Here is a 113308-nt window from a genome sequence, read left to right as displayed (position 1 = left end):
CCCATCTCGTATGCTCTCTCAAATAAAATCTTAAAAAATAATTAGAAAAATAAAAAACAAATACATCATTCTAAACAAACAAACATTCTGAGAAATTGTCCATAGATCTAACAGTTGACCAAAGGGGTCCAGGACATATTTATCGAGAATTTTTCATTGATTTTTTTTTATATATAAACATTTTATTTACTTATTCACGAGAATACACAGAGAGGAGAGAGAGAAGCAGGCTCCATGCAGGGAACCCGAAGTGGGACTCGATCCCAGGTCTCCAGGATCAGGCCCTAGGCTGAAGGTGGCGCTTAAACCTCTGAGCCACCAGGGTTGCCCCAGTCCAGGACATAAAAATAAGATTTGGAACCCTTGCACAGATGCAAGGAGACCCACTGCCACCACCTCCACTGATCACAGAGACGAAAAACAACAGGTTTCTGGCTAGAGACAAGGCTCATCTCCAAGCATCAGGCTGGAAGCAGTGTGGTATATTCTAGGTTACTGCAGTGAAGGGAACACAAAGTGGAGGACATCGCTTTAACAAACTCTGAGTTCTGTCTTAACATCACACCAGGTTGTATATTAAAGAGCCAACATATGGTCTAGCCCACAAAGAAGAGGCTCCTCCAGGGACCAAGGTAGCACAGTCCTCCAGAGCTGGGCTTCTCAAAGTGTGGTCCAAGGATGGGGCAACTATTTAGTACCAGACTTGGGCTGGAATGAAAATCGATTGACTCACTAAGGACATTGGGTAGCTTAGCAGACATTTTTCTTCATAGCAAGATGGTCTTCCTGGAAGAGGCAGTTCCCTGATATTATGTCGTAGCACAAGTTCCGTAATTCACCAGATCAAGGACCACACTGGAGTTCCACTAGGTCTTTAGTTCTGGAAGTAGTCTTACACTTTTCTTTACCCTTCAGCAAGTCTGGAACTGCTGCATAGTACTCAGTACACATCTCATGAATATTATGCAAGTGGATGCCAATTATTTGAGACCTACTATATGTCAGGCACTTTGCTAAACATCCTACATATACTACTTTGTTCAATTCCACAACTGTGAACTAGATGTTATCTCTACTTTTCAGATGACCAAACTGAGGCCCAGAAGGATCTTTTGGCCCTATAAGTACAGGTAGGCTGCCTGAGTTTGAAACACAGAACTATCTGGCTCCCCAGACTAAGCTTTTTTCAGGATGTTACACATGACCACCATTTTTACACAGAACTGTGCTGAGGGAGGGGATGTAGTTAACGTCAGCCACTCAGAACCTTTTCAAAAAGAAGTGTGGAGAAGGAATAAGGGAGGATGCATTTGGGATCATCTCAGATTTGCCCCCACATCTCAAAGGATGTGCTGGGAAGAGACTCCCATCTCAAGCACACAAGCCACATCTGATTTCAGGATAGAATTTGGGAGTCAGCATGAAAGAAGAAAGCCCCTGGGGGCACTGGCTGGCTCCCTCAGGAGAGTGTGCAACTCCTGTCATGGGTTTGAGCCCCATGCTGGGTGTAGAGATGACTCAAAAAAATAAAAAGAAGAAAGTCATATGCAAACAAAATTACCTTGAAAATGCCTTCAGAAAATGCTGCATAGGGAATAGCTGTATAATAGCTGGACATTTCACTAGTATTGGGATAGATTACTGTTTCTCAGATTGAACATCAAATGAGACAGTTGGCTTATGCACAGGAGCCATCATGGATAAATTGTTTACCTTTAAACCTCACAATCACATCCCCTGGCAAGTTGTTAGCTCTGTGGGGGCCTCGGGAGCTAGGTCACCCTAGAAATAGGCCCCAATCCAGATCATCTTCCTCTTCACCCTGGGGCACTGGTCATAGAAGGGAACACAGACCAAATGGCTCATGTTTGAATCCCTCACACTCATGTTTAGGAGGTCCCCAGCACCATAAGTTGAATTTTTGAGGGCCGATTATACCGTCTATATACAGTAGAATAAGTATTTTTTCCTACTTTTTATCCCTAGGACTCAAGCAAATTATCAAAGCAAGAAAAACCTTCAGTTTAAACTCCAGCCCAAAAGTTGCCCACCGCTTTTATTCAGGAGCTGAAAAAGCCATTTATTCTGAGGCACTATTTGTAAGACACTCTTCAGAAAATATTTAGAAAAGACTCACACATAGACCTCCACAGAGAACATTCGAATGTGTAAAGTAGTAGTGACTTCATCAGAAGGTTTTCATTAAACTTGTGAGTCACGGTACAGATTCAGGCTGTTTTAATCTCATTCTGTCTCCAGCCTTAGTTTCCTCTACTTGCTAAAAATGAAAGGTCACGGGGCAGCCCCGGTGGCAGTGGTTTAGCGCCGCCTGCAGCCCAGGGCATGATCCTGGAGAACCTGGATCGAGTCCCACGTCAGGCTCTCTGTATGATGCCTGCTTCTCTCTCTGCCTGTGTCTCTGCCTCTCTCTCTCTCTGTCTCTATGAATAAATAAATAAAATCTTTTAAAAAAAAAGGAAAGTCACCAAGGTAATTGACAGCTGACACAGATCCCACCAAGGACGTGCGTGGGAGACAGGAACAGCTGTGGTGCTGGTGATCAATTAAACCATCCCCTGCTGCTGTCTCCCAGCTCAGTGCAAAGCACAAAACTGCACACTAACCTCCAACAAAATATCCATTGCCATTTGTCCTTAAGAATTCATAGTAAAACATTTTTTTTAATTAATTAAAAAAAGAAATCACAGTAATTTGTATCCAAGCCTTTGGGAGTGTTCTTAGATAAACAGTGTAAATGCTTTAGAGACAACTTACAAAATATAAAAATGTATCCTATGCTGTATTTTTCTACACACACACACACACACACACACACACACCCTTCTGTGGCTCAATATGAAATAATGTGAAATCATGGCTTAGTCGGTTAAGCAGTTAAGAGCCTGATTCTTGATTTTGACTCAGGTCATGATCTCAGGACCATGAGATTGAGCCCCGTGTCTGGCCCCGAGCTGAGCGGGGAATTTGCTTAAGATTCTCTCTCTCCTTCTACTCTCTGCCTCCCCTGCTCTCTCTCTCTCTCTCTAAAAAAAAAAAAATGTGAAAACAAATATTGTGTATTTAAAGTAATTTGCAGGGATGCTCAGCAGAGATGGAGAAGCAGTGGAGCAGAGTGGGACCACAGAGCAGTTCTTGCTGCTGCCAGAATGTGGCAAGCTGGCATCGATCTGAGACCAAACCCCCTGCAAAGCCCATCTGGGTCACTGAACAGATTAGCATCCACGAGGGCCTTTACAGTCACACCTTCTTCATAATCAGGATCTTTTGAATTATACATTTTTATATTTTTATTTTTATTTTTCTCTGCAATTTAAAAGATTACAAAAAAAAACCCAGAAACCTGTGTGTGTAGTCTGCCCCGTTAATGGAAAAGAGAGACGGAGGGAGATTAGGCCATTTTCACCTGTAGGGGCTAAGGGCAGGTCACCCTAAAATGGGCCACTGCGGCAGAAATATTATTTTGAGTTAAAGGCAATCAAAACCCAGCAGATTCAGGAAAAGCTTTTTACCTTCCCCTCAACTGCCTGCTTGTACCAGGAAGACAGCCATTAACGGATACTCCCCTTTACAGAAGAAACGTCTCCTAACAGGGCAACCCTTCATTCTCCAAACATCTCTCACCTTCCTGCCAATGGTCTTCCTCCTTTTTGTACCCTCAAACCCCTGCCCCTCCCCTTAGCTCATAGAAGTATCCTGTTGCCCCACTGTCTTTGGAATTTCCACGTCCATGTGGATTCCCTGTATATACACTATTACATTTGTTTGTGTCCTGTTGATCGATTTGATTCTATGTCCAGCTAGAAGAATCTTGAAGGGCAGAGGAAATTCTTCCTCCCTGACATAGCAGTGTCCTGATAAATACACTTCCAACCACTCATCTCATATTTTAAATGTGGAGGTTCCTTTCTCCAGACTCCTAAGGTACTTTTACACTCATTTCTTTGCTTCCATATTTACTTCAGTCCACTTTGCAACAAAAGGACCGCAATTCTTTTCCACACTTAACTACAACACATGAATATGGCAATATTTATTCAGAGTCAACATCTGGTGGATGGCTTAAGCCTTGTCTTTCTCTACCAGCCTCAAGTGTAAATGCAGCCTTTGAAAAGGACCGTCTTTGTAAGGACTGACCTCCTACCTCTTTTCACTCTTTCTTAAGGACAATAGCCTCATCAAACCCCATGGCTGGTGGCAAAGAGAAATTGCACGTACCTTTCCATTGGATGAATAAGAAGGAAGACAAACTGGAAACAAGAGAAACTGTACTTCCTTGTTTCCTTTGTTTTGCTGTGAAACCGTAAAGCCCTCTGGGGAGAAAGACACATGGTCTCCAAGGTGCTCCTATAATTGAACGGGCTTTTTAAATAATGGCTGAGAGGAGGAGAGGTGGGAAGCCAGAGAGGTGGGGGGTGGTTAGCAATGCCAACTCTCTCTTCCACCAAGAGCCTATTCTAAAATCATACATCAGGGAAAGAAAGTTCATCTGCTCCCATCTTCCGTCTGCAATAAGCAATGAATCTCGAGCTCTAGTTTTGACTCTACTTTTGAGTATCATATGTGACTTCAAATGTTCAACTAATATTAACACTAATATTAACACCAATTGCCCCTGGCTGTATTTATATTTCAGTGTAAATAGCACACACACACCCACATAGACATACACACACACATATATAGTATATAGAGAGTATAGTTTATATTATTACTATATTAGTACATAATATGAAAGCATATTATTGTATTATTATATATTATCATATTTTATATAATTTATAATTATATTAATATTTTATCACAATTATACATTATGTTTATCATTTATATTATTTACATTACTACATATTTTATGTAATATAATATATAATATATAATGTTATATAACAATATATTATTATATGTGGCATATATGAAAAATTATATAAGAATTATATACAATGCTATATAACTTACATAATATATAATTATATATAATACATATATAATACATGGTATATTATTTATATTACACGTAATTTTTATGTATAGATAATATATGGTATATTACATAAAAACTATGTATAATATAAATAATATACATATTATTTATAAGCTTCACTTATAAGAGCCTGCAACCCATCTGGTAATGCTACAAAACCTTAAGGTTGTGCCAGGATTAAGTATATTTGATTTAAATTTTATGTCCATTAAGCAACTGATATATTTTTGAAGTTACACAGTAAACTTTGCATATCATAATTTTTAAAAATATGCATTTAAACTAAAAACCATTTTGAAAAAAACTGTTGTCCCAAGAGAAAACTAAACCACGTTTATAAATTGTGCCTAGGATATATTTTAATCTCTAAATTACAGCTCCCTAACTGTTGGCCTCTGCTGCAAGAACTCAGATATTGTGCTGTGAGTCATTAAAACCACTTCACTGGCAGGTTCATACCCACCCTGTTCATTTGTGAATTAGAGGGTAAAAACCACCATCTCATTCCTAATTACTTCTGCTACAAAGAACAAGGAAAAGAAACAAAATCTTCAGCTAGAAGAGCTTGCAACCCATCTGGCAATGATACAATCCCTCCAGTGGTGCCAGAATTAAGTGTATTTCATCTGAACTTCATATCCCTTAAGCAACTGCCACATTTTTGAGATAGCACAGGAAATTTTGCATATAAAAATTTTGCCATCTTGCCATTTAAGGATTGCTAATCCCATTTTGCTAATTAAGGACTGAAAAACCTCAAAGCATCTTAGCATCCTACCAGGCTTTTCCACAGCACACCTTACAAATATATATTCTTTGGCCAACATTTGGCTTTGTTCTTATGCACTCGACAGGAAAAGGTACTCCTCCCTGATTTTATACCACACAAGATGAACAGAAAGAACAAACACAGCAAGGGCCAAATGCAAGGATAGGAATCCTCTAAAAACCAGATGGAGGAAAGTCTTATAAAGAATAAGGATTTTCGCCAACCGAAAGTCCCAACTGAAAACTTTAAAAGAAAAAAATTAAAGTGCCATGAAAGAGCATGAATCAGAGGATTGAAAATTATTGCTTCCTCTTATTCTTCCATTTAAAAAGGAAAATAAATCATATAATATAATTATCCTGTATTATTTCCAAGCTTCTCACGCAAAATCTATTAGCTATTCAGTAATGGTTTAACTGGCAAATCTTCAGAAGAACTTTACTTCATGTTTTCAAAAAGATAAAAATGTAAACTTAAAAGATGGAATTTTTTTTAAAGATTTTATTTATTTATTCATGAGAGACACAGACTGAGAGAGAGAGAGAGAGAGAGAGAGAGAGAGAAGCAAAGACACAGGCAGGCTCCATGCAGGGAGCCCACCGTGGAACTTGATCTTGAGACTCCAGGATCACGCCCTGGGCTGAAGGCAGGCGCTAAACTGCTGAGCCATCCAGGGATCCCTAGATGGGATATTTTTTAAAGTTAATAATAATAAAAAAATAAAGTTAATAATACCTCACTAAATTTGCTACTCCTGAGTTTTTTGCAATTTTTTTAAAGTAGGTTCCATACCTCATATGGGGCTTAAACTCACGACCTCGAGATTAAGATTTGTACCTCCACAGACAGAGCTAGCCAGGCACCCCTCTGTTGCAGTTTTAACATGACTTTTGCTAAGAAAATATTTTTCTCTCTCTTTAGATGTCCTCAGGTTTTCTGGAGAATAAATTGAACGTAATTTCAAATTGGTTGCTTTTTCAAATGAAGGATTCACATACTAAAACACTCTTCAGTTCTCTTACTGATTCCTAGAGAGTAAAAATCTTTATATTTGTAAGTTGTATCAACTCATTTTATCAGTTTATAGCTAGCTGTATATTAATTTGTAATAAACACCATACTTTATAAGTAACACAGCTCATAAGCTTATTTATTGTAGTATCATTTATATTGGAATGCCCACATATAGGCAAGTGGTTGAATCAACTATGGCACTTCCATGTGTGCCATAAGCATGCAATACAATACACCTGTGAGAAGAGAGTAAGGAAGATCTCTATGAGGTGATATAGAGTGATTTATGGACTATATGATTTAATTAAAATAACAGAATACAATAGAGTATTTACCTGTGTAAGCAAGTCATACTACCTATACTATACTAGTACAGTATGTAAGGATATGAGACAATTTGTTACTTGTAGCTAAATAATTTCAATAAATTCAATATTATGTAGGGTGTGGCTTATGAAATAATTAAAAAGTCATTGCTCTGAGAGTTGTGAGCATCTAGAGAGGGTCTGCAGTAGGAAAAGTCTTCAGTTTTATCTTGCTGAATGTGTTAGCATCCTTAGCAGCTACTAAACAAGCTCTCACTGGGCTTATTAACTGATTAATGAAAAAAATCCAATTGAGAGTAATCCTTACTGTCTGGGTACTACTGCTGCAGGTTCACGGTGGCTAGTGTTTGGTTAAGGTCCTGTTACACTGTGCAACTGTAATGAGCTTTGCTTATGAAAAGGGAGACTTCCTAGCGGGAAGCACCGAGGTGGCCCAGTAGTACATGGAGCTGATAACCTGAGCCAGGAGCAGGGGCTCCATCTCCAAAGTGCTGGGGGGTATCTATTACTGCTACTCTTCCAATCACTCACTCAGCAGGCATTGATTAAATACCTGTTGTTGGCCAGGAACTGTGTGAAAGATAACAATACAATTAAGACATAGTTCCTCTCTAAAGAGTTCATAAGTTTAGAAGGAGATATGTAGTCAAATAAAGAAAACGTGTGCATCGCAACCGCTTGGGACACTGCCGGGGCCAGGGGAGGGAGTGGAGAGACTGGTGGCTTTCCCTGAGAAGGGAGGTATCCAGGAGGGCTCCCGAGAAGAGGTGGCAATTGAGTTAATCTAGAAAAATGAACAGGGGACATCGGTGGAGAGGAAGTGGGAAGGGCATGCTAGGCGAATGCAGCTGCTCTAAGCAAGAGCTGAATGTGGGAGAAGTTTACACCTTTTGGAAGGGTCTAGCGGGAGGTGGAGCGGGTGGTCCAGGCCATGATAAGGCTGAACCACAAGTCCACTACAGTAGCATTTGCCTATCTCTGCAGACTCTAATAATCATTTTTCCCAATGACAAAAATGGAGTGGCTGGCCAGCAAAGGACATAAGGCAAAGGAGAAGAGAGTATGCAGAGGCGTGTAGTTTCAGGAGCTCCAGCAGCTCTGTTCTGGAAAACTAGTAAAAATGATTTTATACAATTTCTAACCTGAAAAGAGATCAGTATAAGTTTATATGATGTGCAAGTGAACAAGTAAACAGGTTTTTTTTTTAAAGATTGACTTGTTTTACCATTATTACTATTATATTATGACTGTATGTTTACTATTGCTATTAGGATAACTATTATGTAAATAACACTGTGTTAATTTCACTTACTAATGTCATAGTACATTTGTTACCTCATGGACGACTTCCCATTCTCCAGACACATTTGTATTGCTGTACCTCAAATGGTTTCTGTTTTTTTCTCTTCTAGAAATGCCTTCCTGCTGTATCTTAAAAAAATTTATAGGCATGTGGAATGTAAAAAAGCTTTAAAATAGCATCTGTGACCCATAATTACTCTGGGGAATTTCTTCTAAGGAAAGATAAAGCTCTTTGTAAAAATTTAGCATCTAGAATTAATCGCTGGATTATAGAGTGGCTAGGTTGGGTGAGTAAACATTTAAAAACTTTGGGATTTCATGGGTGGCTCAGTTGGTTAAACAACTGACTCTTGGTTTTGGCGCAGGCTCTGATCTCAGGGTTGTGAGATGGAGCTCTGTGTCAGGCTCTACCCTCAATGTGGAGTCTGCTTGAGATTCTCTCCACACCCCTCTCCCCCTGCCCCTTATCCTGTTTGCACTGGCTCTCTCTCTCTTTCTAAAATCAACAAATGAAATCTTTAAAAAAAATTAACAATTCTGTTATCAAACAAAATTATGTGATACGATGTAGCCTTTAAAATGATGTAGTGGAAATATATTCATTGACAGGAAGAAAGATACACTCGTGATTACTGAGAAAGCGCATTTCAAAATGAGAATTTACCAGTTTTGGTAAATCACATTTTCCTAGGAGCTTCACCATTTCTTTCAAGTTTTCAAAGTTATTGACATAAATTTGTTTGAAACACCATGATGGGGGATCCCTGGGTGGCTCAGCGGTTTAGCACCTGCCTTGGGCCCGGGGCCTGATCCTGGAGTCCTGGGGTAGAGTCCCACGTCGGGCTCCCTGCATGGAGCCTGCTTCTCGCTCTGCCTGTGTCTCTGCTTCTCTCTCTCTCTCTGTATTTCTCATGAATAAATAAATATAATTTAAAAAAAAGAAACATCATGATGTTTTCTTTTATTTCAGAAGTATCTGTAGTGGGCCCTCCAGATGGCTCAGCAGTTTAGCGCCGCTTTCAGCCCAGGACGTGGTCCTGGGGACCTGGAATTGAATCCCACATCAGGTTCCCGGCATGGAGCCTGCTTCTCCCTCTGCCTGTGTCTCTGCCTCTCTCTGTCTGTTTCTCAAATAAATAAATAAACAAAATCTTTAAAAAAATAAAAATTAAAAAATTAAAAAAGAAGTATCTGTAGTTATGTCTCTCTTTTTATTCCTAATGCTATTCTGTGCCTTCTCTCTTAGACATTTCTCATCCTATCAAGGAAAAGCTTGCTCTTCTTTCTTTCTTCTTTCTTTCTTTCTTTCTTTCTTTCTTTCTTTCTTTCTTTCTTTCTTTCTTTCTCTTTCTTTCTCTCTTTCTTCCTTTCCTTCTTTCTAAATCCTCCCTGTCCCTTCCTTCCTTCCTTCTTTCCATTCATTGATTTCATTTTTATATTTTTCACACCTATTATTTTGGGTATGTTTAGTGCTATTTTATTATTGCCTTAAGATGTATGCTTAGCTTATTAACTTTCATTCCTTTTCTTTTTTTTTCTAATATAAGCATTTGTGGACCTAAATCTCATTAGGTCTGCCTCTGCCAGCTCGATTTATTTCTTCTCTTCTCCTTTACTCATATTTCTTTTGAGTCCTATGTGTGACTTGACCTCTTGTTTCAAAGAAGAAATGTTTTCTGAATTTTTTTATTCCATGGATAAGTTTGTTCATATTTTCTTCTGCTTTATGGTATATTTGTTCTCCCATGTGTTCTTTATCAGTTATTTGTTATTTTTCTCCCAATGCCTCTGTGGAGGTTCCATATTGATCTTTTCTGATTATCTGGAGTCTTTGCCTGGTGGCCATTCTTTCTGAGATGGCTAGCTGATGAAGGATTATGGAAGAGGGACTGAGAGACCGGGTGATGAGCTAGGGGGAGCAAGTAGAGGTATGCTGACGTGGAAATCTTCCCACCAAGCCCCTGCTCTGAGCATAAGACTCTATATGCGCTCCTGGTTTACAAGTCAGCTTGGAATGCCCCTGGTCCTGTCACTGATCAACGCAAGTATGCACAGGGCCTACCTGCCATTCCAGGAACAAGGTAGCTTATTTGTTCAAGTCCCCATTCTTTTTTTTTTTTTTTGCAAAGTTTCTTTTTTTTTTTTTTTTAATATTTTTTTTTTCAATTTTTATTTATTTATGAGTCACAGAGAGAGAGAGAGAGAGAGGCAGAGACACAGGCCGAGGGAGAAGCAGGCTCCATGCACCGGGAGCCCGATGTGGGATTCGATCCCGGGTCTCCAGGATCGCGCCCTGGGCCAAAGGCAGGCGCCAAACCGCTGCGCCACCCAGGGATCCCTCAAGTCCCCATTATGTTCCATTTTCTCTGTCACTCCATGCTGTCTCTCAGGCCCCAGGGATGCTCTGAAGACCTGTTGGAAGCTTGCAGTTCTCATGCTTTCCAGAGTTTCCAGCTCTATGCCATCTGGAAGACTGGGTATTGTTAAAGATCTGCAGAACTATACATTTGCTGTCCAATATCTTTCACAATTGGGTCCAAATTTCCTTTATTTAGCAGTAATTATTCATGGATTGTGTTTATCTGATTGCACTGTTTCCTAGGTGCACAGAATAATGATTTTAAAAATTTCTTTAAAAAGATTATTTATTTATTTGACAGAGAGAGAGATCATGAGCAGGGGGGAGGGACAGAGGGAGAAGCAGACTCCCCACTGAGCAGGGAGCCTGATACTGGACTTCATCCCAGGACCCTGGGATCAGGACCTGAGCCCAAAGCAGGCACTTAACTGACTTAGCCACCCAGGTGCCCCCAGATTAATGAATTATCTCTGCTTAATATCCCCCACATCTTCCTGGCAAGCTTCACATTCGAACCTGGTTTCTCTCCTTTTGGTCCTTCACATCATGATCATAATGACATCCTCCCAAAATGGGGTCCCATTGTGTCGCTTTCATCTTCTAACACTTTAGCGATGCTTTGTGATCCTCAGCACGTTAGTCTTTCCATGATGTGATCTGAGTCTACTTTCCCAGCTCATTGTCACTGCCCCCTTCCATCAACCTGACTTCCATTAGCCATTCCTAAATGCCAGGAATGTTCCCACCACCAGAACCCACTTGGGTTTTTCTGCAGACACATTACTCAAGTAGTATAAGCACCCCTGCTTCTATGCTTCCAACTTGGATTTCTAGTTAGTTCTACACACACTTCTGTCCCCTACTGGATCCATAGGGCCTCTTTGTTCTACAGCTTGGGTCTCAGCAACCAGCACAAGGGGGGTCAAAGTATATATACTAACAGAAAAGCACAATTCCACATTGACCACTGGAAATGGTATTTTGGGCATCTGTTTCCTCTGAATCTGAGCAATACAAGGCACTTTCCAGGGTCTCATCCACTTCCCTAAGCTCTATTCCACCTTGCCTGGTTAAACTGGAACCTAAGGTTCAGTTCCTGCGTTACATAGGAAGAGTGAATCACCCAACAGTCCCTTCCCGTGAATCTTAGCTCCACAATATGTCCTTTTCTTTTACCACTGCCACCACCTCAACCAATATAGTGTTGATCTCAAATTTGTGTTAAAAAAAAAAAAAAACAACACAAGCCAAAATCATAAGACAACATATTCTTCTGTGTGTGTGTACAAGGAAATGTCATTAAGAACAATAGGTATCTCTGGAGTTTCATCTTACCCTTTATTGTTTCCCAACAATACTTACACATTTCCTAGGATAAACATATATTTTACAATTTTTTAAAGTAGTAATAAATATTTTAAAAGGTCTCAGAACAAACGCAGTTCTTAGAGTCTGTGCAAAATAAATATATCCAGCAGATGGCGCAAAACCTTAAGCCAGAATTAAAATATCCTTTCCACTTCAAGAATGCCACGTGGGAGGCATGTTTCTTAGTGACCAAGGACCAGTTCAAATGGACACTGGCTCCAGAATTTTCACATGTCTTAAGTATAATTTGTTTGATCTCTTCTACAGCCATAGATGAATCATTTCAGAGGTAAATGAGGGGCTCTGAGAAGGGCATGTGTAGGATCTGCAGAGGCTGTAGAGCAAGACGATTTGCATAGATCTGTCAGGAATGAACAAGCTAGATGTCAGTGTGATGTCTCCCCTGGAAAGGGCTTTGGAAACAAGGTAGTCCATCAGTTTTCAAACATAGTTTTTAGATTGTTCTCTAAATCAACCTCAACGTGTGAGACCAATAGAACTGGAGCTATCTTAATGAAATGGAGTTTGGGGTCAAGAGCCATGCTGGGTCTTCCTTTGCCGGAGTCTTCCTTCCCCCCGCCCCTCCTCTCCCATTGGTGGCCAACACAATCAAGAATTGGCTATTCTTCATCAATAGCTATAGAATCCATAAAATACTCCCAAGAAGCCCTAGAGAAAACCACTAATGCAGTGCAGTACTTTCAAGTTACCAGTGAGAAAAAGGAAGGCTCAGAGGAGTCTTCCCAATTAAAAACAGGAAAAATAGGGGTGCCTGTGGCTCAGCTGGTTAAATGTCTGACTCTTGATCTCAGGGTTGTGAGTTCAAGCACCATGTTGGGCTCCAAGCTGAGTGTGGAGCCTACTTAGAAAAAAATAAATGAGAAAAATATATAAAAAGAAAAAAATCATTAATTGCTTCCAAAGGAAAAAAAATCAATAGACACTCAAAATGCATCAACACTCTCAGCACTAATATTTTGCACAAATTTGGCATTTGCAGTTAGAATTTGTATTACATTAAATGTCTGATATTGTAAACTTTGAATTCATTTAAATCCTTTCTATGGCTGCACATGGCTCATGAAAACTACAGGAACAGAGCATTTCAGCTAAAGCTGGCTTTCATGAGTAATATAAGCGTATTCATATTTACATCAGTAACGCTTATTTCTATCAATAAAGTGTCCTTAGGCTATATTTCCTGTATATTTTATAACTTCTTCAAGGTTTTCTTTAAGTAATCTCTACACCCAACATGGGGCCCGAACCCACAACCCCAAGATCAAGAGTCACCCGTTCTTCTGATTGAGCCGGCCAGCCACCTCTGTAATCTATACCTTTTTAATGCAATCGTAAGCCATAGCAAATGATGGTTTGACAGCATGAAGCTAGTTATTTTAGAACCTCAACCATTCCCTAAAAATCTATGTAAATACTGTTTGCGGAGTGGACAACAACCTATTTAAATGCACTTACCTTGAGTTTCTTTTCAGTACAAGTCCAAATTTTACTTTTTTTATACAAATCATTCTGAAAAGGTTTCTTTTGTTTTGAATGGCCCTGTCTGCAGGGAGCCTTGCCCGTGTTTCCAAGAGCTCCTGACACCCTGTAGTACGGCCCGCAGGAGGTGTGTGCGGATTAAAAGCTTTCGGACGAGGGATCCCTGGGTGGCGCAGCGGTTTGGCGCCTGCCTTTGGCCCAGGGCGCGATCCTGGAGACCCGGGATCGAATCCCACGTCGGGCTCCCGGTGCGTGGAGCCTGCTTCTCCCTCTGCCTGTGTCTCTGCCTCTCTCTCTATCATAAATAAATAAAAATTAAAAAAAAAAAGCTTTCGGATGAGGTTTGTCAGCATATAACAGTATCTTAACCCGTGTCCTAAATTAAAAGGTAAAGAAAATCCCAAAGTAAATGAGGTTTGGCAGTAAGCAGGGTGGGTTTTACGTTCTGGCTCCTGCCTCTGCTGGTGCGGGGCCGTGAGCCGGGGATCTGAACGATGACACAGGCCTGGGCCGGGACCTAAGCGCCCGCCGGCAGCTCCGAGTCCAGCTCCTAGTTTTCGGCGGCGGCGGGGTTAGGACGGGACTCCGCGCGCCGCAGCCTGGCTTTGGCCGCTCTGCCAGCAGGGGGCGCTGCGCGTCGCGGGAAGGCCGGCGGGAGGCCCCCCTCCTGAGGGAGCCGCTGGATTCCAGTTCTGGGCACAGGCCCCCCTGGTCTCCCCGACCCAGCCTGGTGTGTCCCCTCAGAATACCAGCCCCGCTGGCCAGGGCCCCCTCCTCGACCTGGCCTCGCCCTGCCCAGGAGGGCTAGCTATTTCTTGCAGGGTTCCCCCCCCACCTTTGGTGTCTTCTCCTTGTTACTCTTTTACCTTTTCAGTTCCTTATATGCTATTTTTTTGAAATGATAAATTCTCTCTTTTTTTTAAAAAAGATTTTATTTATTTTTTCATGAGAGACACACACACACAGAGGCAGAGACACAGGCAGAGGGAGAAGCAGGCAGCCCGATGTGGGACTCGATCCCAGATTCCAGGATCAGCCCGGGGCTGAAGGCACACGCTTGACCACTGAGCCACCCAGGGATCCCTGATAAATTCTCTCAATCCAAAAAGAGCAGACGCAGTTCCCGCTTTCCTGATTGAACCCTGGCGGCTGGCAGCAGTCTCCCACAAAATAGACTCTCAAGGTGGGATGCTGATCACGCAGGTGGCCTTGGACACAGCGCTGACACCAGCTGTTAACTGGGTTGATTACAATGAGCAACCTAGCGAATGAAACAAGTACCTTCAGGGACTCGGTGGCTGCTGGGGTTAGCCACTGTCATTGCAAGGAGGTGGGGTGGCATGGCTCCTTCTGAGTACACTGGATGCTTAGGGGGAGAAAAATGACCAGCCCAGGTAGTAGTCAGAGAACCAGAGAACCTCAAAGACACTTCGAGAAGAAGCTCTTAATTCTTGTAGCTGCTCTACAAGAAGCAACATTTCCTAGTTGAATTCACAGGCTTCCAGGCCCAGACGGAGAGAGTCAGGCTATTGACTGAGGAAGAATGAGACCCTGAGATTTGGGATGAGGACACCTGGGTGGACTCTAATGAAACAGAATATCCTACTCCTGCCCCCAAATTCTACATTCCAGTAACTGCAACCTTTGTCCTTTATCCCCAGCGCTAGAGGGAGAGCTGCTTTCAGAGTTCTAACTTGGGCCTCCTTTGCTTTTTCACTCGTCTTCATCCCTAACATTAGAAATCATCTTGGTAGAACAAAGAAACTGGTCTGGTTTCTGTTTTTCTGGCTGGATCCTACTGGACACACTGTCTCAGGGTATTTTGAGGATAAGACGAAACATGTAGAGCATATAGCTCAGTAAATGGCTCGCAGGGGGTCCTCGACAGGTGTCTTCCTGCTGATCACAACTTTTTCTCCTGTATCACATGACTTCTGGTGGGTGGGTCAAACTTGTCTCTCTATTTATTGATATAGGGAGTGTATTTTCTCTAAAATCTGGGGATGTGTTGGAGCAGAGGCAGGGAGAGATGAGGGACAACATCAACCTTCCCCAAGAAATAAGTACTCTCGGCCTGCCCAGCTTTTGTAGAAGCTCATAAATATGGAAGCCCCATTAGGAAGGCTGCTCGCTGTTGAAATCCAAGAGACATCTTCTGAAGGAAACCATACCTGTCCTCTGTTATGGGGCATTCTTAGGATAACTTCCTGAAGGGGGCCTCAGACCCTTGGCATGACTAAGGATTGTTCCAGTTCACAGGAACTGATGAATCTCTCAGACTATGTTGATCTCAAGTAAGAGATGCTAACATTGAGGGGCCATTCTAAGTCATAGGGTGATCATTGCACTGAGGGCAGAAAAAAGAAACTCATGCAAACATCAAGCTTAGCCCCCCTTCACTTCTCTGGTCTGTATCTATGTACTACTAGGGTTCAGGACGCAGCAAGTCATCAAAATAGAACACTTGCAGCAGTTTGGCATTATTTGTAGGAGACCGTCGAGAGAAAGGTTGCCTCTGCCTTATCTCTGTTGCTATTGCCTTTTCATGGCAAAAAAAGAAAAAAGAAAAAGGAAAGAAAGAAAGAAAGAGAAAGAAAGAAAGAAAGAAAGAAAGAAAGAAAGAAAGAAAGAAAGAAAGAAAGAAAGAAAAAAGAAAGAAAGAAAGAAGAAAGAAAGAAAGAAAGAAGAAAGAAAGAAAGAAAGAAAGAAAGAAAGAAAGAAAGAAAGAAAGAAAGAAAGAAAGAAAGAAAGAAAGAAAGAAAGAAAATTAATGTGTGGTTCATTCTAAGACAGTATGTTCACACACATACTAGTTATGCACACGCCCCTACCTATGCTGCATTCTACATACACACCTACACAAACAGCCTCTTTTTACAAAATACATTTTAAGCAAAGAAAGTAAGTTATAATAGACTTTTAAGGATACATTTTAGAAGGTACTTGGGTGGCTTAGTCAGTTAAGCATCTGCTCACATCATGATCTTTGGGTCCTGGGATGGAGCCCTGAGTCTGGCTCCCTGCTCAGTGGGGAACCTGCTTCTCCCTTTGCCTCTCCCCACCATTCCTGCTCTCTTTCTCAAATAAACACAATCTTTTTTTTTTTTTTTTTTAAAGATACAGTTTGGATAGGAAATTTTTCTTTCTTTTCTTTTTTTTTTTTTTTTAAGCAGGCTCCACACCCAGCATGGAGCCCAACGTGGGGCTTGAACTCAAGACCCTGAGATCAAGGCCTGAGCTGAGATCAGGAGTCAGACATTTAACTGACTGAGGAACCCAGGTGCTCCAGTTAAAGTTTCTATTTAAAAAAAACCCATAATTTATTATTTTGAACACCTTGATTTAAAAATATTAATGTTTAAAATAGAGCAGGAGTCTCTATTTTTCATTCCATGCCTCTCAATCCCATTTGGAATTCTGAAGCTGTGTTACAGCACACAGGTCAAACTAGTTTTTATTCGTCTAGTTTGATTTTCTCCAATGAAGGAAGTTAACAGAAGAACCTGGTATATGGACTTCGCAGAGTGTTTTTATTAAATCAAGAGAGTCATACTTAAGCATACGCGGCTCTATAGCAGGTATTGTATGCTCTACAGCCTCTAGACTTATGTACCACTTATCAGTAGTTGTGTGAAATGGCACTATATAGTTCAGGTATTGCTATAGCATAGATTAAGTCAAGTTGTTGCCATAGTGGCTTCAAAGTTGCATTCATTCACGTATACAAAGCTTTTCCGAAAGACTCGGTTCAGTTTTAAGTTTTAATAACTTCGGAAGCATAAATGCTACACACTTCCCTACCTTGGGATTCCCGCTGGGCGACCGGGGTAAGCGCAAAATTACACCCCTGGCCCTTTGCCTCCTACCTACGCCGCTCTCCGCATCTAGAGAGCACATGTGCGGTGTCACTTCCACAAATCCTATCCGCCCTAAGTAACCAAACACACCATTCGCACGCAGGAGCAACGTCTCCAGACCCACCTACAGGCTAACCCAGCTCAGGACCAGGGCCCTTCTCCTGGATAAAACTTCTCCCACGAGGCACTTCCCTGGCCAGCCTTGCCGGCTCGGGCCGTCTGTGCGCCTTGGGCAAAGCCGCCTGGTGGCCGTTCCCCTCCCTAATGCATTTAACTGCACCAACCCCACACCCACACCCCGGGACCTTCTCCCTCCCTCCGTGACATTCCCTTGTTCACTGACCCTCTCAACCGCCAATTCCCTTTCTGTCATTCCACCCCTAACTCTTCCCTCTGCAGCGCCACCCCGTCTAATGTCACCTCTCCTCACGCCCCTAGGGGCGGCTTCTTGGGCAGTGGCCCCTTTCTAAACCTCTCCATGCCTCGGCCTCCCTCCTGTCTGCCTGTCTCCCGGGTTCGCGGTCAACCGTCTAGAGTCAGGCAGAAGCAGCCCTCCTCGCCAGCCCCCCGGAAAAGCAGAAACGAGTGATGCTTCTCCCACTAGTTGTCGGGGTCAACCTGGCCTCAACCCTGGTGGCCACGGGATTGGGGACGGGGCCTTAATCCACTCAGGTTCCACCAGGACCTCAGAGGCTTCAAGTGGCCGCCGAGGCCTCGGCAGTCTCGGGCCTCCGTCCAGCGCCAGATGGCCTCGGTGGCCCAGGTGGCCCAGGTGGCCCAGGTGGCCCAGGTGGCCCTCCAGAACGAGCAGACCAGGGCGGGGCCTGCATGTGCCTCATGGAAGATGCTGTCACCACATCAGTGAAACAGGTGCAGTTGAGGCCGACTACACCCCGACGGGGGCAGCCCCCGCTAGCCACACGGCTCCCCCTCCTAGCCCGCGCCTAACCATCCGCATGCAATTAATGGTGGCCCCTTGTGCTCTCCGATTCGTCCAGGAACCAGGTCGCGGAGTGTCGGGGATCTGCCAACCAACTCCTCCTACGCCCCTACTCCCGCTTGCCCACTTCCGAGGGACCCCAGGGCGCCCCTACTCAGCAGGAAGTAGCCAGATCTGAACGGACGCCCTATACCAAGAGGATCGGAATGTTGGGCCCGCAGGATGAAGGGGGATCGGGAGGATCTAACCAAGGTGGATCGGACCCTCCACCTTGTCACCCTGGCCTCGGGACTTTCCGGCCACCAGCGGACCGCCGAGGCCACGTCATCAGGGGGAGAGAGGACCTGCGCGGGAAACCGGGACCGCACCCCGCCCAGACCCCATATTAGCGCATGGGCAGTTACCGCCCCACACGGATTCCACCAGTACTGTGCCTAATACCTATCACCCCGAGCGGACGCAACCCCTGCCCCTCCCCGCAAAGAGCTCGCCTGCACCCCCTTAGGGCGAGACTTCCCCGTCCCCGTCCCCGTCCCCGTCCCCGTCCCTGTCCCCGTCCCCCTCCCCTGCGGCCGCGGAGCCCCGAGAGCCCGAGAGCCCGAGAGCCCGTCCAGCAAAAGCCTGCCTCCACCCACCTTTGCTGGCCTCTCTCTTTCATTTCACTACCAAGCGGATCCAACCTGACAACATACAAGTTTCAAATAAACTGTATTTGAAAATTTAGTATTTACATTTATTTTACATTTATATAGTTTTAATTTTGAGTAATAATTTTCTTTGTATTTTAAATTCCTAAAATACATTTTAAAAAAAAAATTCATTTGAGAGAGAGACAGAGCACAAGAGCACAAGCCGGGAGGAGGGAGGAAGGGAAGGGAGGAGGGGGAAGGTGCAGAGGGAGAGGGAGAAGCAGGCTCCCCACTGAGCAGGCCCCACGTGGGGCTCGATCCCAAAACTCAGGATCATGACCTGAGCTGTAGGCAGATGCTTCACCGACTGAGCCACCCAGGAGCCCCACTCCCTCTGGTTTTAAGATGGAAAATATTGGCTGAAACAAGACACTAAGCTTTGGGCCAACTTATGTTTTCAGTTTGTGCTTGTTGAAATGCTTAACGGATAAGCTGTAGGACTCTGACTGGCTATTACCAAATTTGAATGAAAAAATGGTTTGAAAGAAAAATATGTTGCAGTTTTGATTTAAAAGAAAGATTCTTGTGTTTATTTTTAAATTTAGTTTATTTAATCACACATTGGTAGAAAAGTTGAAATTACAAGAAAAATGTATTTTTTCCCAAATCCTTTTTTTTAAGATTTATTTATTTATGATAGACCGAGAGAGAGAGAGAGAGAGAGAGAGAGAGGCAGAGACACAGGAGGAAGGAGAAGCAGGCTCCATGCCAGGAGCCTGATGTGGGACTGGATCCTGGGACTCCAGGATCCCGCCCTGGGCCAAAGGCAGGCGCCAAACCACTGAGCCACCCAGGGATCCCCTTTTTCCCAAATCCTTAAGAGGAAGTTCTCCCTTGATGCCCTATTCACCCCTTGTCGTGTATTAATTTTCCAACGGTGACAGGTATGTTACACTTAGATAGGAAACATCCTTGTTTGGTTATCCAAACACTTTCTTTGGCTCTGCCATCCTGCACCAAGCTGCTCCCCACTGCATAGACTCCTCCTTGGCTCACCCCAGCTCTTCCTTTTTTTTTTTTTTTTATGATAGTCACACAGAGAGAGAGAGAGAGAGAGAGAGAGAGAGGCAGAGACACAGGCAGAGGGAGAAGCAGGCTCCATGCACCGGAAGCCGGACGTGGGATTCGATCCCGGGACTCCAGGATCGTGCCCTGGGCCAAAGGCAGGCGCTAAACCACTGTGCCACCCAGGGATCCCTTTTTTCTTTTTTTTAAAAAAGATTTTATTTATTTATTCGTGAGACACACACAGAGAGGCAGAGACACAGGTGGAGGGAGAAGCAGGCTCCCTGTGGGGAGCCCAATGCAGGACTCAATCCCAGGACCCCGGGGTCACACCTTGAGCCAAAGGCAGACAGATGCTCAACCGCTGAGCCACCCAGATGGCCCTATGCATCTTGTTAACTTTATTCTAGAGTAAACAGTGTAAAGCAAACTGGGTACACTGGATGGGTCAGAGAAATTGTTTTATAGTCAGACTGCATTTATACCATTTACACAAATCTGTATCAGTTACTGTCCCTGACTTATTGTTATCACAGTAATCAATCAATAATTACTTCATTTTATACTAAGTCCAAGCACAATTTAATAAAATGTAATGCCTGTCTGGAATAACCAGCTTCATTCGTCTAAGAGAAAAAGTACATTATTTAATATTATTTTTCATATTTAGAGGAAAAACTATTAATCAAATATTTTGGCATTTGATAAGCACTTTCAGTGTGGCTTAGTTACTACAGAAGCTAAGATGTAACCAGATTTTTATTTCCAACAGATGGCCTGGAGCACCGAGCCTAGGTGCTCCTCTGGTGGGCTCAGGCAGTAGTGGCATCACCCACACCCGGTGACCAGTGTCAGAGCCTCTGAGTGCACTTGGATCGACAGCACAGCAGGGTGACAAGACTTCAGACAGAAGGCAGGCAAAGGTTACCCCATGGAAAGGGAGAAGAGAGCCCAAGGGAGACAAGAAGGGAGTGGAGGAGGAGAAAGAGCAAAGCAAGAGAAAAGATGCGTGGCATGGTTATGGTAACTTGAGACTGCAATAGAAGGACGTTTAGGAAACAGAACGAATGTTCTAGAAAGCGCCAGAACATACCTCACACATAACAATACACATGGTGATATTTTTATTGTTTAGGTTTTTACATTTCTAAATCAAAAGAAAATGCTCTCTGACCTATGACCCATGGTTGAGTCGGAGGAGGTGGGGCTTTGGTTGGTTTTCAGGGCCACAACTCAGTGGCCTCCTGCTCATTCAGAGAGCAGCTTCTCCTGAAGTGATTACAAAAGCAAACTCTCATCTTGCGTTTTCATTTGTGGCTGCATCAACTGACACGAGAGAGAGGGAAACACTTTAGATCACATTGCCTTGAGTTTATGCGATGTATTTAAAGCCTTTCAGCTAACACAGCTCTTAAATCTTTACATCACTCTGAGGTAGACCGAAGATCTGAAGCTTTACCGCCTCCTCTACAAAAACAAAAGCCAAAGCAAAACACAGAATTAAATCAAACACACACAAAGTTGAGAGTAGGGTGATTGGCCTTAGCCATCCTGATTTAATCTGGTGTAACAGAACGAAGTCAATTCCACGAACTGTAAACTGGGGACCGTGTCTGGAGTTGTCCCACTTGCAAGCCAGTTCCATTTGGTCAATTGAAACCACGTTTCCCGCTGTGCCCTGAGTGCAAAGCCGTAAAGATTCTGCTTTGGTGAGCCTTTTAGTTCTCTTTATTTGGCTACTTCCTTTTGCACTGAAGATCAGTGCCTAATTGCTGCTGTCTCTTGACATCATTATTTTGGGGCATCAACTTGCGCCCTAATGAGTACCTGGGCCACAGGTGGGGACGCAGCCTGAGCTTCTGGGCAGAGCCCTCCTGTCATCCCATCCGAAGGGCGCTTCGTGGGTCCTGCCTGCCATTCTGGCTCTTTGTGTGACACCCTCAGGTTCAGGAGCCTGGAAAGCGGGGCGCAGTGTGACAGGCACTGCGAGGAGACAGACATGGGCAGACGACGCATTTCTGGCCCTGAAGGCACTTCACAGGGCTCATAAAATCATCTGTTCCTTCTTTGTAAAAGTGGGTTTCCCTGGCTTTTCTATGTTCTAGTGCGTATTGTTTTTCTGGCTTCTGTTTCTTTACACTGTGGTGTTGTTTGCTCATTATGCTTTCAAATATTGCCCTAAATAAACCCCAGGGTGTTGCAAATCTGAATTTCCCTCAGCATAGACTGTGCTCAGTTAGCCAATGATTTAATAGTCCACTGCCTTTCACAACAGAATAAGCAAGACTTTCTAAGGTGAATTTGTTTTTATGAGGCACTTCAAGTCAACTCTGGTTTCCTAGCCCAACAAGAAGTGAAATTTCCCCCAGAAATACAGCAGGCTTGGTAAATCCTGGGCGACTGCAGAGTCTCGGGGCCAAATGTGACAGCAGGGGAAGAACAGGAAATATTCCCCGGAGCAAAAGCGATTTTTGCCCGGAGCAAAAGCGATTGACACACAAATAACAAAACATGCGGTTTTCCAGACTCACTAAGTATTGAGAGACAAAAGTGTGAGCAAAACCCGTTAGAGCAGGCAGGGGGGCGCCGGAAGTGGCCACTGGGTTATGTGTTTTTCCGAAGCCATGCCGTCATCCTGGCATTTCGCATTCTGTTCTCCAGATTTTTGTTCTTTATTGTCTGTAATTTGGCATGGACTGTGAGCCTCTGGTGCTCCTCCAACATGTTGCTGAAAAACTGCTGCAGCTGAAAGCACCAAGGGACGGAGGGTCAGTGCACGCTCACGTCTCATTGAGGCGAAGTGAGGCAAGGTCAGGCTGAGTAGCAACAGGCTCTGCCCAGGCCCGCGGCAGCCGCAGCCGCAGCCGGAGGAAGGCGCCCTCCCGGGCTGAGTGCCCCGAGGAGACCGTGGCTGAGAACATGTGCCGGCGACCACACCTCGCCTGAAGAATCAGATGCACACCAGAAGCCCCAGGGAGTGCGAACTGCACCTGTTTTATTCCCTGCTCTGACCCCAGGCACAGAGTGGGTGCTCGGTAATGACCTAGGGAATGCGTGCTGGGTATTACGCAAGATTTGTGGACAGAGACGCAGTGAGACGGTCTCTTATCTGGCAAGAAGCTTTGCAACTGCCAAAGCTCAAAAGTGGCACATAACATCTGTGCTTTTACAAGTGTGATCCTTTATTTAAGAACATTTAGATAGTGGGTTTGCCCACCGGCTAGATTCCTTCACTGATTCACCTCAAGCATTTAGTTATGGGAACATCTGGCACAATATTATGTATAAGCCAGACCCCAATGAACTAATAAGTCATAATCTAAAAAATCTATTTCTATGTCATTGGATTAGAACTTATTTTTTTCTTTCAACTTTTTATTTAAATTCTAGTTAGTTAACATATACCGTAATATTGGTTTCAGGAGTAGAATTGAGTGATTCATCTTGTAGATTTAACACCTGGTGTTCATCGTAACAGGTGCCTTCCTTAATGCCCATCCCCCATTTAGCCCATCCCCCATACACCTCCCACCATCAACCCTCAGTTTGTTCTCTATTGTTAAGAGTCTCTCACGATTTACTTTCCTCTTTTTTTTTCTTACCATATGTTCATCTGTTTTCTTTCTTAAAGTCCACATGAGTGAAATCATACCATATGTGTTGTTCTCTAACTTATTTCGCTTAGCATAATACACTCTGGCTCCATTCATGCGGTTGCAAATGGCAAGATTTCATTCTTTTTGATGGCTGAGTAATATTCCATCACACACACACACACACACACACACACACACCCCACCTCTTTTATCCATTCATCAGTCAGTGGACATTTGGGCTCTTCCCACAGTTTGGCTATTGTTAATAATGCTGTTATAAACATTGGGGTGCATGTACCCTTCGGATCTGTATTTTTTTTATCCCTTGGGTAAATGTCTGGTAGTGCAATGGCTGGACCATAAGGTAGTTTTATTTTTTAACTTTTTGAAGAAACCACAATTTTCCTGGATTAGAATTTAGAACATTAGATGACAGTGTACCTATACCAGCTCACAAAATGCCACTTAAACCCTAATATACTTGAAATTGAGAAGTAATAGGGCCATCTAACTTAATTACCATGTAAAAGAAAAGTAAGTTTCCAGGACAGAGTAGGCTAAGGAACCAGAAACCAGTCTCCAGCCCTCTCCCACACCTGCCCACATCTGCCTGCAGTGGGAACCTCCCACCCACAGCCCTCTACAGTGCAGGTGTGTGGGAGGGGATTTGGGGTTTGTGGGATGGTCGGTGGGGCTTTGTGTGTGCTGGAGAGCATGAGGCCAGGCTCCAGCCCGGTGAGTATGCAGACCCAAGCAAGAGCTGCAGAGAGTGTATAGTCTCCGTGCTGCTCTAGAGGCAGAAAGGACTAATGAAACTTCTCATTTTCTTTTTAATAATTATTTTCGATATGATCACGTGAACATATAGATCATGGCAGGATTCTTGGTGATTAAAAAGTTTTTGACAAGGATATTCATAGTAGCTAATTTACTTGTTTTCAAAATGGCAAAAATGCCACCACTGCTAAACATATTTTTACATTATTTTTAAAAAAGAAACTATCAGTGATTATAGAGTTTTTTGGAACTTTGGGGACTGCTAAATTTTTATGCACCTCGTTCATTCATTAAACAACAAAAACACCTCACCAGGTTCTGTAAACACAGAGATGACCTGATGCTCTTCAGAAGATGCCAACACAAACTCAGCCTCCATTCTGGAGCTTTCCTTCCTTCGGGCATGTTTGAGTATGCCCTTCACTCTCCTGTCCACGGAATCCCTGATAAATCAGGTCCCTGCAGCTCAATCTCAAGCAGGCCAAAACCCACACAGAGATAATTCCTTTAGGAATTACTGATTCTTCCTCTCTCATAATAATAACTACATAGCTGACTGCTTCTCTCTTTTTTATTTTGGCTCAGGATCAAACTTCAGGACTCTGTGACCTACATGTTTTTTGTTTTATTTGCTGGAGCAGAGGAGTTGATTTTCCTTTCCTTTTCTTTTTTTTTTAAACCAGGTTAATTTGTGAAGTGGATGGAGCAAGCTCCTATTCCATCTCCCTGCTCCAAAAAGCCATGTAATATATTATTGGATGGAGAATGTATTAGATATTAAGCTGTTAAGAACAGATACCACACCTGATCTCAGCCAAAAGGCCAAGAAGCAATTGATTTTCCTGTCTTATTTACAGAGGCCCTTTCTGGTTTGTATTAATATAGTTCTGGGCCACATGTTTAATTTGCACTCATGCATTTTTTTCAAAAACATTTACTGAAATCAACTGAGATGAAATTGATGGACAATAAACTGAATTCTCTTGAAGTGTACAAGTGAGCGAATTGTGATCACTGTATACACCCATGAAACACATAGCCACGGTCAAGATACAGTAAAGTACACTTCCACCACCCACAGATTCCTTCGCAATCCAGCTCTCCCTCTATCCCAGGCAATCACCAAGCTGCCTTTTGTCACTAGAGATGATATCTGGCATTTCCTAGAATGTATCTGTTTTTTTTTTATCTCAGCATAATCATCTTGAGATATATCCATGTTATTACACAAATTCTTTTTTTTTTTTAAATTGTGGGATAGTATTCCCTGGTGTGGATATATTATAACATTTTCCTTATCTATTCACCTATTGATGGATGTTTGGATGGTTTCCAGATTTTGGCTAATGTGAATAAAGCTGCTGTGAGCCTTCATGTACAAGTCTTTGCATGGATATAGTTTTAATTCCTCTTGAGTAAAAACCTAAAAATAGAATGGTTAGGTCATATGTGTCTAAATAACATTTTAAAACACTATTTTCCATAGTAGTTGTACCATGTACCATGTACCTTCTCACCCAGAGGCAGAAAAAGAGAGTTCTGGTTGCGCAAGTGTTTGCCAGTGTTTGTTGGTGTAAATCTGTCTCATTTTATCCATGCTACTAAGTGTAGAGAGGTTGTGTTTAATAGATATTTTTTTTGGCCCTTTAACTTGCTTTCTGGTTATAGGATCCCCTTTTTCTTTCCAAAACTACTCCTCCCCTATCCCAGGGCTTGTGGTTTGGGTGGGGCTGGCTCCAGAGTGGGCACATGATCCACTCCCACCACAGTGATACAAGTGACCCAAGTAGGACCACAACCAGAGTCATTCCACAGGGCTGGGACTTGAACTTGGGTGAGCAAGGACTCTTCCTTCTGCAACTGAGGGCACTGAGGATGACATAAGCCTGGAGCCACGTTTGCCTCCTGTGGAAAAAGCCAGCCTAAGAAGAAATTCAGCCCAGGAGAAAGCAGAGCCTAGAAATGGCAAGCTCTGGGGGTGCCTGGCTGGCCCAGTTGGCTGCGCGACTCTCAATCTCACGGTTTGTGATTTGGAGCCCCACACTGGGTGTAGAAATGACTTTAAAAATAAAATCTTAAAAAAAGTAAAAGAAATAGCAAGCCCCTTGTTAGTTTCTAGAATATAGGCATGACTAAAACATGGTTTCCCTCCTCAGGTTGCTCAGGATAGCCTCAGGCAGTAGACACATTACACACCCATGATATAGGTATTCACAGGAGATCGGGGAGCATGCAGGAGGAGAGGGTGTAAATCAGTTAATTGAAAGATTCCTAGAACAGGTGGTTGGAAGCAGGGTCTTAAAGGATAACTTGGACATCCAAGGATAGGCATGGTGAAGTCACCCAAATCAGAAGGTAGAGTGTTTCCAAAACCTGGAAAATGTGAAACAACACCACAATTTAGGAAAATCTATAAGAGGAAAAGTATTTGGGAGTGTCTCTCATGTCCTCCTACACTCAGTGGTGAGGCAGGCAAAAGATGAAGCCAGAGAAGCAGACAGGGGCCAGGTTATAATGAAAAGATTTAAAATGTCTTCTAAAAATTCAGATGAGTTACTGAAGCTTTGACAGCAGGGCAAGGACTGGCAGCAAGATGAGGGCTGGGAATAGAATGAAAAACCATTTCCTGCTCACAGTGAAAAGAACACCACCAGGAGCACGGAATATAATAATTCAAATAAGCCTGTTCTTTTTCATTTCAGCAACTCCAAATTACATTAAAAAATGGCTTCTAAATTATCATTATAATTCACAATATCCTCAGTACTTACCTCTGTGATCTGTAAATCTGTACTTATGGTTCTCCCTATTATATACATTAGAGTAACCAGTGATTGTGTTCCATACCTGCAAAGCAACAAGATGCTAATCAGGAGCAGAAAACGTTTTGCAAGATAAAGCTATACTTTATATAGCAGGTAAATGCTAAGTGCACAGCCCCCATTGACTGCTATCTCACAAATGTAAGCAGAATCATGTACGAACTAGTTTAGCTTCACAATTTAACAGGAAATCTATTATCTAGAAAATTTTATCAGTCATAAGGAAATATTTATACAGTTTAATATCAATTTGTGTACACATAGTTCTGAAAGCTTTATTCAAATATAAAAAGCTCTTCTTAAAAACAACTGTTTTTATCTTTTTAAATGAGGTGGTTAAAATAGATGTCATGTACCTCAAACTAAGACCACTTATATTGGTTAAGTACATATGCAAATTATGCCCCTTAAAAAACTAATTAATATGGGATCAGTTTCAGAAACTCTGGCTAACCTACTCTGAAAGCTTAAATTTTGTATTTGTATATGCTTTTTGGAGAGAGGATCCATGTCTTTGAATATTCTCAAAATGTTGGTGATCACTGAAGTGCTAAGTGTTCTAGCTCTACTTCTCCTCCCTCAAAGAGGCATAGGGACTGAAACGTCCCCTCCAGCTTAGCGTCCTTAATATCCAACAAGGATCATCCAGAAAAAAACCATGAAACACTGTTAAGGAAAAACACCAGATACATACCTGCCCAAAGCGTTGCTGTGGTTAAAAAGGTAAATAAAGACTTTTGGATGCATTAAAGAAGAAAGAAAATTAAAACAGCGTTAATGTTCTGGACGGAACAAGAAAGGATTGCACTGCCACTCTGTTCTATTGATTATTGATAGTTAATACACACTATTTTTTTTTACACACAATTGACTTACTTGCAAAATGTATCCTTGAAGTTAAAAAATCACAGGAGTCAATGCTGGCATAATATCCAAACAAAGGTGAGAGAAAACAGTGCTTTTATTCTTTTTTACGTTCTGAGCTCTAATGTGAGCTGTTTCTAGTTGAGCAAAGCAAAGGACAAGAGAGAGTCTCCATACAAACACACTTGTTTCTATAGGGAAAGAGGACTCCTTTCTTTTTTTTTTTAATTTTTTTTTTATTGATTTATGATAGTCACACAGAGAGAGAGAGAGAGAGAGAGGCAGAGACACAGGCAGAGGGAGAAGCAGGCTCCATGCACCGGGAGCCCAACGTGGGATGCGATCCCGGGTCTCCAGGATCGCACCCTGGGCCAAAGGCAGGCGCCAAACTGCTGCGCCACCCAGGGATCCCCAAGAGGACTCCTTTCTATAGGGAAAGAGCTACTCCTTAGCTCCCTATTTTTATTGGCCAGGTATTAAAAGTGTGAAACAACTCAAGAAATCTGGCAAAATTTGAAAGGAAAAAAAAAGTAGAAAATACCTAAGGCCCAAATGTGTGATTTTCTACCAGGCAGAAGAGGAACACTACCCTGAAAGGCAGATCTGGGTTTGAAGTGACCTTGGACAACTCGTAACTTGGAAAGACAAGACTAACATACAGTGAGAAGCATTGTTCTGGAGAGGAAAGGAGATGCTGTGTGTTGAAACACCTACCAGAGTTTCTGGCACACTTTGTCCCTTCCTGTTCTCTCAAGTTTCAAGAGGAGGTTTTTTTTTTTTTTTTTTTTTAAGACATATTTATTAATAAGAGAGAGAGAGAGCATGAGCGCATGTGTAGGGGGGTGAGGGGATAGGCAGAGGGAGAGAGAGAATCCCAAGCAGCTCCAAGCTGAACACAAAGCCCCATGTGAGGCTCGATCCCAGGACCATAAGATCATGATCTCAGCCAAAATCAAGAGTCAGACTCTTAACCAACTAAGCCACCCAAGCACCTCCTCTTGAGGAGGTATTTTTGAGACAGAGAAGATCTGCCCCTCTGGTTGAGACAGCAATCACCGAAATATTACTGAACAAAAATAGATACATTCCAAACAGTTTATCCTGCCAGTGGTCAGATACAGGCTAATTAATACAAAGACCAGAGCCAACCTGCATCAGTAGAGTTACTGTTTTAAAAAATTGGTAACATTCCATGCTAGTGTGGGCACAGGAATTTGGGCCACTCTCATCTGGCTCACCTTCTGTCTCTCTCCTTTCTCGAATTTCTCCTCCCTTCCTATTTCTTCCCCTGCCACATTTGATTTCCTGTGGCAAACATGGCCAGCAGGCAGGCATGGGAACACCAAAGTATCCAGGCAGATCCAGTAACAGGCGGTGGGCATGGGCTGTTCAGAGCTTGGGTGCACCTCTCCATAACACCTGACTTCTCTCCATTTGCTTATGCACCTGTTTCTCCATTTGGCTCTGTATTCCCCATCATGAAACACAAGAGAATGGAAGTGGGAATGGTGTAAGCTTTCATACTAAGGACTTTAGCCAATGTAACAGTATTTGAAGAAGAAATCAAGTGTTTGGTGAAAAAGGCAGTAAAATTCCTTTTGGGTCAGTTGAGTTTGAACCTGATCATACCCTTATATTCTATATTCTAATAAAACTAGGGTTTTCCTGGAGGCTGTGAGGCCTACATTACTTTTAAGAAAGCCAAAAACACTTGATGAGAATGATAGGGCACAAACACTGTTCTCCTGCCTACATACAGTAAGTAACAACTCATACAAATTCTATTCTTCATCTCCACCCACACATTCTTCCATGAGACCTAGCCACAGATGCATGTCCAGATGCATTTTCTCTAACCTGCAAGAGGTCTTTATTGGTCACTGGAGGTTCACTCACTGAGATCAGGGCTCAAAAGATCATCTTTGGCCCAATGATTAGCTTAAACACCCCCACAGCAACCAGCACAGTGCTCTGAACATGGGAGTGAGGGGCAGAACCAAACCAAAGTTGTTTTAAATACAAATATTCTCAAATATAGCTTCAGATTAGACTTCCTTGGAAGAATTGGGGGCCTGGGTGAGGGGAGCAGATGTTCCTGATCTGCTGTGGGCAGCGCCCTCACCTTAACACTTGACCAGCCCTCTCTTGTCCAGTCCAGAGCCCTGAGTTCCAGCCATGTCCTGTGACCGGTCCCAAGGCAGATGCTGGGTCCTGCCCCCAGGCATTTCTTGGTGTCCTCTCCTCCATGCGAAAGATAATTTTTTTCAACTGCTTGTTCAGATCCCACTCAAATCCCATTCTCCTCTTTGGCTCCTCAAACCTTCTCCAGCTCTTCCCGACAGCATTTATCAGATCCCACATCCTCATCACCTTATATCCCTGACAAGAGCTTAAACTAACCAGACCTTGGCCCGGGAAAACTAGAACATTTTATTATAAGAAAGAACCTTGGAATTGATCAAATATAATACATTTCATTTTATACAAAAACAAACCAAAGCCAAAATGTTAACTAAGAGGCCAATAATAAACAGTTGTTCTAGTAACATTCCAGATGAGAGTGTTGGAGAATTCAGTTTCTCATATGTTTCTCTCCCAGAACAAGTGATCTCCTGGCAAAGTGACACCCTGTTTACATTACATATACGGTAAGTAGCAGGATTATGGCTATAAGATATAGGAAAAGGGGCACGGAAAACTCTAGATTTTCTTCTGCAGGGCTCCTTGGGGTCTCTTTGAGGCTAGCATATATTATGAGTTTGCAAAAAGTGAAGGTTAACACAGTTCCCAACTGATGGGGTTGCTGTCTTTCTTGTTCACAGAAGGCTTCTCAGCATGTTCCATGAATAATGCTCAGTGGAACATACTGGAAAAACACTGAATTCATAGCTAACTGGCTAGTAATCAGTCACATTTCAGGAAGTTCAGAAAAGTCCTTTTCAAGTAATTAACATAAAAGTTAATTTGTCAGAGGCATTCGTGTATTCATCCTTTCATTTTGTCTTTTTTAAAAAGATATTTTATTTATTTATTTATTTATTTATTTATTTATTTATTCATGAGAGGCAGAGAGAGAGAGAGAGAGAGAGAGAGAGACAGGCAGAGGGAGAAGCAGGCTCCATGCAGGGAGCCCGATATGGGACTCGAGCCCAGGTCTTCAGGATCACACTCTGGGCTGAAGGCGGCGCTAAACCTCTGAGCCACCTGGGCTGCCCTTGTCTTTATTATGTGAAGACTGGTAACATGCTAGCTTTCATGTCAAATATAACTGTTTACATAAGTGATGATTCAAATGTTCTGATGTACAACAAATTAAGTCAACATTCTTGTGCCATCTTTAGTATATATAACATTTTAATTATTAACCTGAGCTTTTATTTCCTTCTAACAATCCATATGTATTATCACTGTTCATTCAATCGTTTGCAAACTTCAGCAAGACTGATCAATATTACAATTGCTATTAAATAAATGAACAGAAAGTAAATGAAAATAAATGTATTAGATGTAGAAAGCAAACCTATTTGAGTCTGAAAGACTTTTTGTGGCAGAATGTATGAGAGGAGTGAACTGAGATGAATTTGCTATAAATAGGCATCTATTTTATGAGCTCAGCATCTTGTTGATGAGGGATTAAAATATTCAAGCCATGACTAAAAGTTCATACATCGGGATACCTGGGTGGCTCAGTGGTTGAGTATCTGCCTTTGGCTCAAGGCATGATCCCGGAGTCCTGGGATTGAGCCTCACATCGGGCCCCCCATGGGGAGCCTGCTTCTCCTTCCTCTGCTGAGGTCTCTGCCTCTCTGTGTCTCTCATGAATAAATAAAATCTTTTAAAAAATTCATACATCTATAATTCTAGGAGCTTCTTGAGGTTCAAAAGACCCATTTCGAGTCAAAAAAATGGAGAATTTAATCCATTTAATACAGTTACATACATCATTAAAATAAATCACTGCACATCACTTCTCCGCCCTTTGGCTAAAATCAGGTATAAACTATTACACAATGGACCTTCCAGACACTGTTGCCAACATGTTCCTGTTCTCTAAACACAGAAAAAGAAAGGTTTTTCTGAGGAATAAAAGTTAGAGCACACTGAAAATCACTTAACTTGGGAGCAGTCTTTCCCATGAGCTGCCCAAAGCCATTTTGGGGGCTTGGTCGGCCCGGGTGCTGTGTGTGGTCAAAGGGGCTGGTCCACCTGTGGGAGCAGAGCCGGCCAGCTGAACTCTCCGCAGTGACGACCATGTTCTACACCTGAGCTGTCCAGCGTGGCCACATCATGCTCTTAGAACAGGACTAGTGCAACAGCGGAGCTGAATTCTAAATTCTATTTAATTTTAATCAATTCCAATTTAAATCAATATCCACAAGTTATTGTATTGAGCAATGCGGCCTTAGATACTTTTCAAATCAGGTGTCAACTGCTTTCATGTTAAACCGTATCAGGCTTACCTGGGGAGTTAGCAAAAGGTGCAGATTTTCTGCCTTATTTTGACGGATTCTGATTTTAAAAGGGGTAGGTGGGCTTGAGAGTCTTTAGGTTACTGAGACACTCTAAGTGACTTCTACTGTTCTGCCTGGATTCACCTTGCCTGGGGGAGAGGTACCACGTCACTTTGAGCCATGGTGGCAATAAGTACACTCTAGAATTAGGACATTCTAGGTGCCAGGCACCACTAGATACTCAGCCTGACTCAGAATCGTGAACCTCTGTCTTCCTCAGAGCCCAGAGGTGCAAAGGAAGGACTAGAGGATATCACAGCTTATAGCAATGACAAGTTGGGTCCTCAGGCAAATTATAACACATTTCTTTTTTTAAAAAATATTTTTATGTATTCATGAGAGACACACAGAGAGAGGCAGAGACACAGGCAGACGGAGAAGCTAACCCTCTGGGGAGCCTGATGCAGGACTCGATCCCAGGACCACAGGATCATGCCCTGGGTCACAAGAAGACGCTCAACCAACTGAGCTACCCAGGTGCCCACATAACACATTTCTTAAAGGAGCTACTCTCTCAACATTTTAATTCCAGAACCGCTCCTAGATTGTTCGGTAGGAAGCGCAGGAAGAGAACAGTCCAGGACGGTTGCTGAACTGAATGGCCCTGGGCATTAGGACCACAGCAGCAGGAGGACAGGTGGCCTCCTCAGCCAGGCAGAGCCAGGCACTCAGACCTAGAAGGCGCTTCTGTTACAAACTCCAGGGAGACAGAACAGAAACAGAGACAACTCTATGAGGCTGGAATCTCTAAAATTTCAGGGAACAAGAGGATCAATGTAAATAATTCTCATTCCTATCCTAACTCCCAAATTCCTAGGAGGACCGAGGAAGGAGGTAGTATATTTAATGACTTAAGCAAAAATGGAAGACACCATTTACTCCCAAGGCCTGAGGAATCTGAGGAAATTTAAGCAATTCATAAGGCCACCGAAGCAATGAATTTAGAATGACAGATAATTTAACACTGGACATAAGGTGAATTTTCTCAATTCGTGACTAGGCTAAGTGTGTTCCACTGATGAACCAGAAACATAGTACTGTACAGACGAGCTTTTATCTACATGTTGTAAATTTATTATTTAAAAGCACATTTTTTTGGTGATATAAAAGAGTTTAATAAATGTTAACAAAAGAAAAACATTCTAAGATTTTGTTCCCAGAAAGAGCCATATTCAGGAGCACCTAGGTGGCTCAGTTGGTTAAGCATCTGCCTTCGGCTGAGGTCATGATCCCAAGGTCCTGGGATCAGGCTCCGTATCAGGCTCCCTACTTAGTGAGGAGCCTGCTTCTCCCTCTGCCTCACCTTCTGCCATTCTACCTGCTTGTGCTCTTCTCTCTGTCAAATAAATAAATAAAATCTAAAAAAAGAGAGAGAGAGAGAGAGAGAGCCATATTTGTTTTGTTTTTGAGACTGGGGTGAGGGTGTTGGTGCATAGAGAGAGAAGGAAAGGGAGAGAGAATCTTAAGCAGGCTCCACGTTCAGTGCAGAACCCAATGGGGCTCCATCTCATGACCCTGAAACCATGACCTGAAGCCAAGAGCAGGATGCTTAATGGACTGAGCCACCCAGGCACCCCACATATTCACATTCTTTAACATTTATATTCTAAATGTACTTGCTGTTCCAAAAGGATAACTTATTTACAAAAGGTATCTTCCAACTTTACAAGTGGTGAGACCTCATAGCAGATACTGTGTATCTATCTGCTAACTCTAGCATTTGTGAGTACTTGTAGGACATATTATTCTAGGCTTTCAGGAATATATGATTAAGTAATGCTCTGGAAAGACCAGCCATCAAGGACATACTGTCTGATTTTTTCATGTGAATGTATATTTTACCCAACAGGGGGCTCTCAAGCAAACAGATTTAATCTTAAAAGGTGAGAAATATGAGGGACACCTGGGTGGCTCAGTGGTTGAGCGTCTGTCTGCCTTTGGCTCACGCGTGATCCCAGGTCTGGGATGGAGTTCTGCATCGGCCTTCCTACAAGGAGCCCGATTCTCCCTCTGCCTGTGTCTCTGCCTCTCTCTGTGTGTCTCTCATGAATAAATAAATAAAATATTTAAAAAAGAAAGGTGAGAAATAAGAAAAGTTCAAGAATATAGAACTCGGATATGTGAAGAGGATCTGACAAATAACACATGAACAACACCCAGGCGGATATAGTGATGAACACTGCTGTCTTTTGAAATAGAGTGATCTACTTCACAAAATAAATGAATGGCTGGTATACACTCATACCAGAAAAACATGACTTGCTCTATTCTGTATCTCAGGCAAAAGACTTTACTGGAGAAACTGAGGTAGGTGAGTATCCCAGGCAAATTCATTTTCGTACAGGAAGCCAAAAGTGAGGCTATGGCTCACTTTCTCTTCCACAAATGAGACTAAATGCAAGAAAAAGAAACACTTTTCTGGTCAATGCAAAGGACTTTTGTGACCCCAATGAGACTAAGGTTGAGCTTCTAGCACCAAACCAATGACCTGTCTGAAAGAAAGGTCTCATATTTCCTTCTTACCTTTTACTCACAGCTTGCCAATTGTTGACTAAAAAGTCCTTTGCAATGTACCGGCCAACTTCAGATGCTGCCACAACTTCAATTATATTTGTTTCATTAAAAGTGAAAGGAGATGCAGTAATGGCGTACTCCATGTATCTGCAAAAATGCATTTGCAGAAAATAAATACACAAACATCATCCAGTAGAAAGTGAATTTCAACAAGTAGACTTAAAATCCCATGTGGTGCTAAATCAATAGTGCACAAATGGATATTATTTTAGTTGCTATATCAGCACATGTTCTATTTTTCTCCCTTTGGTTTATTAATTGTATTCCTCTGCCAGGATTTTGAAAATAGGTTGACCATAATCACCTGTTAAGTATCCATGGGTTTTTACTGCAACTCATTGCATAAGCAAGTTGAATCCTTTCTTCTTCCTTTGTTTTATTAGCGTACATATTTAACAAAAAGTCCCATTCTTCATCACTTCCCAAGGCAATGCCATAACATAAAATCACACTTTTAATCGGAGAAGGTATTCTGTAAGGTAGAACATGCAATGATATTTCTCATAGTAGTTAAGTTACATGTTTATTTAGGTCATTATATTTTTAGAAGGATGCTACCCAGAAAAAAATGCTGAGGTCTCAGATATAAAGATCAGAAGTGGGGATGGAGAAAGTCACTTGTGGAAACTGTCACTATTTCGTGATATTATTAATGTCACGAGAAAAGAACATCAGATTAGTTTAGAAACTAAAGAATTTTAAGAAATAAGGAAATTATAATAGTTCAATCAATGTATGCTAATAATTCAGCTTGAGCTCATATCATTTTTTTGAAGTAATCTCCACACCCAACATGAGGCTCAAACTCATGACTCTGAGAGATCATGGGTCAGATGCTCTATCCACTAAGCCAGCCAGGTAACCTTCATTTCATGTCTTATGATCACATTTCTTAAGAGTCCATCTGAGGCGATGCATTAGAGGTAACACAATAAAACCAGAAAGACAGTCTTGGTCTCAGCGCTCAGTGGGAATGCAAACTCACAGAGAATGAGCTTGTTGGACACACTTACATATAAATCACAATAACGAACCATCAAAGAACAACCGAAATAAGACTCAAGGTATGCAGAAGTGCTTGTTAGGGGCAATTAGCAGTCCTGGGTGACAACTCACTTCATAAATTGAATCTATTGTCATTCACAGACCTACAGTAGACAAAGCAAAAACAGAAAGAAAGAAAGAAAGAAAGAAAGAAAGAAAGAAAGAAAGAAAGAAAGAAAGAAAGAAGAAAGAAAGAAAGAAAGAAAGAAAGAAAGAAAGAAAGAAAGAAAGAAAGAAAGAAAGAGAATAAAAGTTTACTTGAAAAAAAAAATAGGAGAGACAGACTACCCAAGTGAAAACAAAACAATCCATCCCTGAATGAGAACATCAAAAAGGTAGAGAAATTATTGGTGTTGAAAGAGGACAGAAATAAGGGCAATCCAATACGAGTCTTACTCATTCTCTGGATGGTTTGCCCAGTTTTTGAAGAGCTCTCTTGACAACTGAAGACAGTCTTCAAGGCCCAACCAGCACGCAGTTTCAAAAAGTTTTTCCAGGGCTACTCTTAAAGGAAAGCGCAAAGAAAAACATTTTTTTTTTTTTTTGCTATGTTTGCTACATTTATTTTCTTCCTGCCTCTGAGCCTATGTGTTTCATGACAAGATGGGTATTTTAAAATATCCTTCCAATAACATCAGGTTTTTTTTTTTTTTTTAAATAGCTTTTGTGGATGGCAAACTTATTTAAGGCTCAGGGAAATATTTGCTGAGATGCTCTCAGACACCAAATAAACTCGTTTAAGCCTGGTATTTTTTGAAAGTCAGAAATAAATTCCTGCCATCCCTCATCTCCCTCAAACACACACGGGAGTACACACACTCCACATCTGTTATCAATTTATTTTTCCTCCCTTTTACAATAATTGCCTTATGGATAGAAAGAAAAAAGACTTGAGAGTATTTGATCTACTACATTTAAAAATGAAGTTCTTTCTCTGTACATGGAAAGGAGAGGGGATTGTTTATTTCTCTCTTTCCATGACGTGTTTCCCTTGCTTGAACTTCTGTTTCTTCCTCTACTCTGCTTGGTTATTATGTCCATGTCCAGAAAAAGAACAGAGATTTTTGTTTTGTTTTGTTTTGATAGCTGAGCAGGGATACCCAATTATCATTCACTACAAGTTCAAAAGAATACAGAGAACAATAATAAATCCAGAGAAGCAATGCTGGGAGGCATGTTTCTCTATGCTCCCTACTCTCTCAGACTTGGATTCAGAGGTAAAGGAATCAAACTGGCCATGAGTTTCCAGGAAATGCAAAAGCCATATTGCAGTTGCTCTACCCTCCAACTGCAACCCAGCCAGGCCTGACCTTCCAATAAAGTGAAGTAGAATGTCCAAGGGTGGAGGACCTCTGAAAGATAGTTCTGAGTATTCATTTACACACTCCTTCCCTCTCCCTACTCATCGCAAATTGGATGCAGCAAGATGGAGTTCTATGTAAGTACTGCTAACTCCCCAAGGTTACTCTGAAGACAACTGGCCTTGGGATGCTATATAGAGCAGATCATTTCAGTCCAATTTAGGAGAGCCAAGGATATGGCTGGCTAACACCTGTGCTGCCTCAGTGAGCACAATTTTGCCTTTCTGTTCATGCACCCAACTCATTTGCCCACTTACTATCCCAGCTAGTCCTCATTGTCTTCCGTCTACTGGTCTAGTCAACCCTATATCCTTCTAGTCACATGCTCTGGCATAGAAATGTCTCCCCTCCTAGAAGGATACTCTTGAGAGACAATAATTACATTTTATATATTTTGTGTTTCTTCTTGGTCTAATTGATTTCAGCTTCATGTTGACTAGAGCTATAAACACAATCTCTGTACCACTGTAGATAACAAATTCCCTCTGTAAATCTAGAAGCTCCCTGTCATTTGCAATACTTACTCATGCTCATGCACAAATGACTAAAATATTTCAGGCAATTTCTCGCATCATATTTGTAGAATGAATGGTAGAATTGCTGTCATCAATAACATACAGAAAGGACATTTTTCTCTTGTGGCCTTCCTCTGCCTTCAATTCATTGGTACAGGCTAGTTTTGCTCAGTATACACACAATCTCAACCAGTGGCCTAAGATTTCTGAGTATAGAGCTATAAATTCCTGTGGGTACATGCATGTATTTTGCAGGTAAATTAAGATCCCAAACTAGTATTTTCTACTAGGATACATGTAATTTCACCAATCCTAAGGCTACTGTTCTCAAGTAACATACAAAATCTCCCATTAAATCATAGGTATCAAGATCTTATTAATATGAGTCTGGAGCTCCATCTATCAACCATTGAATCATTTTATTCAATTGTAAATTGAATTGAGTATAAGTTGAATATATATATTCAGTATAGAAAAATTAAAAAATACTTACAGGGCTAAATAGTCATCTTGTAATGTTGCCATGTTTTCACGAATCACAGTTGAATACATATTCCATATTGAAATAAGTCTCTTTAATAGATACTTCTATAAACAACAAGGGATACCTACTGTTAGTTTTGGCTCACAACACTGAATTTGCATTGTCTTTTCCTTTCTCTGAAACGACATGAATAGAAGAGTGACAGATACTTCCCGAGAAGTTGTCTTTATCTGTTACTAACCATGCAACTGGTTTATTCTGTAGCCTCTCTACGTTTAGTTTCTTCATTGATAAAATGGAGTTGCCAAGAATACCAGTGCAGTTTTGTGAGGACGAAACAATATTAGGTATATGAATGTGCTCCCTGGCACATAGGAACTTGATAAATCTTAGCACTTACTACTATTTAACATCACTTGGCACATTTTCAGGTGTCTTCAAAATAGAGAAAGAAATGTAAAATTTTAACACTATTAAACTTTCTACCTTAACAGTTCTATGCTTCATATCTACACCTCCAAGAAAATAAGGACAGCTGATTTATGCTTTGGACAATTGTAAGCCGTGGATCTAAATAAATTTTCTTCAATTGAGCACTCAGCTGGTGAGTAATAAGGTTATAAAAGTTATCCATTTGCAATACACCCCTAAGCACAAAGTAGATGTTATTCCTTGACATTCTTTAAAAACAAATCTGAGTTTTTACTTCTTTTACCCAGAATCAGGTGTCAGAGATTATCAATAAGCCACCTCCATCCACAGTTAAGTGCCGTATTTTATGGGTCACCATCTCCATGCTCAAGGACATTTCCGCCAGCACTCTGGACATCAGAGGACAGTCTAGACCCTTAAGGTATTTGTGATCTCGTCCTCAAACTGCCCCAGAAGCTCACTTGGAATTATCATCTGGCACACTTTCTGGTTTGTTTCTGGTCCCTAACTCTCCAAAGGGTTACTCCCTAACTGCTACTTTGGTTTTCCCTGGGCCATCTTTCTTCTGATCGCTGCTTAAGATCTCATAATGGAAGTTTTCTCCTTTTGTGTTGTTTCAGTTATGATGGTATGTCACTGCCCTATGAATTCCAGGTTCCCCCTCTCACTTGCCAGCATCAAAAGCAGCTTCAAAACTTTGACTTTTTCTGGAGTATCCCTCTCTGGTTAAGCATTGGTCCTGTAGATCAGAGTATTTCAATGATGAATATAGGGTTGTTAAAAGTCTTTCTGTTTGACTACCAATCTTTTAGAAGAGTAATTGCTATAAGAGAAAAAGTATACCATTTCCATCCACTTCTGGGTTCTTAGGGTACATTGTCACTTCATCAAGAATAAAGACCTTTCTAAACTTCTCTCATACTTACCTCCTAGACCAGGTCTATGACTAAAGTATTTTCTTCTAAGAATAACCAGCAATTTCTAAGAAAATGAATATATATCCATATATATATATATATATATATATATATATATATATATATATGGCTAGTAGACTATTACTTGGGGAAAGATGTGTTTCACAGATGCTGGAAAGATATGGAATGAGGAAGAGAGGACTTTTTAAAACCACATAACAAAGAAGGAAATTACCTTTAATAATGGGTACATATCATAGCTGTTCACATCAAAAACAAGATCCTTGGTTACCAGGTTCACCAAGACTGCATACCACACTATGATTTCATCTTCTTCAGCAAGGTACTTGGTTAAATCAAGTGCTGTTTCAATCTCAATATAATTGTTTCTGTTTGGTTCAAAAAAAAATACAGACTCAAAATACCTCCACTTGCTAAATAATTTGCACACTTTCCATATTTGTTCCATGCTTTGATGCCTCACTTCAATAAGATATGTTTAATAAGGAAGCTACAGGTCCCATTTCCTTGATAAGATGGGAGCCAAGCAATGCTGACACTACAGTTTGATATACCTTCAAGCACCCAGATTTTTGGAGACTATAGGAAAATCCAGGCCAAATGTTGGACTGCTCATCCAATATTACAAAATTGAATATTACAAATTCTACAAAATAGAATTTCTAGTAATTTCTACAAAATAGAATATTACAAACTAGTATATAGGACACGACTCTTGCCTACCATTGGGGAGCTTATTCTTTGAGGCTCAGGAGCTGGGCCTTATGAGCTGCTAATGAGTCCAAGAAAAGGCAATGAAGACAGTGAAAGTATCAAGGAAAACACATGCGTGTGATGGAAAAGTTAGGGAAGGCCTCCTAGAGGAGGAGCTTGAGAAGGGCAATGAAGGCTGGGTAAGATGGAAATGGATAGGGAGAAAGAGGAAGCCCACTTATGACAAAGAGGATAAAGAGGGAACTGGTGTGATGAACAGACCAAGCAACCAAGGCACAGGAGTCCTTTAGTGGCTGAGAGGTGGAGGCTGGTAGATAAGGTGGATCAAAACTGTAGAGAGCTCTGAATGTCAGGATGAAAAGTTTACACATAGTGGGAAGGTATTTAAACAACTGGGGTGACATCGTGAAGCTGATGCTGAAAAATGTTATCACAACTGCTGAAGAAGACAAGATAGAATTTAAAGGAACAGAAGGCTGGATGCTCACACAACAGGCTAAGTAACAGATAATGGGCCTGGCTTAACATGCAAGCAGAGAAGGTGGTAAATAAGGTGAGAATCCAAAAGACATCTTCAAGAAGGAAGAGGTAAGACAGGTTGACTAAATGACAGATGGAAAGAGAGAGAGAGGAGTCAAGGATACCTCTGATGTTTCAAGTGTGGGTGATGGGAAGCATCATGGCACTCTGACAGAGAGAAATTGATAGCGGGGGCAACTCAGAGACAGAAATAAAGTCCACTGTGTCAGGTCTTGAGTTTAAATGGCCACAGGATAATCAGAAGGCAGGAGGGAACAGATGGAGAAGTATATTTAGAAAAGTCATGAACATATCCTTTCACAAAGCTTTATTGATTAGCTTATATCTGCTGGGCCCTGTACGTGCACATAATAAAATGATCCCTGAAACCATCAGAATGCATAAGGCATCCAAAGGAAATAGAGAAAAAAATAACATAACAATGGTAGGTCTGAAGGATGCTTGTAGCAGCAGGCAGAAAAGTCAGACACAAGAGGAAAACCAGTTTTGTGTCTCGGGACCCTCTAGAAGCCAAGAGAGGTTTCTCGGAGGATGTGGTTCAACAGTCCCAAAGTCATGGTGGTCCTAGACAGGGGTTGCAGCAGGTCAGAGAGCAAGGAAACATGCTGTAGGTCACAGAGGGAAAGTGGTAAAGAAATGAAGAAAAAAATAAACACATTCATTCAAGAAATAGGGACAGGCCAAAGAAAGACAGAACATGCTGGATAATTTATTATGTATACTCCTTACTTTTATTGTCTGAAAATTTAAATTCTGAACACATATTAATTTACCTGGATAAATACTTAGCACAGCTTATATTGAATAAATGTAATAGAAATAAAATCTAGAATTCTGTAGTATACTAAAATATAGGCCATATCTCATTAAAATTATACCTATAGCCCTTACCCTCAGGTAACAAAAATCACTTCAAAATCTCAACTGATAGTCTATTTCTAGTAATTCTATTTTTTTTATATGCCAGCTATTTCCTTAACTTACAATATCATAGAAAAATACAAATGCATCTACAATCTTCCTAAATTTATCCATTTTAATATTTAACAGCCTTTACATACACAAGCCCAAATAACTTGTATTTTTACCTGTTTAATAACTTGATAGAAATTTCAAAAGTAACAATTCTAATACTTTTGTGATAATCCCAAGAATATTTAAACACTATGACCTTTTACCATGTACATCTTCTGTACTGCATCCTTTAAAAACTCCCCCTTTAAGGAATTCCTTTTAAAATGTTGAATCACATTTTCATATTATAAAACTGAAACTCTCTCCCCATGGAGCACTAACTTCTCATCCCCTGCCTCGCCCCCCCCCCGCCCCCCCCCCCCCCCCCCCCCCCCCGGCCATCACCCTTTCCTTTTCCATCTCTAGGATTCGGACTATTCTGAGGAACTCATATAAGAGGAATCACATAGTATTTTGTCTTTTTGTGACTGGCTTACTTCACTTAGCCCAATGCCCTCAAAGCACATTCACGCTGATACACATCCCAGCAACTTTCACATTACAAAATTCCTTGGTACCCTCAGAACTCAATGCTAATCCTAGTAAGTTGGGCCCTAAATATACTGAAGGAGCAATTTCATTTCATAGTGATTAAGGCTGTAATATTTTACTAAGTTCTCAAGGTACACTCTAAAGCCAGCAGTGAAGAAAATATACTCACTTAGACAAGGAAAAGGCATCATCAATCAGCTGCAGCCTGTGGATAACAGGAATGCCCTGCAAATTAGATCCAAATTTGTGCAGGAAAAGATGAGAACATTTCTTAGCAATAGGATAATTTTCAAAATAATAACAGCATTTCAAGATCAGTGTTGCTTACGAAGCACTTTCATGTGAATTGTCTCTTGTGCAGAGAAACAGTAATCACTAAGGATAGTCCCCATGATTTATTTATTAGACATCTGTTTTTGATAAGTGATCCCTCTGGACATCAATCATAAGGCTTTCATCTGGCAGAGAGTTTTGCCAAAATACTCCCTGAAAAACGGCATGGCAAAAAAAAAAAGAAAAGAAAAGAAAAAAGAAAGGGAAGCCACGTTTAAAAGGCTATCCAAAACAGAAAGTGTATGTTAAATTGTCTTATGCTGTCCAAATTGTTGTCAGGAGAACTTCTGGCATAGGCAGCCTTACGTACAAAGCCTTGTGTACATATTACTTAGCACTATTTTGGTAATACTGAAGTATCCTGAGTGGTGTCTGTCATCTCAAGATCTTACTAATTTGACACAATGCCACCAACAGAGCATCCTGGATTCCAGAATCCCAGAAAGGCAGGGGTTAACTGTTTAGGCTTCGTCTTGACCACTTGCCACTGCCAGGTCACTGGACTGTCCCAGCTGGAGTGTCCACAGGGGGCCCAAAGCCTCCTATCCTCACGCATTTTCATTGGTTTGGTCCCAGAAAATTGCTCTTCACATCACCTTGAACTTCTCAGCAAGCCACACTTCGATCTTTACTCGGCCTCATTTCCCTTCTGACAGTAATAACACTATTTTCTAAATTAATATTAATAATAGACATGGTGTTTTATTTGCTCCCCAATTATAAAGTAGAAGTAACTGACCACAGTTTTTCAATAAGTCAGTCTACAATAGTTTCAAAAAATCATTGCTAGAAGGGTATGACCTTGCTCCACAGCTTACAGCACCCTTAGAAAGCAAGAAGAGTGGTGCTACTCTGGGGGCCCCTGGGTGGCTCAGTGGTTGAGCGTCTGTCTCCCTTTAACTCAGGGCATGAACCCGGGGTCTTGGATCGAGGCCCACATTGGACTCCTCACAGGTAGCCTGCCTCTTCATTTGCCTGTGTCTGCCTCTCTTTCTGTGTCTTTCATGAATAAATAAATAAAATCTTTTTTTAAAAAAAGAGTCTAGCTACTCTGAAAAAGATTTGAAAATAAAATCTTATTATGTGTGCATTTTGTAGCCTTATTCAAAAGCCTAATGATAATTTTTTTTAAATTACTGACTATGTTCTGAAGGCCTGAATTGTGTCCGGCCTCTGTTAAATATGATCCATATACCACCTTACCTAATCTCCACAATCCTTTATGTAACATTGGTCTATTAAAACACCATTATACAGATGGGAAAACTGAGGAATGATTGGCCAGATAAGAAGCCCAAAGTTACACATCTGGTAAATGATGAACACAAGTCGATTGGACACAGAAGCCCCCCTCTGGACCGGTAACACTGAATATCGTCTTCTGCTAGAGAGGCCACTGTGTATTTCAGAGAACTTTCGAAGACATAGACACTAAAGATATCTTTTAGCTCAGTTCTCTAGCTTGAAGAATGGTGTCCCAGTGAACTAACTGACCACGGTTTCGCAGCAGAGCCAACTCTATAGACTCCTATGCCAGCATCCATCTCCACCAATGGAGACTGAGTTTAATTCAACCAATCAAAATCTGACTGACTAGAGCTAGCCAACATTTTAAGATTCATATATGGCATAATGACTTATCTTCAGTGATAAAGTGATAATAGATTCTATTGCTACTTTGTGAACTAAAGTCTCTGAGGGAGAGTAAGAATATAAGTTTTAAAAAATTAACACTTTTCTGGCATAGACTGTGTATCCATTAAGGGCTTAGGAATTTTAAACACATGTTTACCCACATTGTCTATCATCCTCATAAGTAAAAAAGCTCTATTATTCCCATTTAAGGTGAAGAGATGGAAATGGAACATTTAAGCAACTTGTCTGAGATCACAAGATTAATGGTTAAGAGGAAAGTGTATTCTGATTTTTACCTAGAGAGGTAAAAGTGTTGAAGAAAAATGTTATTAATGTTCAAAGCACAGTACATTGAACCTAAATCTCCCCTTTCTAAGAATGAGGGGAAAAAATACAATATGGCTTGATTTGAGAGGTGGCAGTGAGAACAGAGTCTCTTCTCACCAGAGGGGTTTATGAAAGCTTGACTCAAGACTGCGCTATTAATTGTATTTAATAGTAGATTAAAAAAAGTAACCTTACCTTAGGATCTTTTTCAAGCTGTTGATTTAGCTTCTTCCAACCTAATTGATCATAGTTAACCCTGTAATATCCAGTCACATTTAAATTTAGAATCACCCAGTCATGATCCGAAGCTGAAACTTTCATTTCAGGGAATATTTCTACAAAGGTACATGGGAAAAGTGTGAACTGGTACATCTAAAAAACATTCCAGTACATGTTTATACTATATCCTCTTAATCCTAAACAAGAAAACTCAATAAATACAACAAAAAGTAAAGGAATTCTAAAATATATACTGACCTAACCATATAATTGTATTTTTTCACATATAATAGCTTTTGATTTGAAACTTTTCTCTAAAGTTCTATGTTAGATAAGAATGATGTAAGATTTTAGTTTGATGCGAGACAGCTTTTCAAAAGCTATATGCTTTCACATCTTATTCTCTGCCTTTCTATATGTGTGTAATATATACTCGTGCATACATGTGAAGATATTTCTAAAACTTGTTACTTACTGCTGCTTTTATCTAGCCAGACCAGAGACTGTGCAGTTCCATTTTTTATCCAGAGAATAGGTATAATCCATGTGTCACTTATCAGGAAAAAAAACAAACATTCAGTTAATTTGCAGACACAATCTATAAATTCTGAGCCAATGTTAACTGAGATGATACAAAGAGAGGACTCAAATTCTTTGGTCAATAGATAAGGGTTTGCTCCTAGGATTATTCATTTTGTTGTTGTTTTTAAATAACTTATTTATTTGAGAGAAAGAGTGAGTGAGAGAGAGTGTGAGCACGAGGGGGGCAGGGTCAGATGGAGAAGTAGACTCCCCACTGAGCAGGCTCACTTTAGTGTTATAAGTCAGTTTTACTTTAGCCTTTTGTTCACTTTCTTTTTAGTTTGTCTTCTTTACATTTTCTTATTAACTTAAGGCAGTTAGTAAGACAATCTTGTATATGAATTTTTCTTTCTTTCTTTCTTTCTTTCTTTCTTTCTTTCTTTCTTTCTTTCTTTCTTTCTTTCTTTCTTTCTTTTTTTGTATCTGAAACTCTCAAGGCCTGTTTGTATTAAATTATAGCCTCTTGGCCTCACTCAGGCGTTGTTCAAATGCTGCAGACAGACCCAACTCCATCTGCGCCAAGAGAGTCAAAGAGTAATTTCAGAAGAAAAAGCTTGACAAACATTTCAAAATGCTTTTCTGCCTCAAGCTTTCTCCTCATCTGAAAAGTGTTCAGCACACATCAGCCAGATTATTCATATTTACTGAATGCTGACATTCTTCCCACATTGGTGGACGTGACCTGGAGGAAGCAGATGACTGCAAGAGGACATTAGTCATCTCAAGAGTCACAGGCCTTGGAGTTTGGACAGGACTTGGAATATGGCTCAAATTGGCTCACAAATCTGGTTTCTCAAAGACTATGAATGAGGGTCATGTTTATCCAATAGTTAAGGCACACATCTTCTCAAAAGTCATGGAATCTTGATGAGCACCAGAGGATGTATGGGCGTGTTGAATCACAACACTGTACACTTGAAACTAATATAGCACTGGGCATTAACTAACTGGAATTAAAATAAAAACTTAAAAAAAATCATGGAATAGCAGAGTGAGAGAAGGGACCTTCCATTCTCCTGGTTTGTTTCATTCATTCATTCATTCATTCATTCACTCATGAGAGACACAGAGAGAGGCAGCGGCATAGGCAGAGGGAAAAGCAGACTCCCTGTGGGGAGCTGGGATCACCCCCTGAGCCAAAGGCAGATGCTCAACCACTGAGCCACCCAGGTGCCCCAGTGCGGTTGATATTCAAACCCAGGTGAAGGCCAGATTTCTCATAAGCACGGCTATAAATACACACCTACGTGCACATGTGGACATGGGCAAAACTATTCGTCAAGGACACAGAGACCACTAAGTTCCATTTCTAGGGAAATAAAGACGACTTGGCAGCAGTCAAGTCTCTTTGTCTCTTACCTAACATGAGGCCTTGTATGGTTCTGTTTTGCTGCCTCTCACCCAGAATCCTGAGTAATTCATTAATTCTGTCTGAAGGACAGAGAATGTATGACCCCTAAGTCTTTGGTTGCTGGTGTCATCCTAAATGCCAAGGGCAGGGGTACTGCCTTGGATCCCTCAATGCAAGTCTCTGGCCTCGCTCAAGACATCAGGGGCTCTGTCTCAACCCAGCACCCCAGGAACACCCTGCACAGATATGAAGTTGCCTGTGCCAGAGCCCCTCTGCAGAAGAGCGTGTACCCAGCTGTGTGTTATGCTTCCTCACCAGCAGGCTGCTTTCCATCTGATGGGAGCTTAACCCCAAGGAAGGTGAAGACAGAGGAGCAAATGTACCTACTTGTGGGTTAGGAGAGTCTCATTTTTAACTTTCCCAAGATAAAATGGCTCCTGTTTGATGACGCCAGTGGACACATTTAAGGTAATGACTGGAAAACCACTCTGGTGTGTCCAGCTGTCCATTATGCTTTTTACTGTTGCTGGCAAAAGAATTTTATTCTGATCATCTATGACCTGTTTAAAAAAAAAATCATCACAAGAGCAGATATTTACCATCAAAATCTCTTCAGGTAGCAATCTCCCAAAGGAAACTACATTGCTAGCTATTCTATTCTTCATTTATACAGTAATCCTCAGTGGGTGATATTCTGGGCCTAATTCAGAATTCTGCTCAACTCTCTATGTGAATGAGTCCTTAGTTCATTCATTCATTTACTCACTCATTCATTCATTGAACATGCATGTCAGGAAGTAGGACTATTACCATTTGAAAATGTCTCCATAGATCATCTTGCTCAGCATTTGAGTAAGAAAATGTCTTCAAATATGACTAAAAAATAGAGACATTAAAAAGAGTGGAGAAGTTAAGGTCAAAATAAATAACATTTCCAATCAATTTATGTTTTCTGCCTCCCAGGTGACAATTTTATAAACTTACCTTGAGTGCACTGATAAATAAATTCTCATTCAGGAAGCTGGAAAGCATTCGGGCCAAAGATGCTCCCTAGGACAAGAAACAGTCCATTGTCTGAACAAATTCAATATATAAATATTGACACATCCCATTTTGATAAGCAATATTCTAGGCTTTTCTCCCAATTGTATTGCATACTTCAGTTGAATGTTTGGGTTATCCCCAAATATGCCGATAAAATGGTAGACTGTCACTAACAAATAGGTAAAAGATGAACAAATGTACTACATATAAAGAATTCAAGGGCAGCCCGGGTGGCTCAGTGGTTTAGTGCTGCCTTTGGCCCAGGGTGTGATCCTGGAGTCTCGGGATCGAGTCGGGATCGAGTCCCACATCGGGCTCCCTGCATGGAGCCTGCTTCTCCCTCTGCCTGTGTCTCTGCCTCTCTCTCTTTCTGTGGATCTCATGAATAAATTAATAAAATCTTTAAAAAAAAATTCAAGATACACAATATATTTTAAGCTGAGATATTTACAGGGTAAGAATAAATTTCCACCAAACAGAAGGGTTCACCTTAAAAGTAGCAAGTTGTTTCAGTGTTTTTATAATGATGGATGGTACTGAGCACCTAATATTGGTTAGATGAGAATTGATTTAACCACATGTTCTGAAATCCATCTGCTGAATAAAATTATGGTTATTTGTATCAAAAGTTGCACAGTATCATCATATTAGCCTATCATTCTTAGAATCTATTTTATGTACCTTACTGCAAGAGTGCAAAACAAAAGGAAATATGTGACTGATTTTACCTTGTTGTAAGTAAATAAGTCAAAGAGCTCATTTATTTCACTGGTTTCTGTGAAATTTTCCACCTTCAAGGACACAGCTCTAGACACCAGGGCGTGATCTTCACTGAGGACATTATGTAAAATGTTAGAAAAAAAGATCTCATTCTAAAAGGAAAAGATTGAGCAACATTAACTTCTTAGGTGTCACAGAAACACAAAATTCAAATACTGTCAAAAACACCTTTCAAAAACTGACACTAACGAGGGGAAAAAATCATTCAGATGCGCTCTATGAGCTGACATATGCCAAATAAGTCAGGATTCTTGAAAAACAAAACTCTAATATACTTTTCTTCCCATTTAATACCCTTCTTATTTCAATTTTTAAAAAAACCCATTACAAAAGTCAGAATGTTTCCAAGAGAGCTATCTACACTTCCCCAAAGGAGATCCCTGATCACAGACAGGATCCTCTAGGAAATAGCATCCCTAGGTGGTTTGCATCCTCTAGAAATTTATTGGAAAATTTATTAGTAACCGTCTAAAATGGATCGGTCTCTCTTAAACAAACGTTTACAAACCGCAACGTGCCAGATTTACAAATTTGATGATGATGTCGTAATTTGTAAATATTTATTGAAATAAATCCACAGGCTGGATACTACAGTTTATAGATCATGCATTATGAGCAGGCAAAGTATTCTATTCTAATAAGTACAGAACTCTCCAAAAAATTAGACCTCTTTCAGACACATGACAAGAGTCATTTCTTTTTTGGAGGAAAGATAGAAGGAAAGCCAATGTACAGCCAGAGGGGTGGGTAGCACGGCAAAGCCAAAAAAAGGGCAGTGGTAAAGAAGCAGCAGAGAGAGTTGGCTTCTGCCCTGTAGAGCTGAGTGAACCCCCTTTATAATCCACAAGGAGCCTCAACTCCCTAGCAGCTATCTCTGGGGTCCCCAAGTTGACTCTTTCAAATTCTGCCCTCTTCCATTGGCCAGTGTTCCAACCACCCATCTCCTATTAGCATATTATTTTTCAATTTATTAACACCATTGATGAGGCTACTCTCAAACTCTGCTCCTTCAGAAATGAGACAGCCTGTCATTTAGAGCAGTATTTCTCAAACTTTAATGTGAATAAGGATCCCCTGGGGATTTGATCAATTCATATGTGAATTCAGCTGGTCTGGGTTGGGGTCTGTATTTCTAATCAATTACATGGTGATGCTCATGTCACTAGCATGATAATCCCACCTTGAGTAGCTAGGAATGGAGGGGACATTTGTTTAAGTCTGATCTTATTCATTAACTATAGGTTTTATTAGTTTAACACTTGAGTATTCTTGAGAGCGTCTCACAGTTGACCCATGTGTCCCAAAAAAGCAACATGGAAAACAGAGGAAATAAAAAGTACCCATAATCCTACACTCCAAGATAGTCACCATTAGAATTAGTACTGTTTTTTACAATCTCTTTCCCTATGTGTTTATTTACTCACATAGATGTAAAAACTTTTATCTTGCTTACTTACTTATTATGACATTCATTTAAAAATTCTGTTATCTCATCTTCATAAATATGTCTAACAATGGCTGCTGAATTCTATACTACACAAACTGGAAGGAAATAAGCCAAAACTTAATAGTGATGATCACAGTGTGGTCAGATCACATATGACTTCCTTCTTTTCAAAGTATAACAGATAACACTTCTGCAAAAGCAAAACATTAAAATAAATAAATGCATAGTTGCAGAATGGGCCACTGAGTCAATGAACCATAAATGACTTCATCATTTCCCTATTAGTTTGGCATTTGAATTGCTTCCAGATTTTTACTGTTTTAAACAATATTTTAATGAGCACCTTTATATATAGCCTTCTCCATATTTTGTAAATTCCCCTCTACTCCTCAGAATGGATTGTCTGTCTTTTTTCTGATTGGTGTAAGATGTTATATTATCTTCTTGGTATCACTATAATCACACAAGTTAACTGTGATGAAAGGGGTAGACACCTCTTCCTCAACATCCCCAAGGTCCTTCTCCTCTGGGCCTCCCATACAGTGAGTTTTGTCCCAGTCTGTTCCAGTCCTGCTGGAGGGAAACATTTACACAAGAAGTAAGGTTTGCCTTTAAAAAAAATCGTTATCTAGGCACTGCGTACAGTGATAGGAGAAGGTGAGGCTGTATACCTATCATCACTCTCTTTCTGCAAACTGCAAGATTCTAGAGAAAAAGACCTATTCCTATTAAATTTATTGTTACCCTAAGAAATATAACAGTATTTATTATAATAAATTTACATGTGGTTAAAAGCCCAGGCTTGGAGTCTGAGCTGCCTGGGTGTGAATCCTACCTTAACCTCTTTGGACTTGTGTGGCTATAAAAGGCAATCAACTTTATCTCTCTGAAATTTGGTTTCTCCATCTAGAAATGGAGGAAAACAACATTGTCCTTATTGGATTATTTTCAGGACTAAATGAATTTACAGAAAGTGCTTAGCACAGTGCCTGGCAAAAAAGCACATGTTCAATGAGAGTTAGCCATTTGAAATTACTTATCATCATCAACAGCATTATTATTTCTTTAGAGTTAAGTACTGAATCAGATAATGTATACAATACTCCATAAGCACACGAGCGCTTGGTAAGTAGTAGTTGTCATGATGTTACCTAAAGGATAAGAATTTGTTGAATGTCCACAAGAAACTTACTTTACAAATGAGAAACTAAAGCTCAGAGGTGTTCCACTGACAATGAGTATAAAAACAGAGTGAGATCAGACTGGCTGCATGGCTCCTATGTGCCTTTCTCTCCACCAAATCTGATGCTTCTTTAGGCCAGGCTGTGTCAGACCTGGGCTTCAGAGACAAAGAAACCACTGGTCACTGACGTTTTCTGAATCTGTGACCATGACCCATTCATAACATGTTTTAATGACTTTCAGCTGAAATTAGAGCAAGAAAGAAAAAAAAATGAAAATCTGTTCCTGCATATGGTTCTGTGATTCTCTTCCCCAGTGCCAATTTAATGACCAGATTAAAAGGAAGCCAAAGTTCTTGATCTCTCAGAGATCACTGAAGTAAGGCTGGCTTCAGGCTTTTAAAAGACAAAGCTAATGGCAATTTCCTCAACACCAGGATCTGATGCTCTTTTGCCAAGGGTTATATTCACTCAGCATCACAGACACTAAGAAATGTAGATTCAGAAAGGAGTGATTAAGAAACCAATGATTAAAAGAAATAGCTAAAAAAAAAAAAAAAAAAAAAAGAAATAGCTAAATGGTACCAAAAGAGGTTAATCGTATCATCTTTGCTTCACAAACACTAGTAATATATCTTCATCAAATTTTCCCAGATATAATACCTTAGCCGATTTCAGTTGCATGAGGTAACTGATTGATGTTAATGATCTATTCCATTTGATTAAGAAAATAAGGATGAATCTAATTGTTTCATGGGAAATGGAACTTCTTTTCTTATTGAATCCAAGCAGAGTTAATCTGGGATACAACCAAAAGCTTTCATAAGCATTTATAGATGACATGAACCATGCATAGGTTCTATCTTATAAAAGAGAGATTTAAACAATTTTATAGCTATAGAGTATATGGAAAGGACTTTTGAAGAAAATTAAGGTTTACTCTCTCTATATAAATTTTATAAAAATGAAAAGAGTCATATAATGAACTCACACACACACCCCCATTAGATCTCAGGGGAGAGGAACACTCCTATGTGCTTTCACAGAGCTCAGTTGGGTGAAGGCATGGGTGTGGAGTTAGAGACACCTTGAACTGAATCTCATCTCTGACATATAGTAGCTGTGAGAACTTGAACAACTTTCTTAATGCTCCTATGTCTGTTTCCTCAACTAGAAAATAGAGTGACAACTACACTCATATGATTGTTTTGAGAATTGAGTTAGATGATGTGTGTACAAAACACAATACCTGCTACTTGCATCCTAAGTGCTCCATGAATAGGAAGTGCGGTATTATTGCTGTTATTATCATCATTACCTTCGTCATCAGACTAGATCTGGAACACCTAGGTAATCACAGTTCTGTCGCCATCATGCAAATGACTTTGGCAAGTCACCTAATCATCCAGTACTTCAGTCTCCTTATCTATGTAATGATGCCCAACCCAGGGGAGGGGGAGCAGAGGCACCACAGAGTGGCTGGACTGTGGGATGGTGGGTGATTTCTAGGAATTCTGCAAAGCACAGGGTGAGTGGCATGGAACGGTGTATTAGGAGGCTGCTACATCAGTGCTTCCCACAAACTGATTTCATGAACATGTTAAAAAAAAAAAAAAAGGAGTAAAAAATAAAGGGATTTTTAAATAAAGTGTCTGTGGGGCCAAGTTAAGTTTGCCAACTCTGAATTCTGCCAAATAGTCAACAAAAACCAAGTATCATCTATCTACCATCTCCATCCTTTTATTATAAAGGGAAAATTTATTGCCAATATAATAGGAAAAATATCATCTTATAATATCCTTTAAAGTGAGTACATTTAGCCTGTAATAAAGACCTGGCCAGTAGAGAACAATCAGTGTTTCAAATATAGATTTACTGGGACACCTGGGTGGCTCAGCGGTTGAGCCTGTTTTTGGCTCAGGTCATGACCCTGGAGTTCTGGGATCAAGTCCCACATCAGGCTCCCCGCAGGAAGCCTGCTTCTCCCTCTGCCTCTCTCTCTTTTTCTCTCATGAATTTAAAAAAAAAAATTGTTACAAATATTTACTGAATGAGGCTAGGGAAAGAAGTGAAGAACCAAGCTTGGAAACAGTGGGAGGTGGGATGAGAGACAGACTAGCCAAGAGCAGCAGGATGAGCAACTCTGAGCATCAGAAAGGTGCAGGGAGTCAGGGACAGAGAAGAAGCAAGGACTTTGGGCTTGCTATAAAGGAAGTGAGGTACGCATCAGAGAATATTACATCTCAACGTTTAAACATCTAAGTCAAAATCAATTCCATTTTATCATGCCATCCTGAAACAACTACCTAAATTAATCTACATAAATGACCAGAAATAGAACTTATAGTTGAAATAATCAGATTTGCATATTTACGAATTCATATTTTCATATTACTATTTATTCAAAATAGCAAAATAGTTATCAGCTATAATATATATATTAGTTACACATCTGATATATATAACATTTTATAATATATAATATAGCATATTCCTTATAATTGAAGTCATAGACTACTAATTACAGTGCCTTTAAAATTTAGTCTAGGTAGGAATAAGTGAAAATGACCTAAAATCTAGGGAAAGATAGTATGCATATACCTTATAAGATGATATAATAAAATATTAGGTAAACCCTGAAAAATCTTTTCAAAAGTGATTTAAGGATTTGCAGAAATGCTCTTGATAAAATATGAAGTACGGAAGGTATTACACGTTTCTGTATAAAAAAGTAATTCCCATTTTTATGAATATTTATAATGAGTAAAAGCCTGGAAAAAGAAAACACATAAAACAGGTAACACTAATCATCTCTGGTATTACAGATTATTTAATATTCCTTATATTTTCTGTATTTTACACATAGGAAACAATGACCTACATTACTTTTACAAGTAGGAGCAAAACATTACAAGTAAATTTCACAGACATACTTACTCTTGGGAATTCAGGATTGAAGTAGTTAATTACTCCAAATTCAAAATAAGATGCAAAGCCCTCTTTGAGCCAGATATCGTTCCACCAATTCATGGTAACCAAATTTCCAAACCACTTTTGGAGATGGGAGAAAATAGAGCTCACTTAAATTTAATTTAAGGAACATTTATTGTAATTGCATGTTAAATAAACGTAAGGTCGGAGACATAACTAAACTATTTTTGCCCTCAAAAACAAAACTTGAAAATAGGACTTCAAAAAGCAGGTTGGTGCTTTAACATGAAGAGACAGCAGTCCTGTATTTCTTTGAAATAATTATGTCACATCCAATGACTGAAATCAACTTTTGTTTTAAAATTGTCATTTTCAAAGGCAAAGTAATCTAGAGTAGCATTTCTCAAACTACCCACTTTCCCAACAGTTAATTTAAATAAAGCAGAGGTCCAGAATGCTCACTTACCACCTACTAATTACAGCATCTTATACTCTAAATAGACTACATCAGAATTTTGCTGTAAGCAGTTGTTATGTTTCAAGAACATGTTTTGATCTGTGCTAAGTACAAGTCACTTATGTTCTGCTAGAATTCTTTTCGAGCTTAACAGAAACAAAGTGTCACATGGAGAATGAATGGAATCAGGAAGGAAAAACACAATTATTTCTAAAACCAACGAATCTGTACCCTAGTATTTAATCAAATTATTACAACAGCTGTCATGTACTAATAGCTAGCAGCCGGTCTTCCAAAACAATGTGTTGCTTGGGTGATCATAATAAATGGTATTTTGAGTGACTGATCAAAACTTGTCAAAGTTTGCGTTGACTGTGCAACGAGGTGTTAATTCTGTCCCAGTAAAAAACTCTGGCCCATTACCTCTTGTGGATCCACATAACAAGAAGATAACAATTTCATAGTTTAGATCATTTCTTTCTTGACAAATTTGTATGAATGGAGTCAATGTCAAAAAAGCAGATGTGGGAACCTCCATCAAACACATAACTAAGCTTCTACAAATCACATTGTGAAAACATAGATCTAATGAAATAAATCCTTGTTCACACTGCTTTTGGGTATGCAGCTTGAGATCACTGCTCATCTCACTGACATATTAACCACTTTCCAATATTCCTTTAACCTCTCTTCAAACAAAGCAAAAACAAAGTTTATAACAATCTACTGATGAAATGTGGATATCTTTCAGTGCCTTTTTGAATATCCTTTATTTTAAGATGGAATGAAAATGAATAATCATAGCTCTGGTTGGCTTACTTTCCCTGAAAAGGACTCTATGGAGCAAAGTTTACTTTTGTATGTAAATACCTGACCTCTGAATGGCCTGTAAGTTCTCATCGCTATGATCCATCACCAATAGTTCAAATCCCCACAAGCTCTGATTATATAGATCCTTCCTTCACTGTCCTACTTTTTGAATAATTTTTTTAAATGTGGTATACCATTAGAGGGTTGGTTTTTGTTTTGGGTTTTTTTTTTGTTTGTTTTTCTTCTGGTTTTGTTTTGCTGTTTTTTGCTATCCTTGGTAGAGCAGCTAGAGAATGTCTTCACGTAAAATAAGAAAGAACATTTTACCACATGCCTGATGTCCAATCTCGTGGGAGAGAATGAAGGAGATCACAGCCTTTTTGTCTGTTACTTGATCATTTGGTTGCATCAACAATAATGACTCATCAAATATCAATAGTCCCCAATTTTCCATGGCACTGTTGTCAAAAGTAGGCAAGGCAATTATATCTAAGTGGATTTAAATGGAGGGAAAAATGAAATCATCTCTTCCAAAAAGTTTGAGATTTCCAGATATAAGTATTGCAAAATGAAATCATAAAATTACTAAAAGAAAATACAAGTGAATATTTATAATTTGAAGGGAGAGAAGATTAATAGCAAAGACAGAAGCCAGAAAATAAATTGTTCTGATTATCTTATCTGAAAATCAAATACTTTTGATAAAGGATCTGTACAGAGAAATCTTAAAACTTGACATTAGAAAACTAAACTTTACAAAACTGGCAAACAATCAATCTAAAGAGACACTTCACTGCGTAAGATAAGCAAATGGAAAATACGCATAAGGAAAAGATGCTCTACATAAGATGTCATTAGAAAATTGCAAATTAAAACAGTGAGATACCACTATATACCTATTAGGATGGTTTAAATCCAAAGCACACTACCAAATGCTAGAGAAGATATGGAGCATCAGAAACTCTCATTCGTTGCTGGTGGGAATGCAAAATGGTACCACCACACTGGAAGACAGCTTGGCAGTTTCTTATAAAGGCTGATCGTACAGTTTAGCAACTGAGCGATTGAGGTTATTCACCCAAATGAGTTGAAAACTTTAAGTCCACACAAAAACTGGTATAAGGAGGTTTATAGCTATAAACCTTTAAGTGTGAGACTTTGTAAGTGTGAAAAATGGGGAGCAAGCAAGGCGTCTTTCAATGGGGGAATGGATAAACAAACTGTAGTGTGAATAAATCCATACAAGAGAGTATCATTCAGCAATAAAAAGAAATGAGCTCTCCCACTATGAGAGGACAAGAAAGAAGTTTAAATGCAGATTGCTAAGTGAAAAGAAACCAATGGGGAAAAACAGCACACGGTATAATTCCAACTATGAAACATTTATCTGGAAAAGGTAAAACCAGAGAGACAGCAAAAAGCTTGGTGGTTATCAGGACTCTAGGGAGAAAGTGAGGAATAAATAGTTGGAGCACAGGAGATTACTCTGTAGGACACTGCAATTTTAGACACATATCATTATACATTTGTCAAAACTCAGAGAATGTATAGTACCAAGAGAGAAACCTAATGTAAACTAAGGGCTTTATTAAACAATATTGTATTGATATTGGTTCATCCATTGTAACAAATGTGCCACTCGAATGCAAGATACAGGAGGAGAAACTGTATGGGGGGAAAGGGAAGGGAGAGGAGATAAATGGGAACTCCCTATACTTTCCATGTAATTTTTCTTAAGCCTACAAGTGCTCTGAAAATATAGTTTAGGGACGCCTGGTGGCTCAGTGGTTGAGTGTCTGCCTTCAGCTCAGGATGTGATCCCAGAGTCCTGGGATCGAGTGACACTTTGGGCTCCCCGCAGGGAGCCTGCTTCTCCCTCTGCCTATGTTTCTGCCTCTCTCTTTGTGTCTCTCATGAATAAATAAATAAAATCTTAAAAAAAATAGTCTAGTTAAAAGGAAATACATTAGTTCGCCAAAAGACAAATTTAGTTCATCACAAACAAATTTGAAAGGGAAATCACAAGCTGGGAAAAATATCTGCAGCATATATCACAAACAATTAATGTTTTTTTAATAGCGTCTGGACTATCGGCCTTGGCTCAGGTAGTGATCTTGGGGTACTGAGACAGAGCCCTGCGTCAGCCCTGCGTTTAACAGCCCTGCTCTGTGTTCAGTGGGGAGTCAGCTTGGGATTCTCTCTCCTTCTCCCTATCCCTGCCCCTCTACCCCCGCCCCCAAATAAACCTAGAAGAACAAGAAAAAATGTTTACTTTCTTTTGCTAATAGAAGAAATGCCATTTTTATAATGTATGCTACGTTTGCCTAATGAGTGTGCTGTGCTCCGTATGTTATGTTGACTTGCACTACCACCTTTTCCTCCACCTGCACCTTTCCCGCCCTCCCACCCACCCACTTTCCTTAGACAGACTGATCTGCTCCACTCAAACCAATCCCCTTTGTCCTCTACTACTGCTAAGCTGTTCTTGGCTCCAGCTGTTTGGTGCCCCAGAAATCCTCTATTCAATGTCCAAATGTCCACGGATCCTTGTGGTCCAATCTTACCAAGTCGAAGAAGCCATACTTTACTAACTCCTGATAACAATTTTAAAACAATTGTTTTAAAGACAATTTAAACAATTGAAAAAAAATTTTTTTTACCTCCAGATGCACAGAATTGAAAGTAAGCAAATTCTTGTTTCTTGATAAACTGTCATCACTTGTTCACACAGGACTCTGTTTTATTTTATTTTAATGATTAACTCATTATTTTAAAATAATGATATAAACACCCATGAATCTGCCTCTCTCTTTTTAGAAGAAGGGTTGGAAAACCCTCTCTTTGAAGAGCCAGACAGTAAATATTTTCAGTTTCGTGGGCTGTATGTTTTCCATCGCAGATTTGACTCTGGCATCACAAAGCAAAAGCATCCCTAGACACTGTTATGGGGGCAAATGAGCAGGCTGTGTTCCAGTAAAACTTTATTTATGGACCTTTAGACATGAATTTCATCTGATTTCCATGTTTCATAAAATACTCTTGTTTTTTCAACCATTTAAAAGTGTAAAAACCACTCTTCGCTCGAGGGCCATACAGAAAAAGGCAGCGGCCCACATTTGATTGTATGCCAATATTGAAAATATTGAGAATATGGAGAATATTGCTAATAACTAACTCAAACTGTGATTTCCAGACCAGCAGCACCGGCATCACCTGGGAACTTACTAGACACGAGAATTCTGGGACCAACCACAGACCTACTGAAACAGTGTCTGTGTTTTAATAAGCCTTCAGGATGATTCCAACACATGCTGAAGTTTAACAGCTGACTTAATCTCTCTTTGGGATCCTTCTCAACTCATACTTTCATGTCTTCTTCCAGCAGCTAAATCACTATCCTCAAGTTTAGGGGGTTTTATTTTTAAACTTTAAGAGAAAATGTTTCATTTTCATTGCTATTGAGTTTTTTCATTGTGTGAATGATCTATAATTTACCTATTCCATTCTCCTAAGAGTGACCATTTTGCTTTCTTTCAGTATGTGGCTATACTATAAAAAGTGTAGCTATGAAGATTCTTGCACACGTCTTCTGGTACATACATATGTGCTCAGATTCCTCTGGGAGATATATTTAGAAATGGAATCACTAGGTTTTAAGGTATTCTAATGATCAACATTGCAAGATAATAAATATGTTTCAAAGCTGTTGTGACAATTGATAACTCCCTTCAAAATGGCCACTTTTTAACATTTGGCATTTGTTAGATGCCTACTTTTTAACGAGTGAATAGGTATAAAATGGGGCCTCACCATGGCCTTGGACATTCATTACTTAGATTACTAATGAGGTTAAGTATCTCTGCATAAGTTTATTAGCCACATGAGTTCCTTTTTCTGTAAAACATCTATTCATGTATCTTCTTTTCCTTGTTTTTTCTTCTGTACTGTTCTTATTTATTTGTAGGTATTCTTTATATATTTAGGCTACTCCCATTACCACTTCTTAATCATCTTTCTCTTAAGACTTTTACTTAGCCAGTCCATTATCTCTTGTTTGGTGATTAGTTGCTTTTGTTTATACATACTGAAGCTACCACCCCAGCTCAGCTACTTGAACAGAGCCCCAGCCACCTACTTCTCTTGCATTCAAAAGGCACCATGAGGGGCACCTGGGTGCCTCAGTTAGTTGGTTAAGCACCAGACTCTTGATTTTGGCTCAGGTCATGATCTCAGGGTTCTGAGATTGAGCCCCGTGTTCAGCTCCATGCTCAGCATGTAGTCTGTTTGAGATTCTCTCCCTCTGTCCCTTCCCTCTGCTCACACACACTCTCTCTCTCTCTCAAAAAAAAAAAAAAGGCATCAGGAAAAGTAATAAGTAACCAGTACTGCTTTATGGTTTATATTGTATTTGCCTTTCATTGCTACAAAAATTCAAATCATGCGGAGGGGGTGGTGGTGGTGGGATGTATAATATATATAGTTAGGATACTATTGTTTTAAAGTTAAGAGTAAAATTAAAACTTAAAAAGAGAAGTTGCCATTTTTAAAAGTCTGCAGGGGCACCTGGGTGGCTCAGTCAGTTAAGCATCAACTCTTGATTTCAGCTCAGGTCATTATCTCAGAGTGGTGAGATGGAGCCCTGAATCAACCTATCTGCTTTGTGGGGAGCCTGCTTGAGATTCTCTCCCTCTCCCTCTGCCCCTCCCCCTGTCTTTCAGGTATGCATGCTCTCTCTCTCAAATAAATAAATCTTAAAAAAAAATAAAAATAAAAGTCTGCAAGTCTTAAAGGCCCACTTCATTTTTTTTTAAAAAGATTTTATTTATTTATTTGAGAGAGAGAGTATGAGGGGCAGGTAGAGGCAGAGGGCACTTTTGACTTTAAACAGTCAATTAAAAGGATAGCAACCCCAGAAAAAAAAATGCTCTTACATGAACATGGTTTAGATTCTTGGGCTTAGAACTCATTGAGCAAGTGACGACCAAACAAACAAACAAACAAACCTGAAAGAATAACACATGAAAGAAATAAGCAAAATGGCTTTTCACTTGACTCCCTGAGAAGAAGAGGATGGCTTAGGCGGGAAAGGCCGGTAGGGAAGGGATCTGTGTCTCACTTTGTTTTGTATTTTTTAAGGCTCAACCAAGAGTTAAAATAACAAGGAAACATGTATTCATCTTTCTCTTATAGATCCAGTAACAGAAAATCTCCTTATTTTAATCATCTGTCAAAATACAATTTTGATTGAGTGCCACCTGCGTGTCACCTTGGTTGAGATGCTATGAACGATATGAGAATGTGCCAAATATAACCCTGATTTCCAGAAGCTGACAACCTAGTCAGAATTTATATGGAATTACTGGACTAGGTCTTTAATTCCCTTCACTAAAAACAAAACAAAAAACCCAAAAAACAACTTTACCATTTACCATTCTGAAAAAAGCACTATCAATAGGCTCTGAAGGTACAAAGAAAAAGAGAAGCCAGATCCTGAATCCAAGTTACTCCTGATTTAATGGGCGGGGGGGGACACTCAAGATCTGGTTAGGTCAAGAGCTCAAATGGAAGGGTACATAGGATGCCTTGGGAACATGAGAAAAAGAGAGTCAGGGAAAGCTTCCTAGAGGAGGGGGCCCTGAGTTGAGAAATACATGAATTAATCAGTTGGATAGATGTCATTGCAGGATGTGCAAAGTGCATGTGCAAGAGCCTGGGGAGAAGAGGAAGGTGGAAGAGGGGACAGAAGGGGTGCCAGAGCATCCTTCTAGCTCAGAAGAACTGACAAAAGCCCGGAGAGTTTGGCCAGACATGCACTGTGATAAAGACAGGGTGCAGAGTTTGGACTTTATCCTCAGGGCGATGGGAACCCATCGAGAGGCTGTAAAGAGGACAGTAATAGGGTCCTTGAATTTCACTATGAAAAGATCCTCCGCAATCTCAGTCAGAAGATGGAACTGAGGGGGTCAAGAGGGAAGGGAGCATAACCGAATAAGGGCTGCTGAGGTGGAAGTAGTGGTGGTGTAAACTTGGGGGGCTGGGGCGGGGGGAGGGGATGGAGATGGTAAGGAGGAAACTAATTGGATGGAGGAGGTGCTTTACAGACCATGGAGTGGAGGGTGACTCTGGACTGTTCCTTATCTAAATAAAGACAAATAGAACTTTTCTTGCTGAGACAAGTGTCATCTTGAGATCCTCCAGCCCAGAAGCTTCCAGCCCCAGATGCCTTCAACTCCCAAAATGACAGGTATCACTTCTAGGATCCCTGAATGGGCCAACACCAGTTCACTCTCCATTCCTCGAGCCCCTGGGCTTGAGCTGCAGAGCCTCCCACCCACTCCCCACCCCACCCCTGGCTCACTGGGCTGAGTTCCCAGACATACTTCCTCCCTTCTTTACCATCTGCCAGTATAGACAGAGCCTATTTTACTTTATCCAAGATGTCACATGACATGTCAGAGGAACAAAAAATGTTTACATGATACTCTCAACATAGAACAATGGACAACTTCCTGAGCTAAGTGGCTCACACAATTTCAAGGATGTACTATACAGATCTATAATCAATAAAACGTTTACCTATTTCCTCAAGGATCACGTGGTGTTCACATGTGATTCCTATTTTATACAACAAAAGTTGACAGATAGGACCCCATGTCCAAAAACACCAACCAAACAAAACCCCAACAAACCCCACCTCACAAAAGACCACCACCATAAAAAAACCCTCATTCACGGGAACTGGAGTAACTCACTCACATAGGCCCACTGAAAGGATCCAGAATATTGCATCAGACACTTGGGAGGGGAAAGAACAGAACGTAAGAGAGGAAGCAGAGTCTGGAGGATGTGAGGCTGGCAACAAACACCCAGGAGGAACCTAAATCCTGAGAACACCTGCTGGGCACACAGCATTGTACAGAGAAATAGCAGACAGGCCTCTTCTGTGTTCAGGAAGGTATAGGACATAAGGCTGGCAGCCCACCCCCGCCTCCAAATAGCAGCTACATGGTGACAGTGGGTCCCTGGAGGCTCGGCTATGTAGCCTTTGACCTTAACCCAGGGCCTGCAGAATAGGAAACCAATTGCATTGGAAGGGAAGACGGTTTACCTGTTTTAGGAAGAGGGTAACTGATATTAAATAAATCTTCCAGAAAAGAGAAGATGGGACCTGTGATGTTCAAAGCGAAATCTGCATTTCCATTTGTGATGGCGTCTTTCCGGGCCCAGATGCGTATCTAAATCAAAACAAATAAGTGGTGATTAGGAAAAGCTGTAGCGACTTCGGGGACAAGCAGCCTGCTTGCTCCAGTTCCCTGAAACTCTAGAGTCAAAGTCTCAGCTTTTCAGAAGAAGCTACTACCAGATAAAATGTCGACAGGTGACCCTGAACACATTGGGGTTAGGGGTGCTGACCTCATGCAATCAACCCACAGATAACTTTCAGCTACCCAAAAACTTAACTGCTAAGAGCCTGCTATTGGCCAGAAGCCTTACTGATCACGTGAACTTTTACTTAACACATATTTTGTGTGTGTATTATATACTGTTTCTCACAGTAAAGTAAGCTAGAGAAAAGAAGATGTCATTAAGAAAATTGTAGGAAGAGAAAAATACATTTACGAAACTCCGTGTGTAAATCCGTGTGTAAGTGGACCCGCTTGGTTCCAATCCGCATTGTTCAAGGGTCAATTCTAAATGTGTACATGCCCTGGAGAAAGTCCAGAGACTATTTGCTAAGATATGAGCAGTGATTCTCTGGGAGGGTTGTTATTTCAATGTTTTACAGTAATGCAGGTAACTTTTGGAATTTAGGAATAATCCTTGGAGTAGTATCTACCCCCAAAGAAAACATAGACTGTCTTAGAGTAAAAGGGCATCGCAGACCTTTGCTTCCCTTTTTAGGACATATTTCCAATGTTCCAAAACAGAATTGTGCCGTTAGCAGATGTTACACAGTATGGTACATTGTACCTGTGTCCGAATTATGCAAATTGAAGACGGTTTCTCAATGTTTATTGATGCTAAGTTCATTAATAGTGCGATCTTGTTTTCAAAATTTGAAATAAGGTTAATTCCTGAATTTAAAAAAGTTCATCAATAGCCTTATGATTTTGAACAAGTGAATTACATCCTCTGTTTATGACACTTCCGCTTTAGTAAGTATAAAGAAACCCCTGCCACGGTTTGTTAGTTTCATGTAACCAAGCTATTACTTGAGGCCTTGGGAATTTATTTCTGTGATTCTAGCAGCTAATTTGCTCTTGTTTTCATTAGTTCTTATTTTAATATGAAATCATTTTATATCCCACAACAATGCCATCAGAGCACTTTTTAATGGGGTTGCTAGTGTTAATGACAAAGAACATGCATGAAACTCAAGAGCCCTGAACAAAAGTTAGGAAATGAGGCAATTAAGGTAATTATCCTGATGTGAATCAAGTTGATTGGAGAAAGAGTTCCCTATAAAACATTAGAGAAAATGCTAGAAATGCAGACCAATGGTAGTTGCAGATTGGTGCCCTCCAAGAACACATTCACCTTGCTTTGCTTTTATTTCTGTGGGGAAACTTTGTCTTGAATTATGGGGATGTGGAATTACACGAGGTCTTTGGAATGCTCTCCTCTCACAGAATGCAACCACCTGTTCTTGAGGCCTCTGACCTCACTCTTTTCAGCCTCCCCCATGCTGGGGGGATTCAGCTCTGCCTCTGCACTACACTAACCCTCCCCACATCTGGGTCTGACTCCAGAAGGCAATGCGAAGATTGCTACACTCGAAGCCAGCACCACTGAGTGGGAAAGAACACTATTCTAGTATTTAAGACTGATGAATTTTCACTGTAACATTTTGGAAAATAACTGAAACTTTGAATGTTCAACTTGGAGTTTCAAAAGCTCCTCCTATAAACTATCATTCTATAAGCCAAAGTGGAGGCCAGTGATGGAGATTTCAAGCTGTGTGGGAGGGAGCAGGGAGCCCCCAGCAGGGCAGCTGGGAACACTTTGGAGGTGCAGTCATTAAGTTCCTCCAAAACCACACCTAGCCCACCAGCATGCTCCTTTTTTAAAAAATTCAACTAGGCCACCAGTGTGTTCTTGTGATCCTCCTGGCACACAGTGGACCTCAATACCTAAGAGAAGAATATCTTTATACGTGCCTGTGTGTGCAAAGTTCTAGGCAAAAGATGTTATTTCCAACCTTAGTTTCATGTGTCCATGTTTATCCTCAAGTCAAGGATTAACTGCATTTTCAATTTCACTAAATTTTTATCTCTTACTTAACAAGCAATTGTTTGTGTAACCTGGATGCTCTTCCAAGAGCACATTCTGGTTCCCCCATAAAATATATGGTGGATTCCTTCCCTTTGTAGAGCAAAGCCAGAGCCAAATGCAGCATTCCACTGATAAGCTCATCCCAAATTTCAATTTGCTGGCTGAGAATGTCACTTTCTTAGGCATGTTCCATTTCCTCTTTGTTTCTATGGCAGGTAGTTTTCTTTTCAGGGCCATCTTTCACAAAGAAACAGACGTGACCCTTTTTATAAGACATGTCTGCTGTACAGCAGTGCTAAGAGCGGCAAGCCAGTTGAGCTGTGGGTGCTGACACCCCACCTCGAGTCACTCATTAGCTCCAGGGCCCACTCTTTCAAGCCAGGCCCCAAGCATGTGCTTCCGAATCATGCCCAAGGAGATTTCTCAGGAGATGCCGTGAATGTTTCTCTTGGCCTGTGTTCTAGCTCTCAATGTCAAGGATCTGCCCCTGATTCTCCGGGCTGGAGCCAACAGCTGAGGAAGATAAGCTGTGGTTTGCATGGAACACAGTACTATTAATTCAGCCTTCAGAAGAGTGGCTCTGAGTGATCCCCCCACCCTGGTGACAGACTTGGCTCCTCCACAGCCCCCCAATCCCCACAAGTCAATGGTACAAGCCTGGAAGATGTTGGGCCCAGGAGAGAGTCTCGGCCGGCAGTAGGGGTCTGATCTTCCTCAGCCCTGTGAAGTTGACGTGGCGAAAAAGAATGTGGCCTATAGGAGGGGTCTTCCCTCCCTCCACACTCCAGGCAAGGGAGTGAACCAGCATGTAAAGGATTGCCACAGTCTCCCCGATATTTTCCTCAGAATGAGGGCATAACTGGGTGAAGACGAGGTGCCTGGGCAGGCCCGAGCGCCTACTTCGGCCAAGTCTGGTAGGAGTGCCGCGTGCCTCAGAGTTCAGGAGGCCACCAGCACTGCTTCTGGATGGGGCAAGGCACGGCCCATAGGCACGACTTCTGTCACCGTGGTGGCTCCTAGCTGGTGTCCATGCTGGTGGGCTGTACTGGGCACTGGACACGTCGACTGTCACCCTCGCTTCAAGGCTGTGTTCACATCGTGGACTAAACAACAGGCACACCTGAGCTCTGAGGCACTAGTGTGGGAGCTTTTCCTCTTCCCTCATCACCTGAAAGGTGGCAAGAGCCCATGAAGAGGTGCTCCAAGTCCGCATTGGGTGCAGCCTTGCCACAGAAGCCCCTCCACAGAGCTGTGGGTAGAATGGTGGTGTCCCATCTGCAAAGCCACACTGAGAGGGTCAACGGGCTTGGAAAAGTCAAAGGGGCCACCAGGAGGTGACGATGGGATCCATAGGCCTAAGCCCTGGATGTGGCAAGAATGGATGATGCATCTGCAGCTCATACAGAGGCTATGGACAGTCTTCCTCACTCACCTGCTTGCCCCTTTCGGTTCTGTCGACATGATCATAGTCGCATATGGCAAACGCCACTAAGTAAGTTGGCATGGGGGGCGTGGTGGAAAAGGTGGTAATGGTCCACATGCTTCCATTCACATCTCTCTTGGTAGACTGACCTACAGAAATTGGTGTTAGTCCAAATCACTGTAAACCAAAGCAGGAATAGCTACCTTTAAAGTGACGTGTCAGGGCAACTGTCACCCAGCTACTTCCTCCCAGCCAGCCCCTAGAGTTTCCCAGTTTGGATTTCTCTATCTCCAACTTATCAAAACCACATTAAATGAAATAAGTCAGAGAAAGATGGCTACCATATGATTTCACTGATGGGTGAAATCGAAAAGGCAAAACACATGAACAAAACAAATAAAGAAAGAAACTGGAAACAGATGCATAAATGCAGAGAATAAAATGGTAGTTGCCAGTGGGGAGGGGGCCAGGAGGGTGGGCAAGAGATGTGAAAGAGATTAACAGCTGCAAACTCCTCGTTATAAAATCAATGCCATGCAGGGGCGCCTAGGTACCTCAGTCCATTGAGTGTCTGACTCTTGGTTGAAGCTCAGGTCATGATCTCAGGGTTGTGGGATCCAGCCCCACCTTGGGCTCTGTGCTCAGCAGGGAGCCTGCTTGAGATTCTCTCTCTGCCCCCACCCTGTCCCTCTCCCTGCGAGCGTGCTCTCTCTCTCTAAATAAATAATCTTAAAAAAAAATCAATGCCATGGGGATAGAGAAGACTGTCATTAAGAGTCTTAATTTGGGGGGCGCCTGGGTGGATCAGTCAGTTAAGCATCTGTCTTCAGCTCAGGTCATGATCCCAGGGTCCTGGGATTGAGTCCCACAGCCAGCTCCCTGCTCAGTGGGGAGCCTGCTTCTCATTCTCCCTCTGCCCTTTCCCTACTCAACCCCCCATTTGTGCTCTTTCTCTATCAAATAATAAATAAAATCTTTTTTTAAAAAAGATTTAACTTAACTTCATATGGTGACAGATGGTGACCACACTTATCACGGTGAGCACTATGTGATGTTACATAATTGTCGAATCACTATGACGTACATCTGAAACTAACATAATCTTGAATGTCAGCTATACTTCAGTTAAAAACAAACAAACAGCATTAGGAAGATCTAAGGACAGCATCTTTGCTTGGAATCAGTATCTTGAATAATAACTGATGGAGGGTCAAATCCATGGGCACTCTGAGGCCCACAACCCACCTCTTCTCTTTTCCATCTCCTGCTACTGTTTCCTGGACCAGTCCACCTCTCACAACCTCATCTAGAGCCTCCCAGGCCCATAGTAGGTCAAGGAAGTGCAATTTAGCCACTGTCAGGTTTTAGTGAAGTCTTCAGGGGAGGCAGGCTAGGTCTTTAAAGCTGAAGGCTAGGTATTTGACGTGAATTGGACTGGCATATATTAACAGGGAGTGGTGGGGACCACAGCAGACCCAGGTGGTGGGGTGGGTGGGTGGGGAGATGTCTGCAGGGGGCACCCTATAATGACTGTAACTACTGCAGTCACGAAGGAGCTGCATGCCCCGTGTTGTTAGATCTTCTAAGTTTACAAGGAAATAAAAATCGTGATTTTTATGAGAAATCTCTGGATTTTTATAAGCTCAATCAAAAGGGAAAAAAAAATCATGTGAACCAAATGAAACACATCTGTCCACCAGATCCAGACTAGGTCTGCTAGTTTGTTATCACTAATGATCAATAGTGAAGGCCAAACTAGTGGACAGACAGGCTGCCAAGGGATAAGAACAACGTGATGTCCCCGGCTTCCAATGCAAAAAGAATCAGGATTTGCCATCTCCGAGATGCTGGTGCTGATACAGACCCCATGTGACTGTTCTCTCTAATTAAAATATATTGCCAACTCATTGCCTAGAAAAGCTATTAATATCAAAGCTATCACAGAGCTAAATATATACGCATATGCGCACATGCGTATAATTAATATACACATATATATGTTGACAGGAAATATTACTTACCTAGTTTTGGCATATTAGAAAGGGCCACATAGCTTGGATGATGAATAATTGTAATATTAAAAGTTGCCTTTAGAGCTGGCTCATCAAAACAAGGAAAAACACTTCTGGCAAATGTTGGTTCCATCTGAGATGCTAACAGGACCCTGCAATACATTTTTGGGGAAAAAAATCGATTTATTTTTATTTCAAATTGGTGGAAACAAAAAAAAAATATTGAGATGATGGCTTATAATTACATTCAGGAAGGAGCTAGAGTACTTCCCCTCATCTCTCTCACTGCCCTTCCAGTTAAAACACACACATTCCAATTCTCACCACACCTTGGGATTCTTGTAAGACCTTAAATACAAAAGACCCATTTAATTTTTGACCACAAAATACTATTTACTTCATTACATCATATGCCTTTAAAACCTTCTGCAAACAAAAGAGGAACAAATATAGCAAATATGCAATAACAGGCTTTTGTGAACCAAGTATTTTTTGAACTAGGATTACTTTTTGGGGAATGGATTATTTCTTTCATCCTCCACTGAACTGCAAGCAATGTCTGCTGAATAATGGCTTTTTCTCACATGTTCCCTCTTCTTCCTGGTTGAAAACTTAGAAAAAGTTTTATTCTACACACTTGGCGGGTGGTGGTGGTAAACCATCTAGGTTCATGCCAAATAAACCGAACAACTTTTATTTACACATGGGTAGATTTATCAAATCGCTATTGCTTCTCCCTCCATCTCCATGGAAAAACACAAAAAGTGACATTATCCCATGGTGCACTGGTGATTTATGGGGAAAAGTTTAGAGACAAGAGTGCCCTGGGCAAACAAGGAGATTATCAGGTTTATCCTCTGTAAACACAGCCTAAATCTGACAGGAAGTGGGTCCTAACTAACAACTTTCTTTTCAAAATAAACCTGTGGTCTCATTAAGAGTTGGAGACCTGGGACCCTGTTTTAGGATGACAATTGTGGATGCTAATTCTTTTTGTTCCCCTAAAGTCCTGAGACCTAGCATCCCTGATGCATTTACTCTTGGTTCAGGCCCAGCTCTTAGATAAATAGCCGGGGAAGTGAACAGGATGTGAGGGAGTATGGCCCCTCCATTACCATCACCCACCTCTGGGATCCCACCCCTGGGATTCCTCCTCCATCATGGTAGGATCCCCACTCTCACGAAAATCCACACACAGCCATCCGCATGCTCAAAAGCCAACCTGATGTGTTCATAACCTTGCTGTGACAAAACTGTCATTCTCAACAGGCCGGTTTTGCCCTATATGCTTCTTCCCACTTAACTTTGCTCTCAGATGCACGGACTGGAAGGCAGCTCATGAACTCTGACCTCAGCCACCTTGGCTGCAAGACTGTGCTCCATCTCCTGCTAACTGAGCAATCCTAACCAGGTCACATGTTCTTGCTGAGCCTCAGATTCCTCACTCAGAGAGTAATGGCACTTAATCAACCTTTTATTGCTACTTGAACTTTCCCATTATTAGTAACCAAATTTATCAATAAACAACCTTTGAATTTTCCTATATTCCTTTAACTCCTGCAGATTGCTCTTCATAGGGATGAACTGTAGAAGAATTCAAGGAGGGGTAAGTTCCAGGGTAGGGGTTGAGGGTTGGAACATCACCAATTACGGATGCATTTAGACATGTCTCAGAGATCACAGTTGACCACACGCTGCATACAAACCACATTTGTCTTCCTAATAAAGTTCAAACTACCAGGAGTTAGGGGTTACATCTTTTCTCTTCAATACCATTTATAATATTTGGCAAAAACATGGGTTCGTGGCAGTTGAGTAAGTATTTTCTCAGCTTTGGAGGTACTATAAAATAAAGGCAGCTTGATTTAATATATTTAAGAGAATACGAAGTATTTTTACAATATCTGTTGCACTGGCATTTGTTTTATAGTATTGGTTTCTGTCTTTAAAAGAACAGTGATAAAATAGAGAGGAGTCAAATAATTGACAATACATTGGAAAGAATACTGAGCAGGGAATTCACGACCTGTGTTTTTGCTCAGGATCTGCTGTGTTAACACAGTGATGTCACTGGGGAAGGTTTCCTGAAACTCTCTGGATATCCATTCCTATAAAATACAGGGATGGGACCAGATGATTTCCAAGTCCACTTAAACATCCAAAACTAATTCTAAAAGGGATAAAGACATCCAACAGAATGGAAAAAGGGGCCACCTAGACTGAATTGTCTAGGATTAGGAGAAACAGCCCTTCGGAAGCTCATGCTTGGCCTCCACGAGGTCCGTGAGACCTCTGAAATTGTAGGACATGCTGTACAAATGGTAATATATTAGCATGAAAGAGTATAACGCAGAGTGAAAAAGCACATCCAGTCTTATAAAACATGCTTACATATTTGGAAAGCCACCCCATCGCTATCGTGTCTGTCATAGAAACTATTGAAAGTAAAGTTGGGAACATCTCCACTGCCACGACTTCACAAAGCATATGAATCTCAAGGACACTGCAAGGTGAGAAGGAGAGAAAATCAGACTTTTCAGGGAAGTGGGAAAGTTTTATGCTCATCAAAAGGGGCTACTCTACCTCTGAAATGAAGAACACGCTATGTGTTAACTAATTGATTTTAAATTAAAAAGAAGTGGGGTGGTGGCTACAGTTTCAAAAAGGCTCAGAGACACCAGCTCAGAGTCACCACTTTAACAAACCAAATATCAAGCAAGTGCCTTCCCAGGCCATGATTCAGGCCCCTAGAGAAGTGAAATAAAAGAAACTCTTGGATTTTACTCAACTATTTCCCTCCCTGGTTTTATACAAACAAACAAAAAGGGAAAAATCTCTATAACACACAGCCTTCCTGGCTCACAGTCTTAACTACCAAGGTCAGGGCCAGCCAGCAGCACACACGATCTGGTTATGCCACATCTGGGAACTGAAGGCTGGTACTTATTTCCCTTCTCTCTCGGCTTTGGACTCAAGCAACCCTGTAAGGCTATTCTGACCTCAGAAAATAGAACCCTCTCCTCCCCTCAAACCTCACTGAAACATACTATTATGGTGCCTGTGAAGTCTGGGTTTAGAGCAGTCAGCTGGTGAGGGAGTTAATTTGGGAGAATATGTCTCGTAGTGGCTCAGTATTGCAAAGCCACTTTCCTGCCCTCTTGTACAGCCAGATGATCATAGACTTGCCACATTTTTGTGCCAGAAGAGGCCTGAGGGGCCAAGGCCATGTGATGTCCTTGGGGATCCATCTCCTGCCACATAAAAAATATCCCCTCACTAAGTTATTGCATCCCGAATTACTGTATGAACTCCGTATGCCTACAGCTCTTGCTAACAAGTGCTGAATAACACAACTGGCCAAGGGTTAAGTAAGACCTGAAAGTTGTCCCCTCAAGTTGTTTTTACATGACACACTCAGAAATCAAAATGTTTAGTAAAAATGGATGTTACACCACTGGTCTGTGGTTCAAGGCTTGGTCTATGAATCATGTTTGTTTATTACTTGTGTAATAGGATCTTAAAACTGAAGTTTCCACCAAGCAACAAAACACAATAGATGTACAATTTCAGAGAAAGGTGCCAAACCATGTTATGAAGATTTTCGAAGTAGATGGCCTCAAGAACCTGCAGACTTTTCATCTCCAACAAGAGATATATGAATAGGGGCGCCTGAGTGGCTCAGTTGGTTAAGCGTCTGCCTTCAGCTCAGGTCATGATCCCAGGGTACTAGGATCCACCCCTTTCCCCCCTTTAGTGTCTGGCTTCCTGATCAGCAGGGAGTCTGCTTCTTCCTTTCCCTCTCTCCCTTCCCCCTCTGCTTGTGCTCACCCTTTCTCTCTCTCTCTCTCTTTCTCTCAAATAAATAAAATCTTTTAAAAAAATGATATATGGAAGGAAGGTCAGGGAATGGAGATGAGAAGAGGGATATCTCAGAGGGGAGTGGTGTAGTTTAGCGAAGCTCCCTGATCTCAGGGGCGCTGGAAGGAGGGCAACCCCTGACCAGGGTGAGCCAGAGGGGGTGAAGATCCGTCTGAGAGCAGAAGTATTATCCTGAGACTGAGAGACTTAGAGGCTGGTACCCAGCTTCCTGTTGAGGAAGCTGCAATTGACACTGGTGGGAGTCTAATTCCTACCAGGTAGGAATCTGAAAGGCAGGAGAGCTGATGGCTTCAGAGCAGTATCAGAGGAAGAATGCTACAGCCTTGGGACCCACAGCAGCCCTAGGTCAGGGATGTACGAGTGTTCCTTGGACGAGCTGTGGGCCCCGAGGCACATAGTGAGCCATATGGGGACTGATTTGGGTTCTGTCCAAGAGGGCCACCTGCAGGAAGCTGCAGATGGTCTACTGCATGTCCGGGGGCTGAAGAAGGAGTCACTAACAACCATTGGAACAGAGACATAGAGGAAGCAGGCTTGCAGGGTCAAGGAAATTGTAAGAGAAAGAGAAGCAGTGAGAAAATGACATCTCAAGGGAAAAATGGCAAGAGCAGTGGCTTAGGCAAGAGCTGCCCTACGTGGCACCTCTCCCTGTCTCCCCTAGCCCCGCCGGACCTGGTGGGGGTGTGATAGCAGCTCTCAAGGTGGAAGGGGGATGTTGACTAGAACCATGAGGTGGACAAATGGAAGCACCACTGTCCTTTCCCTTGCTGCAGGCTGCTAACCTGAAGCTCACCCAGCTTGGGGAAGTGAGCTTGCAGGAAGAACTAGGGAGATTTAACAGCAATTAAGTTCAAGGCTTTTAGCATGACACAGGACTGGATTCTCTAATTTTTGCATCAGGACAGTGTTTGTGACTTAGTGGACATAGATCATCTGTCACCTAAGAATGAGCAGTAAATTATGGGCTGCTAGAGTATTTATGCAGGAGCAGGAAAGATGATCTCAGAAACTAAATTGTGGAAGGACAGTGGAAGAAACGCAGTTGCACTTTTACTCAACTATGAGGTGTGCTTTTTCAATAGGCTAGTACACTTGTTTTCAAAAGATACGGGATCGAAATCTTTGATGAGCAAGACCACCCCCTAGAGAAGATGGCTCAGCCACATGAAACATATGGGTTTGACACCCCTATAGGATAATGAAATGGCCTGTTTTCTCTGTGACACCAATGACATCATGTACTTGGCATTTGAGGTCACTGACTTTGTTTTGATATTTCTAAATTCTTTCCTAATATTGCTCAAATTTCTCTCTTGTGTGTCATACTCTGAGGATTGTGCCAGAATTCCTAGCATAAACAGCAAATGGAAGGAAGTCCTTTGCAATTCTCTGTTCACTCTTACTACACCTGCACACAGCGATTGATTTTGAGCATACTGATCTCCCCTTAATTTGTCTCAGACAAAGATCCTAATTTTTTCCAGCCATTTCACACTAGCCACCCTCATCCTTTGATTATCCTATTCTCATTTCTCTGAAGACCTCCCTTTTCTGTCTTATATTTTATAAAGGACATGGCATGATCAGAAAAGCAGGACATATTCCTAAAGGACACTGTGAACAAGAATGGGATTATACATTCTTTCATTGACTTTCAAAAGTAGAAGAAAAATGGAGAGTCCCACCATCTTAATTTATAGAGGTGAAAGCTAATGCCCTGGGAATTTATACAACTGGTTAGAAAACAGGTAAGTGACCGAGGTAGTACCAGAACCAGGGCTTCAGCGCTCCAGCCTGTGGTCCTTTCCAGCTACCTTTCCTGGGGTCTTTTTATGTGCTTTGTGGAATATAATGTAATAAAAACCATAAGCCAACTAAGATATCATGAAGAAGACTGAGGATTAACTTTATAATTAATAACATTTCCAAATCTAGAGATGACTTCTATTTTCTACCCTGATGGAGTAACATAGGCTAGCATTAGCCTTCTGTTGGAAACAACTAAAAACCCTTATAAAATATATGGAACAGCTGTCTCCAGACATTAGATAACAGGAAGCACAGGGCTGTGATTCCCAAGAGAAGAGAACAAATGAGGTGAACTCTACAAGCACCCTGTTTACCTGGAAGCAACTTCTCAACTGTAGCTCAGGTGGAGGGAACAGAAACTGAGTTCAGTGGTCTCAGTGAGTTGAGGAGACTATGACTGATGCCCAGGGAGATCTAGATAGCTAAAATCTGCAGGGTAGAAATCCAGAAATCTGCATAGAATCCACTCCCCTCCCCAACCCTGCCCCTGCTGCTGAGTCTTTGTTCAAATATTAATCTGCACTTTAGGAGGTCAAGCAAAGAAATGCTGTGGGGGAAGGAAAGAACAGCTACCACGGAAAGGAGAGCTGAACAATTCCTAGAGCTCACACAGTGCTGGGAGTTGTTCAAATTCCCCCAAGCCAAAGTATAGAAATCTCCAGAAGAGGGCAGCCTGGGTGGCTCAGTGGTTTAGTGCCGCCTTCTGCCCAGGGCGTGATCCTAGAGACCGAGGATTGAGGCCTGCGTCAGGCTCCCTGCATAGAGCCTGCTTCTCCCTCTGCCTGTGTCTCTACCTCTCTTTGTCTCTCTCTGTGTCTCTCATGAATAAATAAATAAAATCTTTTAAAAAAAAAAAAAAGAAAAAGAAAAAAGAAAGAAAGAAAGAAAAAGGAATCTCCAGAATAAATGGAATTTTTAAAAGACACCAGGAAGGTAATGCCTGAGCAATGGGCTAATGTAGCCCTAGAGTAAAGGCAACTTTTGATCCTCTCTCAAGGAACTTAAACACAAGCCATGGGAGATCAAACAAGAATCGAGAAGGTCACCAAATAGCTTATGTACCTACCCAGAGAAGACCAGCGTTCATTAAAGCAATGTAACAAAATATAGCATTCAGCAACATAAACTTTGAAATATGAGGCATTCAATAAAAAAATGAGAAATGCCCAAATATTTGGAAATCAAATAGCGAAGTTCTAAATAACCTATAAGTCAAAGAAGAAGTCAAAAAGGAAATTGTGAAGTATGTTGAACTGAATGAAAAATTTAAAAACAATATGACATTATTTGAAAGTTTATACCACTAAGCACTTATGTTAGAGAAGAAAAAAATATCTTAAATCAATCACCTTGTGCCTGCCTGGAGAAAATAGAAAAAGAAAAAGAGGCACCTGGGTGGCTGTTGGTTTAGCATCTGACTCTTGATTTTGGCTTAAGTCATGATCTCAGGGTTGTGAGATCACTGTGCTCTGCACTCAGCAATGAAATCTGCTTGTCATTCTTTCTCTCCCTCTCTCTCTGCCCCTCCCCATCCTGCATGTACTCTCTCTCTAAAATAAATAAATACATCTTCAAAAAAGAAAGTAGAAAAAAAAGAAAGGAAATAATAAAGAATAATACATAAAGCATTGAAGTGAAAAACAATAGAGAAGATCAGAAACCAAAAATTGGTTCTACAAGAAGATTAATAATGTAGGCAAATCTCAAGGTAGACTGATCACACTTATTGTCTATCAAAAATGGAAGATATTTTGGAGAACCTCACCCTTTTAACTTAAAAAAACCTGAAGACTCTAGAGTATATGCAACTGGCTAGATAGTAAGTGGCAGAGATGATATAAAAACCAGGGCTTAAGCTCTCAAAAGAGAGAAGATACAAATGATCAATGTCAGGAATGAGAGAGGTGATATCACTACAGTTTCTATAGATATTAAAATAATAATAAAGAAATATTTTGAAAAACACTAATTATACTTAAATTTGACAACTTGGATTAAATGGGCAAATTCCTTGAAAGACCAAAACTACTAAAACTTGCTCATGAAGAAATAGATAACCAAAATAGCCCTTTATTCATTAAAGAAATTTAATTATAGTTAAAAAACATCTCACAAAAAAAAAAAAAAAAAAACCTCCAGCCCCACATCGCTTCATTAGTGAAAGTCAACCAAGAATTTAAGGAAGAATTAATGCCAATTCCATATACATTTTTCCAAAAACTTAAAAAAATAAAAACTTCTAAATTTATCATTTGAAGCCAGTGTTACTCTGATACCAAAACAAGACAAAGAAAAAGAAAACCCATGAACATGAATACAAAAGTTAAAAACAAAATTTTAGTATATCAAATGCAACAAACACAAAAAAGGATAATACATCAAGTGGGATTTATCTTCCAAATACAATGTTAATTTATCATTAGAAAATCAATCAATGTAATTGACCATAGTAATAGACTAAAAAAGAAAAACCACACGATCATCTCAATAGATGCAGAAAAAGCATTTGGCAAAATCTGGCATCCAATCTGATAAAAATTCTCAGAAAATTAGAAATCAGAAGGTAACTTCCTCAATCTACAAAAGGGTGGAGAAGGAGGAAAAGGAGGAGTTGGGGAGGAAGAAGAGAAAAAGGAGGGAGGAAGAGGAAGAAGAGGAAGAAGAAGAAGAAGAAGAAAAACGACAGGAAAAAAATCATAATTAACAGTGCAAGACTGAAAGCTTTCACTTTAAGGAACAAACAAGGATATCTGTACTTAACCACTTCTATCCAACACTGTAATAGAGGGTGTAGACATGGATGTAAAGCAAAGAAAAGAAAGAAAAGGCACCTAAAGTAACAAAGTAAAACTGTCTTTATCTGAAACAGTATGATCACTTACGTAGAAAATTCAACAATAAGAAAATGAACAAACAACAAAAATGGGCAAAAGAGTTTTAACAGATGCTTCACTAAGATGCATGGATGGCAAGTAAGTATAGGAAATGATGCACAATATTAGTCATTAGGAAAATATGAATTAAAACTGCAATGAGAATCGTCTATTAGAATGGTTAAAATGAAAAAGCCTAGCAGTAATACCAAATGTTGCTGAGAATAAACAACTAGAATTCTCCAATAATATCGATGAAAATATCAAATCCTCAAAATATTTGGAAAACAATTTTATAATTTCTTAGGAAATTAAACACTTACTTTCTAGATTTTCTAACCATCCCACTCCTCTAGTTGTTTACTTAAGAGAAATGAATTCATACAAAGAATTAATACACAGACTTATACATGAATATTTATAGAAGCTTTGTTTATAATAGTCCAAGGAATCTACAAAAAAATTCCTAGATCTAGTAAGTGAGATGAGCAAGTCATGGGTTACAAGATAAACATATAAAATTCAGTATTTCTAGATAGTAGCAACAAATACATGAAAATTAAAATTAAAAATACAAAACCATTTACAATTGCTCAAATAAAATTAAATGCTAATGGGTTAGATTTGGTTTGAATTTCCCAACTTGACCTTGGACCAGGAAATCCAAAGCACTCTATCTATTGGTAGAGTATAGGACTTGTATGGTAAAAACAACAAAATGCTGATGAAACAAATCAAAGATCTAAATAAATGTACATACGTTCTATATTCACAGATTGGCAGAACATAGTGAGAAAGGCATAAAAGGAGAAGACAAAAATAGGAACAAAGAACAATGGTAATAAATAGAAAACAATAATGCACATGATAAATATTAATTCAACATATCAAAACTAAGATCAGAAATGAAAGAGGATTCATCAGTATAGATTCCATGAACATTAAAAAGATAATAAGGAGTACTATGAACTAGTCTATGTTCACAAATTTGATAATCTAGATAAAATGCACTAATTGCTTAAAAGACATAATCTGTCAGAACACCCAGAAGACACAACCTGAATAACCCTCTATTTTAAAAATTGAATCAATAGTTAATAACCTTCCAAAATGGAAAGCACAAGACCTAGGTGGATTCACTGGTAAATTCTACCAAACACTTAAGGAACAAAAGATACCAATTCTCTACCATCTCTTTCAGAGGATAAAGGCGGGGAAATAATCCCTGACACATTCTGTGAGGACAGCATTACCCCAAAACCAAAACCTGACAAAGACATTACAAAAACAAGAAAACTATAGACCAATATCCCTCATGAACACAGATGCAAAAATTCTCAACAAAATATTAGCACATCAAATTCAACAATGTATAAAAAGAAATGTACTCCACAAGCAAGTGGGGCTTATCTCAGATATACAAGACTGGTTCAACATCTGAAAACTAATTCGTGTAATCCATCACATCTAAATAAGAAAAATCACATGATCTTATCAATAGATGCAGAAAAAGCATTTGCCAAAATCCAATATTCATTCATGATAAAAATTCTCAGTAAAATAGGAATAGAGGGAAGCTTCTCTATCCTGAAAAAGATTATGAAAAATCTACAGCTAAACTTCATACTTAATGATGAGAACTGAAAACTTTCCCACTAAGGTCAGATACAAGGCAAGAAGGTTCCCTCTCACCATTCCTCTTTAACATTATGCTGGAAGTCCTTACTAATGTAGTATGTCAAGAGAAGGAAATAAAAGATGTATAGATTGGGAAGAAAGAAACAAAACACTCTTTAGTCAAGATGACATGATGGTCTATGTAGAAAATTCAAAAGAATTGACCAAAAAACTCCTGGAACTAATAAACAATTATAGTAAGTTTTATTTATACAAGACTAATATAGAAAAGTCAATTGTTTTCCTACATGCCAACAATTAACAAGTGAAATTTGAAATTAAAAACACAATACCATTTATATTAGCACCCCCCAAAATGAAATACTTAAGTATAGATCTAACAAAATGTGTACAAGATATATATGAAGAAAAGTAGACAGCTTTGATGAATGAAATTTTAAAGACAACTAAATAAATGGAGATATATTCCATGTTTGTGGACAGGTAGAGTCATGTTATCAAGATGTCAGTTCTTTCCAACTTGGTCTGTAAATTCAATGCAATCCCAATAAAAATCCCAGCAAGTTAAGTTTGTGGATATCAACAAACCAGTTTATATGGAGAAGCAAAAGTTTATATATGGAGAGACAACTAGACCCAGAATACCCTACACAATATTGAAAGAGAAGAACAAACTTGGAAGATTGATACTACTTGCCTTCAAGACTTCCTGTAAAACTATGGTAATCAAAAGAGTGTGATATTGGTGAAGAATAGACAAATGGATCAATGGAACAGAACAGAGATTCCAGAAAGAGACCCATATAAATACAGTCAACTGAATTTTGACAGAGGAGAAAAGGCAATGCAATGGAGTAATGATAGTCTCTTCAACAAACATTGCTGGAACTACTAGACATCCACATGAAAAAAAATTGAATCTAGACACCAACCTTATACCCTTCACAAAATGTAACTTATAATGGGTCAAATAAACTCACAATAGGTCACTTTAAAATATAAAACTCAAAAATATAAAATTCCTACAGGAAAACATAGGAGAAAACTTCAATGACCTTGAGTATGGTGATATCTTTTTAGACACTACACTAAAGGCATGATCCGTGACAGAAATAATTGATAAAGTGGACTTCTTTAAAACTGAAAACCTCTGGGATGCCTGGGTGGCTCAGTGGTTGAGTGTCTGCCTTGGGCTCAGGACGTGATCTCAGGGTCCTGGAATTGAGTTCCGCATCAGGCTCCCTGTGGGAAGCCTGCTTCTCCCTCTGCCTGTGTCTCTGCCTCTCTCTCCATGTCTCTCATGAATAAATAAATAAAATCTTTAAAAACAAAAACAAAAAACGGAAGAGACTCCTAACTCCTAACTCTGGGAAATAAAAGGTTGCAGAAGGGAAGGTGGGTGGAGGGATGGGGTAACTGGGTGACAGGTACTGAGGAGGGCACTTGATGGGATGAGCACTGGGTGTTATACTATATGTTGGCAAATCGAATTTAAATTTAAAGAAATGTAAAAAAGAAACCAACAAACAAAAAACCCTGAAAACTTCTGCTCTGTAAAAAATAGTATAAAGACAATGAGAAGACAAGCCACAGACCGGGAGAAAATATTTGCAAAAGACATATCTGATATCCAAAATATACAAAGAACTTTTAAAACTCAGCAATAAGAAAACAAGCAATTCAACTGAAAGATAGGCCAAAACCTCAACAGACAACTCACCAAAGAAATTATACAGATGGCAATTATACAGGTATTATATTTACATGTATAATATATACTGTATTATATGATATATAATATATAATAAATATTATATTAACATATAATACATATTATGTATATTATACTATATATTCAATTATACAGATATTAAAAAGTGCTCCACATCATATGTCATCAGGGAAATGCAAATTAAAACAACAATAAGGAAAAAACAACAACAACAATAAGATACCACCGAACACCTATTAGAATGGCCAAAGTCCAGAACACTGACAACACCAAATGCTAGTGAGGATGTGGAGCAACAGGCACTCTCATACATTGTTGGTGGGAATACAAAATAGTATAGCCACTTTGAAAGACAGTTTCGTGGTTTCTTATAAAACTAAGCATATTCTTACCATATGACTCAGCAATTAGGCTTTTCTTTTATCTAAGAAGTAAAAGTTTATGTCTACACAAGTTTATGTCTATGCAGAATCTGCACAAAGAATTTAGAAGACCTTTTTTCATAATTGCCAAAACTTGGAAGCAACTAAGATGTTTTTCAGTAGGTAAATAGATAAGTAAAAAATAAATAAATAAAATAAAATAAAATAGATAAGTAAACTAGGGTACACCCAGACAAAGAAATATTACTTAGTGCTGAAAAGAAATGATCAAGACATGAGAAGACATGAAGGAATCTTAAATGCATATTACCAAGTTAAAGAAGCCAGATCTGAAAAGGCTATGTACCTATAGTAGGATTCCAAATATAAGATATTCTAGAAAAGGCAAAACTATAGAGACAAGAAGATCAATGACTGGGGCAGGGATGAATAGGCAAATAACAGGATTTTTAGGTCAGTTAAAATACTCTGTATGATAGTAGAATGATAGATGTATCTCATTATACATTTGTCCAAACACGTAGAATGTACAACACCAAGAGCGAGCCCTAAGGTAAACTATGGGCTTTGAGGAATCATGATGTGTCAATATAGGTTCATCTTTGGTTAAAAACATGTATCAAGGTGCTGGGTGGCTCAGTGGTTGAGCATCTGCCTTTGGCTCATGGTGTGATCCTGGGGTCTTGAGATCGAGTCCTACATCAGGCTCCCCACAGGGAGCCTGCTCCTCCCTCTGCCTGTGTCTCTACCTGTCTCTGTGTCTCTCATGAATAGATAAATAAAATCTATTTTAAAAAATGTATCATTCTGGTGAGCAATGTCCATAATGGGTGATGCCATACATGTGCAGGTGCAGGGGCTATTTGGAAAATCTCTGTACCACCCTCTAATTTGGTTTTAAACATAAAACTACTCTAAAATAGTCTTTTTAAGAAAGAATTCCAAGACATGATACCAAAAGCATGGCCTATTTAAAAAATTGAAATTGGGGTGCCTGGGTGGCTAAGTCGGTTAAGCATCTGCCTTCAGCTCAGGTCAGAATCCCAGAGTCCTGGGTTCGAGTCCCACATTGACCTCCTTGCTCAGCAGGGAGTCTGCTTCTCCCTCTCCCTCTGCCCCTTCCTCTGCTTGTGCTCTCTTTCTCTCAAATAAATAAATAAAATATTTTAAAAATGTGATAAATTGGAAAAAATAAAATTAAATAAATAATTGATAAATTGGACTTTATTAAAATTCAAAATTTTTGCTCCCTGAAAGACCTTATTAAAAGCATGAAAAAACAAGCTACAAACTAGGAGAACCTATTTGTAAACCATATGTCTCAATAAACTCCAATCTGGAATATATCATGAACTCTCAGGACTCAATGGCAAAAAGAACAATTCAACTGGAAAATGGGCAAAAGACATGAGAAGACATTTCAACAAGGGTGATATACAGATGCCAAATAAGCATAAGAAGATGCTGAACATCATTAGCCACTAGAAAAATGCAAATTAAGTGAGGGCCAGTGGCACAATGGATAACATGTCTGACTATGGATCAGAAAAATGCAAAGGAAGAGCACAATGAGATATCACTATATGCTCATCATGACAGCTAAAAAAGAAAACAGTGGTAAAAGCAAATGGTGCCTGAGATGCAGAGAAACTATCATTGATACAGTGTTGGTGGGAATGTAAAATAGTACAGATGCTTTGGGAAACAAGTTAGCATTTTCTTTTCTTGTCTTTTTTTTTTTTTTTTAAGTTAGCAGTTTCTTAAAAACAGAACATGAAACAACTGTATGACCCACCACTTACTCTCCTGGGCATTTATTCCAGAAAAGTGAAAACTCATGTTCAACCAAACACTCATACACAATTGCTCTCAGAAGCTTTATTTGTAATAGACGAAAACTGGAAACAACAAAATGTCCCCATTTATCAGTGACTTCCCACTCCCCCAGTTCCTAACAACCAACACTGTACTTTCTATTTTTGAATCTGACTACTCTATGTGGTAGTTAAATACAGTCTCCTCAGAGTTCATCTATGTTGTAGCATGTGTCAGAATCTTCTTCTTTTTTTTTTTTTTAGATAGGCTCAATGCCCAGCAGGGAGCCCAATCTAGGTAGGGCTCAAACTCAAAACCCTGAGATCAAGACCTGAGTGGAGATTAAGAGCTGGCCACTTAACCGACTGAGCCACCGAGGTGCCCCAGAACACATCCTTCCTTTTTAAGGCTGAATAATATTCCCTTGTATGTATAAACCACATTTTGTTTATCCATTCATCCATCAGTGAGCATGCATTGCTTCCACCTTGTGACTATTATGACTAATGTTACCATGAACACGAGTGGACTGATCTGCAATTTTTGAGGGTGTGCCCCCAAGACTTTGATAAATTCCTCTGGTGATTCTCATATACATTAAAGATTTGTGAACCACTACTCTAATTCAGGATTTCCCCAAGTATAGAGGGAGAGGGATTTGAGGTAGCTCTTGGACACCCTATTACGTAGATCTGACTCACATATGAGATAGTCTTTTTTCCAATTCTATTAATCATTCTGGTAAAGTCAAGAGCAAATCTTGGTTTGGTGTTATTTATCTTCAACATCTAATTCTAATTACTCTTTTTAACAAAGAGACAGTAGCCCTAGATTCAGATCCTTCAGCAGACCATCGTTAACAGGGGAACTTAGTAACATCGTTTTTCCATTGTATTGGACCGTACAGCATCATGACTCTCAGCTCTCATCAGGGCTCCAAATGGTTTCCCATTTATGATGTAGAGTCGCTTTTTAACAAACCTACTTAATATTTTTGTTTAAATTGAGCGATATTTTTTAGCAAAAAATACAGCCAGAGGCATGTGAATATGGCAAAACCTTCCAGGTTGATGTGCCAGAGAATGAAGTCTGCGAAACACTGTTTTGAGGAACATTAACATTTGGATTTTGCCCTCAATTTTCTACACATGGAATGAGAGAAGCAGACACTGACACACAGCAGCACAATCTAAAGCATCCAGTAAATGTCTCCTGTATGGCAGAAGGGCAGAAGTGTGATGGTACCAGCCAAGTGGAGAAAGGCAGAGAACAGACAGGAAGCATCCCCAGCAACCTCTGAAGCTAGAAAATTGTAAAGCCTTAAAAGTGTGAGATAGGGATGCTTTTTGTATTTTCTAGAATGAGTTTCTTCTCCTCCTCCTCCTTCTTCTTCTTCCTCTTCTCCCCTCCTCCTCCTCCTCCTCCTCCTCCTCCTCCTCCTCCTCCTCCTCCTCCTCCTCCTCCTCCTCCTCCTCCTTCTTCTTCTTCTTCTTCTTCTTCTTCTTCTTCTTCTTCTCCTTAGTGTTGAGTAAAATTATTTAAAAACTTCAGCCTGTCCAGACCATGATAAGGGGTCACCAAAGAAGAGAGGTAAACCTGTTCCAACTGCTGGCCGCTGGCATCAGAGACAGGGCAAGAAAAATGTGAAATCTGTAGGCAGCTTCTCCCCAGGTGCGAATCTCCTCCTGAGGCTCACATCTTCCAGGAACGTGGCAGGTGCAGTGTTTCAATAGCAAGAGGCTGCTCCTGACAATTACACACCAAGCTAATGAGATAGTGACCACTGCACAGCTTGTGCATTAATTTCTCATCAATTCTCACAACACTCTAAAGGTTGACACTTGTGTCTATTCCTTGAATGAAGGAATCAACTCAGAGACATGCAGAGCCTGACTCAAGTCACACAGCTCAAACTCAGGCCTGGTCGGGCTTTCAAAATCAGCTTCACCACACTTGTCATTTTGTCCACATTCTTGGTGACCTTGGCGTCAGGCTCAATGGGAGGTTTCTTTCTCTTGTGGTTTCCCAAGCAAAGACCCAGAAGAGCACTTTCAAAGCAACAGCTCCTGCAAAGACGTCCTAAGTCTGGAACACTACATTGGCCTCTGAACATCTGTGGGACTTTATTAGGATTTCTGCTTGTTTGAATTTTAATGTTCTCAAAATATGGTTTCTAGTTACCACTGGAGTTGGCAACACAACAGAAAAATGGAAAGGGAATTTCATTTCCCATATTTGCTAGGGCAGTTTATCCAGGCTACGGCCTCATTAAGAGGGAAGAGATGGGTTAGCAGTCGAAGATGTACTGACCCACAGCAGAAACTACCGCCCCATGTGCATTCAGTGTCCTTTTTTTTCCCCTCCTGAAAAATCTTGCACTCTAAACCACACGCACAGTAATTGCAAAACGTTCCCAGTGCCCTCCAGTCTGGTAACACATCACCTTGATGAGAAAATTTTCAAAACTATATTTTCAAGCATTGATGCATTTTTGAAAGGAAAAAAAAATGAGCATATAGTCCTTAAACAAAAGTTACAGATTACACATCCACTAAGGCAGCTTATTAAACTTATTTTAAAAGCCTTGAAGTTTTGAAAATAATGCCAGAGATGATTTAGTGTGTGTGTGTGTGGGTGGGAGGGTAATTTAGTAGGTTTCTTTGCATTTGAGAACATTGTCTCTAATAATAAAAGGCAAAGTACACCCAATTGTGTAAACCGCAAATGCTCCACCAGTGTATGCAAAAAAGAGCGCCAGTTTGAAGAAAGACCTTTTTGGTATCTTTCACATAAAGTATTTCCCTGGCGCTCGCCTGAGGTGGGTCAGTAACATGGTCACAGAGCGTGGAAAAAGGCAGTTCCTGAGCTGGAAACACTCCGTGTGGAAAACATTATCCCAAATGAGTGTAAAGAGAACACATGTATGCTACGTAAGCTTGCAAACTCAGAGGGGGAGGTTTCTTTTCACCGCTATTTATTATGATTATGATTATGATTATATTTATATTTAGTTTTTTTAAATTTTTACTTTTTTCCCAGCGAAAGAAATCCCAAAAGCGCCGGCTGGTGATACTAGGCAGGGCAGTTGCTTAGTATCAGAGGGGAGGGGTCGGGAAAGCTGCGGGTCACCCCAAAACCAGACTCCAGGCAGGGGATGGGAGGGGATGAGTTAAAGGGGATCCTTAAGTGTTGGAGAACTTCAGCAAGGAGAAAAAAATATATATGAGAACAGCACCGACGTGAGTCTATTTGTTGCAAGAACAGCTGCTCCGGAGCGCTAGGGCCGAGGAAAGAGACGGAGCAGCCAGCTGAGCGCTGGGGCACGCTCCGGAGGGAACGCAGGGAACTGCGGGGGCGCAAGGGTGCGACAGCCCGGGGCTTCTTTCCAACTTTAACACCCAGAAATCCCCCTCTGATCTTGTTAAAACGCAGGTTCTGATCCTTTGGTCCAGGGCGGGGAATTTGCATTTCCAAGGAATTCCCAGACGTACCGCTCCTGCCGGTTCGCGGACCAAGCCAGGGATTGCTCCCGCTGGTGAAGCAACCTTGGATTAGGGCAAAGGTGGGGCGGGGCAGGGGGGCTTTCTGGGGACGGCGGTGAACTTCTAGGGTAGCAACAAACTGGAGGATGGGCAGGGACAGCGCTAAAAAGTGGCCAGAGGACGGACCACGGACGGTCTGTCGCCTTGATCACAAGCAGGGGTTCTGAAGGGAAGGGAGGAAGGAGGCGCCCTCCTTTGCGTCTACAGGAGGGCGTCGCGGGTGACGGGGGCTTTGGGGGAAGGGCAGGAGACGCGCACCTGGACGCAGGTAGGCGGCTGGACTCTCAGCCAGAGCGGGGCCCCGGCCGGCCTGCCCTTACCTGCGCTCGCCCTGGTCCGTGTAGACGTTGAAGAAGAGTCCCTCCCTGAGGTCCTGGTACACCAGGCTAGAGAAGCTGAGCTGCAGCTCATAGCGGCTGCCGGGCTGCAGGGTCCCGCCGAGCTCCAGCACCATGTACTGCATGTCGGAGGCGAACCACACGTCGTCCACGGGCACGCGGCCCACCGTGCGGTCTTCCGCGCCGGAGGGGAGAGGACCCCGCACCTCCGCCCGCTCACAGTCCAGGAAGAGGCTGTGCAGCAGCAGCCGCGCGGTGGCCACCGTGCAGCGCACCGTGATGTTCACGCGGCCGGTGAAGGTCAACGTCGAAGCCCAGGACTCGTTTGGCCGCAGCCGGGGCCACAGCTCCAGCTCGTAGTGCAGCGGCACGAGCCAGGGCGGCAGGCGCAGCTGGTCCCAGGGCCCCGGGGGTCGCCAGGTGCCCGGGGCGGCCGTCCCCGCGGGCTCACGACTGGGGCGGGTCTGCCCGGTGGCCAGCGGCTGCCCCGGCGAGCGGGTCGGGGAGGGCGCGGCGTCCGGGCGCCCGCGGTGGCGGAGCTCCGACGGCGGGAGGCGCGCGCAGCGGCCGTACAGGGCGGCGAGCACCAGCAGCGCCAGCAGGAGCGCGGCCGCCAGCCCCGCCAGCAGCAGGGCCACCGCGCGGCTCACGTAGAAGCCGGAGCTGGAAGGGGGCCCCATGGCTGGGCCCCCGGCGAGCGCGAGCCGAGCGCCGCCGGCAGACGGCGGCAAGCCTCGACCGGGGTGCGAGTGATGGGACCCCCGCTCTTCCTCTGTGCCGTCCCTCCTCCCTGTCTCCTCCTTGCCTCGAGGAGCTCGGGAGACAGGAGCGAGCGCTTGGGACCACGGCTTCCCCTCCCAGCTAATCAGATCCAGGTCCCTGCCTACCCATCCCCGCCCCGCCGGGGCCTGGGGAAGAGGCGGATCCCGCGCACCGCAGCGCGCGCCCCTTTGGGTCCAAAGGGAAAGCCCTCGTAGAGGAGGCTTCCAAGTGGGAACGGGAAGGGGGCGGTCGGGCCAGACTCGAACTTGGACACCTCCGACGGGGATGTTTGGGTTCGTGAGACTTGCCGGATGCGCCCTGGCGCGGTTTCACGTGTCGTCGGAAAAGAGACAAGTGCAGAGCGCACTGCGCTCCCGGAACGCAGGAGGTCTGCGGCCAGCACACCTGCTGGCCACTGGCCCGGGCTGCGAGCGCTGGGGGTGGGGTGAGGGGCTTGACCACCTGGACTGTCGGAGACGCACTCTGAAATCACCCTGTGAGGGACGGCCACAACTCAGAACTAACTCCCCGAGCCAAATCGCTGGCCCTAAATTCGCCTCCGGAATGAGCCGGGGACTCTCGCAGCCCAGGCGGCGAGTGCAAAGTGGAAACAAGGCCAGGAACCTCCGAGCCTTTCCCCACGCTTGGGAAGCAGGCCTGGAGGAGTGGCCGGCGGGAAGGCGGGGAGACTTCCCCTGAGGCTCGCTCGGGGGGCCTAGGGGACGTCCCCGGGAAAGGGGGAAAGGGGACGATCGGCTTTCAAATCCCGCTCCTTTCGTGCAACAGTCGTGCGCTAGCCTTGGCGCACAGAGGCTGCCAGGCCGGGACTCGTTTCCCAGGTGGTGCCCTCGTCGGTGAGGTCTTTGGCATTTAGGGCATCTGTTTGTTATTTAGCGGGTGCTCCAGGGAGAGCTGCCACGCCCGGGAGCGGAGCTGCGACTCCGCACGCACGCACTCGCCCGCGCCGGGAGCGCCGTTGCAAGCACTTAGCAGGCGCTGGGCAACAGGAGAGAGGACTGCAAGATTCGGCAGCTGGCCCAAGACTCCTTTGAGCGTATCCCATCTTTAGATTTTCAGAACGAAGAGAACTGTTTCCGTCTGGGCCCGAAAACGGTCTTCGCTTTCCTCCGGAACTGTAGATCCCATCCAATGAGGAAAGCCTTCCACCTGAGTTCAGAGAGGGGGTAAACCAAGGTGATTCATTCTCCTGGGAAGTGTGACCTTCCCTGCTCCTCCAACTAAAATGAATCACATTAAGAATAAACCTCCGGAGCAGGACAGGACGGAGGAAGGAGACTTGACACCAAGCTCAGGCGTATGGTTATGCTGTAATCTATGGGCCGGTCCTGATTACAGGTTTGATTTTTCTTCAGGAATGGAACGATCATGTTTAAAAATAATTATGGCCACCAGCATCACTCCCAGAAGATCCTGGGTAGAGCTGAGGGAGAAAAAGCTCCTTCTGTTTCTCCTACTGCAAGTCAGGCTGCCAGAACTGTGAGCTAGCGGGGGAGGGGGGGGGTTCTGAGTTCAGGTTATCTTGAGATGGGGGTTATCACAGAGGCAAAGCTAATTAATTCTTGTCCTTACTGCCCACTGGTCAATTGCTTGAAGGATTCCAGACTCCCCAGGAAAGGTTAAAGAAAGAAAAGGAGTCAGTAACAGAGTCACTTCAAATTCACATTAGAGGGATGCCTGGGTGGCTCAGTGGTTGAGTGTCTGCCTTTGGCCCAGGGCGTGATCCTGGAGTCCTGGGATTGAGTCCCACATCAGGCTCCCTGTATGGAGCTGCTTCTCCCTCTGCCTATGTCTCTGCCTCTCTCTGTGTCTTTCATGAATAAATAATTAGAAAAACACACACAAATTCACATTAGAGGTGTCTCCCTTCCCTCATTTATATAAGAAACTCTACTGAAAAGTGTGTAAGCAGACACAAGTGTTTGATTCCATTTATCTATATCATTAGACAAATAGCAATTGACTACCACACAAAAAGATTCAAAGTAATAAAATAACACCAAATGATTCAGTGATTTAAATATCTTATTAAAGGGAAAATATTGGGGATCCCTGGGTGGCACAGTGGTTTAGCGCCTGCCTTTGGTCCAGGGCGGGATCCTAGAGACCCAGGATCAAATCCCATGTTGGGCTCCCGGTGCATGGAGCCTGCTTCTCCCTCTGCCTGTGTCTCTGCCTCTCTCTCTCTCTCTCTCTCTCTCTCTCTCTCTGTGTGACTATCATAAATAAATAAAAAAAAATTTTAAAAAAGGGAAAATATTTCTGATAAAGCACTAATGTCACTCAACAGTTGCTAAATAAAACACTAGCTGAGTCAGGCATATGTTAATTTAAAAAGAACTGGAAAATACTATTATATGAAATTTTTGACATTTCATTGAAAGATGAGTTCTGGGAACTAGATCAGTTGCTAGGAAAACATTCACTAAAAATTTTTTTTTTAATTTCTTAATGAGATACTCAGAAAACCCACTTATGATTCAGACTAGCTAAAGCAGTGATTCTCAGCTGGAGGTGCTTTTGGTGACTCGCCTCCCCTGGACATTTGCCAATGTATGAAGTCTTTTGGTTGTCACAATTTTGTGTGTGAGGGGGGATGCTACTGGTATCTAGTGAATAAAGGCTAGAGATACTGCTGAACTTCCTACAGCACACAGGACAGCCCCCTACAACAAAGAAATATCTTGCCCAGAATATCATCATTGCTGCAGATTGAAAATCCTGAACCAAAACAATAATCCAAGGCTTTTATATGATACTCAAGTGGAACTTTGCCTTTGTATCTTTGTACCTACTTACTTTTTTGTTTATGCTTATGTTTTGGCATGTCTATTATTCTTCCATCTTTATATCTTGGTACTTACCATGAACCTCAGTAATACTTTATTATTCCTCTTGGGTCATATGACTTAATTTTTCTTTTCCTTTTCTCTTCATTTACTTTGGAAATTTAATTTTTTTGAATGGGTGATATATTCATAAGGCTCAATAATCAAGACAGTATGGAATTTACCTTGAGACACCTGGTTTCCACTGCCTTCATAGTTAATAATTTTTAATAGCTTCTTTTGGTATCCTTTCTGTGTTTCCTGATGTAAAGTGAGCAAATACAATTATATACTCTTGTATTTCTCCCCCTTTCTTATGTAAAAAAATAGTGTACTAAAATGAACTTCTGGTGGTAGCTCAGTGACTCAGTCTGTTAAGTGTCTGCCTGTGGCTCAGGTCATGATCCCAGGGTCATGGGGCTTAGCGGGAAGTCTCTTCTCCCTCTCTCTCTGCCCCTCCCCTCACCCATGCTCTGTCTGTCTCTCTCTCAAATAAATAAAATCTTTTTTTTAAAAAAAGCACTTAAAAAAAAAGGCACTTCAGCACCTTGTATTTTCATTTAACAGTATTTTCTGTGTATCTTTCCATATCAGTCCACAGATATCTTTCACATTCTTTTCTATAGCTACATTGTATGGATATACCATTGCAAAAATTTTCTTAGTTTGCTTATTTTAAAGGATTCACCAGACTCCACAGAGTATCTTCACATAGGCTTTTATTTAAAGGCAAAGAATATGGTGTAGCATGAGAAAGAGAATATAGGCAAGAATTGGGAGGTCAGAGAGACATCCCCTGTGCCAGCTCCCTAAGGGCCCTTATTTGTGTAAATATGGGTCATGCTGTGTCACCAGCTCAAACCAACAATGCCTGTGAGAGGAATCTTGTTTATAGAGAACTCAAAGGAGAAGCTCTTAGAGAACCCCTTTAAATAATCAAGCCAGGTTTGTCAGACCCATAAATCTAGTTTCAAGCTATTAGTAAAGAAATCAACCCTAGGAGTCTCCAGTGAGAATTTCAGACCTGAGTCAGCACATCATAAATTGATCAAGAGTCAAAATAAATATCCAGAACTAAGGCAGAATAAGGAGCATTGAAAATTCTCTCCTCCACGAAAGCAATGTGAACACTGAAAAATTTGCCAGAATTAGCCATTTCAAACTCCAGAAAATAACCAAAATCTTGGAGTGATCCAAGGGAGTGTTTGTTCAAATAAAATAAACAACCAAATCTCAGTTAAAAAAAAATAACAACCTGAGCTGTATAACATTTTAACTTGCTTTATTTTCATTTCCTTTGTCTCAGCTTTGCAGAAGCCTTGAAAATCAACCGCCTGTTATGATGGTGCAGATCAGTAGCCTGGCAGCCACTGGAAGCAACACAAAGTCTCTTAAAAGCCTCATTCTCAGAGAATTGTCATTATTTGAACTACTCGGTGGTTCCCTGGAAGACTCCCGTGTCAGGACCATCTTTATTTGACTTAACTTCACAGTTCAGCCTGTGTGAACAGCCTTTCATAAGGGGCACTGGTTGAAAATAACGTAGACGATTGTTTAATATTACAACCTCCTGAGGTGGGCAAACAATTGAGGCAAACACTAAGTTCATCAAAAAGTTTAAAAGGAAAAGCTCAGGAGTTAGATAACCTAGAAGGGGCTTTGAAAAGCTCCAGTCTATTCTTGAAAATCTAAAAGGCCATATGCATTCTATGGGCTATGCACAAGACTAAAGGCTGTACTAAGTGGAAGAAACCCAAGAAAGCCCTAAAGCATATCTAGCTTATCGTGAGGCACTGCTCAAGCTGGCATCAAGCCTAGACTGGGTTGTCAACTGCCTGTTTGAGTGTTGAAGGGATATCTCAACACCCACACAGAGCCCCTTGGCAAAAACTGGGAGATTCAGATGTTCAGGGGAATCTATGTCTCACCATTAGGTGGCCACTAAGTTAACTGAGCAAAGACAAAAGTGGCCACCAAAAAAAATACAGACTTTACTGAATTAGTTCAGAAAAATCTCTAAGCAAACAAGTGACAACAATCAGCAACAACAAACCCCAAAGGGGCAAGAGATCTTAGACTTGTCACATTATTTAAAATATCATGTTTCCAACAACAACAGCAACAAAAATTATGAGACATGCAAAGAAACAAAAACATATACCCATACACAGAGAAAAATCATCAGTAGAAAATGTCCCTGAGAACTTTCAAACATTGGCTTACTAGACAGAGACCTTAAATCAGCTATTTTAAATATATTAAGTGAACCAAAGGAAACCATGTCTAAAGAGCTAAGGGAAGGTATGGGAATAATATCTCATCAAATACAAAATATTAATAAAAAGATTAAGTTCTAAAAAATAATCAAATAGGAATTCTGAAGTTGAAAGTATATTAACTGAAATTTAAAAATCAATAAAGGGACTTGACACCAGTTTTTATCAAGAAGGAGAAATAATTAATGAAATTGAAGGTAGGCTAAATAAGATTATTCAGTCTACTCAGAATGAAGAAAAATGAACAGGGCTTAAGAGTACTGTTGGACACCATCAAGCAGACCAATATACAGATTGTAGAAATTCCAGAAGAAGAGGAGCAAGAGAAGAGGGCGGAGAAATTACCTGAAGAAATAATGGCCAAAAATTCTCCCAAGTTTTTGCAAGATACAAATCTACAAATCTAACAAGCTCAACAAATTGCAAGTAGGATAAACTGAAAGAAATCCATACCAAGGGATCCCTGGGTGGCGCAGCGGTTTGGCGCCTGCCTTTGACCCAGGGCGCGATCCTGGAGACCCGGGATCGAATCCCACATCGGGCTCCCGGTGCATGGAGCCTGCTTCTCCCTCTGCCTGTGTCTCTGCCTCTCTCTCTCTCACTGTGTGCCTATCATAAATAAATTAAAAAAATAAAAAAAAATGTTTAAAAAAAAAAAAAAAAAAAGAAATCCATACCAAGACACATTATAATCCTACTGTCAATAGCCAGCCAGATTAAGAAAACAGAGAACAGAAAAATAGTACAGAAAATCAATGGAGGCAAATTCAGTCCTTGGAGATCAACAAAATTGACAAATCATTAGTCACACTGACAAAGAAAAAAAGAAAGAAGGTGCAAATAAATAAAATCAGAAATGAAAGTGGGGACATTATTATCAGCTTTACAGAATTGAAAAGGAATATAACAGAAAATGTAAGCAATTATATTCCAACAAATTAGTTAACCCAGAGAAATGGACAAATTTTCTGAAACACACAAATTACTTAAACTGACCTAAGAAGAGATAGAAAATCTCAACAGACTGTAACAAGAGATTGAATATATATTTAAAAGTTCCCCACAAAGCAAAAGTCCTGGATGACACAGCTTCACCAGAGTTCTACGAATATTTAAAGAGTTAAAATTAATCTTACTTAACTCTTCAAAAAATTTGAAGAGGAATAAACACTTTATAACAGCATTACTCTGATTAAGAAGCCAGATAAAGACATCATAAGAAAAGAAAATTAAAAACCAATATCTTTATGAAAAAGATATGCAAAATCCTCAAGAAAATATAAGCAAATAAAATCCAACAGAGTATTAAAAGGATTATTCATCATAACCAGGTGGAATTTATCCCAAGAATGGAAGGGTGGGTGGTGTCTGTGTGGCATAGTTGGTTAAGTGATAACTCTTGGCTTCAGCTCAGGTCATGATCTCATTAATGGAACAAGAGGGGAAAAAATGACATGATCATCTCAACTGATACAATTTATACAGAAAAAGGCACTTGACAGAATGCAACCTTTTATTTATAAAAACTTTTATTGATAAAACCTCTCAGAACACTAGGAATAGAAGGAAAGTTACAATATGATAAAGAATAGTTATGTATTCAACCATGAAAGACTCACTGCTTTCCCCCCTGAGATCAGGATGTTTGCTTTTATTGCTGCTATTTAACATTGTACTGCAAGTTCTAGCCAGAGCTATTATACGAGAAAAAGAAATAAAAATAACCTAAATTGGAAAAAAAATAAATAAAATTATCTCTATTTGCAGAAGACATGATCCTATATGTAAAAAATCCCAAAGAATTCACATGAAAGGTACTAGAGCTAAAAAATGAACTCAGCAAAGTTGTAGGATACGAGATCAACACACAAAAATCACTTGTGTTTCTATATGCCAGCAATGAACGATCTGAAAAGGAAATTAGTAAAGCAGTCCCATTTTCAATAGCATCTAGAAGAATGAATACTTAGCAATAAATCTAACCAAAGAAGTGAAAGACTTGTATGATGAAAACTATGAAACATTGCTGAAAGGAATTAAAGAAAAGCTAAATAAATGGGAAGACATTCTATGTTCATGATTAGGAAGACTTAACATGGTTAAGATGTCAATGTCACTCAAAGTGACATAAGATTTGACACAATCCCTGTCAAAAATACCAACAGCCTATTCCACAGAAATAGAAAAGCCACTTTTAAAATTCATATGAATTTGTGAATGGCCCCAAATAGTCAACATAACCTTGAGAAAGTTGATGGGCACACACTTCTAGACTTCAAAACTTACTACAATGCTAAATTAAAACAGTGTGGTACTGGCATAGGAATAAATATATAGACCAATTAATGAAATAGAAAGCCCATATATAGTCACTTGATTTTTGACAAGAGTGCCAAGACTATTCAATGGGGAAAGGACAGTCTTTTCAACAAATGGTGCTGGGAAAACTGGATACCCATGTACAAAAGAATGACATCAGAACCTTACTTTACACCATATACAAACATAAACTCTAAGTGGATTGTAAAAGCTAAAAACATAAAACTTGTAGAAGAAAACCCTGGAGAAAGTATTTATGACTGGGATTTCATGATTATTTCACAGATGTGACATCAAAAACACAGATGACCGGGGATCCCTGGGTGGCGCAGCGGTTTAGCGCCTGCCTTTGGCCCAGGGTGCGATCCTGGACACCCGGGATCGAATCCCATGTCGGGCTCCTGGCATGGAGACTGCTTCTCCCTCCTCCTGTGTCTTTGCCTCTCTCTCTCTCCCTCTCTCTGTCTATCATAAATAAATAAATAAATCTTTTTTTAAAAAAACACAGATGACAAAGAAACATAAGTTGGACATTATCAAAATTAAGTACTTTTCTGCACCAAAGAAGAATACTATCAAGAAAACAAAAGACAACTTATATAATGAGAATATTTGCCTTTCTGCCCCTGGACGCCGCCAAGTAAGCATCGTTAAAGTCTCCCCTCCCACCACCATCATGTCTAAGTCAGAGTCTCCCAAAGAGCCTGAGCAGCTGTGGAAGCTCTTCATCGGAGGTTTGAGCTTTGAAACAACTGATGAGAGTCTGAGGACCCATTTTGAGCAATGGGGAATGCTTATGGACTGTGTGGTAAGGAGAGATCCAAATCTACAGGGAATCTACAGGCTACAATAGATTTGTGAGCTCAGCCACGCACAGTGGTGGCAAGGGCCTAGCTGCTACACAGAAGACATGTTTTAGACAATACTCATGTGTATGGGCAAAAAACTCAAGGACTGTATTTGTGACTAATTGTATAACAGGTTATTTTAGTTTCTGTTCTGTGGAAAGTGGAAAGCATTCCAGCAAAGGGTTTTTTTGTTTTTGTTTTTTTTTCCCAACAAAGGGTTTTAATGTAGATTTTTTTTTTGCACCCATGCTATTGATTGCTAAATGTAATAATCTGACCATGACACTGAATAAATGTGTCTTTAAAAAAAAATACTTGTAAGTTATATATCTGATAAGATATCAATATCCCTCATATATATTTACACATTAATAATTATATTATTTTGATAATTTGTTATGAAAATATAACTATTTATAATAATATTAATAAAGCATGTTTCTATATAATATTAACATGTAAGATAGTAATAATACATTATACTTATTAATAATTAATGTAATATTGATAGATATAAGATTAATATGTATTTATGTTATTTTATTTATGAAAAGAGCTCCTACAACAAAAAACAAATAACCCAATTCAAAACTGGGGAAATGACTTGAATAGACATTTCTCCAAAGAAGACAGAGAAATGGTCAAATAAGCACAAAAAAGATGCCTAATATCATTACTCATTAGAGAATGCAAATTAAAACCACAATGAGATACCATTTCATACTTACTAGGATGGCTATAATTTTTTAAACAAGTGTTGGCAAGAATGTGGAAAAACCAGAACCTTCACCAGCATTGCTGGTGGAAATGATGCAGCTTCTGTGGAAAACAGGCGGTTTCTCAAAAGATTAAACATAGAACTTAGTGAATCCCACTCCTACGTATATATCCATAATGAAACAGGGAATCAAAACGACATTTGTATACCAATGTTCACAGCAACATTTCTCATAACAGCCAAAAGGTAGAAACAAGCCAAATGTCTATCAACAGATGACTATATAAACCAAATGTAGTATATTTGTAAAATGAAATATTATTCAGCCACAAAAAGGATTGAAATTTTGGCATATGCTACAACATGGATGAAATTTGAAAACATGCTTAGTGAAATCAGCTGACCTAGAAAGGTAAGGACTGTGTGACAGTATGAGCTTCTATGAAGTACCTAGAAGAGGCCAACACACAGGGACAGAGAGGGACAGAGGTAGGTTAGAGATTACCAGGGACTGGGGTGAGGGGGAAAGGGAAAATGGGTAAAAAAGGTTTTGTTAGAAATGCTGAAAAAGCTTTAGGCATAGATAGTGGTATGATTACACAACAGTGCCAATGTATTTAACATCATTGACTTAAATACTTAGAAATGGTTAAAATGATAGAGTATTTACATGTATATATCTCACCATAATAAAAAAAAATACACCGTAAGCCTCAGCATAATAGTAACATTTTCTTATTAGTAGTGATCAAGATCTATCACTTATTAAAATCCAGGAATATGCAGGCATACCTGGGTGGCTCAGTCAATTAAGTGTCCAACTCTTGATTTCAGCTCAGATAGTGATCTCAGAGACCTGGAATGGAGCCCCACCACAGGCTCTGTGCTCCGTGAGGAATCAGCTTGTGATTCTCTCCCTCTCCTTCTGCTCTCTCTCTCTCTCTCAAATAAATAATAAATTTTCAAAAAAAAAATCCAGGAACATACAGATAATATTAGGTTAAAAGTTATCAGCATTCTCTGGGTATTTTAGTCCAATTTGGAAATTTAACAGTTGATCTGCTAGGGAAAAAAATATGATCTTTTTGAAAAAAAAAATATTGTGTTGGAATAAAAGACTAGAAGAAATAAGAAAAAAAGAAAAAATTATTCCCAGTACCGCCCTCCCCATCCTGAAACCTTGCTACAATTCCCTCTTGATAGTACTCCTCTTCCCTCCAAAACCACTGTCCTCCAGTTTTATGACATTCACTGCCTTTGTCTTCTTTGTTATCTTGCCACCTATACATACATCCCTAATCTTTATATATTAGCTTTTAATATTTTTGGACTTTATGTAGAAAAGAACCTTAATATTTATTCTTTAATGTCTGGCTTTTTAAGTTCAGCATTATGTTTCTAAGATTTATACATGATGCTGCATTTAACTTTTGATTTATTCTTACCGATTTATAAATATTCCATTAAATACATATTCCATGATTTATCCATTCCATTATTGGTAGGTATTTGAGTTATTTCTAATGTGTGAGTGTTATGAAAAATGATACCATAAACACTCTTGTATATATGTCTTCTGGCATACATTTTTGCTGAATATATATCTAGGAATGAAATTATTAAACATAGAATATGTGTGTACCTTAGACTAAAGTGTATGATGCAAAGCTACTAGTGGTACCAGTTTACTCTCTTAACAGCTGTGTGTAAGAGTTCCTGCTGTTCCAAGACTTGACTAATTCTCAATATTATCAGTCTTGTAAATTGTAGCTATTTTGGTATGTGTGTGGCTTTAATTTGCGCTTCTTTGATTTACAATGAAGCTAGGGACTTTTTCACATAATCATTAGGTCTTTGGATTTCCTCATTTATGAAGTGCTTATTCACACAGGTTTACACATTTTTCTGCTGGTCCTCCATCTTTTTCTTCTTTTTTTTTTTTTTTTTCATCTTTTTCTTCTTAACCAGATATTTTTTAGACACGAGTCCTTTGTCAGATATATATGTCACGAACAGCTTTCCTGATATTAAGGCAGGATAGAGATAGCTGTAGAGAGAATAGTGGCCTTCCAGGAAGAGAGAAATTTCCTTTCAAATATTTTCTTTGAGAATTCCCAATTGTAGCATTTTCTTTTCTTTTCTTTTCTTTCTTTTTCTTTTTCTTTTTCTTTTCTTTTCTTTTCTTTTTTTTCTTTTCTTTTTTTTTTTTTTGTAGCATTTTCTTAATAGAGCCTGGTTGGGGAATCAGTTCTAGACTACTTTTGCTGTCACTTAGTAAGTCCCGCTTGTATGTGTCTACAAACTTTTAAAGTGAGTCAATATCGACTATCTGTTGTCCTCAGGTTTACGGTTTTGCCTGATTTATGGGCGGTGATCCTGAAAATGAATCATTCAGATCTCCTGCTAGATGGAGACAGCTCCAGTGGCTGCTGTGGGTCTCCCCGCCCCTCCCCCGACCTGTGTCACCCTGAGGCCACGCCTACCTGGGTTCCTCTGGACCAATGAATGATGGGGCATGGCAGGGATGTTAATGAAGGTCCTGTGAAGGTCTGGGCACCTCTGGCAGAAAAACTTACCTTTGATCTGCAAGAAGGTCTTAACCCTGAAGAGTCTGAGACTCTTCTTGCCCTGCCCTCCTCTTCCTTTCCTCCAGTGTAGAAAGCCTGAAGCCTGACCCAACTCCCCTGGCTCACTGTCCTTTGCCTCTCAGTGATTTCTCCTAGCAGATCCTTTCCACATCAAATCCCATCTTGGAGGTTGCTTCTTGGAAGATGCACACTAACACAGGATAGAAAAAAGTCCTGTTGGGGTGCCTGGGTGGCTTGGTGGTTGAGTGTCTGCCTTGGGCTCAGGTCATGGTCCCAGGGTCCTGGGATTGAGTCCTGCATCAGGCTTCCTGCTCAGCGAGGAGCCTGCTTCTCCCTCTCCCTCTACCCCTGCTTGTGTTCTCTCTCTCTCTGTCAAATGAATAAATAAAGTCTTAAAAAAAAGTCTCGGGATCCCTGGGTGGCGCAGCGGTTTAGCGCCTGCCTTTGGCCCAGGGCGCGATTCTGGAGACCCGGGATCGAATCCCACGTCGGGCTCCCGGTGCATGGAGCCTGCTTCTCTCTCTGCCTGTGTCTCTGCCTCTCTCTCTCACTGTGTGCCTATCATAAATAAATAATAAAAAAAAAATTAAAAAAAAAAAAAGTCTCACACACTTGTGGATGGTGAGAATGACTCTCATTCCGGGCTGCATCCCATGAGCCTGAAACAGGCTCTACTCTCTGCCCCCACTACCAGCAGCATCACTGCGTCTGATCTAAGCAGAGGACAATGGAGTTTTAGTTGATTGGGCATCTTAGTGACAAACAGGGAGACGGTGCATCAGGCACTCTCTTGAGATGCTGTCTTACAGAAGCCTCTACCCCAACACTTACAGTTTTATAGGAGACAGCCGGGATCCCTGGGTGGCGCAGCGGTTTGGCGCCTGCCTTTGGCCCAGGGCGCGATCCCGGAGACCCGGGATCGAATCCCACGTCGGGCTCCCGGTGCATGGAGCCTGCTTCTCCCTCTGCCTGTGTCTCTGTCTCTCTCTCTCTCTCTCTCTGTGACTATAATAAATAAATAAATAAATAAATAAATAAATAAATAAATAAAAATTATAGGAGACAGCCGTGCAAATAGTTCTCTTCCCTTCCCTACATGAAAGGCATTGGTCACAGAAACCTTGGACTGAGTGTTAATGAAACACTCAGCATGGCCCCCTCATGGCATAATGTGTTCAATAAACATTTGGTGAATGAATGATAGGATTCAAACAATTAGTTCCCAAGGATTTAATTTCTACTACTCCGTCATATGGCATATATTTTCATTACATTCACTAAGTTAATGTGTTTAAAATAAAGATCAACTGTGTGTAAATCAACCCTCTTTTCTAAATTAGAAAACATGCTGCCTGCCTTTGGCAGTTCACATACAATAATTGAGAGCAAACTGTAAAGAAGAGAAGGGTGAAGACATGAATGCGTTTTTCTCTGTAGTGTCTTGCACACAGTCTGGCGTGGGAATTATAAGTACGGAAAACCGTCAGTAAGAAAAAGAAATGGAGAGGAAGAAAAACACATGAAAAAGAAAACCCATCAACTGAACAAAACATATATCAAAAATTAGGCTCGTTTCTTTCTTTTTTTCCAGCTACCCATTTAATTACATAAAATCAAGTAAACATGCTTTTCAACAAAATATTGTGCATGGGCCCCTGTTTATTTAGACATGAAGTTAGAGATTACAGGAGAACTTCTTGAACACATTTGCACAAAATGGCCAGTTGTCATACGTGTTACTTCCCAGTGAGCCATGCGTGTTAGCTAAGGGTTAGCTATAAGTTGCTATAACAGAAGTCTCCAAAAAAGCATGGGCTCCAGCAAAATAGAAGTTTACTTTTTCACAGGGTAGTCCAGAGGTAAGTGTGGGATCCAAGATGGGCAGGTGGCTCTCTTCCATGATGTCATCCATTCCCCAAGCGGGTGGTCTTTGCGTGCTCAGCACTGGCTCGCCAGCACCACATCTGCAGCCTGGCCCCATGAAGCAAAGAGACGGAAAGTGGAGGGCAAATGTTCTCTTCTAGCATACAGATGTGTTGCATGTGTCTTTTTTGTTCACATTCCAACAATGAGGAAATCCTATGGTTTATCTAGCACTAAAAAAAACTAGATTTGTCTCTAAAATTCTATAGAAGGATTTCTGTTATAAAAGGAGGAAGGAACGAACAGATATAGGAAGACAATTAGCAGTCTTTGTGAAACTTGGGGGGGGGGGGGGAACAGTTTAGTACAGTCATTCTTGCAGCTGGATTTACATAAAAAACTTCCAAAGAGGAAGCTACCACAGAGCTAAACTTCAGGAAAAAAAAAATGTTGCGTAGTGCCAAACATTATTTTTATCTAGGGATGCATGGAAATCACTCTCAGTGTGGTTATCATTTGTCTCACAGCTTATGAGCCAAAGGAAAGCAATGATGTGCAACCAAAAATGAGACTCAGATTTGCCAACCACATCTTCAATTAATTCTCCAGTGTTCTCTCTAGAATTAGCACCCCACCCCATTTCTTCTGCCTTGAGAAGGCAGGAGTTTTACTGAACACGGCCCTATAATTGGCATCTCACTTAGCCTGCTCAGAGGCCAGAAGACTCTTGGCAAGCATCAAGTGAAGCTTCAGCATTATAAATCAGGATCACTATACAAAAGCAAAACATAGAATGTTCTGGAATTAAGACAGAGGACTCAAGAGTCAGCTAAGAATTGGATAATTTCATTTTCCTTCCTGGTTCTATTACTACCTCACTATGGAGCTTTCCCATGGACTGACATTATCAAAACAAGATAGAGTATAAGAAAACATTTAAAAAAAATTCCCAGATCCTGGGAGCGTCCCATCAGTGGCCAAAGATAAATTCATAGGTAGCAAAGGCTAACATCAGCAGGGATTTCATAATGGTCTGTTTTGCTCCTGTAGCAGCTTTTTGGACAGAGATTGTTATCTTGGGCAAATTATTCTCAATTCTCCATCACCTAAATCAATCTTTGCTTGTTATCTGCTCTAGGAGGCTGATCTCTGAGAATTGCATCAGCCATCCTCTATTGACTTCTGAGTCCAGAAGTCAATTTGACCAATGGGAGGTATCATCAAAAGATCAAAAGGCAAAGAAGGGTTGAGGCACTTTCTCTCCTTGGCTCCTTCTAGATCTCAGCACTATTAATTCTGATAGGGCCTGAGCTTGTCTGTGGCCACAGCTCCTGTGGAGTGGTTCTCTTGCATAGGCCAGCTCTCTCTGGGACTGGTGGAGCCATTCATTGCCTCTTGCCCCTTTGGGTCCAAGTGTGGTAATGACTTCTCACTGTCACTAGTCCCTGGGTGTGCTGGGTGTGTGATGATTCCTTTTTGCTTTCCTTAATCATGTTCATACTTCCAGAAACAGCCACTTTGTTAAATTTTCTCTAGTTAAATCATGGATTGTACAACGTGTTTTCTGTTGGGACCGGATACGATAATTTTATCCAGAATATATGTCTCAGCAAATAGACTCTCAAAATGTGACTATGAGATTGGGAAGCTCACATATTTGAAGGGCACATGAATATCCTCCTTTCTGGGACAGTGCTTACTCAGATTTTCACCAACGGCAGCATAGGATGGATTACAGATGGAAAGTAAGGCACTGAGAGATGGAGTGGCTGTAGGATTTAGCTCTTAAGGTGCCAGTGGTGATTACGAGGGTTATGGATTATTATGGCTTCTTCCTAAAGCCCTGGGGAGAGCCGAAAAGCAAAAGATAAATCCAAGGCTTTAAATTCCTATTTCACAGTATAAGTGGACAATCAGAAAACTTCTCTGGTTCTCTTAAAGAAGTCCCTTATCTCATCTAGCTGCAAGACCAACATAGTTTGGATTAAGACCAGAGTAGCAACATCAGTTAAATGTGCAGTCCCCACGGGTCTGTAAAACTAAGGTATGGGCACTGTTTGGAAAGGAGTGGATTGCTGAGACTGTGGATGGGGATATTTGGACAGAGAAAGACAATGCTGAGGATTTCAAACCATCTGTTCCCTCTGATCTTTCTTTACCAGTGGAAGCAGCCCTCCATTCTCTTACTCTTCTTGCAGAAATACTTCTCTGCCTTCTCTGGGGCAGTTGCCTCTAGAGGGATATTTATTCTCCAGACTTTACCCACCCAATGAGAATTGCCTCCAGGTTTCAAATGAGATCCTAAAATGGCCCAAAGAAGTGCTCTATTGCTCTATTCCTTCTCTAGGGAGACAGCCTACCTAGGATTTTTCTGTTTTGTACCAGTAGAAGCCTGGAGAGCATATACAGGAATAGATTCTAAGGGTGTTACACCAAATGTAAGATGGAATCAGGTCACATTTATTGATATTGGTGCTCTCATTAAAGATTCTATATTTAATGTTAGCTCAAAGATCTGGAATTGGAATTAATTGGCTCCTAAACTCAGCAGTAGCCTATGGCCAGTGAGCCGGATGTGCCAGAATTGGAGCAGCAGTTTCAACCCTGGCTGCACATTAAAATCCTTTCAAAATTTTCAAAATAATGATGCTGAGGCCCCCAATGTCCAGAAATATTTTCATAACTAATCTGAGGTGGGACCCAAGCATTGGTATTTTTTAAAGTCCCCAATTGGTCCCCATGCTGAGAACCACTGCTGCAGTAGAAGGAAGCAAAAAGCTCTTGATTATAGAAATAATGCAATGGATATGTGTGACCCACACTTCTACCTCCTAAACATACTAATAAAAGTGTTCACTGGCATTATAGAGCAATGGTCTCAAAAGTTCTCAGAGAAAACAGGTGCCGGCCACCATTGGAAGACTACTTGACACATGGCCCAGAGTCTGTTGAGGGGTGGTGAGGAGATTGCCCTGAGTGCCCAATGACAGAGGCACAAAGAATGCAGGACATACCCCTTTTGGTGTCTTGGACCAGTTGGAATATGAACATGAGAGATGGTGCATGGGCCCACATACACGGATAAAGGCCAAGGGTCAGTAGTGGTAGGACAGTGATAGACCAGAAAATGGAACTGACGCTGTGCCCCACATGAGGGAGAGCCATCCAAATTCAGCATGTCAGCCCTTCCTTGCAGCCCCTTGTCACAACATCTTGCAAAAGGAGCAGCACATGGTGCACAGGAAGCAATGTACTCATCAAGCCATCACTTCTGTGTCGGAGTTCCTCAGGACTTCTGGTCAAACCCATGTGCAGGGTGCAGGTTAGAGAGCACCAAGAAGGAGAGAAATGGGAACCAGGGTCTAGCCTGGATGGAGGACACCCCAACAGATGGTGCTGGTGGCCCCAACTGGTCTCTGGCACCAGGGGCAGAGGGGACTTGAAGACTTCAAATAAATTATTCTGAAACACAGCATCTTCTGAAGCATAAGCCAGCATGGAAGCTCCACCTGCTACGGTGGAAGGTGGTGCTGGTGCTGGGACTCCACTTCCAGCCATGCTGAAGCAACCGGAACCAGACTTGCCCTCTGGCGGGAACCAGCACCCATCACCCCCACCCTCCCGCCGCTGCTGCCGATAATCAATTAGAAAACTGGGCTGCATTATGAAGCAACTCTTTCGAGATATTGAACTGCAACCAGTCAGTACAAGATTGTGATTCCTCCCCGAGAGAAGGGACACAAATGAAGTATTGCCTGTGATTATGCTGCCTTCCTATATATAAGCGTTTTCTAGACTAGAATTCAGGGAGACTGAGGTACTTCGCACGACCAGAGTCTCAGATAGGAGGGAGCTCTGCAAGAGAAACTTGCACAGGGGTCCCTTGAGCCAACTGTTGCATCCTTAGCTGTACATTCATAGAATAAAATGCCACAAAGCCAGGCAAAGAACAATCAGGAGGCTCAAAGATGAACAATTCCAGAGCTCATGAAAGGTGGGGAGATACCTGTGTTCCGACCAGCCAAACTGGAGAGTCCTTGGTGAACTTTGGGGCATTGTGTCAAAAAACCCCAAAGGGAAACCCCTTAGCTTTCAGGCTGAATTAAGCCTTGGGGAGAAGCTGTGTTAGATCTGGCCTACCCGAAGCCTCCAGACATGCCTCAGAAGCACCCAGCTGATTCACGATGAGCTAACTGTCCGGCAGAACAAAGTCACAGCCCACTGTAAGTCTGGGTGTTCCCCGAAACAGATGCCAAGCACCAAGATGAGACTAAACATGCAAGGACTTTATAAAGGGAAATGCCCAGGGGGAAGGAAATACGCAGAAGGCCAGGGAAGAATGGAGCGTCATCAGATGTCAGTGTAGACCTAACCTCAAGTAAGGAGAGAGAGAGAGAGGCTTGGTGGGAGCTCCCTAGAGTGCCCTGAAGTCTTTCGCAGGGTTGATGAAGCTGCTGGGGAATCCTTGAGTCCAGAGACTGCCACCAGAGAGCTCTTCGTCTCCCTCCCTTGCTCAGCGAGGGTCAGCCCAGAGAAGGCATGGCCGGATGTAGTGATGGCTGGTAAGTACAGCAGCTTGGGCCTTCCTTCACGTATATGCCCTGAAGGTCAGCGAGGTGCCTCCTTCTGTGCAGATCTCCTTTTCTACACAGGCTTGGGGAGCAGCTTCCCTGTCATTTTACATGGGCTCCTCTTCCTGAAACTCAGAAAAGGGAGGTTAGTGGCAGGGACTATGACCCCAATAACAGCTAATCCATCTCAGGGCACAAGTGGTGGTCATCTCCCCCTCCTCCACTCTGTTCTAAATCCCCTTCCCCCTGAGCAGACCTAGTGGCTTCTCTGAGGGTATGACCCACACCTTCACTCATACAGGAGCCCACCCGGTCACTTCAGAGTCGCACGTTCCTCAGTTTAGGATTGGTGCACTCGTCTGCTCCCAGGTACAGCAGGGCAAGGAAGTACCTGAAGGTGGATCCCATCATCACCGCCATCGTGTAAGGGCAGTCCTACTCTTCCTGCTGACCAGGGTCAGTGAGTGAGACCAAAATGCTTGCTCCTCTATTTGCCTGCTTGTCCGTGAGCACAGAAGTCCAAAGTGCCCCATGGCAGCCATAACTCATAATTCCGTGGCCTCGTTGTTGTGTCCCCTAGAGAGAGCAGATCCTTAGGGCACCAGGACTTCTAACCACACTGAACCCAAAGTGGCTGAGAGGAGAAAGACATTTCCCTGTGAGTCACTGGAAGGGATAGTAGGCAGAGGCATTCATGTCTACCTCTGGTACCCTTGCAAATGGAGAGGGAGTAGCACATTAGTGGTATCTGATTTAATAAACACACTGTCTTCTAAAAGACAACACCCCATCCTCTCTTACTATTCCTTCAACCTGGCAATTAAGATGCCTGTAGTAGGCCTTTCCAGCATTCTAAAGGTCAGCTGCCTCCAGATGTTGTGCTATGTGCTACAACCAGTGAACCCCATAATCAGAGGTCTTCTGCTACAACTTTGTCACTGTGAAGTGGGTCCCCAAGTCTGATGCTATGCTGTGTGGGATCCCATGTCTATGGATCAAGCATTTTAAAAGCCTCCATGTAATGATGCTGGCTGAAGCTCTGTGGGCAGTAAAGGCAAACCCACATCTCACATAGGTCATCTATCCTCCTAAGAATGGACCGCCGGCCCAGTCGAAATAACCAGTCATTCACAAATGCAACTGGGGCTACATGGGTCAAATCCTCAATAGTCTCTAAGCCGTTCTCTGGGATTTCTCTGGTTTCTGCAGAAGCCAGACTGGAATTAAAGGGAAATATGATAGGAACCACCATCCCTGCCTCTTTTAGATTTTTAATGTAGGCATTGATCTCTGGCATCCTCCTGGGGTCCAGTATTGTTTTTGATTAACTCTCTAACTGGGGAAAGAAATTCTGGATTCAGAGGTTTCCATTTGGCTTTCCCTTCTATGATGTTTTACTTCACAGGCAAGGAACTTGGTACTGGGGTTACTCCAACTACCAAGCATATTGATTCCCATTGTACAATCAGGGACTGTGATCCAGACTTTAGCCAGGACTCTACTTATCCCCTGGCCTCAAATGCCCCAAGTCTTACAAGGAAAGGTCCATGATGACATTTTGGTGACATTCTGTGCATCATGTCTGCTCAGATCCTGTGTCCAACACTCTTCAACATACTTGGTCACTCTCCTTTCTGCAGTTTGAAATCACCCAAGCAAATGCTTACAGATTACTTTGTGGAAACACTAGCAATAGCATCTCAGCCTGTGGTGTTGAAGTATTTCCTCTTAGGGACCTTTCACTTCTTCAGTGCTTGAGTTCCAGATCTGAAAACTTGGCTAGAACCTGGAAACACAAAAAGGGATCATGACTTTTTTTTTTTTTTAAGATTTATTTATTTATTTATTCATGAGACACACAGAGAGAGGCAGAGGCACAGGCAGGGGGGAAGCAGGCTTCATGCAGGGAGCCCGATGTGGGACTCGATCCCAGGACCCCAAGATCAAGCCGTGAGCCAAAGACAGATGCTCAACCACTGAGCCACCCAGGTGTCCTGGATTATGACTTTTTAATGGGATGACCAACCTCAGCCTCCTGCTCTTCCATTCTTGCTTTTTGTTTCTTGTTTTTTTTTATTTTTTATTTTTTTATTTCATTGTAATAAATGTTACGAGGCAACTTTACTGGCTGCTGGTATATTTTGTTCCTAGAGACATCATGTTCTAATAACTACCTCCACAACTCCTAGTGAGTTAATCCCCCTCATTTACAAACATGTTATAGCCCCCTACAGCTGGAGTTATCAGGAGTAAGGTTTACAGAAGAACTCTCCTTAGAGGAGATAAAAGGGTAAATGGAACTCAGAAGGGTGGTTGCAGGGTTGGCTCTGATCTCCATGCAGTTTCTGTGTGGTCAAGCTTCCATCCGCATTCCAGAAAAGCGACTCATGAAGTCAAACAACATATAAAGGACAAAGAACAAGAGAAAAAATCTAAAAGTTAACAGGAGGAAAACGTTTAAGAATTGATCAAAAATTCAGAATAAAAATAAGTTTAAAAGAAAAAGGACATAAGATAGAGTTATAATCAAAGAAAAGAATCCTGTCCGTTTAAATCAAGAATAATGGAAACTTAGAATATATATACAAATGATAAAGTTCCTGACAACAGAAAGTTTTACAAGTAAAAAGAGTTTACAAAGTAAAGAATGAAAATCACAAAATAAACGTTTAAAATAATCATTAACAAGATGGAAGTAAAAATAGATTTAAGAATACAAGAATAGGGACGCCTGGGTGGCTCAGCAATTGAGTGTTTGCCTTCGGCTCAGGGCGTGATCCCGGGTCCCAGGATGGAGTCCCACGTCGGGCTTCCTGCAGGGATCCTGCTTCTCCCTCTGCCTGTGGCTCTGCCTCTCTCTCTCTCTGTGTCTCTCACGAATAAATAAACAAATCTTAAAAAAAAAATAGAATACAAGGAGAACATTTTAAAAACATTTTAACAGTAAAGAATAAGCAATCAAGAATACGCATATAAAAATTAAGGCAAACAAGGCAGAAGCAAGACAGAGATCACAAAGGGACATGAGTAGGTGGAGGGGAGTGAGTGACCTGTATAAACCACCACAAATCCTCCAGGGGCGAGATAGACATGGTTTCCCCCAGTTTGAACAGCAAGAAATCTCTCAGCTCCATGAAATCAAGCACTCTTCTACCTGGAGCTCTCACATGGGCCCCCACTGCTGAAGAATGCAGGAACTCTTTTGGAATTTATCCAATCGAAGGGCACTTTATTTTTAAAACTCTTTCAAATGGCCATATCTCCAGTCAGTTTCTTCTGAAAGCTCGCGATGCTGGAAGGTAGGTGAGGAAAACATACTTTAAAGTGCAGAGAGAGGGCAGCCCCGGTGGTGCAGCCGTTTAGCGCAGCCTTCGGCCCAGGTCGTGATTCTGGAGACCTGGGATCGAGTCCCAGTCGGACTCCCTGCGTGGGGCCTGCTTCAGTGTCTGCCTATCTCTGTGTTCTCATGAATAAATAAATTAAAATTTAAAAAAATAAAGTGGAGAGAGAACAGAATAAATAAAGTGGAGAGAGAACAGAATCTAATCAACTAATCAACAATCTAATCAACTCTACCAGTGGCGTTGTTTTTTGTTGTCCTATGGGGTTGCTGCTAAAAATTGGTCCTCATGTATTGCTCTCCATTCTCCAGCAACGCCTAATTTACCCAAATCCTTGCATGGGTCACTCTGGTTCTTTGAGAGTAGAGGAGCTCAACCAGGCTCCACGCTGGGGACCCCAAGTGACAATTTTTAGAGGTCAGCTTTTTAGTTCCCATACAAGGCACCTCCAAATGCACCACACAGACTCCAGGAGCACTGGGTCCAGCACAGCCAGGGACTCCAAGGAGCTATACCTCAAATGTATAGGAGTCCACCCTGCTTGATTCCCAAATGTCACCCTATCCTTCCAGAGGGGCTACCCGCATGACTAGGTTAATGTTCTGGCACTTCTCTCTCTGGAGAGAGAAAACTAAATCACAAACTGAATCCACAGGCAGATGCTTTGATAGAATATCCATCCCTCTAATATTGTGGAATAAGTTCTTAAGATATAGAAACAAACAACAGGTAAGTCCTTGATATGAGAAGAAAATAAAAGCAGAATGGAAAAAGAAAACCTAAAACAAAATTAACAAAACCTGGCTGTTTCAAGCCAGGAGTCTAGTCTCTTCTGGAATCCCTGCTTTACTACTTTTCCCTGGGTCCTTCCAGCCCAAGAAGCCCTGCTTCTGAAGAGCCAGAAGCAGAAAGCCATTTTTCACTGGAGCAGATGTTGAGGGTCATAGTCCTGTCAAAATGAGTCACTGCTCTTCAGAATCAGGATTCCTATAACTGGTGCTGTGGGGCCATGTCCTGCCTACACACAACTCAGTGTCATTAGACACATATCCTCACATCACGTATTCCAAAGTGAGGAAATAATCCACCAACGGAATTATTTGCTGATGTGATAATCACAAACCAACTAACTGGTAGAAAATCAATGTCCTGTTCTGTGCCTCACAAGGGGGTGCTGTATTCCACTCACTGTGCTTTGAGACACTAAGATTTTGAAGAAACCACTAATGGATTCTTCCTCCCATATGTGTAGAGAGTAATAGAACTATTTTTGTATCTTCACGATATATTTCAAGAAGAATAAAATGAACTATTTCCTTCAATAATTAAGCATGCAGAGTGCCAGCTGGGGGCTCAATCGGTTGAGTGTCTGACTCTTGGTTTCAGCTCAGGTCATGATCTCAGGATTCCAGAATTGGCCTCAGGTCAGGCTCTATGCTCAGCACAGTCAGCTTGTCCCTCTCTCTCTCCCCCTCCATTCCTCTCCCCACTTGTGCATGCACCCTCTCTCCTCTCCGCCTCCCTCAAATAGATAAATAAAATCCTTTAAAAAATAATTACGCATGCAGAGTTTGCTGGAAATGCTGTTTACTTGTCATTTTGGATTCTGTAAAGAGGTATGGGAAGAACTGATTTAAAGATAGCCTATTTTTCTTTTATAACTTTTTTCTATGTTATTAAAATTAGAAAACAAAACCGGAAAAAATGTCTATCATACAAATATAAATCACTATAAACATTTTGTGACATTTCCTTCCAACTATGTTCCTATCCATCCATTAAAAAAAAAACCCAACTATGAACATAATCATAGTATATACAAGATATAGGGCCCCTTTTTTTTCATTCAAATCATATCCTGAGCATTTCCTCATGTTTTGCTACCTATTTTCACAAGGATTATTTTATGTTTAATATCAGTATAACAGATTTGTTTGTTCACTTAATCATTATGTTACTATTGCACATTTACATTATTTCTAAATGTTTGCTATTACAATTAAAGCTTAAAGAGTGTTACATGGGATAAAACTCTAGTTCCAAAATTATTTTACTTCCTGGGGAATGATAGTAGAATTACAGAGGACTACAATGTGATCATTTGTATGTTTCTAAGTAAATATCACTAAATCATTTTCCAGCTGGGGTTGGAATTCAAAATATTTAACACCTGGTATGGATATAAGCCAATCAGAGCAGACCTCTGCAGACAATAACCTGTAAAAGAGCCTTGGGAAACACCTAATATTAGCCTGCTTGGGCTTATTTACAGGACCACCAAATTGCATCTTTTAAAGCATTATCACCATTCCTTTTTAAAAAAAATCTTTAACGGAAAAGGAGAGAAGTCCATCTTTTTTTTTTTTTCCACTGCTACTTTTTTATTTATTTATTTATTTATTTATTTATTTATTTATTTATTTATTTATTTTTCTCCCTGCCCTGCTCTGCCACTACTATTTTAATGTTTCATGCTCAACATTACTAAGCTGAAGTTGTTTGTTTTTTTCTTATACTCATTGGATTCTTTTAGAACTGAGCTTTTTTGAAATCCTTTGTACATTTACTTATTGAAGCTCTAATGCTTCATTTATATATCACAGAGGCCATCTTGCACAGTAAAGACAGCACGAGTTGAAATTAGAATGGATGGAGTTTTGATCCTCAGACTATGGTTTTCTAGCTCAGTTGACATCAGGCTTGGGTCTAAATCATCTCAAGCTGCTACAACAAAATACCACCAATCTGGTGGCTTAAACAACAGAAATTTATTTCTCACAGGTCTGGGGGCTGGAAGGCCAAGATCAAGATGTTCACATGGCCTTTCCTCCAGGGTATAAAAGCGTTAAAATGATGCCTGGCCAATAACAAATATTATTAGTTATATACTTCCTTTATACGAACTCTAGCTATTTAAAGAGTGTGGATGCTAAATGAATTGATTCTCTCTGGAAGAATTAGGTAGTAGGAGAAAAGCTGAAGATTCAACCTGGTGAAATTGGTTGACAGGTCCTTCTAAGGGAACTCACAAAGAGGAACTGACATCTCCTCCATCCTGCTTTCCTGCTTTGCCTTACCCATCACCCCCTCTTCCCCATGTCAATCTTAGGCTGCAAATTTACTGGAAAGAGTAGGCAGTGAACTGAGTTTTTTTTTTTTTCCTTTCAGGCTACTCCATCAGTTGGGCACATTTATGTCTGGCAGGAAGGAGACTGAGGGTTTTTCTTTTTCTTTTTTAGATTTTTATTTTTATTTATTCATGAGAGACACAGAGAGAGAGGCAGAGACACAGGTAGAGGGAGAAGCAGGCTCCATGCGGGGACCCTGATGTGAGACTCAATCCCGGCACTCCAGGATCACAACCTGAGCCAAAGGCAGACGCGCAACCACTGAGCCACCCAGGCGTCTCTGAAGGGTTTTTCTCTAGACAAACTGAATGACACAGAAAACAGATCTCCAGAGATGGATTTTGGGAGACCCCATCCTCAAAAAGGACAGCTCAGCCCCCATGTCACCTGACAGTGAAAACCATCAGGTAGCAAGCTGGCCAAGGACCACTAGATGTTTGAGGAAAAAAACCATAATATGAAAAAGAGAGCAAATTTTCTTCTTGTTGGTATTGAAACCAGATGTATAAACATATTCTCAATAAGCAAGCATCACTATCAAATGATTATGAAATGCAAATGGAATTTAAACAACCCATAAGACCATTGCTCACTCACATATATGGACCAACTCATGGCTTTTACTTGGCTATAAGGTCATATTCTTTTTTTTTGTTTTTTTTTTTAAACTTTTATTTATTTATGATAGGCACACAGTGAGAGAGAGAGAGAGGCAGAGACACAGGCAGAGGGAGAAGCAGGCTCCATGCACCGGGAGCCCGACGTGGGATTCGATCCCAGGTCTCCAGGACCGTGCCCCGGGCCAAAGGCAGGCGCCAAACCGCTGCGCCACCCAGGGATCCCTATAAGGTCATATTCTAACCTTCTCTTCCACCGAAAAAATATTAAAGTACACTTGTTAACTTTTTCCTGAAAAAATGAAGTTCACTATCAGATGAAGTTATGACTGTGCCCTTTGGAAGATTAAATAGTTCTGGCAGAACTACGGATGTTATTCCCTTTGGCAGACTGGGGTGGAACAGGCCATCTTCAAAGGTGCTCAGAATAAATGTTTTGTGGATGGAACAGAGCGGGATGTTTGTACCAACTGATCCAAGATGTCAAGTACTGGATTCTAATTAGATAAACAGAAAACCCAGGAGCACCTGTACAGATGGTCTCTTATAATAATTTAATCCATGAAGAATAAGGGTTGTGGGAACCAAAAACAGGAAGACATTTTCAGTTTTTCATAATTCATTATTTATAACCCAAACCACAGGAGTATGGCTTGGTTTCCTTTTGCCGGAATGGAATATACTGGAAATGTTGTTTTACGTTATCTGTTCTGGATAATGCAGTCTCAGAACTTAATATGATTACCCCTTTCTTAACTTTGCCATGCTTTATTTTCAAACTCCAAACCAGAGCTTGGCCTCTCCCTGA

At 41.1% G+C, this 113308-nt stretch overlaps 1 protein-coding gene, 1 long non-coding RNA gene and 1 pseudogene across 2 annotated transcripts; all 3 read right to left on the bottom strand.

Moving 5' to 3' along the window:
• Positions 1-21238: 21238 nt before the first annotated feature.
• On the bottom strand, positions 21239-87507 carry LVRN (laeverin). The gene is made up of 20 exons (XM_072840612.1): positions 86606-87507; positions 68624-68766; positions 66612-66751; positions 63015-63141; positions 56241-56395; positions 54646-54759; positions 49029-49172; positions 48241-48306; positions 48067-48132; positions 47644-47816; positions 45799-45875; positions 45300-45439; positions 42979-43034; positions 40264-40417; positions 38689-38783; positions 36716-36823; positions 35580-35747; positions 35225-35362; positions 27276-27351; positions 21239-22876 (listed from the first exon to the last, which is right to left on the bottom strand). The coding sequence occupies exons 1-20, from the start codon at positions 87301-87303 to the stop codon at positions 22736-22738; spliced, it is 2979 nt and encodes a 992-aa protein (XP_072696713.1). The 5' UTR covers positions 87304-87507; the 3' UTR covers positions 21239-22735.
• On the bottom strand, positions 25174-25338 carry LOC140642062 (U2 spliceosomal RNA; annotated as a pseudogene).
• Positions 87508-105129: 17622 nt separating the features above from the next.
• Positions 105130-107194, bottom strand: LOC140640850 (uncharacterized). The gene is made up of 3 exons (XR_012037458.1): positions 106950-107194; positions 105806-105990; positions 105130-105539 (listed from the first exon to the last, which is right to left on the bottom strand). It is a non-coding gene; the product is annotated as an uncharacterized lncRNA (long non-coding RNA).
• Between the last annotated feature and the right edge of the window lie 6114 nt (positions 107195-113308).

Source organism: Canis lupus, chromosome 10 (genome assembly GCF_048164855.1).
Source record: "Canis lupus baileyi chromosome 10, mCanLup2.hap1, whole genome shotgun sequence".
Lineage (NCBI taxonomy): Eukaryota > Metazoa > Chordata > Mammalia > Carnivora > Canidae > Canis > Canis lupus.
This window is presented reverse-complemented; position numbering and strand designations above follow the sequence as displayed.

Excerpts from the sequence above, each read along its gene's own strand:
- LVRN (XM_072840612.1), bottom strand. The coding sequence starts at position 87,303 with ATGGGGCCCCCTTCCAGCTCCGGCTTCTACGTGAGCCGCGCGGTGGCC. Across the intron at positions 45,440-45,798 it reads CTGGCTAGATAAAAGCAGCA|AAATATTCCCTGAAATGAAA; the intron begins GTAAGTAACAAG and ends GTACCTTTGTAG. Across the intron at positions 27,352-35,224 it reads TGGCAAGCTGTGAGTAAAAG|GTATGGAACACAATCACTGG; the intron begins GTAAGAAGGAAA and ends GTTGCTTTGCAG.